The 144,179-nt window shown below is 45.5% G+C and overlaps 3 non-coding genes and 1 pseudogene across 4 annotated transcripts; 3 read left to right on the top strand and 1 right to left on the bottom strand.

Annotated features, from left to right (window-relative positions):
• The first annotated feature begins 38,437 nt into the window (after positions 1-38,437).
• Positions 38,438-89,589, top strand: LOC144134161 (cytochrome P450 3A14-like; annotated as a pseudogene). Its single transcript, XR_013315123.1, has 12 exons — positions 38,438-38,470; positions 39,352-39,404; positions 43,733-43,829; positions 51,150-51,275; positions 53,345-53,575; positions 65,611-65,689; positions 71,644-71,713; positions 75,836-75,944; positions 80,468-80,559; positions 87,960-88,100; positions 88,531-88,693; positions 89,399-89,589. The product of XR_013315123.1 is annotated as a cytochrome P450 3A14-like (transcript).
• A 5,181-nt stretch (positions 89,590-94,770) lies between these two features.
• Positions 94,771-94,843, top strand: TRNAA-AGC (transfer RNA alanine (anticodon AGC)). Its single transcript has one exon. It is a non-coding gene; the product is annotated as a tRNA-Ala (tRNA).
• A 5,656-nt stretch (positions 94,844-100,499) lies between these two features.
• Positions 100,500-100,572, top strand: TRNAA-AGC (transfer RNA alanine (anticodon AGC)). The gene has a single exon. It is a non-coding gene; the product is annotated as a tRNA-Ala (tRNA).
• An 11,837-nt stretch (positions 100,573-112,409) lies between these two features.
• TRNAA-AGC (transfer RNA alanine (anticodon AGC)) lies at positions 112,410-112,482 on the bottom strand. Its single transcript has one exon. It is a non-coding gene; the product is annotated as a tRNA-Ala (tRNA).
• Between the last annotated feature and the right edge of the window lie 31,697 nt (positions 112,483-144,179).

The raw sequence follows: 144,179 nt of genomic DNA on the forward strand, positions 1-144,179 counted from the left end.
GTGACTACGACCCTTCAACATAAATTTCTCTGATCAGCAAGCAAGCATACTAATAATGCTAGAAATGGAAACAGAACCGAGCAAACACAGGAAGTAGTGAACAAGCCCAAAACATCGCATTACCGAGGTTACCAAGATAGCAATATAAGATAATGGTCCCCAAGCGGGAGCTGAAGCGGGGGGCCGTTAGCACCTTCCAGGTGCACTGTCAGAATGCTGCACACAGCGCGGTCTGAGAGTGCTGAAAAGTTCAGAAGCGACACTTAAACTCCTTACTTGTGATAATGCGAAAGAATTAAAGTGCTGCGTCATGCAACGCTGCCGAATGAGCCATGACTATCACTACGAGGCATGACTATGTATACTTTGTACAAATTCTATATTACATTACATTACCTACATAGCCCCATCCGCTGTATTTATATACGATGCAGATGACACAAGTATATTTTTTTCAGGAGAATCAAGCGATCAGATAATAGCTGCTGCCAATGTAGCGCTAATGAAGCTTGATGAATGGACACAAAAAATAGCCTGATGATAAACGCTGATAAAACAAAAGCGGTTCTGTTTCATAGTAAAAAAAAACATCGATACACAAAATAAAATTTTACTACGCTCAACTGTCAGAGATATTTTGCCTAGCTGTAAGACTTTGGGCGACTTTGGGCAGACACAATGTCATGGGATATGCACGTCAATTCCACTGAAAAAAGTTGTCACAAATTGTCGGTATAGTTTCTCAAAATCGTCATGTATTCCCTCGCCACATTTTGATGTTAATTTACTACAGACTTTTCTCCTCTTGACAGAACTACTGTCATTTGGTATGGGCATCAGGTACTAAATCCTACATTGAAAGGTTGCTAATTTTTGCAGAAAAAGTTTTTACCAGCTGTAGAAAATGTTCCAGTGCACTCTCATACGCGTGCGTTATTCACAAAGTACTACGTTATTCCAACCGCAAACTATTACGAATACCAGCTTTGGAAACTCTTCAAACAAGATGCTAAATATAATAATGGTTTTAATCAGGAAATATATAAACTACAAAGAAATCTAGGGACTTAGAATACACGCCATTTCGAGCCATGGAAGGTTAAAACAAGCCAAACATACGGCCTTCAAATGATGCAGAATAAACTGCCAAGGATACTGAACATTTAAAAGCTCGAAATATACAAATTTAAGAAATAACGTTCAACACACGGCGCGACTGTTTGAAATTGTAGTACGTACTCAATTTTTTTCATTTTTTGTTTTTTTATTTGCTTGAGAAATGTAGCTGTATGTAAGGCCACTTTTCAGTTATCATGTATGCACCTCGTGTTATTCATGCACTGTACCCGCGAATTATTTTGTTGTGACTTAGGTGCTATTTATCTCCACTGAGTACTGGCAATGCAGGGGGCCTGCGACCCTGTCAAGCTGGCTACTGGCAGCTTTTTCTGCAGGCCCCCTACATCAAGTACAGTGATGCAAATGAAGTTCTATTCTATTCTATTCTATGTAGGACCGCAAGGGTGCAGGAATGACGAGGAGCCATTTCCGCCCACCAGAAAGATAAATACAGCGATAAAGCAGGTTGTGTCTGATCTCAAAATATGACGCTTGACGGCGTAGGGCGCGTGATAGGGTAACCGTCCATGGTTCGAAGAAAAAGTCAAGAAGAGCCATAATCCAGGAATCCTTGCGCTGTTCAGAAGGCAAGTCACAGATGGCGGGAGACGGCACAGGGGTATCGACTTCGCAGAGGCTGGTGATTTCAGCGGGTAGCGGGGAACGAAAAAAGGCATCGGCGTCCTCAAGCTTAGGGCCCGACCGGTAGACGACGCGGATGTCATATTCTTGGAGACGCAGAGCCCATTGCGCCAGGCAGCCGGAAAAAATCTTTCAACGAAGAAAGCCAACAAAGGGTGTGATGATCCGTAACGACCTCAAAAGGACGGCCGTACGCGCAACGGGGTGGTCCCGTAAGGAGACGACGCAAGGTTTTGTAGGTGTCGTTGCATGCGGGCGACCAAGCCGGAAAATCGACAGTTTCCGAGCAGCTGAGTCAAAGGGGCAGTAATTGAGGCAAAGGTGCGAGTGAAACGCCTAAAATAAGAGCAGAGCCCTAGGAAGCTGCCGAGTTCCTGAGTGGTGGAGGGTATTGGAAACGCTGTCACGGCACGATGTCTGGCGGGATCAGGGTGTACACAGCCTTTCGACACAACGTTACCTAAAACTGTTAGTTCACGGGCCAGCCAAGAAGCATTTTCTTTTGTTCAGCTACAGACCGCCGTTTGTGAGGCATGTCAAGACGTTCATCAGGCGGCATAGATGCGGTCTCAAAGCCGGGCGAAAAGATAACTAACTATATCATCCATGTAGCATAGGCACGTCTTCCACTTGAGGCCACGCAAAATGCTATCCATCATTCGCTCGAGAGTAGCAGGAGCTTTGCATAGGCTAAAATACATGACGGCAAACTCGCAGAGGCCGGCAGGGGTCACAAACGCGCTTTTGGCACGATCAGCGGTTGCCATTGGGACTTGCCAATAACCAGAGCTCAAATCAAGCAAATAGCTCCGCACCTTGTAGACAATCCAGACAGTCATCAATACGGAGCAGAGAGTAGACGTCTTTGCGCATGATCATGTTAATGCGGTGGTAATCGACGCTAACTCGAACGGAGCCATCCTTCTTCACTAGAACAACCGAGGAAGCACATTGGCTTAATAACTCCGCTTCAAAGGATAGTTTTTTTCCCGAAACTTTTCCAAATAAACCCCACATTACATTTGGTGGAGATGCGGGGAAACATCCTCTTGCTCAGGAACTCTGCAACTGAACGCGGTGGCTCAGTGGTTAGGGCGCTCGACTACTGACCCGGAGTTCCCGTGTTTGAACCCGACGGCGGCGGCCGCGTTTCGATGGAGGCGAAACGCAAAGGCGCCCGTGTGCTGTGCGATGTCAGTGCACGTTAAAGATCCTCAGGTGGTCGAAATTATTCCGGAGCCCTCCACAACGGCCCCTCTTTCTTCCTTTCTTTTTTCACCCATTCCTTTATCGCTTCCCTTACGGCGCGGTTCAGGTGTCCGCTGAGATGTGAGAACGAAACTTTGCCGTTTCATGTATCCAAAACCCAATTTTCAATTTTCAACACTACTCCGCATATCCACCAAATGTCAGGTGGGGTTTCTTTGGAAAGGCTTTGGAACGGGAGCAGGGCCAACGGCAGTCCGAGATCCGTCAGTAGAACCAGCAGCGTCCACTAGGCGATGGTTATGCGACTCGCGCGTATACCCGTTGTCTTCCTTAAAATAATAATCAATTTCTATATATAATGGGTCACAGCAGGAATGTTCGTTCGACGCAACGCTTGCCACTAGACGAAAACATCAAAAAGGTGTCCCTGAGACTGTTCAACGACCACTGAAGAAAAGGTCCGTGCGCTTTTCCTCTACGCCCCACTTCATCTGTAGTTGTCGGACCCAGATACCAAGGCAATATTCGAGATATAATAAATATATTTTTAACCTCCTTTAATCTGTTTTAATAAACTGCCTTTTGTGTTTCCCGTCGATTTAACCTAGCCCCCCATGGATTTCAATAGAGAATATTTTATCGCTCTTTGGACTTATACGCCCTTGCTCTATTAAACTAGCATCACATTAACCTTTCATCCCGTGCTCTGGTTCTTTCCGCTTCTATCTGCATTTAAGTTTCTATTAAGGGTAAAACCCTAGTTCTTCTGTGAGCAAATGCTACGCTTCAAACCCTAAATCTGCCTTGTGTGTACGTGCCATTTCTTTTCCTCTGAAAGCGCATATCGAAGAACCACTTCTGCTTAGGTGGCAAGCATTGCGTCGAAAGGCCATTCCTGCTGTGACTCATTAATATATAGAAATTGATGATTATTTCAAGGAAGACAACGGGTAAACGCGCGAGTCGCATACGTTGGGGAATTCAACTAGATGCGCCTGAGATGATGCTACAGAACGAAATTACATTACTCATACCCTTAGAGCGCAGTCATGTATCGTTGGTAATGATCGCTCCTTTAATACACAAATAAAAACAATAAATACTAAATATTGGGTGTGAAATTAATGTGTCACGCTGGCGACAGCGCATGTATTATCGCTGTATTCTTATACAGTGACCAGGGTTAATTTTTATAGCGTTGTCGTTTAACCTAAGCTGCTCGTCCTCAAAAACAGCTTTTAATTATCGCCTATTGGATGTATATTGAACACCCATGATTTCTATTACATGGGATGTGTGAGGTGCATCTTCGCGCCTCTTCCGCCGCCTTTTTCAAGTGATACACTTCCCGTGACTCCTCTTCCGGTACAGGCACATACAAGTGGCATCGTGGCACACTTGTCAGCTGAGCCGCCTCAGAAATCATGGCGACGTATAGGCCTTTACAGACATTAGTATACAGTGCACTTCTAAACCTTCCCAGTATTTCACTTCCTTGATTCACTTCGGAAATAATACTTGTGTGAAGCCACTGTTTTGACAATACGTACCCGGTACATGTGTGTCTAAAGAACATGGTCAACTAAGCGCGCAGTTCTGGACGCGTAATTTCCTCTTCCGGTCTGAAATTCAGTTCTATTAAGACTGTCGCATGGTTACCCTTCAGAAGTGGAAGCTTATATAAATCCGACTTTTTCTAGTGCCTTTATGTCTGACATGAGGCGCCCATTTATTGTTCAAATGTTGTCTTAAAACGTATGTCGAAAGATGGTTAGGCGTATTCGGTCGAATGACCCGCAAAGATAGTCTCACTTATCTTTGTGTTTCTCCACGAGGATCGATTCTAAACTGATATGTGTACTTTTTCACGAAGCGCGCTCTAGTGAGCTCTCAATTGTTATCTTTTTTTTTCAGCACGGCTCAGAAATAGTGGCTTAATATTTTGTGTGTGAAAAGAACGTTTTATTTTGGAAGTGAAAGTGAAAGCATGTTTGACGGACATAAAATAAGTGCAGGTACATGCGAGGAGTGCATTATTACCACACTTGAACCACTTGTCTGTGCGCCTAAGAACTCGACCTTAATTTATTGTTCGCGCTGCGTCAGAAACAGTTTAGTACAGCATAACAAACAAATTCAAATATATATTGTTTTCTACTTCAAAATATGCGGGCCACTGCAGGACTTTGAGTTGCGCTGGTTGTTCTTTAATGTGCCAGCCACATACAGAAATAGAGAGGTCTCGCAATTACACTTCGCAATCTTGTAAGCACGTGCCTACCACGGCGTAGCGGAGAGCATGGCGCCAAATATACAGCTGTTTGTGAACGCGGCCATTTAGAGAGTAATGATAGATGCTAGCGATTGCATAGCAACTACGTTCTTACGATTCGCTCCTGCGCCTTGCGCGTGATGTCCTTACACAGCAGGTGCCTGCCGAACATAAGCGGTCGCATTCGGTGACGCGATAGAATAATAAGTGTTGGTCCGCAAAAAACATTCATCTGATTTTGCTTGCAACACAGTACTGCTGTTCTATTCTAGGCGAAAATTGCGTAAACTTGTACGAAAAATCAAATGAGATTACATTTTTTTGCTTACAATATCATGTCAACAGTGATAGATGTGCAGGAAAGTCTTCCTGACCTGATAGTTGACGTATTAAAGGTGGAATAGACCTAATGTGCATGAGCTTGCCATGCCAGTTTCGCGTCCTTGGCAATGACCGAACTTGAAAACAGCTACCACTTTGTAATAAGGGAGTAATTCCTAATTGGCATCCCCCCAAGCGCAGCCGTACGGCTACAAAGGAAATCTATGCAGCTTTCTCAGAAACTTTGTAGTTAAAGCTTATCCGCAGATGTCGTAAACTTTGCTTTTATGTATGCTTATCGTACACTTTGCAAATAGTGTAAAAGTCTATGCAAAGATAGCTGCACTGAGTACTCTCTGGGAGGCAAACAGCGTCAACCTAGTTGTATTTTTTGAGAGAAAATTTCCGCTTGCACATCATGCATAATGGCAATAGTTTCGAGGTCGACATCAGGTATAATTGACATCTCGGACAGGAACTGGGAGGTATGGAGTAATAGCCGCGTGTGGTCATGCATTGCTAGACTGCCGGTTTGAGTGCAATCTCACTGCGAGGTGTGAGTGTCAGATTTGGCTCGATATGCCCTCTGCCACGTCGCAGGGTGAACACCTGGGCGCTCCTTCTCTGACGTTCTTTATTTACTCGTAAATGAAGCATTTTCTTGCTCCTCTAAAGGTTTTGCTTTGGGTCAGTGAGTTTGTTTCGGATACGGTAGAGATATGAAAGTGCTGGAGTAAGGAGTGTACTTAGGTGTATGCGTCGAAGAACGGGTAGTTGAATGGTGGCGAGAAATTTCTCCGGAAGAGGAAGAGTACGAAGAGGTTCAGTAATGTTGATACAGTAAATATTTATTTCCTGTTTGTAGTCCATAATGCACGCTGATGCCGCATGCGAGCTTGACCAGGGGAAACACGTCGGATTAAACGCAATTCCCACGGCGGTGGACAAATCTGTTGCTTGTCCCAACGCACTCGAGACGATGCGCGCGAATTAAGCATTTTGTCTCTTCACCGTTCAAGTATGTCGTGATCAAGTTTTTTATGCACAGAGAGCGAATTGAGCACAGCCATCGTTAAGTTAACGTGGCAGGCGAACTCATCAAACTGATTAAGAGTTCATCAGCGTTACGACTTCAAAGATTCCAGAAGCCACTCTCAGCCCCAACTCTCTGAAAGCTTGGAAAGCCCATAAATTTCTTAACTGTCTGTATGAGTAGAAGCGCCGTGCCCAGAAAGGAGGCTTCTTATCAAAGAGCACAGCAGAAGGCACCACCGTAGCACAGTCGAGCATACTTTCTCTTTTGAATTATCTGTGCATGGACTTGGCCAAGTCACCCAATGCTTGGAATGCTTCAACCGGTCTGCTGAGCTGCTTTCTGGACACAGATAATGTCACATCACAAGCAGATACTCAGGAGAGGTTATCGATTGACTTGTCGAACATAAGGAATGTGCAGGCTGCACACGAAATGCCCAGCGCCTGCGAACTTGATAAATACCGGCCTCAGCAGCCTGGGGTTAGGAAACAGTAGGCTGATATTATGCGTAGGTGTATACACTTCGCGAAATTGTCTTGCAAAAATTAATAGCGTTGATTGTGTTACAACTTTGTTACCATCGTCAAAACTCCCTTTCTTCTTGTGGCTGCTTTCAGATCCAACGTAGCCATAGGAGACTTGATGTTCCCATATGAAGTATTGAACAGCCTCGCTAAATCGGTCCGGGAAACTTTCACACACTGTTTTAGGATCATATAACTAAGGCGAAAAAGTCTTGCTAACTTGACCTCTTTTCTGTCTGGAGCCTCTGGCCACAACCGGTTGTAAGGAGAAGTAGTGTAATTTATTTTACATCATTACGTTCCTCTACCTCGTGATTAGGATCCAGAACTTGGCCCGTGAGAACGCGTGGTATAAAGAAAGTCTGTGAAGTTAAGACGCGTTCTTTGAATGAAAGAACACGTTTTTTATTATTATATTGTTTCAAAAACGTTATTATCTGCGTACTGTTCTAGTCACTTAGTAAAATTTTAGCTAGTAGGTTAAGCTTTGAAATAAAAGCTTCCAGTACATCCCCTTCTTTTTACTTCTCTAAACACTGCTCTGGAACAGTCGCTTTCCACTCTATTGAGGACCGGCCACACTGCAAACGCCATTAAAGCCTGGTTAAATTTTTAGGCATGTGTAAGCCTACTCATAATTGTATTCCTATTGGCTCGTAGTGCCTTCTTCTCACCTATTCTATATAGTCGAGCCCGCCTATAAGGCCAGAAATTATAACCAACGCTCGTTTATCACGAAAGTGGGCGGTGCTACCATGAAAACATTTCTTGTAGCTATGGCATTGCGTCTTAGGTAACACGAACAGTCGTGACCACATCCCTCAGTTTTAACAATAGAGGACGCCTAGTAAACTCGCTCCCGAAGTCTAAAAACGCGCACTTCGCGCATGCGTGCAGAACGAAGAGCGTCTCCAGCCTCCGTGATCTTCCCCAAGGAAAGTTTGGTGTCCAAGAAAGAACGAAAAAATTTGGAGAGTTCATTTAGGCTCCACCTTAAGGGCATGGCGCGATAGTCCAATGACTTAATTCCCATATATTCAGAAGGTAATTTTCTACTTTACATTTCCCTGGGACTCCTCATACCTGTCGTGGCGATGTAGTGCAGCGGTTAAGCGATGTGCACTGTCCTGTGATGGCAGGTGCTCCCAGCGGTGGGCCTTGTGTGGCCCAGGTTGCTTTTCCCGAGCGACCAATCATTAACGTATCTGGCACCTGCCACCTTTTGCTGGTTGTGATGACGCCGCAAGGTCACATAACCTAGTTGGCCCAATTACCTCCTAGGTTCTTGGGACCACCCACCAGAGCCCTGGCTGTTGATTTTTCGCTCACAACGCCGAGAACTCCGGCACCGGATTTTCTGGTGAACTGGGCCTTCAATGCTATCGCGTTAAAAAGGCGGCAAAGCGCTAAGAGACAGGCTAAATGTCAACCTATGCATGTGTGTCTGTCGGCTGAGCGAAGTTTTTAAAGTAGAAGCAGAAGTGTGTTAAAAGCGAGACAGGCGCATATTTGAAAGCAAAACTACTGCGCACAGCCGGTAATCAACGAGTATGGGAAATTATATTGCCTGTCACGAGTTAAGTCTGCTGGCCCATCCAGTCACGTAGCGGATCGAATCTCCTCCTTCAGCGCTGCCGACGCGCTCAGGCAGCGCGCAGACTGCAACCAGTCTGCTTTACGCTTGTCTAAAGTGTTCGAGCAGGCCACTGGAAACAGTGGAACTTAAATAGGAAAATACACCATGGTTTTCGGGTAAAGCGCAGGTTCTCACATATTTTTTAGGTCCATGCGGCTCTACCTCCGCGCAAAGGTAGCTTCATGTCTTAGTAAATGCGGCGAGGTGTGGCTTTATTTGGAGTTAAACGCGCTGCTGCAGCGTTTCACACAAGAATGGCGCATACTTCATGAGGAAATCTTGTGTTGCCTTGTCCCTAAAGCGACTCGTCCGCAGCAAGGGTCTCGGCCAGCTGCAGGTGGTGGTGAAAACTTTATTTGAAACAGGAGAGTACGCGCTGGAGATTTAGCAAGCGGCATGATAGCGCCTGCTTTAAAAAAGACATACTTGGACACAAGACTTTTCAAAGAAATAAAGGCCACTCTTGGCTTACTGTCTGTTGTGACTGCAGGCAAACGTAGAATCTCATCGATTAAGAACTCCGGATACAGCGAATGCAATCCGCATGACCGTCAGATTCGTTGTTGTGTTTGTTTTGCGACTGCATATTGATTACAAATGGTTTCTCCTATCCTGTGCAGCTTTTGCAGCTGCATTTCAAGCCTAACGACTTTAGAACAACATACACATACGGAACCCCAGATGAAAGCACGATACAGTCTTTAATGCGACTTATGTGTCTGACGCCGCACGATACTGGGCCCACAATATTTTTGTGTATAAAACTGCATACTAAATAAGTGAATATAAAAAACAGAGAAGGAAAGGATTATATATAAAGGGTCCACCAGAGTAGCTAGGGAGCAAAGGTAATTTTTGATTACAAATGTTTCCTCTTATACTGTGCATGTTTGGAAAGTGCATTTCAAGACAACACTTAAAACGACATCAACATACACAACCCCAGAGGGAAGCGCGATACAATCTTCAATGCGATTAACGCGTCTGGAGGCAGATGCCGTGCCCACAATATTTCCGGGTAGGCCTGCCTACCTGTATGACTGTGCAGCGCCGCGTGCCTCAGCAGAAAAGAATGCGGCAGAACACCGCAAGAAGGAGCTCGCGACATATGAAGGTTTTCTTCCTGGCGCTGAACAGAAGTCCTGGTGCTGAACAGACCGGTGAGCCCTTTAGGAGGAGGCGGAGGCTGAATCATATGAAAAAAAGAAAATGCTGTCATTTTCATGATGAATGTAATTTTGCAGACGCAGTTCCCCCCTTACTTTAAGAAGCAGTCATTGATCACTATAAAAAAAAGAAAATTTCTTTCAACACCCGTGCGGATTCGATTGCACCTTTTCTTGGTAGGACAATCGTGAGCGATTGCTTCTTCATTTTATCACATTCCCACTCCTGACCAGATGGGTCTCTGTCGAACTCAAGTGTACTTGAAACATGAAATAGCTTTACGACTACAAAAAATGGCAAAAATGAATAGTACAGCACAAAAACCCTCAGATAAAGCAGGAAATACCAATACCTTCATAAAACATTGTATGCCGTCGGGCACAAAGACCAACCTCACATCTTACCCGCTCTCAGCCCTGAAGCATGTGAGTTTCACATTAACGTAAAAATTTAATTTTAGACCTTATAATTGTGAAGGCGTGACTGCGACTTTTGCAGCTGTAAGAGACAATAGATCACTAACGAGGCAAAAGAAGCCGCCGCGGTGGCTCTTTATCGTTGTGTTCGGCTGCTGGCCGGAAAGACGCGGGTTGGAAACCGGCCACGGCGGCCACATTTCGATGGAGGCGAAATGTTAGAAGACTGTGTACTGGGCGGTGCCATTGTACGTTAAAGAACCCCAGGTGGCGGAAATTATTCGGGGACCTCTACTACAGCGTATCTCATAGCCTGAGCCACTTGGTGACGTTAGATCCAGATAAACCAAATTTAACTAAACAGGAAAGCAATTGCCTTGTTTTCACTAGGTAGCAAACTTGGTATAGTATGTCCTATTTTTCCTAACACATCGAGGCTTCTATTTCATGCGCTGGACCCTGTTCATTTATTGAAGCGTGAAGATCAGTAAGAAAGAAATTAGGAGGACAGAAAAATTCTCGGCACATTTGCGTATATAAAGAAACTCTCGAAGGTGTATATTTTATCCCGTTTCCTAGTGCTTCATTTCTTCTAATGAATGGAGCCTCCTAAAAGGCACTTCGCAATATGCGTGCTTTGGAGAACAATATATCGAAGCTTTGCTATCATATCACTAGCCAAGCACTTTCTTCTAGCTGAAAACGACAGAATGTGAACCTCACTCCGAAAGTGATAATTTCGTTTTTTGTCGCGTCCGACGGCTGCCACCTGCACGCTTCAATGACTCGTTCTCCGCTGCTTGGTCTTCTTTTACACCTCGGTATTCTAACACGTCTACTCTCTGCTCCTCGTGCTCGCCACGCTCCCTGTCGCCGTCGTCTCGCGCACACCATTCGCAAGCGCACACGCGCAACACTGGGCTAGCACGCGCAGCACTCCGCTGTCCGACGAACCACTGTCGACGCACCGCGTTCAAAAATCCTCCGACGATTTGTTGTGCACCTCACATCATGGCGTCGCGCTGTCAGGTAACCCGCGGTGCGACCACAGCAGCTGTTCCGCGGTGCGGGGTCCTTAATCTCACAAGCCAGACTCGCCAGTCATCGAGAACGCAGCCGTGCCAGAGGGGCAGTTTTTTCATGAACTTGCACTTTTTCAGTATTTTTGTTTATTATACCCTCATGGCAAAGTTGTACAACGCAGATGGCAAAAGTAAGGGCAAATTACAAATGACACAAATTGGAGCTGAAGATACAAACGTAAAGAAACCAAGAAACAAAAGTATTCAAAGCAAAGGTCAGAGGCAGACACGGAAATTGGTGTACACAAAAATAGTTGCCCCGGAACTCTCTGGTAGGTAGTTGGAATAAAAAAAATGCAATGCATCTGGGACGCCATTATTACACTGAACATGCTGTCAGTAGTAAAAATAAGTTAGAAAATCACAATTCGAACTCCAGTTTTAAAGTTGGCGGCGCCATTTTGGCTGTTAACTGTAGTAGGTAAGTTGTAGCAATCTACTTTAGAGAAGAAATGAATAGCGATAGCTGAAGTGGTCACAAAATGGAATGTTCACACATCTTAGCAGGCATTAAGGCATGATAAAATGTATGTTTACGTGTGCTGTGCCGACTGAAAGTTGGCACAGCACACATTTCTACCCGTGGTGGGCATTTACTCCACTTAGCACGCAAGGATATGAAATTTGCGAGGCCAACTAGGGAGGTGTGATGTGCACACAAAATCGTCGGGGGATTTTAGAACGCGCTGTGTCGACAGTGGCGCATCGAACAGGGGAGCTGTGCGCGTGCCAGCCCAGCGTTCCGCGTGTGCGCGTGCGAAGGGTGTGTGCGAGGCGATGGCGACAAAGAGCGTGACGAGCACGAGGAACAGATAGCTGACGTGTCAGAAACCCAAGGTGTAAAGGATGGCGAAACAGCGGAGATCGGGTCATTCAAGCGTGGAGGTGGCAGCCGTCGGACGTTGGGTCCGTGCTGCCAAGGGAGGCCTTGGATCACCGACGCAAGCCCACTGCGTTCCTTGCAAGCGTGGAGGCGGCAGCCGATGGAGTGAGGGTCCGTGCTGCCGGAAGCCACTCTTGGATAGCCTGCTTTAAGCCTCTGGCGGTTCGGGCCGCCGTCGACGGGATCTGGCTTCGCTTGTTCTTTCTGCCGCTGCCAAGTTCTTCGGGCTGTTGACGGGAGTCCACCTGCGTCTTCCTGCAGTTTTCTCCGTTCCTGATACCACCTGGATCTCTTTCGCCGCTTCCGTCGACGCAACGCCAGCGGCACATTGCTGTTCATCAACCAGAATTCCGTCCTGCCTGCAAGGCATCCCCTTATAGTTACTGCTTCATTTACTTTCCTCAAAAACCGATTTTTCAGTTTTCACCTATCGCGGCGGCTGCGTTTTTATGGAGGAAAAACGCTAAGGCGCCCGGGTGCTGTGCGATGTCAGTGCACATTAAAGATCCCCAGGTGGTCGAAATTATTCCGGAGCCCTCCACTACGGCACTTATTTCTTCCTTTCTTCTTTCACTCCATTTTTATTCATTCCCAGACTTTGGGGTTCAGGTGTCCAATGATATATGAGACAGATACTGCGCCATTTCTCTTCGCAAAACCAATTATTATTAATTTTATTAGGTAAGGCTGATGCTGGCGTTCAGCTTTCCGCGATTTCTTGCCCCAGGAGAAATTATTTGACATCTCAGATTGGCTTTCTTTGCGTGTTATCTAGGCCTTCCTCGAGGTGATGGTAGCAAATTCTTACACAAGAAGTGACTTTCACGCACTCGGAGAGGTTCTTCAGGAAGTAGGGCGTCTTTGAGAGCAGTGACATAGAGTTCCTTAACACTGCGAAAATTACGCCCCTTTTCAATTCACTTGCGCCTTTTTTAGCAGCCAGCACAAAACGTTCACCTCGGATATTTCTTCATGTATGCACGAACTCACCTTTTCTGAAGACTCTGGCTGAGCAGAATAGTAGGTACGGTGGCCGAGGGCTGATTTTGCAAAAAGACCGATGGAGATTGTGAGGAAATTTTTCAACTCTTTTACGCTGCACAGGCTGCGCACCATCCACACTGCTGTTGTTTTGGTTGGAGGTGTGAGACGAGATGCCTAGTATTATTGTCAAGGGAGCTCACTGGAGCATAAAAAAGCGTGACCTCGTCGTCTGCCCGGCCCGCAAAACGACACATTGTAGGTCTAGACCCGATCCCCCCCCCCCCCCCCTCACCGCTATGATGGGCTGGGTGGGGCGAAGGTCACAGCTCAGACAGGACTGATGGCGTACAAGAAAGAAGTTACTTGCAGTGGAAATAGATGGGTGCGATTAAAGCCGCTAAGGGACGGCAGCGTGTGTGGTGCTATCAAATTCGTGATCGCCGCAGCCTCATCTAGCTCTGCAGCGACTACCAGGCGCCGTTATTCCTTCGGGCAGCGGCGGCTCTTCACAGGAGCCTTCAGAGTAGCGACCGGTGCATTGAATGCTTACCTAAATACCAGTAAACCAACGTCCAGTCTTAAAAACATGCGCTAAAATAGGCGGTGTGGCATACGAGTGGAGGTTTTACAAGAGTAGGCAAAGAAAATTCGACCTTTAAGTTTTGTCGAGAAAAAAAAAACATTAAAAAAAATTCCTATCATGAACACGGCCACTGAACAATTTAAACTTCAGCCACCGCCAGTCAGTTCTAAATCCGACTTCTGATGGTTACACATACTAAGAGTGAAATCTGAGCAACCCTTAAAAGTGAAAACATTACCTCTGTTTTACATTTATTTCAATAATTTAAAACCGTTCAATGCTATACCTTTTCTGTCTGCTATAATCATATAATGCTGATAAATGTTAAGGGAAATTGTGATAGAAGTCACTGAGGCCATCTATTTCTAAAAATCAGATCAACTAAAATTAAAATTAAAATAAATTTGCACAAGCCCAAGCGCAATTTACCCAAGTTTTTTTGCTGTGTTATAATCTGGAAATGCTGAGGACTGTACTCGGAAATTGTGAAAGAAATCAAAGAGAACATCTATTTATTAAACTATAATAAAATTAGAATTAATTAGCCAAAGTTCATTTTTTCCTCTGGATTTTGACTACGATGTCATTAACCTGTGTTTGATCCCTCACCCACTCTGCCCTCTTACTGTCTCTCAACGGTACACCTATCATTTTCCTTCTATATCTCGCTGCGCTGTCCTTAAGTTGAATCTTTTTCGTTAGCTTCCATGTTTCTTGTTGGAAAGTTTATTGGAAAGGTTTATATAGGTCGCATGCGGTGCGCATGGGAGAGCAGACGTCCCTTTTTCTGTTATACTCAAAGTCGGACATATGCGAGTAAAAATGAATGCCCTGTCCAATGACATCGCATACCTTAAACGAAAGGGCGCCTGTAAACTGTAAAGCGGGCCTAGCTCGCAACATTATGGCTGGACACGTGCGGGTAGACGTTTGCTGTTTTAGTAATAATAATAATAATAATAATAATAATAATAATAATAATAATAATAATAATAATAATAATAATAATAATAATAATATTAATAATAATAATATTAATAATAATAATAATAATAATAATAATAATAATAATAATAATAATAATAATAATAATAATAATTGGTTTTTGGGGAAAGGAAATGGCGCATTATCTGTCTCATATATCGTTGGACACCTGAACCGCGCCGTAAGGGAAGGGATAAAGCAGGGAGTGAAAGAAGAAAGAGGTGTCGTAGTGGAGGGCTCCGGAATAATTTCGACCACCTGGGGATCTTTAACGTGCACTGACATCGCACAGCACACGGGCGCCTTAGCGTTATGCCTCCATAAAAACGCAGCCGCCGCGGTCGGGTTCGAAACTGGGAACTCCGGATCTTTGCTGTTTTGCGTTTCTCAGAATTATGATCATGTTGCCCGGCTGCGCCCAACACTGACGCCTAAGTACAGTAGGCTTCTGACACAGCTGCATACGATGTGACAGCTAAAAAAAATGTATATTTTGCAGCACTTGGAGCTTAACGTACATGATGTTCGGTATCGTTAATGGTGTTTAGTTTTGTTCGGGCGCTACTTAGAGCATCGTAAACAGGCGAATTTGTCAAAAGGAAAATGATTAAAGCACCAACTCCAGGGGCCTTTCCTTGGCGGATGCGCTCAGCGTCGGCGCTCTTAGCCTACGCCAAAACCGGTCTGCGCATACGCACTGCAGGAGACGCCAGCGAGCCTCGGTGAGGCGCCGATATCTTTCCGTGCTAGATATCGGCGTCAGCGCACGGGCGCTCGTGTACGCGTCGGAAGAGAGGTCCGGCGTATAACAATGGGAGGATCGCGGGGACCTCGGTGAAACTTTTCTTCATAGCTTGAAGCTCTTTCTGGTTCCCCGAACTTTTCTTCGCGGTTTGACTTGTCCTTTCATAGCCGCACAACCCCTTCTGATCACGGCTTGAACTTGTCTTCGTCGGCTCGATAGGGGAAGCGAGCCAGCGCCAGGAACATGGAGATGCGTGCCCCTTTGCGAGGCCGGTTCCGGCGTACACCAAGAGCGCTGACGCTGGGCGCGTACGCCCAGGAAGGGCCCTTGGAGTTGGCGCTTAAGAGGAAATATATCCAACAAGAATGACGTTGACTTATGTTGTAGGTAGACTCATTCGAAGGTGAATGCTTTGGATTTCTCAATTTCAACAAAACACTAAAGAGAAACGCTATAACCGAAAAACTAGTGCTTGTGGAAACATGAAAAATGTGCTCACTAACTGTACAGAAGTTGCTCTTGAATTGCATGTCGGAATATATAACCATCATCTGAGTTTTTTGAAACGCTCGTAGAACTGTCAAGTTTTTGTTGGTTATCGCCGTGCAGATAAAGAAGGTCAAACATTAGGGAGACTGCGAGCACTTTCACACGAGGCGCGACGGCGCCGCTCCTTGGGGGCAGAGTGCCCATGCGCACTAGCATAAACAGTATACAATCAAGGGAGCGGTTGCGCCAGGACAGACACGGCAGTATCTGCATCACTCCTATTTATGAAGTCTTTCTTGCCGTCGCCGTATCGCAACCTTGTATCTTATTTATAAATTTTATACAGCTCACTCGGCCATGATCCATACATCTGCGCATCTCCACCGCTCACATCCCGTCGTAGTCATTCCTTACAAGTTACTCGTCCGCGCGCCCGTTCCACAACCTTCTCCACGTCCTTCTTTCCACGAGCCATGTCACAATGGAACGGCCTATCCCACTGCGTTGCTGCTATCACCTACCCATTATCCTTCAACGAAAACATTGAAATTCATCTATCACCGTGAAAATTTATATTTAAACGATGATGATCCCATCCCATTTGTAACGGCCGGAAAGAGGCCTTAAGGTAAACAAATAAAATGAAATGAAACCGATTTAGTAGCACCGCCCACGGCTTGAAAAACACGCTTAACCCCCCCCCCCCCCCCCCACGTGCATCCTTCTACAGATAGCTCTTATAAAGCTGTACACATCACCCGACATGCGCTGGCAAAGCAGCATGTGTGTTTACGCGCGATAACTCACAGCATAAACAGCACCCGACGCCAGGAGGCGTATTTAGTGAGCGGCGCTAGTGGTCACCACCACTGGCTCCGGTGGGACCCTGTAGACTATTCACAATTTTTCACGCATGGTGGCGCCGCCAACGGCTCGAGCAAAGATAGCGGCGGAAGGGTACGGGTCCCCCTCCCCACAACTTCTTTACTGTTTACTTCGGCCTCGCAGCGCTTTTAGCGTATTTATGAGTTTCGGATCACGTTTTGCACACAGGTTTTTATAGCACTCACGTGCAAGTATGACACGGGCAGAAAGAGTAAGAGCAATCGCATTTGCTGTCTACCGCACTGCTAAAACTCTGCGGTCAAAGGCGAGGTAAATCTGCACGTCTAGCTTGTGTGCTAGACTGTCTTGGGATATTGCACAAAACAAGAGGAACTCCGTAACAAGGTCCTGAAGGAAGAACTTCAAAAAGAACTTAAGATGTTACTTGAATCTACAGAACGCGGCGTGAGGTATATAATTCATAGCAGAAAAAAATTAGCAGTGGTTTAGCTCTGGTTAAATCTGGAAACACGCGATAGCTACAGCTGGCCGAGTGGAACTTGCTCAGTTGATTTGCAAAGTCGGTCTTTCGCCACTCCGTTTCACTTGGCATTCTTTCTTCTTCGTCCCTTTCCCTCCTCCTCTTTATCTATCTATCTATCTATCTATCTATCTATCTATCTATCTATCTATCTATCTATCTATCTATCTATCTATCTATCTATCTATCTATCTATCTATCTATCTATCTATCTATCTATCTATCTATCTATCTATCTATCTATCTATCTATCTATCTATCTATCTATCTATCTATCTATCTATCTATCTATCTATCTATCTATCTATCTATCTATCTATCTATCTATCTATCTATCTATCTATCTATCTATCTATCTATCTATCTATCTATCTATCTATCTATCTATCTATCTATCTATCTATCTATCTATCTATCTATCTATCTATCTATCTATCTATCTATCTATCTATCTATCTATCTATCTATCTATCTATCGATCCATTCATCCATCCATCCATCCATCCATCCGTCCGTCCGTCCGTCCGTCCGTCTGTCTGTCTGTCTGTCTGTCTGTCTGTCTGTCTGTCTGTCTGTCTGTCTGTCTGTCTGTCTGTCTGTCTGTCTGTCTGTCTGTCTGTCTATCTATCTATCTATCTATCTATCTATCTATCTATCTATCTATCTATCTATCTATCTATCTATCTATCTATCTATCTATCTATCTATCTATCTATCTATCTATCTATCTATCTATCTATCTATCTATCTTCTTCGTCCCACTTGACATGGCGCATGCGCACAGCTGTGGCATCTCGGTTTCGCCGGCTCACTTCGCCGCCGGCAGCAGCAGCTGCTCGACACCACGTGGAGCAGCTCACTTTCCTGACTTTTGGGCAGCAACTAGAAAAGATCAAATACTGGCCATGAAACGTAACTATGAAATCATTTCAGTAGTGAACGGACTACCCAACGGCACTTTCGGATATTTTATAAGCTTCTTTGCAAAACATGGTGATGTTCGTAAAATGAAATACAGCTAATATGAAGGGGAGATTTCAATAGAGACATTTCGGGGATAGCACCAGTGCACGTGATTTAGCCGCCGTTCATTCGACTGGTTTCAAAGTTTCAAAATGTTGACAGCGTAACCAACTCGACCCACAATGTGTACGTCGTCCTGTTCTGATCTTTTGATTACATTAAGAATATTGAATCCACTGTTTTTGATACTGCAAACAAAAACTTTCTATTCTAAACATTCATCCTAACGTGCTAAACTGGATCAAGGCCTTCTTAAGAAATCGCTTTCAGTCAGTCATTGTAAATAACCAGTCTTCCAACCCTCTCCCTGTAACATCCGGCGTCCCACAAGGCTCTGTTCTTGCACCCCTATTGTTTTTAATATATATTAATGATCTCCCTCAATACGTATCCTGCCAAATTCGAATGTTCGCTGACGACTGCGTAATTTACCGCCAAGTAACAAACATAACTGATCATGAAGCCCTCCAGCAGGACCTTAACCAAATTGAACAGTGGTGCGCAGATTGGCTTATGACCCTCAACCCTAGCAAATGCAAGCTTCTTTCCATCACCCGTCGCAAAAAGACTCATGCCTTCCAATACAAAATCGCTAACGAGTTCGTAGAATCTGTATCATCTTTCAAATACTTAGGCGTCACATTATCTAATGACCTAACATGGAATGCACATGTTACTAACGTGATATCATCGGCTAACAAAACTCTGGGATTTCTTAAACGTCACCTTCGCCTCACCTCACATCACGTGAAATTGCTCGCCTACAAGTCACTCATTAGACCTAAACTTGAATATGCATCCGCCATATGGGACCCGCATCATATTAACCTCGTAAACGATCTAGAAGCCGTTCAAAACCGCGCTACAAGGTTCATTCATTCTTCTTACTCCTACGACGTCAGTGTTTCAACCTTAAAAACCAAATCAGCACTATCGCCTCTTTCCGTTCATCGTCGCATAGCCACGCTATCACTGTACCACAAGTTCTTTTACTCATCACTTAACCGTGCCCCTTACATCACGCCAGCATCATACATTTCTCATCGCACTAGCCACACGCTTCAAGTTTTTCGCCCACGTGCCCGAACTGTTACTTTTTCAGCCTCCTTCTTCCCACGTGCAGCTAAGGATTGGAACGGCCTTCCCCAGCACATCGTCGACATCACCTGTCCTTCATCATTTGCAAACAATCTAAACAACATTTTTTGTTCATGATCACTAATGGCATTGTTTTGTGCCTTTTCCTGCTAATCCCACCCCTTATGTAATACCCCGCGAGGGGTCTTTAAGGTAATAAAATGAAATGAAATGAAATGAAATCACACATGACCTCAGTGACTACTGTCCTGGTTTACGGCTGATCAAGGAAGATCAAAATAGAGAAATCATCCATATCAATGCGACACAATGTATCGCATGAGGCTCTTGACTGTCTTTAATGAGATATTGGTGCACACTACTGTTCATTTTTATTAATGCGAAAGGAATACATGGTTATGTCTCGCCAGTAAAAGTGTCCGCAAATTTTGTCCGCATGATCATGTCATTCTGTGGAGATTAATGTCAAAAGTTTGTTTGTATAAGGTAGTGCGTCTGTAGATCTTAAAACCAAAAAAGTTTGTTTGATGACTTTTAATTAGATAATTAATTCAATTGAATGAGTGAAAATAAATATTGTGCCTGAAGCAGGTTTTGTGCGACTGATTCGATAAAAAACAATTTAAATGCGTGAGAACGATTCGTTAGCATTTAAAATACACTTTGAAGAAATTGTAAGAGTCTAATAATTAAATTTATTTTGTATAATAAAGAATGTCGAGATGTGAAGTTGGAGGCTAGCTTGCGACAGGGCGCCGGACCGATAACGTATGCACCTTCAGTTGCATGCTTTAAGGCGCGGTTGACGTGTTCACCGCAGTGACGAGATTTTAGAGCTACTGCGTCATTTCCTGAAAACACATGCTTTCGCATTCCTCCAATTAAGCAGATTTAAGTGCCCCAAAAGTTTTTCAACATTAAGGATCTAAATTATGCATTTTTAGAGTGTGAACAACTTTTAGAGAAATATGTGCTAAACACTTTCTCTTCAAAACCAACAAGCAATCTAAACGAATATAAAAACCATAGATCAGACAGGAACTCAAAATAATGATAATGCATAAGAAGTAGCTGTATTGTGTCTTCTCAAAGAACCAATTTCCCGAAGTTCTAATCTTGTTAACAAAAAGAAATAAAGTACCTAGCATAGACGAGCGGAGTGCTATATTACCTAAAGCTGATTTCTGACATTAAAATGATAGAATGAGATTCTGTCTGGAAAATTCTAAATAACTTAGACCGAAATGCCATACATGGGCCACCTCAACGAATATTTTCTAAAGCCAACGGAGATGAAAGTTGGAGCAGAGCTCTGCGCAGAGATACACGTACTATACGAACTCCCGATTTGGCCCGGGAAACCAACGCGCTGCCGCCTTGGTACATGTTTTCTGCTGTATGTGATTTTGCATTGATACACATTCACAAAAAGCAACCCCACATTAACATATTGCCACGGACCTGGCTCGAGCTACCTGCGCGCTAAGCCGTGACGAGGACGAAGTGGTCGCGTTCGCGTGATTCGCGCTCGAGCTGGCTCTGTTCTGGGCGATTAAAAAAAACCTCGGCCGTTCTGCGGTCCCCCTCTACGTCTACGACTGTTCTCCGTCTGGCCTGTGACATCTGGTGGAGGTGCTGGGTAACGATCCCAGTACCTCTGTCACAGGCCAGACGGAGAACAGTCGTAGATGTAGAGAGGGGGGACCGCAGAACGGCCGAGGTTTTTAATCGCCCAGAACAGAGCCAGCTCGAGCGCGCCCCACGCGAACGCGACCACTTCGTCCTCGTCACGGCTTAGCGCGCAGGTAGCTCGAGCCAGGTCCGTGGCATTAGTCCCCCGAAAAAGAAGAGCATCGTCCCGATGCGAGGGTATGTACAAAGCAGAAAACGAACAAAAAGAAACAAATTAAAACGCAGAACCTGAACACAGTTTAAAGTGGAGCGTCATCGCTCTCACGCGAGAACTATGGCTTAAGTCGCGTTACATGCACAATGTCAGTCCGTGGTTGCCGACGACCGGTAGCCACAGTTCCACGTGGAACAACCTTATAATCCACGTTTCCAACACGACGGAGCACCTCATAAGGTCCGAAATATCGGTGCAGCAGTTTTTCGGACAATCCCTTTTGGCGGACAGGGGTCCACACCCACACACGGTCACCGATGTTGTAGGTAACCTCCCTGTGGCACCGGTTGTAACGTCTGGAGTCGGTGTCTTGTTGTGCTGTGATGTGCAAACGAGCACCGATGTTGTAGGTAACCTCCCTGTGGCACCGGTTGTAACGTCTGGAGTCGGTGTCTTGTTGTGCTGTGATGTGCAAACGAGCAAGCTGGCGAGCTTGCTCGGCTTGTTCGACAAAGGAGCCCGCATCTGGTGTCAAGTCATCATCCACGCACGGGAGCATGGCGTCCAGCATCATCCGCACTTCTCTGCCGTAGACTATACGGAATGGTGTAAAGCGGGTTGTTTCTTGAGTCGCAGTGTTGTACGCGAATGTGATCTAGGGGAGTATTTGGTCCCAGGTTCTGTGCTCCACATCCACGTACATGGAAATCATGTCGGCCAGTGTTTTATTCAGGCGTTCTGTGAGCCCATTTGTTTGGGGATGGTATGCTGTCGTTGTTCGATGGCTGGTGTGACTCAGCTCAAATATGTCGTGGACAAGCTGAGCTGTAAATGCCTTCCCTCGGTCTGTGATGACGACGGACGGAGCGCCGTGTCGAAGCACTATTGCACGCATAAAGAAGTGCGCAACTTTGAACGCTGTGCCTTGAGGGAGAGCCTGCGTTTCGGCGTAACGCGTCAGGTAATCGGTTGCAACAGCTATCCATCTGTTTCCTCCCGACGACAAGGGAAATGGTCCGAGGAGGTCCATGCCGACTTGTTCAAAGGGTATGTTAGGAGGCATGATAGGTTGCAACATGCCAGGCGGTTTCAGAGGCGGCGTCTTCCTACGCTGGCACTCACGGCAGGTCCGAATATATCGCTTCACACATGAGGCAAGGTTGGGCCAATAGTAGTTCTGCCGCACTCTGGCAAGTGCGCGCGTGAATCCAAGGTGCCCAGAGGTCGGCTCGTCGTGGCAGGCGAGGAGGATTTCGTGGCGGAGGGCGGCTGGTATAACCAGAAGGTAACTCTTACCACTGGAGGCGGAGTTTTTCTTATACAACACTCCGCCTCGAAGACATAGGGATGGCAGCCTACGAGCCAGGTGGGAGGGTATCGAGGGATGGTGACCTTCTAGATGCTCCATGAGCAGTTTCAACTCGTCGTCCGCACGCTGTTGTGCGATAATGTCGGACGACGTGACTGCACCAAGGAATGCTTCGTCTTCTGCGTTACCTTCGTAAGGTTGCACGGGTGAACGCGACAAGCTGTCAGCGTCGGTGTGCTTGCGACCAGACTTGTAGATGATCGTGAAGTCAAATTCCTGTAAGCGTAATGCCCAACGTGCTAGGCGGCGACATGGGTCCTTCAAGTTTGCCAACCAGCACAATGAGTGGTGGTCAGTAATAACCTTGAACTGCCTGCCATACAGATAGGGGCGGAACTTTGTGATGGCCCATACTACGGCCAAACATTCCTTCTCAGTTGTAGAGTAGTTACACTCTGCACGGGAAAGTGCACGGCTAGCATAAGCGATTACTTTTTCGACACCGTTCGGACGCTGGACGAGAACCGCTCCAAGAGCGACGTTGCTGGCGTCCGTGTGAATTTCAGTGGCGGCATCTTCGTCAAAATGGGCTAGTACTGGTGGTGATTGTAGCCGACGTCGTAGATCGTCAAAAGCAGTTTGCTGCTCGGCACCCCACAAAAATGGCTCCTCATCTCGTGTCAAGCGCGTCAGAGGACTGGCCAGCTTAGCAAAGTTTTTTATGAAACGTCGGTAGTACGAACAAAGGCCTAGAAATCGTCGGACGGCTTTTTTATCAGTGGGAACCGGGAAGTCCGCGACGGCAGAAATTTTGTCAGGGTCTGGCCGGATGCCCTTGGAGCTGACGACATGCCCGAGAAACTTCAATTCAGTAAATCCAAAATGACATTTTTGCGGCTTTAGAGTAAGATGAGCTGATCGGACGGCTTCTAACACCACTCTGAGCCGCTGCAAATGTTCCGAAAACGTTGTTGAAAAAATGATTACATCATCCAGGTATACTAGACATGTTTGCCATTTAAGGCCGGTGAGCACGGTATCCATCATTCGCTGGAACGTTGCTGGAGCACAGCAGAGTCCGAAGGGGAGCACACGAAATTCATAGAGGCCGTCCGGGGTGACAAAGGCGGTTTTCTCCCGGTCCCTCTCATCAACTTCTATTTGCCAATATCCGCTGCGCAGATCTACCGAAGAAAAGTATTTTGCTTGGCGCAGTCTGTCGAGGGAATCATCTATACGAGGTAGCGGATAGACATCTTTTTTTTGTTACGCTGTTAAGTTTTCTGTAATCCACACAGAAGCGCAGCGTGCCATCCTTCTTTTTTACGAGAACGACAGGAGACGACCAGGGACTATTCGATGGCTGGATTATGCCGTCATTGAGCATCTCCTTCACTTGCGTTTGGATGGCCTCCCGCTCTCGGGCAGATACCCGATAAGGCTGTTGATGTATTGGGCGCGCGCCATCGTGCGTGACTATCCGATGCTTAGTGATGGGCGTCTGACGTACCTTAGACGACGAGGTAAAGCAGTCCTTAAACTGCAGCAACAATTCTTGCAATTGCTGCCTTTCTGTGGGCGGGAGGCCCTCGTTTATGTGAACGGCGCGTACTGCCTCTTCGTCAACATCACCAGGCGTGTCTTCTAGGCATGCGAAACACTCAGCCACCTCTTGGACGGGGTCGACGTGGACGATGGCTGTGCCACCAAATAAATGGCGGTGTTCAATACTGAAATTGGTCACGAGGACTTCAGTGCGACCGTCAGATAGAAAGGCGAGCCCTCTTGCTACGCAAACACCCATGGTGAGCAAAAGAGAGACATTTGGCTCAAAAACACGTTGTCCGCAATGTGGCGCGTCGCAAGTGACCCTAGCCAGAATACTCGCCCGTGGTGGCACCGTTACGGCATCGTCGGATATACGCAGTGCGGCTCTGCAATTCTCGGGGCGGGTTTGGTGGCAGCGAGTTCAGTTGAAAATGTAACCAATCGATTTCGAAGGTCTATAGTCGCACCATTTTCTCGAAGAAAGTCTAGACCGAGAATGACGTCTCGTGAGCATTCAGGCAAAACGAGGAACGTTGCCACGAACGTGCATCCGCGCACCGTAATTCTTGCCGTACACATTCCGAGCGGCGTAACCACGTGGCCACCAGCCGTACGTATCTGTGACCCTGCCCACGGCATCATAACTTTCTTCAGCACCTTAGCCATCCTACCGCTCATTATCGAGTAGTCCGCACCCGTATCCACTAGTGCGCTAACCTCCTTAGAGTCAATCAGCACGGGTATGTCAAGGGAGACCTTGGTCTTACCAAACCCAGTCGTCGGCGCCGTCTTCGTCGTCGTCGTCGTCGTCATCGGTATCGTGGTCGTCGATTCGGGAAGGGTCAGTCGGCACGTCAGTGGAAGCTTTTCGGCAATACGGCGTTCGGCGGCCTCGCCTCCAAAGGTCGCCTGTTCTAGTTTTCCCGGTGCGGGCTCGAGGACCCACGCTGTGCACCAGGTCCATAACCGGACTGATGAGGCGACGGATGGCGAGGTGAGGGCGATCGGGACGTTCGGCGCGGAGTAGGTGGTGAACCACGCCGGCGGGTGACGTATTCGTCAAACTCCTGAGGCTGTTCGGCATGCCGCGGACGGGGACTACCTGCAGACAAGCCTCGCAATCCCAGAGGCCGATATGGACACCGCCGGAAGATGTGACCGGCCTCGCCACAATGGTAACACAGGGGACGTCGGTCTGGCGCACGCCAAATATCGGTCTTCCTCGGCGCCTGTCCTCGAGCTTGCCAGTAGGGAACCGGCTGCTCGGCGTGTACTGCGACTACCGAAGGGGCATACGGTGGCGCGCAGGGAACCGGCGCAGGACGGCGCAGCACGTCCGCATACGTCGCTGGCGGCCAAGCAGCTGGCTGTGGTGGCGGCTCTACTGGAGCGACGGGCGATCTGAGCGCCTGCTGAACTTCCTCCCGAATGGCGCCAGTCAGAGAGTCCACAGGAAAAATCCCCTGAAGTTTCTGCAGCTCCTCACGGACCACAGAGAGCACGATGTCCCGAAGGGAGCTTGTATTGGCTCCCGAAGCAGCATCCAGGGGGTGTAGAGCCGAGATAGGGTTTAGCTGCCGGTCGTAGAAATTGTACCGTTGCTGGAGCGCCCTCTCCATGAGCACAGCCTCGGAGAGGAACTCGGCGACTGTTCTGGGCGGGCTTCGCACAAGACCGCAGAACAATTGCTCTTTCACGGCTCTCATCAGGTGTCTGAGCTTTTTCTCTTCCGTCATGGTCGGGTCCGCTCGGTTGCAGAGGCGCGTCACTTCCTCCACGTACATCGCTACGTTCTCGTTTGGTAGCTGAATGCGAGCGGTCAATTCACGCTCGGCCTGTTCACGGCGATCGCTGCTGGTGTAAGTCTCCAACAGCTGGCGACGAAAGTCCTGCCACGTCGTTAGACTCGTCTCGCGGTTTTCGTACCAGATCCGAGCGGCGTCTTCTAAGCTGAAGTAAACGTTCCGGATCTTAGCACTGTCGTCCCAGCCGTTGAAACGCGCAACGCGCTCGAACTGATCAAGCCAGTCTTGGGGAGACGCTTGGGGGGACAGCAAAACGTTTTTGCAGCAAGTGAAAAATATGAGAATTACACAGATTTCTACACAGACGGCTGTAAAACAGCACTCAATGTAGGGAATGCGATAATACAAAGGAATTAGAAGAAATTAGTATGGCTGAGTGCGCCTCAAATTCACAACCGAATGCTTTGCGATTGCTGCCGCTGTAGAGCAAATACTGAAGAAAAGCACAGAGGACAGTGTTATCTACATCGACTCCCTCAGCGTTATTGCAGAACTAAATCCCAGAAACTGCGATCAACCCATAATAGGAGACAATACATAATGCAATAAAAGCCGATACACAAGGACGTAAAATAAGGTTGTGCTGGGTCCATAGTCGAGTGGGAATCAGCGTGAATGCACTGATGCTTTTTCCGCGCTTGCCGGAAATGATAAAACAGGAGGAGGAGGAGGAGGAAATGCAGGGAGGTTAACCTGAAGGATAGCTGGTTTGCTACCCTGCACGGGGAGAAAGGGGTGAGGGAGAAAAACATGAAGGAGAAAAGACAGTTGCAGGACATTTAAGTCACTATACAAAGTAACAGCATTCAGTGAAGTCACAGCCTATCGTGCAGGCCAGAAGTCCTCAAAAAGCGGAGCAATGCCTTGGAGGCCTTCACCGCCGACGACCGCCGCGGCCAGTGGCCGAGAATCTTCGTTTCCGTCAGTGGGCGCAGGCCTAGATGCTCCAGTGCACGGGAGAGAGACTGTCTTTCGGCGCTGTAAGGAGGGCATTCACAAAGAATGATAAATTATGCTAAATGATAAAGTAAATCAAGTAAACATACCGCATAAAGTCTGCATAAAATTTGTCCAAAATAAAATGAGAGCGAAATGGCAGGCTTTTATTTTTTAATTTACAAATACTGCAGGCCCTTCTCGGGCGCATGCAGGAGGTTTCATGAGAGAACTAGTTTAACAAGAAGCTGCACTTCGTAAAGCTCGTCTTGGGTGAATGGAAGACCTGTAGGCACCAGCAACTTTCCATAGAAATAATTTTATGTCAAATCCCCATTGAACACTGACACATTTTACAAAACTCTTTACTGATGAAACAAGACAAACCTTTTTGTGAAAGCTCTGGCGACGAGCTCACGCTAAGCGATATTTTATTCTCCTATTCAAAACTAATAAAACTAAGAAAGAACATTTCGCTCAATTTTATGATGAATGTATTCCTTATCATCAACCTCTGCTCATTGCCGGTAATGCCATTGTTAACACGTCTTGCCTTCTTAGCTTTTTAAAAGAATCAGACGTTTTTGAGAAAGAATAAATTTTGATATACCGCTTCTATTTATTAGATTATTCACTGCAGCCACTTTTTCATTCCTTAGAAGAAGGATGAGGTATTTACTGGAATTGTTAGGAGTCTCCAGACCCTTGTTCAGCCAAGGTTACCACCTGACATTCTTTAAAACTAATATTATTAGGCATTTCTGAAGTTTCTTCTTTTTGTCATCACAAGGTAGTAGAACAAACTGTTCTACTACCTACATCACCGTTGGTTTTTTTTTATATTATAATTTTTTAATAATAATAATATATGGTTTTTGGGGACAAAAAATGACGCATTATCTGTCTCACATATCGGAGGACACCTGAACCGCGCCGTAAGGGAAGAGATAAAGTAGGGAGTGAAGGAAGAAAGAGTATCGTAGTGGAGGGCTCCGGAATAATTTTGACCACATGGGGATATTTAACGAGCACTGACATCGCACAGCACAAGGGCGCCTTGGCGTTTTGCCTCCATAAAAACGCAGCCGCCGCGGTCGGCTTCGAAGCCGAGAACTCCGGATCAGTAGCCGAGCGCCCTAACCACTGAGTCACCGCAGCGGGTATATATATATCTATATATAATTTTTTGCAGAAAACAGTTTTTGCATACCTTGAGCTTGGCGCATGGCCTAGATACTTATGGACCATCAAACCCAACACAATAACGATAGAAAGAAGAATTCACAACATTGATTCAACCTACAAACTTCTGAAAGGTATTTAATAACACAACACGCATAACCCCTAAATTTTCTTGTATTGCAGACTTTTTGATCAAAAAAAATGTGACCAGCCTCTTAACGCTCAGCATTGGTCACCGTCTCTCTGGCTTTCAGCCATTCAAGAAACCATCGCAGCCATCACTGACATTGAACCCTCGTCCTTAGTTGATCTGCAAAAGGCACCCGAATAATATAGGAGTCGCATAGAGTTTCTGAATTGGGAATCTGCTCTCACAAGCTCTTACCCGGAAATTGCTTATAGCGATTTCTTGGGGCTCTTTTTGAGTGTCTACCAGGGATGTTTTCCTACTGTAGAAGTAAATGTGCCAATAAACGCTCGTAAACACACCTTGTATGGTACCATGACTTATATGAGTTGTGAAAAATAACTACCCGATGTTTTGCTAAATTTAATAAAACCAAGGATACTCTACTGCCAGCCTGCTTTATAGCATGAAGTAACTTTTTGAACCGTGAACTAGACCAGCTTTCTCATGCAAAAATTTTGAAAATTGAAAATTTGTAAGACATTGCTATGAAAATATTGGAGGTTATGGTCCACTATTGTGGTATGCAGCAAAATCTTTCTTTCAAAGTGTTTTCAGCGATCGCATCGAACACTTAAGTCTGCTATAGAAAACCAAGGGGGACACTTTTGACGATAGCAAAAACGAGATCACAAAAAAAAATGACTCGTCGGGGGATCAGCGGGTGCATTGATATTTATAGAGAAATCTTGCATCACATAAAAAATTGCGTTCATAAGCGGTTTCCCGCACATAAACGCCTTTGTCCACATTTGCTGGGTAGGAAGGATTAGGTTATTTTGGAATACTTACCGCAATAACATAATTGATAGAGAACTCCATAGTATTACTGAAGAAAAACAAAAGCTCCTTAATCTGCTTTAAATCGAATAACTCGTGCAAATAAAGCTTCAAGCTTGACCGTTGAAAGCACTGAGCTAACGCAATCATTTTTGGCCAATGCTCTTATTCATTTCATTACTACAGTTTGGAGTCACTCAATAGACCTGCCTTCTCGAAATTTGTGCCTCACAGAATTTCAAAATTTCTCTCATTTCAACCCACAAATGAAAATGAGGTGTACTCTACTCTAAAAATATTTCAAGAGACTACAAGCTTAGGCTCTTTCAATGTCCAAAGCCAATCAACAAATTGTTTTACATGTAACGGTGGCATGCTTAATGTGTATTAGTGTTGTCCAAGGGAAATGAATCAATCTCTAAAAAAATGAACGAATGTCTACCTCCGGCACTGAAATGAAGTTGCTGTATCTAAAATTTATAAATTTAGATTGTTTTAATTTTATAAATGTTTCATAGCTTACCACCTATCATTTTATTAATCCGCCACCTTTCATAATCAGTCAACATTAATCAATTAACTTTTAATAAACGACTTTAAACACTGTGGTCTCAATAAGAAAGTTGTAGGGCGCAATGACAATGGGCCTACCCATCTTCTTCCGACGACGTACCTTAGCGTGGCCCTTTTTTTTCGGCAAGAATGACCGCCCGTGATTTCGAAACACCCCACATGGCAGCGTGCTCCGTTCGCCCGAATTGGCCGAGATTTGAGCGCTTTAATCCGCAGCTTTGAAAAGCACTGCCAGATTCGCGCCTTCTGCGCTAACAACGACAGGGCTTCTTGTTGCTGTTGGTTTTCAGATAATCGACAACGACTGCTGATGGTGCGCTTTTGCGGCGCATATTCTTCCAGCAATACAATTGCCATCTTTGTATAAAGCATGAACTTTCGCTGCTGACATCATCGACGTTTACGCGTGACGATGCCTGTTAAGTGATCATTGTGAGCCGCTTTTTTTTTTTGGCACCTGCAGCTTGTCTGCTATCGAAAAAGAATGAAACGTTAAAAACAGGACGGAAGTGCTGACCCAAAAAGACCAACCTATTAGCTCTTGGAGAGGATCAAGTACAAGTGAAGGTGATTAACGATAGTCTTCGTGCCTTCGAATTGCAATTTCTCTCCTCTACTATACGGTCTTGACGTCCCGTCTGTTCTCCGCCAGGTAGTTACAAGCAGTGACCGACCGTTAAGTGTGTGGTACCTTGGACGATTAAAAGCTGGGCGCCCCACTCCAGCTCTATTTAACATAGTGTTGTGCGCGTTTTTTTTTCATTATCATGAACTAATCACGCTCGGAGCCTGTACATATTTATTATATTGCAAATAGTTTTTCTGTATATTGCCTCTCCCCCTATCCTTTCTTCCTGTTCCTCACCTCTTTCATTTCATTTCTACATTCTGCCTGCTATCCCTTATTTCCGCTGCCCCAGCTCAGGTGCTTCAGTATCGATGGCAGAAGCCGGGGCTAGGAAGAAATCTTTTCCTTCCTTTTTATTAATTTTTATTAAACCAGTTAATCAGCATCATCGCCTCTACTATTGAGATTCTCCCGCTGAGAGCTTCTAAGTTTGCTTTTCTTGGTTGAGACGTTATGCTAGAGTTTCATATGTGGCTTACGGTACAGGCGCCCGCACACTTAATAGAAATGGGGCTGCCGCGGTAGCTCAGTGGTTAATGCACGGGGCTGCTCACCCGAAAGACGCGTGTTCGATCCCGGCCGCGGCGGTCGAATTTCGATGCAGCGGTGGGCCGCAGAAGGCCCACCGCTGGGAGGAGCTGCCATCGCAGGGCAGTGGCGCTTCGCTTAACGGCTGCATCACTCCGCCAGGAGGGGCATGAGGGCTTCCTGGGGTCTATGAATGTTAGAGAATGACCTTCTGTATTTATTGAAAGTAACCTACGCTATCGCGTCGTACCTTTGAGGACGAGCTTAAATGTTTCCTGCAATTTTTTCTCTTGCTTTTTTTTGCATTCTCATTTTCATTGCTGAGTATACGCGCTTGCAGTGGTTCCTGCTTTCAGCAGGTGCACAGACTCCGGAGAGGGGAAACATGTGTCCTGTGCAGGTGGGTACGGTCAATAGGGCGCAAAAGCGATCGTCTCTTTGTTCCATGCAGCTTGGGGAGCCTCTGTGTTCGACAATGTTGGGCACGTTTCGCGTAACTCGCCCTCACGCTGTGTTTCCCGCTTTGTGGAAATGCGCCGAATGGGGTTTCTTGGGTGATGCGCTAAAGGCAGCTCTCCCGTCCCGTCCCTTTGTTGCTGTTATCCCGGCCCGCATTTTGCTTTGATACTGTCAGCGCCACACGTTGTTTGCAAGCCTCTTCGTTACCGTGCGCGTGTTAATACTGCAACTTATCTGCTCCTAGGCCTCAGGGTATGTGTAGTAATGCGTATTTTTCTGTGCTTTTTTTTCGCTCAGGAAAAGAACACATAGTCCTGTGTGTTCTTTTCTTTTTCACTTCTCCAGCAGGAAGGGTTCAGCAGCTCTGCGAAGCAGTCACATAACTGCGAAATCACTGCTAGGGTCCCCCCCCCTCTGGGTCTTTTATCTTTTATCTGCTGAAGTGGAGCCTCCAGCGCAAGAGAGATTCCGTCTACCAGCCACCTCAGCACCTCCCACACCACCAACAACCATCATTAATCCCTCTCTCTGCCCCGCACCCGCCCACACTGTCCCTGCAAAGAGACTAGCCTCCTCCTACCCGACAAACTGCACTCTTCAGAAGCGGCTCCTATTGCGAACCCATGAACCTACATCCTCCACAAGCCCTCCACGTTGCTATAAGCCGACGCAGCATCGGAACAAAAAAAAAAAGATGGTGACATCGAATTCAAATACGCAGTGGGAAAGGCATCTATCTCCAGAAGTACCGTCCACCAGCCAACTTTTCTGGTAGAGGGCTGGCCACCTATCCGCGCCACCTTCGACCAATCTTTTCGCTCCTCCCTCGCTCTCTTTAAAAAAAAATTCTTGTGTGCGTGAAGCCTAGGCGTATAGTAATACAACTGAATAGAGTCGTACTGTCAAAGCCTTTACCGAAGGTAATACCAACTGCTCTCGCAGAATTGTCGTATCACGTGTCGTATCTTCCCGAATTTTTTTTCTGATTTTCTCGACTCCCAAGGTTTCCCAGGATAAACTGAAGCAAGGATGTCGGCGACAGTGGGCCTGCTGCTCCTTGTACTTCTCACGACGCTGCTGCTCACGTAAGCACTCGTTGGAAGTCATTCAAGTCGTCTTTACCTCAGCAGGTGATATCACTAAGCGCAAGAAGTAGTGACAAAACGGCTTTCACGTGTCCGAGACTATTCACTATCCGGATTATTGCATGCTTTATTTCCATTTCAGTTTAGTTGTTTGCTTTCAAAGCGACCTCTGCAAGGTCTGCAGTGCTAAGAGTTGTTTCGAAGGCAAGTGCGGCACGGTCTGCAGGACTAAAAGTCCGAATAAGCTATAAGCTATAATGTGCAAGGCAAGAGTTGGCATTTCAAGGGTAAAAAGGAGAGGTTGAGAAATCATCAAACAAGTGGATCTTAAGGGCTAGAACAAATATCGGGATTGATCGAAGAACTGTACAGCGGACCGCCTACCAGAACTTTTAGCTCTCATTTAAAAGTATGTGGCAGGAAACAGCCCGCATCATTTCAATAAGCAACAGTCATTACAGCCCCTCCTAGCAAAATCCTTTGAGCTACAAACCTTTCCATTATAGAAAAGGATTAGGTTAACTCCACACATATGCTGCTATAAAACATTGCTTCAGTATATATCATATATGCCTTCTTCCCGTGTTACATGGTAGAGATAAGTTAGGGAGATGGTTCTTTATAATCACAGTGAACAAGAGAGCGGAAACCCTCAGGGTGCTTGCCCGGCAAGCACCCTGCTGCTTTCTTCTTCCATGTTCAATTTGTTATCTTCGCGTGGTAAGATAACTACGGCGACAAAGAATAGAATGAGTGAGATATGTATTATTTGTTCATTATTTGGTGCGACCTTGGCTTAGGGTCAGGACAGCTACTGCCGGTAATGCGTATTCTCTGATCGCGAAGGATATTTGGCCCTGTTGCTTGTAGCATGCTGTAATGAAGAGCATTAAATACCTCGTATGGCTTCTTTGAAATAGACTTCATTTAAACTAGAATGCTAAATATCATGAGCTTATTCGGCATTGTGTGTACTTTAAACTATTATACCAACATATGTAGGGCAGCAGGCAAGCTTTTAGATTAGAAGATGCAGAACATCTCATCGTCCTCTTTTTTTTCCCGCGCTGTTGCTTTATTTACGATGTATTACCAACGCGGCTAATCCTTTTGATTTCTGAAGGTTTTAGAAGCCGCTTTATATCATAGCTTTTCAGTAGCAGAAACTATCCATGCATTCAAACCGTCGAAAATCTTTTGAATTCTGTGACAACAGCAGAAGCTATGCTTGCTGATCGCAAGCATTTTGAAAGATACACGAACAAAAAGTTTGGCTACAAGCGCAAATAGTGTCTTTGTTTTCCAAATTGAATTTCTATATACATGCACACGAAATTAATCAACTTATTTGTCGAGAAAGCGGTGCGTGGCCAGTGAAGCTTAAATGGTTGTGAGCGAGGCACGACAATCAAAAAACTCCGGCAGCAGTGCCAATCAACAACAAAGAGATAATGATAATGTTTATTCAATGAGCAGAATACAGGACGGTAAGAACAATGCATATAACAACGACGCGATGCTCGCCGCCTAAAGTCAAGTCTTACACACAGCGCGTGTGCACTCAGGGCATATGCTTCATCGCACACCATTCTACAGCCGCCCCCGCCAGCTCTTCCTCCTTGGCGCTTTCTGCAGCTAAGCGACCACAAGCCACGTCGGCCATCATCTACCCGCGCGGTATAGTCGTTTCGCGACCGAATTACAGAGCAAGACGCCAATCTGCCGCATGGCTCCATCGTTATGTAAGTTGACGCAAGCATGCAGACCTGCAAAACAACAATGGCAGTTTACTGTCCTTGCAAGCCTGCCCTGAACAAAACGTCAAGGTTTCGCCTCTCAGAACCTCCTTCCTCCAAGAGACACTTTGCTCTGTGGCCGCCGTTCCCATGCTAACCACAGCCTGCATTGTAATTCGTACCGACGCCCTTCACGTCACACGCCTACTACGACGAGTCAGTCGCACCCTAGAAATCTGCCAAGACATCCATCGTCTAGCGGCACGCATCCCACAGCAAATCCGTATTGAGTGGGTCCCACGTGACCTCCTGAGCGCACAAAGCCGCGCAGATTCTGCGACCCGCCTTTCGACTCCAACCTCGTCTTTGTCTCGAGTCCTCACTCCGGATGACAGCACCCTCCTTTCAACAAGAAAGGAACACCTCCGGCGCCGCACACATGCTCTAATCTCTCCGTGTGCGGTAACCCTCCCCCGTGGGCTCACCCGTGCAGAAGAGGTTGCGCTTCGGAGGATACGGGTCGGGGTTGCCCTAACTCCAACTGTGACACGCAAGTGGCCGCATTTCAAAGATTTATATCCCCACCCCGGGTGTCCAGTCTGCAAGAACAGAGACTGTGAGGCGGGTATGCACCCCTTGTTGTGGGACTGCCCGGCGCTGAAGCCGACGAGAATTCGGCACCTGGCGGCAGTGGGACTCTCACCGGACAATCCGGATTGCTATATTGCCTGGACACAGGGTCCATACCATCGTTCACTTCTTGATTTCATCAAATCAGACCAGCTTTTTTCATTTGTTTAAGCATCTTACTCACCTCTCACTTCATTGTTTTTATGCCCTGAGGCAATAAACATCGGTTAAAAAAAAAAGAATTATTTTAAGAAAAAACAACGATCTCAATAAATACATGACCAAAACAAAGAAACGCATTGGTCAATCAACAAAATACAGCATGCAAGTTACAAGAGAGCGCATTAAATTTTTCACGACGATTAACTAACCAAGCTCCCAATGTATATTTTCAAGAGTGAATTGAACTAAAAAACAGCACATCTTCAAGCAGTGCGTTAAAATATTAAAAATATATAAAACAATGAAACATGGAAATCATACAGAATGAAAGGAATGTAAACTTGAATACTCTTTTCATTCATCGTGTAAATTTTAGGAACCTAATGACCTGTCTCGAAACTCAGTGACTTTTGTTTCTTCTCTGGATGTTTGAACTGATGTTTTTCCCCTTTGCAACACCTCTCCTGGCGTCCGTTAATCTAATAAAATGAAATGAAATGAAAGTAATGAGTTTGACCTGCAAGTTCACCAGTCATAGAAGGGACTAACTCCTGGTGAAATCATTCTAATGTTGCTCTCCATGTTCTTGTGCGCAGTTCCATGCAGTAAATAAGCGGATATTCTGCAGAGCAAAATGTCGACCTTGTTAAACTTCGAAGGCTTAGATAAACCATATACTGAAACATGACACCTAGGCACACATTCTTCTAAAGACGTGTTTTGTGTTTCTAAATGCAACCTAAACGTAACCTGAACATAAAGTAAACAATGTTTTCAAAAAGGACGGTGTGCCTTATAAGCCAAACGAAAGCTAATGAGAGTCGTGTGGTCTAGTGAGCAGAATTTTTTCTTTCTGAAAAGTTGGTTGATTAGTGAAAGCAAAGGTTAGGCAAATATATGAATATCAGCTTCAAGAAACAAACTGTAAATCTGCAAGTTGAAGATTATCTTGACAATGAAAAAAAACTCTGGAGACGCTTAAGTTACCTGAAAAGTCGAATGCGACGGCATTAGATTTCGCATTTGTCAACTTTAGTGGGTGCCTGCTTCAGTTTCTTTGCAGTGGTTGGTTTATCAATAGCTAGTCCTTCTTTTTCTTGCCTAGGTGAGAATTACCATGAGCACTTATTTTCTTAAGGTTTAAGCCACGAAGTCTTGCATATTTTTCTACGTTCTTTTGGTGGCTTACTAATTACTTTGTTTTTGATTTCCTTGTTTCATGGCCGTAAACTTCTGCTTTCTGTATAATGTAATACATGCTCATGTCTGTGTTTGCCTGACAGTGTCTGTTGCTCTGGCATTTTATTTTTTTAACTTGCGCTACTGGACCTGGGGCACCTCTCAAGCTACCCTGGTAGCTTTTCGTCCGAGGCCCATTTCTTGTAGTTCACAGAAATAAATAAACATTCAGTTCAAAGTTAAAAAATATTTGGACTGCTAGGTGCACTAGCCGGTTTCGACTATGCTGCAGCGGTGCCGACATTTGCATGTATCACTCATCGGTCGTTTCACTTAAGGTGTTCTGCTATATAAGAAAACAGGCTTTCTGAGTTTCGATTAAAGCCCGGCTTTAACCAGGCCGTAGAAACGTGCCCGGGTGGCATAGCAGTAACTTGCTTTGCTTGCAGCCAAAGGTTAGAGGTTCTATTCCGAATAAATTACCCCGACTTCGTTTCAGATTTAATGCATTTACCTTATACACCTACATGTACCAGTGACATTTGAGGCATGCTGCAAAATTGTAATCAACAGTTCTGTGCTGTTTTAATCACATTTCATACCATCGCTCCACGTGTGACGTAGTCACCTTTTCAGCCAATCTAGATTTTTCTCTGACGCCGCGGAAAACTACGACGACGGCGCCGGATCTCCTGCAGAGCGGGAGTCTTGCGCTGTCGCGTAAAAAGATTAGCATAAGTGACGCCATCGGAGAGGCAAATCCGCACCACGCGGGTGGTGCGGCGCCGCCGTGACTGAGCACACCTTGCACACTTGCTAATGGAGGGTTTCTAATTGCAGCGCCCAGCGTTGTCATCTGGCTTTCCGGTGGGACGTCACACAAGTGGCACGAGTGACACAAGCGGTGGCACAAATGACGTGCTATCGGGGCTACAACTGGCCACAGCTAGTCACATGCCGAGTAGTCTTAATACCTGCACCGAGTGGACGGTTCGTGATTACGTCACTCCTTTGTCTTTGGCAGAAGCAAACAGGAGGACTAGATGGTGATTCCGGTCATGAAACATTTGTCTCTGATTTACCATAGCATTCGGTGATCAAGGTGGCCCAGGTTAGCTTGCGAAACGCTGTACTGGCGGCTGAAAAGATAGACTGTCAGAAAAAGGGCTGAGAGGAAGAACACTGGTACGAGTCCTTGAGCAGAGAGAGCGCCAGCCATGATCCTGCCAGCTCTTCTTGCCTGTTCTTTCTTTTGCGCTTGTACATTACTTCCCAAGGTGACTGGCGCCGTCTGACGGCAAAATGCAGTGTACAGCCACGGCTTTCGCAAACCTGAATAATGTTTACCGGGTGGTCTGACTGCATGGAATTTAATATGTCGTAGTAGTACCTGTGTTGTGAGGGGAGATCTGTGGCTAATTAAGGTTAATTGGCATGGCACGTCGCGCGGACGTCTCTTTGCAATTGCCGAGGCCGACGACTCGTTTTTATTTCGTTTTTAATTTTTGCAATAAACATTTTACTACTAGTGCTGCTGCTACTACTACTACTACTACTACTACTACTACTACTACTACTACTACTACTACTACTACTACTACTACTACTGCTGCTACTACTACTACTACTACTACACGAAGGTTAACACCAGAACGGGTTTCATGCTTATACCCCGCAACAACGTTTTCTGGCAGTGGAGTGGAAACTACTAAGCCAAAAAAACTCCCTCTTTTTCTGCACAATAGAGTATAGTCCCTGCTTACAATTGTTACTTTTCTCTTAAAATATTGCATATTTTCAACATTTCTTATATAGGACATCTTCCTAACACAACTACCAACGTTCAACGTTAGAGACTGAAGAAAAAAGCAGTCTCCTTGATTATAGCAAGTTTGCTATTACGTCTTGTCACAAGAAGTTTTCATAGATGGCTCCAGCTACATCAGCAACGGAGTGAACCGTTCTGTGGAGAAAGCAACACGTCAAGCGGGCAGGTGCACCATCGTATGGCTGAACTATTTGGCGGAATGACAAATTTAAGGATGACCAGCCCTCAGAGTTTTTCCTTCATGGCCAAGGAAAATTTCCGCCGAGTATAGTCTTTCTACCAGCAGCTGGATTAGCTGTATACGTTTGGATAAACTGGATAAGCTGTATAGGCTGAATAAGCTAGATGGGGAGAGCATCTACAGTGAGAAGGAGTTTTTCTTTCTCTTTTCAAGTGGCGACGGCTACACTTTTCGTATTTCAGAAGACTCGGTATTCCCGGTCCTCGACCCAACCTTCTATGGGGAAACCTAATGGAATACCATTCTACGGTGAGAATAACTGCCCGGATTGCGAATTCAAGCGCTATAGAGGGTCTTCAGAAGCAACGGGCTCGACATTGTGGAAAAGGGGCTCACCAGACGACTTCCCAAGAACAAAAAAAAAAGAACGGTTGGGACGTGTTCATATGCGGGGTCTTTCTGTTACCGGAAAGCGACGAAACTGTGAAAATCTGTACCACTAAAATTGACTGCAAAGTACTGGAAATCACAAAAACTTTACATTTTACCTCTTAGTTCCTTTTGGTTTATTTGTGCATGAGGCAGCTGCCATTGGCCTTTACGTCGCACCCTTTACGACTACACAAAACGTGAGCAGAAGTCTGAAAGATCCGCCTATTTACTGGACAGAAGAAAGCACTGGAACAATCACAAAGCTTTCGGCCACAACAGCACAGTATAAAAAGACGTTCCGGAGAGACAGCACATATTATACCAGAATGACGGACGCCACGTCACCAGTGCCTATTGGAAGTGCAGGGTCTGCGCTCGTGTGATGCGTGCTTACCTGCGAACGCCTTCTTTTGAAGCCGCTGTTGTACCTAAGGATTCTAACCAGCACGCTCAAGAAGTTCAACTCACTTCATTACACAGATTTCAGTGATTACCGAATACAATGAGAGAATACGTGACAGGACTGCAGTTCTTGACGCAGTAAAGCGCCAGATAATTTCGAAAGAAAAGAAAAATGACTGTCGTTTACCTGCATTTGGACTGGCTAAATTTTTGTACCTATGCGAAACCTACAAAAAAGTATGTTGTCCACTTTAGGCAGCTGAAAGAGCTTAGGATTTCATGAGGCTTTTGCAAACAATAAAGTCCAAAATCCTGGTCGTATGGTCATCCCACAGTAACGAATGTCTTTTGCACAGGATCTGTAGAAGGTGATCGGCCGGTGGCTGGAAAAATATGGCGACATCTATGGGTAAGCGAGATCGATATATTATTATTTATTCTTGGCTTCTTGAAAACTGACGCTAGCCCATACTTGATATATCATCAACAAAGCCTCTTTTGCTGAAAATGTGACCAAGTAAGAGCTCAATAATAAAATGCACCCATGGCTCCCATCAGCTGTTTTAGCAAGAAAGCTGCAATGAGATCGTTAACGGTTTTTCGCCGATCTCTGAGGCAAAGCCATGCGACTGTTCACTTCCAAAGACTTTTCAAGGAGCCTTTCTTCGGTATTGGCGTAACGAGTTTTAGTAGAGTTGCCACTGAAGATGTTTAATTCTTAAACTAACTTTTACACCTATAAATGTGCGCCTTACTGCCAAACAATAGCCAACATCGTCAAAAGAGAGCCAACGAATCAACTTTTACTCAGAAGAAAAATAGTCTTCAGTTTGATGCAGCTGATCAAAGAAGCAGATGCGCTATGTGTTTTTAATTATCTATTAACATTGATAAAGATAGTATGCCATGATGCCAGGATACGCCATCAGTATGCCATAATTACAAACTCCCTCATTCACCAGGTCGTCGAATAGAATATTGTTCAGGTTGACGCAAGCCGATGAGGTATCTGGGCTAAATTGTATGAATGGATGGATGAATTTTATCCGCGCCCTCTGTGGATGAAGGCGGTCGTTCGAGTCGTGTACCGTGCCGAACAGATTTAATTCCACGAGTTATTTCCACACGGCATACAAGCCGACCAGACAAGTCGTCAACAAACATCTGTATTATCCAGTATGTAAGGGCTACAAATACTGGCCTCCTGACCTCCATCCTGGAACACAAACCCTTCCCACCATACACGCTCGGTTTTCGGCCAAGCCTCTCTGCCTAAGGTGCTTTTCTCTTTCTCAAACATGTCCTCGGTGGCATTCCCCTGGGCGGGGAATATCTCTGCCCATTAGTGGCGCATTCGACACCATCTTCCTGACGCCATTCTCATACTCGGGAGATTCAACTCTATCAACTTCTCTCCCCGCAGAAGTCCAGCAATCTCGCACAATTTTAAAAAAAAAATTGTTAACTTCTAAGCCAGCTTTAAGGTAATATTGAAGGAAGTGGTCCATTAATGAGATGTGTAGCAAAACATTTCTTTTAAAATGCTTCCGTCAGGCGCTTTGAGCAGCTAAGACTCCAATAGAAAACCAATAGAGAATGCTTTTGACGATAGCTAAAACGTTAATAGAAAAAAATTCAAGACTGCCGCAAGGTGATCTATAGACATATAAAGATTGCTATAGTGAAATCTTACTTTTTACAAAAAATTGCGTTCATGGATGTTTCCGGCTCAAGCATGCCTTTTTTCCAGAATTGTTAGGTATGTTTTAATACGTCACCGCTTTCTGATTGATCCGCACCGCCAACTTCGACATTAACTTCAAACGTTCACCCCCTTTCACCGCATCAACGTAGACATTCCGCAGGGCGCAGTCATCTCACCACTCCGTTTCAACAATGCAATGGCTACGATGGTCCACAAACTTTCCGTACTCTCTGACATGGGCTACACTCTTTACACTGATGCCGTTACCAACTGGTCCACCAATGGTTTCTCGGCCAGCAAAGAGGCCGTTATTCACCCGCCGCATGTAAAGGCAAAGATTTTTTTTTACCGTAAGTGGCAAGCAATGTGCCGCCGAGAAAGCAGAACTCATCCGAATCTATGACCGCCACTATACATCTCCGGGACGCCGCAGAGGGTTCGAAAGCCAGTCTCGGCAATATTTATTTTATTTATGCATGGCGACCCGCCGCGGTGGCTCAGTGGATAGGGCACTCGACTACTGATCCGGAGTTCCCGGGTTCGAACCCGAGCGCGGCGGCTGCGTTTTTGGGAAGGAAAAACGCTAAAGCGCCCGTGTGCTGTGCGATGTCAGTGCACGTTAAGAAACCCCAGGTGGTCGAAATTATTACCGGTTTTTCTTTGCTACAAACACTCCTTAGCACTCCTAATCTACCAAAAAATAAAACATGACTTTGAATCTTTTTCCCGTTCTTATCTGAATAGAGCAGTCACACATAACTTGCGCACAATTTGTTTGATTGGTTCTAGGCCTCGTACTAACTACGGCACCCAGACTACAGATCACCAAAGAACAGTTTTATGCAACACATATCCAACATTAATTGCTTTTGTCCAAGAGAGTGTCAACGTTCATCAATTAAAGAAGAAAATTAGGCATCTTTTGAACAACCCCGTGTGAAATTTTATTATGCATACCTGCTGCATTTCATTGTTATTCCTACTGTACGGTGTGTATGTGTTTTTTTTTGTACGCCACTTACTATTGCTCATTGTTGATAACCTCCTCAGTATTATTTTCTACCTGACCAGTGCTTGTGTAATTGCTTATTTTGAATTGCTGTCTCGCCGTGTTTGGTGTACCACTGTTCTCATATGTTACTCCGCACCATCTGCACCGACGTGTAATGCGGGTTTTAGGCCTCGTCAGGAGACATCCTGGTCTCCTTTAGCCTCTGCCCGCGGACACCATGTATTGTTGTCCGAAATAAATGAAAATAATAGCCCTCCACTACGGCACCTCTTTCTTCCTCTCTTCTTTCACTCCCTCCTTATCCCTTCCATTACGGCGCGGTTCAGGTATCCAACGATATATGAGACAGATACTGCGCCATTTCCTTTCCCCAAAACAACAATTATTGTTATTATTATCATCATCACGGATCGCCCGCTCATACGCGTCCTTGGCTTCTGGCTCAATATGACAAGCGCATGTTCATGTCATTACTACCTTTTTACTCAGCGTCCTATACACATAGGCCGCGTGATAAGATAAGCTGCCGGTTATCGAAGGGGCATACATGAGACGGCCACCCACCGCCTGGCCACAGCCCTTGCAGTAAGCTGCATCCGATACAGTGTGCCCTGCCACCAGTTCGGTCACGCAGGCACAAATAATGTTAACGTTGTCCTACGCACCCACTACTCGACTGCCTTGGACTTCCGTATCTGCACTTCTACAGGCCGCCTCCTCGCTCTTGGCTTCCGCATTCCTTTCCAAGAGATTCAGAAAGCTATTATTCACCTCTCAGTGTGCTCAACTCGTCCCTACTAGAGCAGGCCGAGCCATTCTGCGCCATATTGGCGACCCCCGAGATTCATCTACCACTCGACGGGCCACCGCTCTACGGTCCTTCAGACCTTACAATGCTATAGACACAACTACTCCCTCACGAGTCGCTAGCACCTATCTTCGCCGAATGCTAACACGCTCCACCGAATACAAACTCCCTTTCCCAGCCTCCACCATCTACGCGGCCTCCGCTCTATATATCTCTATGTCTATATATCTCTATATATCAATGAATGCCCGTGGTTCGGTGCCACCGCCTTCATTTATATCACATGGACATGTTCCAAAAACCATACCTAATAAAGCAGCCCACTGCGACCTTGGAGCAGTGCGAGTTGCTGCTGACCAGCGCCAACCTAGAAGGAAGCCCAGGAGGCGCTCAGTGCCATCTACACAGCGTCGGCCAGAACCAGTGAGGTCTTGGACAGAAGACTCAATTAGCTTTGCTCCAACCGCCGTCTTCTTCCCTCTCAATAAATTTTTATTCCTCCTCCTCCTCCTGTCTGATCACAGCGTCGAGCAGAATGAAGTGCTCGGTTCTAACGGCTGCTACCGGATCTGGCCTTCAAAAGAAGAGGGGGCTCTTAAAGGGACAGCGAAATAACATTTACGAAGGTTAGGAAAAGCGCGCCAACAATCGGTATTCTATCACTTGTCACACCACAGCAAATATTTTTATGCTAACTTCGTTAACAACGAAGGTAGCGATTAAAATTGATTCTCATCATCTATTCTTTCGACTCATACACAAAAAGCACCATAAAAAAATAAATGAGGAGAACATGATGGGATCGCGCCCCGCCACGCCCTATCGCATCTATGCCCCTTGGGCATGCCCTAAAAACGAGGTTCGCTTAGACTGCCCATATTCACGTCAGCACGGTAGGGGCGAGTAAGAACACTCGGCAAAGTGCCGGCATAATCCATTGCTGTCAGCAATTTACGAAAAAAATTAGATTATAGGTTCCACGCTGATGTTCTAAATTTCACTCCACTACTAGCAAAGACCGCCTTAGAATATGACTCAATATCAATTCAGGGTCCCTGTAGGTGCCCGTTTTTGTAGTAACACATGGACTTGGGGGAAGTTGCGGGAAGGAGGAGGGTTCCTCTTTCGCTCCTTGGGAAAAAAGATGTGAGCGGAGCTTCGTATGCCCTCGCAGTTGTCACCTCTAACTGACGGCGATGTATTCACACGCAGCTTCTACAACGGGGACGTGCCATTTGTCGTTACTACTGACTTGGACATGATCGAACACGTGTTCGTGCGGAACTTTAAGAACTTCACGAATCGAGGCGTAAGTATCAAAGGCTCAATTGCAACGGCCGAAGCATGCCGTTGATAATAAATAGCTTTAATGTTTTTACACTCGAGATGAGGACATCAAACTCCGAGCGCACGAGTGGCCTGCCTCTTGCAGAGCCATGCGGAATAGCTGCCGTGTGGAATGCGTTTCTCCGAAGCTCGAAAGGAGTTACAAGACGAGGCTTTCCTAATCTCTCGCGTCGAGGTGTTAAACGATGGCGATTATTCTGAAGACATACTATAAAACCAGAATTGAATGGTAGTCACGCTCAATTTTGTCAAAAACAAAACTTAGGAGAAATCTGTTCTTCCTGCGCTTGTGACCAATTATCAGCTCTGCGTTCTCTTTACTGTTCAGATTTCTTACCGGTAAACTTCAGAGTATGCGGAAGAGATATGTCACAGTGTTCGCCAGTCACTCGTGCGCCGCACCTTTTTTAATTTATTAACCTAGTTAAGATTGAAACACAACTCAGAGAGAGATGCTATGACGAAAAAAGAGTGAAATCTCCAATTCTGCACTAAAGCTCCACCGATATCCAACTCTAGAGATACAGGATTCTTAAAAGTAGTGTTTAATGGTTCAGCAGTTTTTTCTTTCGAATTTAATAAATGGAGCTTTAGCGGATTTTATTTCTTTGTGTACTCATCATATAATCAAGCATTAGAAATTCAGCATTATGTCTTCCAAAGAAAAACAGTTAAACACGAAACGCGAAACATTTTTTGTTATTCGAGTACGAGAGCATTTATTTTATTTATTTATTCAAGTTACTCACAGGCTCCTTTACATTGGAGCATTGTGTGAGTGGGGCAGTACATAGAAGTTAGAGAACAGCGCAAAAAAAAACACAAAATAAGGACAGAAAATAAGGACAGAAGAAAAACTTTATACAATAGTTAGCAAGAGGCACTCAGAAGAATACAAATAAAGTAATACAACACACAATAATTACGTGTTTCAAAATGTGGCAACATGGAAATGGAACACGATTTGACAGAGAGGCTAAAAAGTGCACAAGTTAGTTCACTCTAAGCAGCAATAAAACATTTTTCGCAAGAATACACAGAACTGAGACAACTAGGCGAAGATTGCGGTTATTTTATCACGAAATGTAGCAGGATTTCTGGTATTAGTAGCATCGTCAGGAAGGCTGTTCCATTAGTTTATGGCACGTGGGAGAGCAGACATGTTGAATGCTTTTGTATGACCAAAAATACGCGTAAAGCTGCTATGATTATGGAGGCGATGAGATGTGCGACATGGCCGTGACAAAGGTAATGTGTGACTGTGAAGACTGAAAATCATTTTATAAAATAAGCAAAGAAGGGCTACGGTACGACGTGATTCTAAAGACTCAAGTGATAGCGATAACTTGATCTTAGTGACGCTGGAATGCCGGTTATAATCACGAGCGATGAAGCGTGCAGCACGGTTCTGTATAGATTCGAGATTACGTGTTAGATACGCTTGGTGAGGTGACCAGATGGGTGATGCAAATTCTAGTTGTGGGCGGACAAACGTCTGGTAGGCTAGTTTTCGAGTGTCAGATGGTGCACCATGAAGATTACGCTTTAAGTATCCAAGGGTTCGTGAAGCCTTAGCTGTAATTTTATTAATGTGTGTCGACCAGGAAAGGTTTCGATTTAGGTGAATGCCGAGATATTTATATGAGGACGCTGTTGTCACATGATTACTGCTGAGCGAGTAGGTGAAAGAAGAGTTTGAAAGTTTACGGCTGAAAGTCATTAATTTACACTTATCAGTGTTGACCGGCATTAGCCACATGGAACACCAGTTTGTTATATGGTCTAGATCTTTCTGTAAAGCGATATGATCGGTTTGATTAGAAATTCTGCGGTAAATAATACAGTCGTCAGCAAACAAACGGATGTTAAAGGTAATGTCGGTTGGCAGATCGTTAATATATATTAAAAATAGTAACGGGCCCAGGACACTGCCCTGGGGAACACCGGACGATACTTCAGAGAGAGAGGATGAACAATTATTTATACTGGTAAATTGTTTGCGAAATGAGAGGAAATTTCTAATCCATGATAGCGTTAATGAGTCGATATTTAAAGCAGAGAATTTGGCAATTAAACGACAATGTGCTACCCGATCAAAAGCCTTAGAAAAGTCGATGAAAATGCAATCAGTCTGTTGGTTATCATTCATGTTAGTCAGAACTTCGTGCGTAAATTCCATGAGTTGCGTATCGCATGACAGTCCTTTTCTAAAACCGTGCTGATGAGGGTAAAAAAAGCGGTTTTGTTCAAGGTGCTGCGCAACATTTGAAGCAATGATATGTTCTAGGAGCTTACATGCAATACTGGTTAAAGATATAGGTCGGTAGTTACTGATGTTACTTCTGTCTCCGGATTTGAACACGGGGATGACTTTGCCTATTTTCCAATCAAACGGAAGTTCACCTGTAGATAAAGACTGCTGAAAAATGTGATACAAGATTAAGCTGCTCGAGTTTATAGTGAGTTTAAGAATTTTGGCGTTGATTCCGTCAACACCGGAGCTAGTGGACATTTTAAGGTTTTTGATAAGTGACGCGATGCCTTCAACAGTTAATTCGATGGGGGTCATATATCTGTAGTCGACTTCGGCGGTGGCAGGAATGTTAGAAAGATCTTCATGGGTGAACACTGAAGTAAGATAATTGTTAAAGATAGTCGCACTTTCTTCGTCAGTAATGAAATTTCCGGTATTGTCCTGTAGAGCGATTTGGGTATGAGTGTTAGTTGGGGATATTGTACGCCAGAATTTTTTAGGGTTGTTGCGCATAAGGGATTGAAGGTCATGAGAATAAAATTTATGTCTCGCTTTACGAACGGCACGGCAGTATAGTTTTTCGCAGTCTTTCTGTTGCAGTTTCAGAGAGGGAGATCCAGATTTTTTCATTGCTTTAAATAATCGCTTCTTTTTATTCTTAATTGTGCGAAGTGACCTATGATACCATGGCTTAGAAATGTTGACCCGAAATGAAGTTTGTGGTACGTGAGCAACCATTAATGACAGCAACTTTTCTTTAAATAAGGTCCAGTTTTCATTGACGGTACGGGAAGAGAAAGTGGAAAGGTACGAGGAGCAAAATTCTTGCAGACCAACGTTAAGAGCTTTGCAATCAGCTTTTTTATAGTTGAAGATGAGCTTAGACGTTAGATGCCGCGTATGTGATGGAATGCTAACTGCAAAATTAAGAATCAGATGGTCACTGAATCCCTCACTAGTAGAGACGATGCTTGAATTGTCGGGGCATGAAGTCAAAACAAGGTCAAGAATATTCGTTCCGCGTGTAGGTTGGTTTACTAACTGAGTAATAAATAAATAAATAAATAAATATTGGCTGAAATTAGCGTGCATGTTTATATTGGGAAATTGGAGGCAGTTGCTTTCGAGGGCTATTTCATTTTGTACAATTTTAGTAACACGCCTGTGTTCTGGGATGCGGAAGTCTAAAATTTTGGCCCAGTTCGTCTAATTACGTATGCGAGACAGCGGCTCTCAGCGTAAAGCACCTTCCTCGTGTGACGCAGCTGTTGCGTATGGCACTCCGCCTTGCAAGAGTGCAGCGAGCGGCGACGTGGATGACTTCGCTCGGGTCCAGCGTTTTCCTTCTTGGCGACCAAAACCGATGAATAACTGTTGGGTCGGCGATAAGGCAGAGCTGTTTCTTTAAGCGATAGCTTGCACAGCTGGTAGAAAGACGCTATGCCGCTCGCTGCACACTCTTGCAAGGCAGAGTGTCACACGCAACAGCTGCGTCATACGACGAAGGTGCTTCACGCCGAGAGCCGCTGTCTCGCATGCGTAATTAGGCGAACTGGGATGACATTTTAGACGTCCGCATCTCAGAACACAGGGGCGTTAATAAATTGTACAAAATAGAATGGCCCTCGAGAGCAACTGCCAAAAAAGTCTCAATATAAACATGCACGTTAACTTCAGCCAATAAAAGGTAATGAATTTTAGTTAATTACGGAATTATGGCGACAAGTGATAACCGAAATTGTGTCCGCCCGGCCGCATTACCAACGTGCAAAAATGGCGTTAGCGTATGGCGTTTCACGTTTAAAAAAAAAAGTAAAATCTAGTTTTGACCCCTCTGTATACCGCACGATAATTGCGGCGTAGTGTCAACACCAATAATAATTACTTCGGTGTGGCTTCAGAACTGAAGCTGGCCCGCATTCAGACCAGAATATGTCAGGAACACGGTAATGAAATTCTCTCTCACAGTTCTTCTTGCCCGATGACAATTATTTTGGGTGAAAAGCATCTTCTGCTTCCGAATGCGTTGTTATGTTTCTCCGACCGCAAGAAAGACATGAAATGCCAAAAAGGAAGCTCGCTGGTGAAAGTTGAAATGAGCTACACTGGACAAAACCTTTCACTACGTGTAGAACGAATTAGAGAAACTTGACGTGCTATTTCTGGTGTTGTACACTCTCAAACACCTTCATCTGTGCCGGCAGCTTTGCGCATTTGACCAAAGAGTGTTTGTGGATCGATGTTTATTCCGTGTGCCACCGAGCGCTTAGCGTTGCTTTTTTATGTGCAAATATTTGTTATCGGAGACTGTTCTTCACAATGGAACAATGTACCAACGTTAACAGGGAGCTCCGCGAATTCTTTATCGCATTCGTCATGCCTGCCTATTTTGACGTCACGGAGGCTTATATAAAGCTCAATAACTTCCTCAGGAATAAGTAAATTTTGTCTTCTTGCAAAAAAAAAAGAAATGTTGATGAAGGCTTGATAAAGATGTAGAGAGGAAACGCTACGCCTAAACGTTTTCAATTTGAGAACGTAGCTCATTTGTTATTGCCTAATACTTGATGTCATGAAGCTTAGTCAGTAAAGAGGATCGGCAAGATTATTTGTAAACCTTAGAGTAGAAGCATTAAATTGTTCTCTTGCCCAAAATATCACTTGCAAGTACGACGGTATCAAGGGTTATCGATCAGATATGTGTGTCAACGCAACTGGTAACCCAAAAGAAACCTAAATGACGCACAATATGTGCGTCATCATCGTGCTGAAATTTTTGCATGGGGTAGTGCATTGTCATTCAAATTATGGAAGATAAAAAAAATTCAGGGGGCACTTTGTTGACCCAAAGTGCGGTGAGGCGATAGCCTCTAGCGCAGTGTTGATGCTTTTGTTACTGATGTGTGGTTAAGATGTTACTTAAGTACACAATTGTTTGTGAATCTTAAATGCTGGAGAGACTGGAGAGCGTTTGGGAGGCATACGTCTGATTCGACGTCTTTGCGAAAACACTCCCCAGCGTCCTAGAAAAGGAGAACTACATATGCGTTGGAAGGAAGTAGCGTAGTCGTTAGCACGCACGGCTGCGGAACGGAAGGGTGGTGGTTCGAATCCCAGCGTGCGCAAGGTTGTTCTTTTCTTATCGAGTTGCTGGATGTCATGCCGGACTGATGGACGGGAGAATGAGTCAATAAAGGCTTCCGCCCTAAAACAAAACACGGGTGATAATGTCCGAGGAGCTGCTTAGGCCGAGCTAACTGTAGATGAAAATGGTAGATAGGTATGTCCCGCTGCCCCACAATGCGTTTAATCAAGTGAACTAGTGTTCGTTCCCCGTAATGGCATTCAGTGCTGCGCGTTTTGACAGCTTTGGCTGTAACTTCATAGGTTATCGCGCCGTATCGCAGCGCCGCCGACATTCTTCGTTTTGTTTAATAATCGTAAAAGTAGCACATATTCATAAAATTTTTTGATTCGCATTGGATTCGGCTCAATCACCATTAAATTTCTATTTGATTCGGTGTTGAGAAAATCACTACTTGCACAGCACTACTTTGAGAAAAAGAGTCAATCATAGGAAGAGCGAGCAAGATGATTTTATCAATCAATATTGTTAGAGACTGAAAAACTGCGGCGCAATGAAGACACACAAAAAAGAAAAGGACAACAGATGCGCATTGGAAGAAAATGGCATATATATAACCCTCACTCACCATGTAACCACGCTCTATCACTGGTGAGTGAGGTGAGTGCGGCAAACAGTCGGTAGTGTGCGCATGTGTTGTCCTTGTATTTTTTGTGATGTCTTCTTTGCGCCGCAGTTTTTTCAGTCATGAAATAACTGGCCCCATGAGCCGTGCTTCTGTAAAGTATTATCAGTTTTCGTATGTCCGCAGTGCATAGTGTATCATGCCACCCATGTTGCGGCCGTCTGTTTTAATATAGTTAGATCTTCGGCTAGTTGGTTTTCTGAAATAGTATGCACATTGTTAGCGCAAAGGCGACAGGACATAGACTGAAACAGACAAACACGAGCGCCCGTGTTTTTTTGTTCCTGTCTAGGTCCTGCCGTGTTTGCGTTAAAAATATGCAAAGTCATCTGCGGCCAAAGAGTGCCATGGCAGAAGGTATTTTCGTTTTGCTCAAGTGTGGTCAAGGACCCGTTTTCCATGCATTAGGAGAAATGAGGGAGAGGCCCAAATGGTGGCTGCCACTGCAAGAACGCAAAACAAAAAATTAATATGGGAAATTTGTAGAGACAAATGACATATAATATAATAGATAAGAATAACTATAAGAGCAGCGAATAAAACGAGGAAGAAAACCTAAAAAATTATTCATTGCATAATGATAATTAGGTTCCCCCGTAATTTTTTCTTCTCGACCTGATAATATCCTCTCATTCGCATAGTTTAAAACTCACTAGAGTGCATGCTTCACAGAGGTATAATCGTGGTAGCAGATGCAGCACACCAAAAATGTATACTTCAAGTTGAGTAGCTGCATGAGAAAGTCGTCACGGCACGCGCTTTTACTAATAAATAATACTGTTTAATCAAGAAATGGTGGAAGATTATCATATTTTCCATTGCCTTCCTGCCTAGTGAAGATATGTGCTTGCAGTTTTGGTTTTTTAAAATCAGAGAAAAGCCGCTAATCTGCATCTTTGCAGTTATCTAGAAATATTATTAAACGGATATTTTTTTATTCTGTTATGCGTAGAGAGTAGGAGCCACGATGGGCCAGATGCAAGGAATCCAAGCCTTACATAGCTGTTTGCATGCCGCCTCCCCCCCCCCCCCCCCTCCCCCTCGGTTTTCTTTCTCGATACTGGGAATAACAGTGTCATCGTTCTAAAAGCACGCATAGATATCACGAGATCACTCTGCGGATTAGAAGGCAACAGACCGGGGGTCGGAACCGATGTTGTTTTGGCTTTAATTATCACTGTTGCCCTTCACTCTGCTAAAATATCCCTCGTGTGCTAAAATCTGTTTTGTGCACTAACCAACTCATGTATGCGTTCAGGTAACGATGGCAACGATGGAGCAGCATCCATACCTGGGAAAATCAGTATTGCACGTTACTGCCCCGTACTGGAGGAACATCCGAAGCTCGGTGGCTGGTGTCTTTACTTCAGCCAAATTGAAGCAGGTAAGTAGGCATTCTACCTAGGCCGAATATTGTAAAAGAATACCTGCCGTCTACATTCGGTTTTTAAGAGTTGAGCGGGGATGGAGTAGTTTTTGATGCAAGTCACTAGAAAGAAATATTTCATTCATGCGTAATTGCCTTTAATCTAGAATTCCTATTAAATTACTTGTCTTGTATTTCACCAAGTTTTTATTTAACCGGGATATGTCATGATATATAGTCGAAGTGTGCTCTTTTGTATGCTTCGTATTTATGTGTACGTCTTGTGTATAACTTGTATCGGCTTTTGCTTCTCCCAAAAGAATGTGTGCCATGAATAAAAAGCGTCTTATTTTGTATATTTCATATTTTTCTATTTGGTATTATGGGGCCTAACGTCGCAAAGCAGCTTAAGCTATGACGGACGTCGTAGCGGAGGGCTCCGGATAATTTCCATCACCCGGGTTTCTTTAACGTGCACTGACATCCCACAGTACACAGGCATGTAGCGTTTCGCCTCAATCGAAATGCGACTGCTGTTGCTTAGATCGAACCCGCGTCTTTTGAGCCATAAGCCGACCACCACAACCACTGAGCCACCGGGACGGCTTTCATTTCTCTGTCTATACTGACTTTCGCTGCTCCGTAAAATATCTCCACGGCTTAGACAAGGCTCCAGTCAGACCGTTTAGCGCGGAAAAAGTTCCCATGTATAAATAGAGGAATAAGATGATAAGAACTGAATAGAAATCTTGGTGCGGGCTCTCTAGAGGAGAGAACGAAATAGCGAGAAATCTGCAGCAGAGCAGTGGTTTTGGCGAGTTGGTTGATTTTGAATCTGAAAATCGGCAGCGCTTACAAAAACTTGCACAAACAAAGGAACCAAACGACGTAGAGAAACGGGACGAGGAAACGCTAACTTTTTGCTTTGAATAATAATAATAATAATAATAATAATAATAATAATAATAATAATAATAATAATAATAATAATAGGTTTTTAGGGAAAGGAAATAGCGCAGTATCTGTCTCATATATCGTTGGACACCTGAACTGCGCCGTAAGGGAAGGGCCAAGGGAGGGAGTGAAAGAAGAAGGGAAGAAGGAGGTGCCGTAGTGGAGGGCTCCGGAATAATTTCGACCACCTGGGGATCTTTAACGTGCACTGAAATCGCACAGGACACGGGCGCCTTAGCGTTTTGCCTCCATGAAAACGCAGCCTTTGAGGTCGGGTTCGAACCCGGGAACTGCGGATCGGTAGCCGAGCGCCCTAACCACTGAGCCACCGCGGCGGGGATTTACTTTGAAGTTAATGTTTTCTTTAGAATTCTGTATCCAGATATGAAAGGTGCTGAAAGAGTATTAAAAATAATAATTCTCGCTGTTAGGTTGGCGTAGTGTAATAGGGCTCAGAGACCAGTTAAACATCTCAGTGTTACTGTTAATTACTGAGGGGCGCGAAATTGAATGCGGTCGCACATTTAAACTAGACGCCATTTACTATGCTGTGAACCAGTGAAGAGAGCATAAAGAGGTACTGTAACCCTGTAATTAACTGAAGTTCTGGGATGCCATTACAAACAGTAATGGCATTCTGGGATGCCATTACAAACGGTAATTGGAACAACGTCAAAGATTTTTTAAGCACAGTTCAACTTAGCTAACTTTGGTAATTTTTATGCTCTGAAAACGCTTAAACTACGCGCAAGTGATCAAGTTTGAGCACTGAGTCGAGATGAAAATTCAAAATTTCTCCATCACCTGTAAACATAGCATTATTACTACATAATTTATTGGCCGCATTGGTGTTAAGGCAATAAGCAGGTCACCTGGACTTCTCGTAGCTGGAACTTTGACCTATGATTTATAATGTGCAGAAAAATTTTTTTTTTAAGTGCGTCACCATTTAATGTAGTTCCGTGGTTAGCAATGAAAACGATTCACATCTGATCGCGCTATACGTCACTTGTACATGGGGCAATGCAGAATTTAAAAGGCTCGATTCCGGGGTGCGCGTCCAGATACTCTTGTTCTGCCTGAAAGATGTTCCTGACCAATATACCACTGCCTGTTCTTTCCACGGCGCCCAGATGATGCCAGCTCTTGAAGAAGACGCCAACGTTTTCCTGCACTTGCTGGAGCGGTATGCCAACACGGCCGAAGAGGTGCACATGCTGCGAATGTACGAGCCCCTGGCCATGGAGTTGACCGGCAAACGCTGCTTTGGGACTCTCGACCGATATCTCGGCAACCCTGACCACCCGCTGATCTGCCTCGCTAAGCAGACCGCGCACAACGGAATGACTGGTGCCCTCCACATGGTGGGCCGTGAGTCCTTTCGTTTGGTATTCTGCCATTGCTCGCAGTTTCTTGTGAAGTAAGCCATTGAGCATTAAGACATGCTGGTTTGTTCGAAGTTGATTTATTTACCACAGCGTACAAAGCAATTTGCACATGAGAATGAGATGTGGCTCGGAAGGTGGGAAAAAAGCTGTGTACAAGTAGCTTGAGTAGCCCCACCTCCCAGCAACCGGCACTGAACACTTTTGAAGAGCTAAGCAGCGCAAATCACACGAAGAATATCACAGCTGCAGTATCGGTTTTTAATCAATACATAATTTTGCTAACTACTGTAGTATCTAACCAAATGAAATAAGGAAGCGAAATACAAAAAGCGCTTATAAGTAATTTATGGAAAGCGCACGGAGTTTCTGTCTTGCGAGGTGTTATTTATTTAAAATCTGCGGAATGCTAGACTAGCCATCTGAAAAGCATCGTTTATGCGATATCTTGGGATATGCTAAAGTTCTGTGTGCATCATTGTGTCTAAAAGAGTGTTGCTTTGCAAGCATGCCACTTGTTGTTACAGTGTGTTTTGCAGGCTAATGTGCCGGCTAACGAAAATGTTTCAACGTATAAGGAGAACGCCGCGAGCCATGGAAAGGAAAATTATTGGTGTAACATTAAGAAACAGAGATAGGGCACAGTGGGGGAGGGAAGAAACTCCTAGTGGATATCAAGAGGAGGAAATGGGCTTGGACGGGGCATGTAATGCGAAAGGAAGATAACAAATGCTGCTTAAGGATAACGGACAGGATTCCAAGGAGAGCGCGGGTAGGCGCGGCGGATAGTAATGTGGGCGGATGAGATCAAAGTGTTTGCGAGGATAAGGTTGCCGCGGAAGACAAGACAGGGCTAATTGCAGAGATATGGGAGACGCCTTTGTCCTACAATGGGCGTAGTGCGGCTGGTGATGATGCTTATGATGTCTGTCGTATCTAAAGATATCTTATTTGTGCTAATTCTACATTATTAATTGCCTATTTCCTTTAGCCGTTATTTATAAACGCTAAACAAAGAGGTGGAATTCATGACAGAACCGACGGTTCAGGCGTTGTATTACATTGTCTTTGCCGTTTCATTTTCAAATATAGGGAACAGAGCTAGGAACAAGAAAGAGAAATTACTACACTGGCACTGTTTCCATTACTTAACGCCATGCACCAACTATCTCACCCAAATATCCTCTTTGTTATGTTTTAGCCTTACAAAAGTGATTAGGGATTTATGGCCGCTAAAGCTATACATTTCTGTTAACCACAGTAAGCAGTAGTATGAAAAGGAATGCAACGCAGTCGTTAACCAACCTGAAAGCAAACTATTTGGTTGGTCACCCGCGAGCGTAGTCGCAAACCTATTTTAAACCGAATAGGCGTATATTGAACTACTGCGCCTGCTCTAAAAAGTCGGGAATCCATTTGTCAGGACTCGCTGTATAGTCCATTTTCACTGCTGCCGCTTGGCTGATTAGGCTGACAACTGCGAGATATATTCACCTTCCACCCATTTTACGTCAGAATATGAGGCCGTTAAATTTGACTTTTTCTGCCTTAAGGCTGGCTGGTTGTTGGTTCTATCTCATGTGCGTTCATAAGTGCTTTGTGGCTTCACTGTCTTTACTAACGAAGCCGGTGGCCCTCAACCCGCTTGCTCATTGTTAATAGTGGTGGTGGAAACATTTATTGCCAATATATTGCAGAGCTTGGCAACCGACCCTAACCAAGGCCTAAAATAACAGAGAGCAGATTGGAGTGGTCATGTTATAACCAGCGCTAGTGACAGGAAGAGGAAAAGGGCCGTTACTCTTGCTAATCGGATATACTCCAAAAAACATAATATTTTACGCTGCCACTCATTTGGGTATATCATGGGCTCTGGACCTCAAACATAGTGCAGCAAATTGGAGATTCATTCGCGGTACGAAAATCAGCGCCTGTTTAGCCGTTTGAGCGGGACAAGCTTTGAGTGGTGTGATGTCACTGAAGCGGTCAGGCTGCGGATAGGCTGCCACCTTTGTGGCGACCAGTTGGCGATCGCGTAGATAAAATACACTCGTTCCGGAAGCCATCCCATAGGAAGCCGACATCTGGCGTGTCTGCTAGTCAACGACGGGATTGGCTGTTACTTCAGTCTCCTTTTTATTGGGACCTCCTGAAAGAGCAAACCAAGGGCAGGTTCGCTAGTTTTTCCCTTTAATGATTTAAAGGTCACTAAATTTGGTAGAGCTTTATTGTAATTAAATTGAATGGACGAGAGAAAGCAGGTGTTCATTCATCTTTTGGAGGGGGCACTTATGCTCTGCCTTAAGAGTGATGTGATGTCTATAGTGGGTTGTACCCATGTGCAGAATTGTCATTCTCTACTTAACATTAATACATGGCGGCGAGTACTTATACCAAATACCATAACCGGCGCAGTGGCGCCGAGATTAAGCGATGCTTAGCTGCACTGTTTTTATCACAGCCACCATTAAGGAGAGCGCGACCCATATTACTCTTCCCGGGTAACCTCTCGCTCCGCTAGCACGATGCTACGCCAAGATTCCCCGAGTTACTACACGAGTTTAACCGGGTAACATGGGTTGCTAGGCCACAGAACAAGATCGATATAAAGTACGTACGTACGGGGACAAGATTTTCGGTCATTGCTGGTGAGCGTATTAGTGGCCTTGCATAAAAACTTGTCGTTGATCCATTCCTTTATTCCCACCCTTGTCGTAAGCCGTCATCAATTAATGAAGCACCACACAACGAAACAGTTGCAGTTAGACCTTTCTTGCGTACAAAAGCCATATTGTGTCTCACTTTTGGCGTTCAGTTGTTTCTTACAATGAGTCTAGAAATCGGTGCACCTCTCTGCTACAGTCACGCGGCTCCTCTTGCGTAGGTGTGTATTGTTAGGATCTCTTTCTCAGGATTACACTCCATTGTGAGTGCCTGGAATTATAACAATTACGCTCCATCCTTCTTAGGAGTCTGCTTTTTTGATGAGATGTGACCCGCCGCGGTGGCTCAGTGGTTAGGGCGCTCGACTACTGATCCGGAGTTCCCGGGTTCGAACCCGACCGCGGCGGCTGCGTTTTTATAGAGGCAAAACGCTAGGGCGCCCGTGTGCTGTGCGATGTCAGTGCACGTTAAAAATCCCCATGTGGTCGAAATTATACCGGAGCCCTCCACTACGGCACCTCTCTCCTCCTTGCTTCTTTCACTTCCACCTTTATCCCTTCCCTTAAGGCGCGCGGTTCGGGTGTCCAAGGATTTATGAGACAGATACTGCGCCATTTCCTTTCCCCTAGAAACCAATTATGGCGAAAACACGTCTGCTTCTCGCTGTAAACAAAAACTAAAATTTCTGATCGGTTTTTGAGGAAATAAAATAACACAGTATCTGTCTCACATATCTCTGTTGACACCTGAACTACGCCGTAAGGAAAGGGATAAAGGTGAGAGTGACAGAAGAAAGAGGTGGCCTTGTAGAGGGCTCCGGAATAATTTCGACCACCTGTGGATCTTTAACCTGCACAGACATCGCACAGCACACGGGCGCCTTTTGCGTTTCGCCTCCATGGAAACGCGGCCGCCGTGGTCGAGTTTGAACCCGGGTACTCCGGATCAGTAGCCGAGCGCCCTAACCGCTGAGCCACGGCGGCGGGCACATGAGAGACGCAAGGGCGATCCGCCTCCGCGAGGCGCCAACCGCGCCTACTAAGCGCCAGATGTGGGCTTGACAGCCGCCACCGTCTGTCGCATGCTGCTTCCTTTGACATGGGCTGCGGATGCACAGTAAGAGCTGAGCTTTGTGTTCATGCATCGAAGGTGGAGGATGAGAGACGCGGATGCGCAGAACGGCCGTGTGCAAAAAGTCGATTCAATTAAAACTATAGGAATATATCGACACCACTAAACGCCAACGTCGCATCAGATGATAGCGTGGCCGCTACCGAGTCGTCAGGAAGGCTAGAAAAGGCACACCAATGAGTAGCGGCAATGACCCATCATTGGGACGATCTTATGGCGGGGATAATGTGGCCGCGGCTGGCACAGGCCAGGGTTAATTGTAGAGACATGGGAGAGGCAGTAGGGCGCATCCAGGCTGCCAATAATGACGGGAACATTATAGTATACGTGCCACCCTGGTTGTGACCTGTAGTGCTTACAGCGCCGGGAGAGATATGGGAGAGTTGTTCGGCGTAGCCAGGCTGACGATAATGACGGGAACATTGCAGTACGTGCCGCCCTGGTTGTGACTTGCAGTGCTTGCAGCGCCGAGAGAGATATGGGAGAGTTAGTCGTCGTAGCGAGGCTGACGATAATGACGGGAAAATTGCAGTACATGCCGCCCTGGTTGTGACCTGCAGTGCTTGCAGCGCCGAGAGAAACATGGGAGAGGAAGTCGGCGTATCCAGGCTGACGATAATAACGGGAACATTGAGTTACGTACCGCCCTGGTTGCGACCTGTAGTGCTTCGAGCGCCGGGAGAGATATGGGAGAGGGAGTCGGCGTAGCCAGGCTGGCGATAATGACGGAAACACTGCAGCACGTACTGCCCTGGTTGTGACCTGCAGTGCTTCCAGCGCCGGGAGAGATATGGGAGAGGTAGTCGGCGTAGCGAGGCTGGCGGTAACGACGGGAACATTGAAGTACTTGCCGCCCTCGTTGTTACCTGTAGTGCTTCCAGCGCCGGGAGAAGTGAGGAGGTCCTCGGATCCAAACAAGTGCCATGTTTTGTGGCAGGCCATGATTTAAAGCCCTTCAAATGAACAAAAGCCTGCATCGATGGTTGTGGGGGGCTTCGGATGTGTGCATTTAGTATGTGCGTGGGAACCGACTGTGTTTAAAGATTTCTGGCAGACTGCTGTTTAAGCCTCTAAAGGAAGCGTACTCTTCACGGAGTAGTGTTCCTTTGCTCTCGCTCAAGTGTCAACGCGATATACTTTTGTAGTTAGCTATCGGCCAAACTCGTTATAGCGCCTCACAACAGAAGCCACAGCTGTCAATACTATAGAGGTTTAACGCGATAGCATTAAGGGTCTCGTTCAGAGGAAGCCCGGTGTCGTCGTCTGCGGCAGCGCGAGCGAACAATCCCCCGAGAACTAATCATTGAAGCAGGTGGCCCATCTGCCACCTAGGTCACGTGACCTGGTGGCGTCCTGGCGACGTGCCCACCGTGGCAAGTGACAGTTGAATTAAAGATTGCTCACGAGGTTGCTCGGGAAGAGCGACCTGGATCTCTCAAGCCTCACCAGTGGCTGCGTTTGAAAAAGTCGCCTGCTGGTGCAGCGGCACATCTTTTGAAAAAGACATAGCGCATGAAGACAGGACAGCGCAGAGTCAACACAGGACGAGCGCTAACTGACAACTGCAGGTTTATTTGCAGGCCTAAAATTCACCTTTGAGCTCCCACAACATCATTCACGGCAGTTTTTAGATTTGAGATTGTTTTTTAACCACACTAGCCCCATTTGTTGGGCCTATGCGCCACGTTCGAGTAAGGGGGTGTTGCCGTTTGAGTATTCGCATTCTGAAATCGTGAAAAGAGGAATAGCTTCGTTGTATTTTAGAGCCGCGCTTTTAAAGTCTTGTTTGCACGAAGTGGGTTCAAGTTTTGACCTCCAAGTTGAGCGACTCAAGCAAGCTGGTTTTCCTATGTCAATTCTCACGTCAGTGGCAGAAACCTTGAAGAAGAAATTACGTCGAGAAGAAACGCAGTCCGGTTCTCAGAAAAAAAAAAGAACAGAAAAAGAGATTTGAAGCACTGCCTTACGTCCAAAGCATTTCGCATAATTTAGAAAGAGTAGCTGGAAAATTCGGAGTAGATATGGTTTTCACAGCCCCCCGAAAGCTTTCCAGTCTTTGCGCTTTTTCTAGCAGGAATATTGCAAAGAAACCAGCTTGCAACATCAAGCATGCTACTAAATTTGTGGAGTGCACTGTTTGCGTTGTGTAGGAAATCCCTCTAAGCTGCTGCAGCGTCTACATAGGCCAAACTGGCCGATGCTTGAATGATCGCTTACGCGAGCATTCCAGTTCACTCGAGGGTGTAAGGGGTAGCACTTGCCCATGCATTGTATTGACTTCGGGTGCCGTCCTCTTTTGTACAAAACTAAGGTTGTTGGCCGCGCCAAAGACCAGCTTGCCAGAGAAATTCTTGAGGCGTCTAACATCCAAAGGACTGGAAGGGACAAGTGTGTTAGCGAACCTTCCCTTGCTCTCTTGCAAAAAGAATTTTGTTTCCTCAATTCAAAGAAAAAAAATTTTCTTCGGGCTGAAAGTTAAAGATCAAAGGGGGTGTTTGTTGTTACCTTTTGTCTGGGGCTCTGAAGCTTTGTACATATGATGTTTTCATGATAACTGTATCGGCGTCCTAATCTTTCCGTTTGTTGCTGCGTGGCTGGACATGCGCACTGGTTTCCTCGAGTGTGCATTTCAAATAAACCTGCAGTTGTTAATTAGCGCTCGTCCTGTGTTGTCTCTGCACTGTCCTGTCTTCATGCGCTATGTCTTTTTCAAAACTTATGCATCAACAAGCCAAAAGTTATACCTTATTAAGCGGCACATCGCTTACCCGTTGCACCACTGGAGTGGTAGTAGTATGGAGATTCCCAGCGATATATGAATGTACGTTGAAAGATGATCAATTTTACATATATAGGCATAATCCTATAGACGCTATCATGTCATACCGTTAAGGCAGAGATTAAGTGTGCCCGCTTGTTTTTTCATTGGTACGAATGCTCAAATGTTCGACGTCGTCCTTTAGGAGACCGTTTACACACAACTTTCCTCTTCTATCCTTGTGTTCAAGGAAAGCTTTGAGGCGTTCGACAAAAACATTTGTTGCACCTTACAGACGCTGTGTTTGGCCTTGCAAGGAAGTGCCAGAACACTTTGGTAGCGCAATATGCTGAACTCCGCTTCAAAACCTAGCCATTCCCAGCGGGCACTTCGCGGCGTTTAACAAATGGTGGCGCCGTCTGCGAGCTCTTCTATCAGCTACCAGTGGCGTCCTGAAGCATTTGTTTCTCCGCTATATTTGTGTTTCATGCAACGCTCAGCAGTTAGTTCAAAGGCCGCAGGTGTGATGAAAGTCTGCTAAGTTTCTAATTGTGGCATAATACACGGACTCTGTTGGGAATTTGGCGACGGCAGTTATCAAAGAACTCTGACTGAAATTTTATCAGAGAACTGGTAACAGGCGTGTCGCACAGATTGCGAATGAACGTGACGACGGCTGGAGGAAAAATGTAACAGCTTTTAAGATTCAGCACAAGGGCCTCACTGTTGCCTCACAAATCCGAACGGATGTAAGTAAATTTTACTGCACAACCTCTACAATGCACCGGCGCAGGAATTCTGGGAATATGAGGTTTCATAATTTTCGGAATTTCGCTTGGACCCGACGTGGTGGCTGAGTGGTTAAGGCGAGCGGCTACTGATCCGGAGTACCCGGATTCGAACCCGACCGCGGCGGCAGCGTTTCGATGAAGGCGAAACGCAGAAGGCGCCCGTGTGCTCTGCGTTGTCAGTGCATTTTGAAGATTCCCAGAGGGTCGGAATTGTTCCGGAGCCCTATGCTACGGCATCTCTTTCTTCCTTTCGTCTCTCTGTCGCATCTTAATTTCTTACCTTCCGGCCCGGTTCAGGTGTTCGCCGAGATGTGAGACACTCTCCTCCATTTCCTGTTCTCAAAAACAAATTTTAATTTAATTTTAATTTTGCTTGGGTATTGTTGGGCATGAAACGTGGGTTCACGTGTATGTGGACTAAGCCATAACAATGCGACACTTCTCAAGAGAAACCTCTAAGAAGTGCTGCGAAACTTTCCACACAACAGTAAAACTCGTGCTAAATTTATTACAGAAATGAACAACGCAATATTAAAAATAATTTCATCTGCGTGCAGGCGAGAAGCGCAGCTGCCCATGTTTTCGGCCTAACAATTGCCAATGTTATTAAAAAACCTTGTATTCCCGTCATTCCGCGATGGCTGAAGGGCTCTAAGAAACTCCCATAGACGTGGCGCCAGCTTTCCATCTAGGTGATACTGGGGAGCTCTATGGTTCCTACACAGCAAGGACCGCTTTCGTCAATTATCTGTCGTGGAACAACCGTAGAGTGCTTTTTGACCTTCACCTTACGCGATAGAAAAGGAGTTTCATAACTCTCTGTTTCTTTCCAGAGTGCGTCGGAAGTTTAGGGCCGTTCATGAAGCCGCTCAGCTGCCTTTCGCTCTTGCTTGGACGTTTCCGTACAATGAAGCGCAAGCTAGAGAAGACAATCGAAACAAGAATAAAGGACCCTTCGGTAAGCCGAGACATCAAGAGTTTTTTACTCCCGTGCTATTTAGAATACCTGCACTAGGACTTTTTTAGTCTGTATCCAAGCGGCATGAGTTATCTGCCCAAAAACCGCAAATTCGGCCTCTCACTTTTTATTAGGGTGGATGGATGGATGGAAATGGATGGATGGACATTGGATTGATATGGATGGATGGATGAATGAATATAGATGGATGGATAGATATAGATTGATATAGATGTATAGATATGGATTGATTTATATGAATGGATTGATTGATGTGAATGGATGAATGGATGGATATGGATGGATGCATATAGATTGATTGATATGACTGGATTGATTGACACGAATGGATTGATTGATGTTGATGGATTGATTGATATGAATGAATGTACTGATATGAAGGGATGTATTGATTGATATAGGTGGATTGACTGATATGAATGGATGGATTGATATGAATTCATTTATATAAATGAATTGATTGATATGAATGGATGGATTAATTGATATGGATGAATTGATTTATATGAATGGATGGATGGATGGATATAAATGGATGGATGGATATGAATGCATAGATGGATATCAGTGGATGGATGGGTGGATGGATGGATGGAAAAATGGGCGGATGGATGGAGCTATGGAGAAAGGGAGGGATAGATGGGTTTAATAGAGGAATGGATGATTTTACGCATCGACGGAAGGGCGGAAAGAGCGCCCTTCTTGAATCCAAGTGCTGAGGTGCGCCACTAGATTTCAACGTTGTCTCCTGCCAAATTTTTTAACGATTTATTTTTATCTAAATAAGCGCTGACTTAAAACTCACCCCCGTTTCAACAACAATTTTCAGAAACATTTCGGTGGCGGTGATTATGAATTCCAGAATGCTCTGAACGTTGTTTTCCCTCTTTACAACTGCGAATCCTTCAGTGTCTGTCGTGAATATATTCACATTATCTTTCTTCTGTTTAAATCTATAGGGTCTCAAAGATGCTGACCATGCCGGCATTCAAATCATTGGGGATGCTGCGAGATTATACCGTAGACAGAGAGAGACCCAGGGAGAGTGAGGCGAAACGTTATATTTTGTTACTTGGCACTAGCTAAGTTTTAGGCGTGTATTCTGATGAATTGGGTATTTAGCTAAAATGACTGTGAGCGTCGGTTTCAACTGAGCTAAAGGCTGGCACAATTCGCGCTTATGAAACAGAAAAATAAATTTTGAAGTCCTCGGTGAACAAAAAAGAACCAAAAATAAGCAAATTTCTGCATGCCACCGTCCTTCGATTGCGTTCAGGACAAGAGCAGAAGTGTTCTAGGCATGTTTAAGCTTTTATTTATAACAATTCGCTATTAGTCTTCACTTCCTAAAAGTTTAAAAGCAGTTGGTCATCTCGTTTTTTCAGGAAAATTATTTTATCAAGAGGCAATACCTGCGAGGGAAAAAGTTACATTGGGGAGACATGCAGTGTCTAAACTAAAGGCAACTTTACTATTTGCTCCTAAACTATGGCTCTGTTTTTAGCTGCCTGGAGCTAACAGGTGGCTTGCAAAGCGGCAGGGAGCCGGCTGCACTGGTCTCGCTCGCCGCATGTTTTTATGCTGCTGTCCTATTTAGAATAATATTGTCCTGGCCATTGCGGAGCGATAAAAGTAGCATCTGCTGCAGATGCGCTATCACACAAACTTCTGGGCATGTCGAGCAACAATATCTTTCCGGCAGGTGTCCACACTCTTACCAGTGCACCGAGACACAGTTTTACTTGCTCTCAGGTCGGCCACCTGCAACTCAACCGGCCAATTTCATTTTCATGCGGTACTTTTTGTTTCCGCCTTTTTATGCGAGAGTATCAGGAGTGCCATTAAGGCGAATTTTTTCGGCGTCGGCATCTGCCTAAAGCCTGCACCTGCCAATCTTTGCTGGCGGCAGGCGGCGTTTAGGAGGACTTTTCTCTATGCACCTTACGCCTGCTTTAACACCGGCTGTAAGGCAACAACCGGCGGGTACGAAACGCCCGCTATAAGGAAACCCGGTCTATAACGAAATACTAGTTATAACGAAACATCGGCGACATTGCAACCCCGACCAGAGAAGGTAGAAACGAGTGTTATCGCATTTCGTCCTTCCGGATAAATCCGGCTAATCACCCCTAAAAATTTAGTTTCATCGTCGTAGCATAAATCGTCAGGCCTTCGCTCCCATGCGAGCTTACTGATGTAAAGAAATTTGTTGCTCAATATGTAAGTTCGAGCTACTCTTTCAGGCTCACTTCCAGAAATTTCATATGCAATTTTTCTTCCGATTGTGGATGGGCACAACGGACAGGAAGAAGTCGTTACGTTGCCCCAAACGTTTCGGGTATATAAAAAGCTGCTTGCAAGTGTTTGGATTGGAGAGTTAGTTATACGTTCTTATATCGCCTGAATCGAACTGACACAAATAAATCCTGCCGTTTAGCTCAGCCTACTTTCCTCACAACCGAACAAACTCTCCTTCCCTGACAAGGATATAGTCCGTCGTAAAAGCATTTCCTCTTAAGCTAACAAGAACGTAATCACAAGACAGAATTATAAACATAATTGTTTTGATGCCTCTCACTTGCTTAATGGAGTAAAGATTGCAACGCAGATTCCGTTCAATCGGTGATTTAATAGCGGAATAATGACTTACAGCCCAAATCATTAGCTAGCTTGAGCGACGGCCGTTTTTTCTGCGCTCATGCACTTTAAGACGAAGCAAACTTGCGGAGAGCTCAATGTTAAGCACGGGCTTAGTGAGCCTGTGCTTTGATTTGATATTTTCGTAAGTTGGCTGTGTCATAAGCGGCAAGAGCACGGAAAACGCGGCCGTCACGCGTGCAAGGTATTTGGCCGGCTGTGCTCTGCGGTCCACAGCATGCAGTTGCCAAGTCTGTTTATTTAAAACTTTTATCCTACTAAGAGGGTAACCCTTTTTTTGCAGGGCCTAGTGAGATATTTTATTTAACCCAGTTTGTCACTTTCGTGGAGTTTTCGGGTTTCGAAGCGTTGTTTGGTCGCTCGTAAAATAGACGAAACGTGAGCCGTGAATTTAGAAAGGAGACAATTTCGTGATGGAATCAAATTCGCACGAAACGCGTAAGTCTTTCCTTGTGGCCATGAATTGGGCACTGATGCTGAGAAATTTTGCTTATACTGTGGTGTGAGCACATCTTCTCGGCCGGTCATTTTTGTGCGCTACATCCGGGCTGGCATTATGTCCTCATAGTTTCTGTCGCTTCCGTTGTTCGCAAACTTTTGCCAGGATCGTCAAAAGGACGTAACTCAAACGAACAACAGAAAAAGTGGCGCTGACTACCACTCGCCACCTGAGCTTTTAAGCCGCTTTCGCGGCGTATCACGATACAAGTGGATAGTAACACTTCTAAGATGTGCTGTCTTGTTCAAAAAGTTCGCAAGCAGCCGAGCTGGCTGTTTTCAATAGTATACGCGGACTGGCAGTGCCCCTGAAGTTCTTTTAAGATATAATAGCGGACCTTCCTCATACTCTCCACAGATTTTAAGCGCTGGATGAGAAAGGTAACATAGTGCACTGAATGGTCTAGACGCAAACTCTGCGACCTGGGAACTTTTGTAGGGGCTTGACCTGAGGAATGTGCACGACTGATCTGCTGATTCAGCAACAATCTGTATTTTTGTTTCTTCTCTTTTTGTTTTTACGCAGTCCTGAAAGCCAGACATTCTTCAGAACCTGCTTGAGGCTAAATATATCGAGCGCGGAACCGACTCTGGAGCAAAGCTGGAAGTGAACGGTGAACTTCTGTCAGCCCGCGCAACAGCGGCACCAGGATTAGAGAAGCCCAATTGCCGTCATATACCTGGAGACCTCATTCCGCAATACTTACTTTGTGGCTCCTTCTGTATGCCATTATTATCAACAGGTTAATTAAACTTAGGAACTGTGCAAATCAGAAGTCCCGTGGTCCTCAATTACCCGTTGCGCCCAATCTTTGGCCGCGAAATTCTGAGCCCTATGGCTTGGTCCGGTTACACCGTCTCCGAAAATGCTTCCGTAATTCTCCATCATCCATTCTCTCAGCAATGACAGTACACCAGTAGGCTGATGTACGCGGACATGTGATGCGAAATCTATTTATGCTTGCGAATTCATCTAACCTTCTTAATTTTAAACGAACAGTCTGCATGCAATAAATATTGTATAACAATTAAAAATCATTCACTGCAGATACTGACTGAAAACACACGCCGAGGCTAACTTACGCTTACATTAACCTTATGAGTGAAACTAACCTATTCTCATAATGCTGTGCAATGTTTAGGCAACTATGAAGAACATGGCTGCCCAGGATGCAGCTGAGCCAGTATGTCAACAGTAAACTGGCGCAGAGAATTAGTACATTGTTCCTGCTCCCTGCACACGCAGAGTTTCTGTACCGTGCGCATTCAACCCTGAAGCCTTGCAGAAACGAACTGAGAGGAATGTAACGTCATGCACAAATACACGTGGTATACGTTTCGAAAGAGTTTCATAAAATGTACGAAAGTACTTGCAAAAATGACAACTTTAACGGACGCTAAATAGCTCATTCGCTCGTAATACGGGCATGCAACTGGAAGTGAAGACAACCATTGAACCCTTAGGGCAGGAGTCCTAGCACGCGGCCCGCATACCATTGTCGCGCGATCTGCTAGCCTCGTGGATTTCGGACTAGATTTCAGGAAAACTTCACTCATCTCTTTTTTGCGCGGTGATAATTTGTAGTCGCAAATTGGAATTCGACAGTATGCACTTATAGTTTCATGCGTCAGTGGTTAGCTCTTTCTGCGAAGCACATAGAGACGGAATTCGGCAGAAAAAAAGGAGACCTCCGTTCATGGGTGGCATCCATTCTCTGCAGGCTTCGGATTTCGCATGTTATGTTATTTCACTCTGGCTACTTTTAATTGCTTTTTGCTGCTCTTGTTTGGAAGCACTCCTCCTTTTACTCCCTCATTTCCGGCATCTGGCCCGCAGGAGGCACAAGTGTAAGTGCGGCGAGCAGGATGCGGTCGAGACTCCCGCCTCAGGGTGACGGAGTTGATTATACGAGAGGGCAAACGTAGCAGGGACGATGCAAAACTTAGTAGGACGGGATTAATTGGATATAATGACAGTGGGCTTCGTCCTGCAGTGCAACTGAAATTTTAAGTGAAGTTAAAATTGATATCGGAATTGGATTTCAAGCTGAGGTTTGAGGGATTGCAAGTGGGACTGGAACGAAAAGTGTAATTCGAGACAGAATGGGAAGAATTAGAATTGCAGTGCAATAACTACAAAGCACGAGAAGAAATAAATTGTCATATCGAGACTTAAATAATAGTTGTTGTGACTGAACTCAGTTCGTCAACATAAATGACTCACAAAATTTGAGCCCACATGCTAATGCATTCTTCTCTGCATCAATCGCATTGATGTCCCATGATTTTTTTTCTAACGCTAACGTCATTATAGCTGAGGTTTATAAAATGTGTCTGCATTATACTTTTTCCTCTTTTGCTTGCGTGCTCGGAAATGTTCAAGATGTGATAATTCATGAAATCTCTGAAGCACAGGCGAAAATTGTAGTCGCCTCTTCGCACCAGTGTTTTCTATGTGCATTGGTTAAACTGTTACGAGTGTGCTATTCAGTCATTAGAAATCCTGTAGAGCTTGGCAATATGCACACGAATCCTCTTGCTATGTTATGACACCAACACTAAACCGTTCTCGCACCAGCGCCCTGCTCCTGGAGAGCTTCTGGCGAGCACAGAAACAAAAATTACGGTGCATTTAAGGGTATTACGCGACAGCGTTAATGAGTCCCTTCAGCGGTTTCCTTTCACACACAGTCATTTTTTCTTTTTCGTTTACATTCATACTTTTATATTAATTGTCGCAACTGTCCACGTTAATCTTAGAAGTCTTCCACATTGTAATTTACGCACATAATGTTGCTCTAATTAGCATGTCTCTAGTCGATTCCACAAATTACCAGATTACTAACCTTTAAATTAAGTCATAACTACTAACACCATCACCCACCCCCCCCCCCCCGCCTTTCTTTACATCAGCCAAAGCAACGTGCCTACGCTGATGTGGATGCTCGCTTATCGAGTGAGTATTTCATCGCAAGTGGGACCTATTAAAAAGAACTCAATAATGCTCAGAGCGAGCAAACTTAATGGATGCCAGTGTTGAATGAAATGGTAAAATTGAACCGTTTCTGAATCAAAGCGCTGCATCAACTGTGGCTGCTACTTTGAATACTGTTGTATTGTTATTTTGCTCTGCTGCTGCTGTAACGTTTTTTGACTTTAAACAGGCAATAGAGAAAAAAACTGGGAGACGCTTAAGCTCCACCTTCAGACTGTAATGCGATAGCGTTCCCTCGTGGTCGAGCACCCGCTGATTTATGTTGCACATCAGCATTCAGGGAAGCCGCACACTCAGAAGATACGCGCGCCAACTGCCGGGCCAGCGCCGTGCATGGCGTAGGGGGTTTCAGTGGGTGTCACACGATGGCGCTACGACCGCACGCCAATCTCGGAGGAATTGTACTGGAAACGCATGGTACTCGCTTAATTTCGACATCTGTAATTTACATGCTCATTATTACTCATGTACTGATCTCGAAGATACGTTTCTAAAGAACCCGTGCATTCATTAGACGTGCGTTTATTCATGTTGAAACGTCGAGCCGTCGTGGCGGATTGCCTGTTTTGACTATCCGCTACGACGGCTCGGCGTTTAAACATGAATAAAGGTGCGTCTATTGAATGCACGGGTTTCTTAGAAGCGTATCTTCTAGATGTGTACTGAGGCATACATGAGTGATATAAACCTGTAAACGGCAAATGTAGGAATTAAGCGGAGTGGAAGCTTCCTCGTCTTGAACCCCAAAGGCCCTTGTTCGAATCCTGGCTTGGACGCCGTTTTTTATTTATTGAGTGTGCGTGCCTTGTCATTTTTGCGCAGCCACCGAATATTTCGCCGGATGCAAAGTACAGAGCTGTGCCAGGCACGGTGAAATAGGCTCTACATGTCGTAGTGAAGCTATCCCTTCGAAAGAATAAGTGCCGTAGTCGGTACCGTTCCTGGCTGGCAGCACAGGAATCGTTTCTTCGAAATCTCGAGTAAAATTTATGGAAATGTTTCTCTATGTAAAATAACTTGCCTTATAAAGTCAATTTCCTTGGGACATGCGCTGACCCTTAATTGGCATTATAAGTCCTCTTTCCTATTGTTTTATTCCTAACATATAAGTGTGACGTAGGTTTTTCTACACAACATCGACGCCGGGTTTTCGGCCGAACGGGAGCCTTAACGTTGTCGCGTTAATACATCTTTGGCAACACTGAGTAGGTAGGAGTGTTGGTTATACAATAGGCTGATTAAGGCCTCTTTGAGGCACTAAACTTCTTTGCGGGGCTCAGCACGCCTGTTATTTCATTGTTTAATGTTTTGGAAAATACATGTTTTGAGCGCAAACATGGCAAGGACTGCGAGAAGAAGCACAACACAGGCGGTACTGTGCAGCTACTACCAACTAGCCACTTAGCCGAAATAATTTGCGGCGAATACCGACTAGCCTAAATTTCCGCACAGGACAAGTTTTCCATTGCAAGGTCTGAGGAGGATGTACGGGAGCATCGTGTAGAAAAAACGCGTAAAATGACTATGGGAGTGGTAGTAACGAGCTGTTCAGGTTACTCTTCTGTGTAGCAACATCATTTGCTTGTGCGTAGGAATACCACCACAATCCGTAAGAACGTGGCTTCAGCGTTCTCCTCGCTTTTTAGTTGGCACGCTTGAGAAAGAAAGGTGGCAATAACCTTTACGCATCACTCCCTCTCTCCACCCTCCCGATTTTAATGCGGAAGCACCATTGCGATGGGGAAACCCCTAGCAAGACCTTTCAATACTTGTATACTTGCGGTGTTTGTGGGTTTGTGCCAAGTGAAATAAATAAAGAAAAAGAAATAAAATGTATATCCGTGGCGCCGAGAACAGATTAGCTTCGCAGGCCACTGCGCGAGAACATATTCTATATCCGCAGCAGAACATGCCCCGTGTTAAACTGGAACCCACTCTTGGGCTGTGCATTGCACATGGTCTTCCTCATAGAATAATACTAGCTAATATTGGGACTTTGAGCTAGGTTGTGGCAGTGGCAGAGGAACCTGCGCTGCATGCATTGGCGTTGACAGCGCTGTGGGAGAAATGCGGCACTAGAGTAATACGCGTTGTATAGCTAACAACATTACTGCAGACATGCGGCATTGGAGCATTGGTCGCCGGTGCACATTGGCTAAATTGGCATTCACAATGGGGACATATGAAAACACGAAAAACTGGCTACTTGGGTCAATGGATAGCTCAGTCGCGCTTTCAGGTACATGGCGGTAGTGTTCACCTAAAAAACTGCTTTCGCACAATATTTTGTGCTTAGCAGTGATAAAGAGCTAGGCCATTTTTGTTTTCATTTTTCATCATCTTCGCATTTACTGCATCCAACGCATTCAATCAGAAGTCAAAATTATAAACGTAGTGGTTTTGATTGCCCTCACTTTCTTAACTCTCTCACTTGCATTTTCTGCTGCGATCGTTTTGTGAATGAGTTAGAGCTTGGCGACAACGTAACCTTATGACAATCCAACTCATGTGGCTCACTTCAGCTATGTACGAAAAAAGTGGCTTTGGTTTAGCTCTGGTTAAACTTGGAGTGACGCAGTAGCTACATGTGGCCGGGTGGAACTAGCTCAGTCGAATTGAAAAGTCAGTCTTTCGCCGCTCCATTGCGCTGGGCGTTCCTTCTTCATCTTCGTCCCACTTGACACGGCGCACAGTTGTTCCAGCTGTAGCGCTCCGCGCCGCCGGCACAAGCAGCTCCGCACTACGTTACGAACCATGTGACCAGCGACCCTGCCACGTAGCTCAAGTGGTGCCACGCTGAAGGGTCGAAGACGTGGCGTAGTGTAGCTTCCGCTACAAAAATTTCTTAGTTTTAATAGGAGGACATTATGAGCATTTATTGACTGTACACACTAGTAGTGCGCTGATATTGGAGGCAATACTTATGGAGAGTTGGTACGGTATCTGCAGCTCATTGTTTTGGTATCTGACAAACACAGGCACAACACTCCATGCAGATTCTCCCCTGTTATCGCCCAGAAGGAAACAGACACTAAGATTAATGTATACTACTAGAAGCGCTAAGTGATGATTATGAGTGCATTTAAATTACTTCAAGGAGAACTTGGTCAAAGAATGCCTCAGCCAACATGTTTTTGGTCGGCTCGGCTCCGGCCCATTAACCCTCCCAATGCCCAAGGCGTGCGAAAGATTGCGTTGCTTCGGGAAACCCTAGATATCTCCGGGGAAACTGCAGTTTGCATTCCGCACCTCCGGCAAACGCGACAGGTGGTAGCACTGTTGAAACATAAAAGTCGCACTCCTGTGCACGCGTTATACGCGAGCTAAGACAGCCGCTCTGAGTGTTAGCGCAAAAAAGTGAGCAGTTCTCTTTGGACTTAAACTTTGCCTCACTTTTAGGGCTCTACCACGACCAGTAGGTCGTCAGCTAGAAAGGTGTTGCCGTCGGAAGGAGGTGGCTTCATGTACATTAATTTTCCTGATTGCGCACGGGCGCGTGTCAGAGGTGGCCATTTTTTGCTCGCTTCAAGCATGCGATTCACCTATTCATCTTAATTTCGTTTTACTCGCCAGGTAACCTCAAGTCGAGGGCGTTGACCATCGACAAAGTGATGACCAGTGCGGCAACGCTCTGTCTCGCTGGGTAAGACGAGCGAACCTTTCCACACACTCTCGCTTTATGCTGAGCAGGTACTGATGACTAACGAAGTCGGCCTCTAACGGTTGATCGTCACGCTCTCTTGACCAATGGGTCACTTTCACGGAAGGCAGATTTCTTATTAGCAAGAAATGAAAAAATTCACAGACACTTAAGTATATTGTTTGTTAATGTGATGAGAAAGCGATAGTCACACGCGCGACATTGTCACAGTGCCCTTTTAATCTTTTATTAACAGAGCGGCCAGCCTGGCCGACGTACTTCTTTCCAAAAAACAAGGGCAGAGAACAGATGACACCTTCTTGACAAGGAAAAAAACAATCACGGTGTCTGACTGAAGACCTGCGCGGTTCACAATTTCTTCCGTTGATCTTTTTGCGCATGCTGAACAGTTTTTTAGGCGTTTCCAGTTCTTCTGACGTTGTGCGATACCTGATAGAGATATAGCATAGCAACAATTTTTCTTTTTTTCTCTTTGTCTAAAGGGATCGCTAGTGTTCCGAGCTGTTAAGCATTTTGCAGTTTTGTTGCCTCTGAAGTCATAACTTGGGACTGGCAACCAGCGTTCGCAAGGCTTCGTTTCCAAAGCTCCATTCCATACTGTGCTCACAGCAACTTTTAAAATGTTATTAAAAACAGAATGAACGTCTGCCACAGTGTCCTATCGGTGTCATTGCAGTGCTCGTTTCGTTCTCGAAAAAAGAAGAAGTGACCGGGTGACAAGTCGGCGCTGTATTATGGTTGGCGGAGGGGGGTTCCGCCTTCTCCGGTAAATGAATCCCGGACAGGAACCGACGTGTGCGACGGAGCGTTGTCGTGGTGCAAAACCCATAACGTCGCTATCTGTGAACGCACTCGCAGGAAGCTCTGTTTCAGTATTTGGGGGTCTTTCACGTAGAACCTAGCATTTACCTTCGTCCTGAAGGGAAGGAATTTTTATAGACGATTTCCTTGTAGTCACTCAACGCGGTTAACATAGATTTCATTTAGATTTTGACATACGCCCTTCCTAGGACTAGGAGATTCAGTGGTGTGCTTCTCTGAGCTCCGTCTTTTTGTTTCGGCGTCATATAAAAATACACCCGTTTCATCTCAAGTGGTAACTTGCTTTAGAAGTTTTCGATTACTTTTGAATCGCTGCAACAATTCGGCAGAAAACAGGTACTGGGGCGTCATTTGCACAGGGTTCAAAATTTTCGCCGCGAGTTTTGCGCACACCTTGCTCATTTGCAAATGTTTATTGACAATTTCATGAACTTTCGTTTTCAGAATCTATAATTCTTTTGCAATCATATGTAAGCTTAAACGAAGATCAGTGTACAATGAAGAACTCACATATTAGCGCCCGTAACCATCGTCGACGGTTGTCCGGACTGTTGCTCGTCGTGGACGTCTTGACGGCCGTCTGTAAATGCTTTGTGCCATTTGAATACTCGCGATTTGCACATTGCATCATAGCCGTATGCTGTCTTGATCTTTTCGAGCGTCTCGGTTGGGGATCTCCCCAGTCAAACGGGAAACTTCAGCGCATAGCGCTGTTCCAACGTCCACCCTATTGTTTCTCTGACGCAGCGACGAAGCAGCTGAACACTATCAAGCACGTCCATTCGCTTCACCTGTTCGAAGCCAACTGAGCTTCTAGCATTGTGTAGTTGAAGGACACTGCATCTTCCCGCGAAACCGGTTTGCCAATCAAGCGCACCAGCTAGATAACCCGAAGGGGCCTCTCGTTCAATGCAGACAGATATCTAGGGTTCTGGAAACATAACCGCGAAAGACTGACGCCAAACTCGATTTAAGGCATCAACAGCTTTTAATGGTATGAAGTGTCAAACACATAAAGCAACTGGGTTACTCTGTGAATTTTTTTTGTCTGCAATAATGTTGCCCTGAACTTTGCACGGAATGAGCAAAGAGCAATACATTACGGTGGCTAAGCAGACAAGTACGAGCGTGTGCTAAATGTTATCAAATAGTTTGATGAAAGCTTTTGATGTAGTTTTCTTCAGTGCTTTGCAGTGTACAATGCGGTCATTTCAAGCGCGCCGAGATGTACAACGCCACTAAACTATATTGTCCTCAGAAATGTTTGATTGTTCTGCGAATTCGATTAACATAAAGAATGACCACGGATACCTCCGTGCTTTTTTTGCATAACACTTTTTAGCTTACATTAATTACAGCGAATATTTGGTCTGTCTGCTATCAGGTCCTGAATATCTTCAACCCTAAACGACAAATTTTATCATTTTGTTCAGGACGATTAAGCCTATGGTACTTAAATTGTTAGTGATTTTGTGGATAATACTCACAGAAAAAAGATAAAGCTCGGACATAGTGAGAGGTTTTTGCCGGGTTTCAGTTGTTCCTGAGAACAAGCTGGAAAGAGGACTGAATACCACTAGATGGCATGGTCGCGAGCAGTGGCTAACAGCACAGTGATATCAGCAGTGGGGGGCTTCCAGTAAAGAAGTGGTATAGAATCGCTGAGACTTTATGCAGTGAACATCTTTTCACGGAAATTAAGCCGTCGGCCTTATATATCGGTCTTTGCGTGTCCCCATGAATTTACCGGCTTGTGATGTCCTACTAAGCACACAAATGAAAACGACGATAACCTCTCAAAATCTGATTCTTCCACCGAGCATGCATCATTGTTTTTAGCTGCTCCATGTGGATTCTCCATGCTTACGTCTGGCCACGGTTAGACAGTGGGCAAACTGGAAGGGAAATGGACTGGCCAGCAGGGTCTTTAGCATACCGGAGACGTACTACCGGTGACAAATACCGGTTTTACCGGACCCCGCTCGCGCATGCGCAGAGGCATTGTTGAGGTGATGGGGAGCCACTGTGCGTGCGCAGCCGGTGTCCGGGTAACCGGTATACGTCTCCGGTAGTACGTCTCCGGTATGCTAAAACGTCTAATGTCGGCATATATTTTAACGGCGCGTTAAAGTAAAACAAAAAGGCCGATAACTTACGTAACGCAGGTTACGGGGCAAGAACGATGTAGCCAGTGGTTGTGCTTCATCCGTATGCTCGTAATGACGAAAGAACTCCCTTTTGAACATCCTGTATGAACGCGATAGCGTGAAGCGTCCAGCTCAGCGGAGAACCCAGCGACGTATTTGGCGCATATAAAAATTTCGGATTGGTCAAGATGATCAGCAAGATGGCAGTCTGGGCATGTTGGTGATTCATGCTGAAAATTTCCAGCTCAAAGAAAGACGAGGACACAAGGAAGACACATGGGACACACGAGCGCTCGCGTGTCCCATGTGTATTCCTTGTGTCCTCGTCTTTCTTTGAGCTACACATTTTCCACCATGATCGAGAGGGCAATGACTTCGCACATCGAGCTTCGGACTTGGTAAGTGAAGGTCGCCACATGGCTTAAACGTCGTTAGGGCGTGTATGAATGTAAAGTCAATTAAAACACTCAAACTAACGTTCGGGAACTTAGACGGGAAAATAACCTGTGACACATGGGTCGCGAGTCAGACACGCCACCCCTAGGCCATCAAGAACCGGTTTGTCTCTTGTCCGACGGTGTCCCGGTCTGCAAAGTGATATGCAAAGAGGACACCAGGCTACTGAAGAGGCTACTGAAGAGACCTGTTATCGCTATCGCGTCGTGCCCTTCAGGCCGAGCTTAACTGTCTCCAGAATTTTTATTTTGTGACATTCTAATTGTTTCTCCTTTTCAAAGCTTACCTTTCTGCCGTGGCTAAACTCCTTCAATTGTTAAGCGCGGCTCATATCCATATCTTGTACCTCGCCTTTTTCTTGTGGTCTTGCGCCGTTACTGTTTGACTCAATACAGACAACCAAATTGTTCAGTGCATTGTGTCATTGTTGCCATGTCAGTAGCCTTTGCCTATTGGTCCGGAAAGCATTTTGTTATTTCTGAATGCAATGGTGAGAGTAAAGATGATTATGATAACGTCACCAAGCGCTAAAAAAGTAGGTAGCTACGACTGACTCCTTATCGGAAATCGATCTCATAATGTGTCGATGTTTATAAACAAAGCGTTTATGAATTGAAAATTCTTTCTAGTCAATATTAACCTTATAGTAGGTTATATTCCATGGCTTCTCTTAACGCAGGTTTGAGACAATGGCATCGTCACTGAGTTACCTCACATTTACGCTCGCCAAACACCCGGATGTTCAAGAGAAAGTGCGCGAAGAAGTCAGAGAGGCTGTCCGCGTCCAGGTAAGAAAGGAAGCTAAGCCTTTCAGCTTATGTTTTTTCTGTGGATGAGTTACTATAAAATTAAAGACCGTCTTAACTCTTCTATATATGATTCCAAGCAGCACAGGTGATGGGCCTAGGATTGCGAATGGATGGTTTCACTCTGGTCCTTCATAGGATCGGCCTTTGCCAACACGTTTCCAATATTGTGCTGATTACCTCTGCTGCTTGGCATCCTTTGCTTTGGGGTTAGTTAGCGCATGAGTGAAGTTGGGTTACTTCACAGCACATAAGATAAACGTAGACGGGACAAGCGCTTGTACTGTCAACCTTTATGTGCTGTGTGTTCCGCTACGAACAAATTAATCTTTAATATAACAATTCTTTTCCATCTATTCGATTCATATCATCTGCATGCTGGTTGGCAGGTGGCAATGCAAACAGAGCTCTAGAGCCAATAACAAAGTGCGAAAATGAACAAAAATTATATGGAAGTGCATACGACTGCAATTTCTATCATGCTCCAGGAAGAGGTTTTGAGATTAGTAGAAAAGAAAAGCTTGATAGAAATTTAAAAACAAAAACAAAAGTACAACTGCTTGCCGACACAAAGGATAAACAAGTGAGTGCATAGCGTATCCAAACCACGCAAAATATCTGTGAGCATTCATAGCTATACGCTGCCTGTCTCAAAATTTCGCGAAGCAGTGTTCAATTAGGTTGGGAACGTCAGGAATTTAGATTGAGTGCTAAGCAAGGAACCATATGAGAGTAAGCAGAAAATGGCAGATCTATGCTTAGTTGCTTAGCACGCTAATAACTGAGAGCTTGTTGGCATTACCAGCCGAGGGGTCAGTAGTGGTAGAAGGCCTCATATGGCCGCCTTATGGATGACCACAGCTAGGCCGGGAACGCAGGTCGCGCTTTGTTTTCTTTCCCTCATGCCTTCTTCGTGGCAAATTGCTCACAAGAACGACCCAACGCACCAGCGTCCGTAGCATGGGGCTCATTCGACGGATTCGAAGCCCCCGATGCGACCGACTTTTGCCCCTTTCGAAACTTTAACGGCCCCCGTGCAGAAAACGCACTGCCAATAGAGAGTTATAGCATATCGTTGCAGTGTTTACGTTACCGTTTACCGTGTTACCGGACGCCGGATTTTCTGGTTAGCGCGGCGCTTGCCAGAAGACGTTTTAGCGTACCGTCTCTCCCGTAACAAGTTACCGTAGGGCTAAAACGAGTGATGATGATGGCAGATGCCCCATTTTTAATGATAAAAAACGGATGCATTACAATCATTTCTATGAAGTGAGATGCTACACTTTAATAATCTTTTTCTCCGCATATAAAGACGTACCGACTACACTTCAGCTAACAGCCGACTCAGCGGCTTTTCAAATGTGCCCGTGAAGCTAGACACCTGTGCCTACCCTGGCCAGTAGACAATTTCTCTACGTAGACCTCAGTAAGCTTGCATGCACAGCGCACGTTGAGTTGCGAGCGCTGTAAAAAGAAAGCACAACTACGACACCTGTTCGCCGTGCCGCAACGTCGCTTCTTTATGTGTTTGGATGTGAACACTGTGGCGCAATCTAGTGGCAGTAAGTAAAAGCGCGCCAACACCGCGCCCGAGAAACTTTTTTATTTTCTGAAAATACTGATGAATATACCAAGAGAATTACCAGTCTTTTTTCGAGGAAAACAATCATAGAAATATAGAGAAATGTTAAATCGGGCACGAAACTTAAGAGCTGCAGTGTAGTCGTTGCTATTTGGCTATTTACACGACATATAGTCAGGCTTAACTGCTCAAAAATCGGCAAATAATCTCAAAAACATGGACTAGTTGTTACTCAAACCTCAACGTATGGGTGAGAATTTGCAAATTAAAAGCGAATGCCTTCATGTATGGCGAGAATTGGCGCCGAAGAACGCGGCGGCGGTGCTGTGTTTGATCCGAAGCGGCCGTGCAGGGCGCCGCCATGTTTGTTTACAAGCGAACGCTAACTCTCCGCAACGCTAAAAGGGATTCCGTAAAGTGTTTGCGGACCGGTAAGTGGGGGCGCATGCGCAGATGTCGCTAGCCGGGCCCGGTAAACGGTAACGTAAACACGGTAACGATACGCTATAACTCTCTATTAACTGCGGCGCCTCTTAGAGGGTGGCACTCCCCCGACTTACGGCTGCCGCAATGCCCGGAGGCGGTGGGCAAGATGGCGCTCACCGGGACACTTACGCAGCCAAGCAAACGAGTCGTGATGTCGTGGAGGGGCGGGGTGTGCGGGGTGGCAGGAGAGTTTACAGAGTGCTCGAGTGGTGCGAACACCCTATAGGGTGTACCACTGGCGCGGCGGCAGCAATAAAAAATTTATCTCGCAGACCTCAAACGCAGCCTAAAGGCTGGTACTCTACATTCTGGCGCCAGAGTGGCTTCAGTGGCCTCATTGAAATTTGTCCCAGGAGACCCCTCATAAACCGCAAGCAGCACTGAGCACACTGGAAAAAGTGTCGGCATCGATCGGTTATTTCATGAGGGCGAAGTATAATATGGACACGGAAACAAGAAACCTTTCCTCTGGTGGTATGCATTCGGTGGGGTATTAGAACTAGAGAGCTACGATCGCAACTTCATATCAACGTCACCGCTCATCACTCACACTTTCATCCGCCAAAAGAACTCCATCGCCTGAGTGGACGTGGGTAACCTTGGTGGCGCCTCCGTTTCGATCACCTGAATACAGGCCCTTAAGGCGCTCCTGGCCTTCTCTGAGGTGCGCTAGGCGAAATGAAGTGAGCGAAAGAATGACCAGTGTTGACAATTTGGGTCGCTTTGTGGATCAGGTGTTGTTGGTCGTTATTAACCACGACGATAGGAGGAAGCTCAGTGACCAAGATTATGGGCCCAGAAATTTGGTGGGGATCAAAGGTCAACCTTGATTGTTTCGGGCAGTAGGTATTTCATAGAAGGTTTGCCTACATTTGAATAATTAAAGTACAGCCTCTTACCCTGGTGGTACGACGAGTGTTCAGGGATAGCTAGTTGGCCAAATGATTACCACAAAGAAGGTGCCACGGAGGACTGTACTTGCCTATTAAGCTGTTTCCCGCTGCCACTAAATAACCATTGAACAATAAAACAAACAAACAGCCACACTAGGCCATGAACGACAGGGCTGATTCATGACACAGAGAAAGTGTGCTTCGCAACGCGCTGGGCTAGGGCCTGCGATTCTGATTCGATGCCTTCGCCACAGAGTGGATTCTACTATAGAGCGACCGTTGGATGGCCGTGCCCGAGCCGTCGGTTCTATACATATGTACGCGTAGCTGTTTTTGTGTTGTCCGTGAAATGGGGCATGTGGACCGGATGATGACGCCATCAATGCGCGCGCGCGCTGTTCGCAAACACCTATGTCTATGGCCGGTGATCATGGACGCGAGAGTGTAAGGACGGTCGACGCGAATGCGGAGGAACTTTCGCGTAACGGCTGACGCAGTAAAACGGCATTGAGAAACAGAATTCACGAAAGCGTTCGCGGGTGTAGGTACGGCTGGTGATACACGGTGCCCCATTGGCTAGCCTATCCAGTCATGATGGACTTGCACACGGTGCCACTCAGTTAAGAGGAGCTCTGACAAACTGGACCCCAGGCTTAAAGGCACAAGCTCGAACTTAGCTGCCCCACACGGTTCGGAAAAGGCGCAACACAGGTGCCGCTGACACCAACAACTGATGGGCAGTGCAATGTACTAAGCTTGATTCTAACAGAATAGTTTACTAATATTCACCTCCAAAATTGAACCGGCTTTGAAAAAAGAGGGACTTGAGTGATCGTTGAAAATGTGAGCTGACATTAATGCCATTCGGATTCAAGCTACAGCCAACAGAGTTACAGTGGTGCTTAAATCTCCGTCAGCTGCCTTTTATGCGTGAATTTGCTAGGGCAATTAACGAGCGAGAAAGTGTGCAGTATTGTGCGCCCTGACAGTATGTTAATAAAATGCCGCAAGCTGGGCGCTATCTCCAGGTGGCACTGTTCGAGCTTCCTCTATTATTCTCGTTGAGCGCCTGGCGCTGCCTATTCTACTATGCTGATATTACCCTGGCTACGCTCGCCCCTGAAACCTAGATCGCCATGAATCAATTGCAGGCAAGTCAAGAGCAGGTCGAATCTAAAGGAGGCTTAAATGATATCCTGTGTGCTTTCTTGAAGCAAGTATTTGTCGCTGCAATTATGTGCACGTACCGCCATTGGAACTGCCTAGCATTTCATTTTGAATACAATGTTTTAGTACTAACTCCTCACTGTAGCTTCACGAAATATAAGTTAAACGAAATGTAATTTTCTTTTCCTTTTACGCTACATTTAGCAGAGACGCGATGGTAATTGGTGAAGCTTAGTGTAAGCATAAGGAGTGTGTGGTGTAGTATATCTCTTAACGTTTTACAAGTGTGGATGCACACCGACGTTTACTATGGCGTCGTCGTCGGTTGCGCAGCAATATTGAGTAGCAATATAGATAATATAGAATCTGTCATGCAGGGCAAGCTGGATTACGAGACTGTGATAAAGAGGCTGAATTATCTGGAACGAGTCGTGAACGAAACTCTTCGCCTGTATCCTCCGGGTCTAACGTGAGTGTGCCAGCGACTATTCGGCATGCATGGGGCGTGCTGTTGTTGTTGTCCTGATACTAGGGCACATGCCCACATAGGAGGATTGGACATGAGTGTGCGAGCGACTACATTTGTGCGGGCTACATTTGTTTGTTGCACTTCGTCCCCTTCTATCAAGAAGGCGGCACGTGACCTGTCGTTCGAGACAGCTGTTATATGCGGGCATGGCTACGCGTGGTGGCCACTTGACAAAAACGTTCAGGGCTTTGCCAGCGGAGAACTTTTCGCAGAATTTCTCTTCCTTTCCTAAAGAAAAAGACGAGTATATAAGCTATACATGAATAGAGGAACTCAGATTAAAGGGCGCCTGAAAGAGTTCTGAAGGTAAGGTAGCTATGAAGGATATGTATTATGCAAAGTAAAGGCCGTTGGCCGTCCGTGCCCAGTGCAAGTTCTCAAAGCCAAGCTAATAATTTGCAAATAATTAATAAAAATTTCCGTCCACCTTGCTCACGGCAACGTGTGCTGCCTGGTTTCCGAGCGACTCCTACTTTACTACGTCATACGGCTCGTGTGATTTGGATCTCAGGGCTGTCAATGGCTCACCAACAGCCGAAACCACGTTTGTAGACGAAATTGACAAAGGAGGGACGCGAGGAACCAACCAGGATATAGAGTCCGCCATATTTCTCTCTATTAGGCGCGAACTCCACCACTGGATCGAACGGCGCTACTTGAGCCGCAATGGGGACCACGTGATTAATCTTTCTGCGGGGTCAAAAGCTGCTGAAAAGAATTTCTGCGGTTTAAAAAACACATATTGCATTCTTATCTTTGTTTTTTCTTGTCAGCTATTTCCCGCGATGTATATTGTGGTTATGTGTTGTCGCGGCCGCAGCGACATGGTATTTATTCTTCTCTCAGGTGGTGCCTGAAAGTCAGACGTACGTGACATTGCTCGATGAAAACTCCCATTCCGATCCGGAAGATGGGAAGCTGCGAGAATACTGGTTCAGAACGAGCAGAAGCGCAAGTTCACACTCTCGAGTGTGCAGGAAATACTTCAGAGAGCTCGATTTTGTTCATGCAGTTGTCGCTTAACTGCTTATTATGTAGCAACCACTGTAAAAAGGCCTGGATGCAACGGACATCCACGATTTGCCTTTAAATGTTGCTCTCCGTTTTTAAAGACGTGGTATAATCTCCATTGCCCTACTAGTCTGCACTAAAATAGCTCGAGGAAGCAGACGAGCGGCGCCGCTAGGCTAATTAAAATGGTCGAAATAAACCGACGACAGCACAGCGAGGTATGGAAAGTGCATGATAGGTGTAACGTTAACAAAGAGAGCAGAGTTGGCCAGGAAACAAACGCGTGTTAGTGACATCCAAGAGGAAGCCCAGAAGAAGAAATTGGCTTTGGTAGGGCATGTAATGCACAGGGAAGATAACCTGTCGGTGGTTCCTTTGGTTAAGCGAGCACATTCCAGGGAGAGGGAAAGCAGCAGGAGGCGCGGAGTCAAGTGGGCAGATGGGATTAGGAAGTTTGCGAGGTTATAACGTGGCTTCATAACAGATTTAGTTCCAGAGATGTAGGAGACGCCTTTAAGTTGCAGTGGACGCTAGATGCCTGTTGATGATGTAGGCGGTAGTGTGGTGTGCCATTGATCTACAGCAATCACTTTTCATCCCGGTGGAGGGCCAAAGGTGTTGGAGCTACTGCTTTGCAGCGCGTTTACAGTAGGCACCGTATAGCTTAAAAGTAGTGAATTCTATTGTAGCACTAGCGTACAATGTGAAAACTGGTACACACTAAAAAAGAACAAACTGGCTGCTGTATTCTTTTGCTGTTTATTCTGCCTTAAATTGTGCAAAACGTGAAATTCCTTCTTCGTTAGACTGGAGAACTCCCTGCGGACTCCCTCTACAGGCAAACTGAGTTGGAAGACTCTTCTGCTCTTTTTTACACTGCATAAGGCAGCACGTGCGAGCTGTAATCGTCCCATGGGAGCTACACCTCTCTGAAAGCACCTTGCGTTGCCCATTCCACTGAATAAAAACAAATCTCCTTCTGACAGTCACAATCAAGGCGGTCCACTTCAGGAACTCTATCGATAAACAGTATTCAGCGAAGGCAGGCACTTGCGCACATATATTTTTCAAAAGATTCTATCCTAAATGTCGCAGTCTCTACGAAACAAGGATAACTGCGTCTATAAGTTAGAAAATTCATTGACTTGCGGGTGCGTCATTCGCGCTTTTGTACAATTTTTTTTCAAAACAGCGACCTGACCAGGAAAAACGGTTCACTAAACGGCCAATGGTTCAGCTCAAGAAAAACAATTTCGCTAAATCTCTGTAATTCTCAATTTTCCACAAAACATACCGTTCATATTGCAGTACTGCTACGTTGTGAATGCTCTACGTGAGCGTCTGTAAAGCTGTAGTTGCTTTCTAATTCAGTCGCTCATTTAACAGAGCGCCGATGATCTTCTTTGACTAACGTCAAAGTTTCAATATTCCGTAAGCCATAAAACAGCTTCCGAAAGAATTGCGGTCCACAGCTTTTTATTGGATTGTTTCAACTTTTACTGAGCTGCGCAGACAATCACACTGCAGCAATCTGTGAATTACTGGTTGCCACTTCTTACAGTGGAGACCACCAATGAACGCAGGAAGCAGCCGTTTTCCTTGAAAGCGTCATGTATACTTTCTTTGGGCCAGTTACATTCGTTCAGTGGTTTTAAATATGGCGTCAGTTACTGTGGTTAGGAGTGCGGCGAATCTCAACAAAGGATTGTCACGCATCTGGAATGTCGTTCGTGGCCTCCGAACATCCCCACACCAGCTGGACTTTTTCAAGTTTCTCGCACTCTACCAACGACGTGGCGAGGCCGAGGTAGCTGAGGATTTCTGCGCTAATGTAGCAGGACCATCCACCCCATCCGCAACGCTGCATTGCAGCGATGTTCCCGCTTCCCGGGATTCTGGGATGGACCTTCTCTTCTGCGTGGAGGAAGTTGATGCCGCTCTGGCTTGTTTCAGACTGTCATCATCGCCAGGACCTGTCGGTGTGCCATACTTTGCACTTGCAAACATTGAACAAGAAGCTAGGCGTGTCCTTTTGGAGTATTACAAAAAATCATGGAATGAAGGCACAGTTCCAGACGAGTGCAAGTGCAGTCGTGTAGTTCCGTTCCTGAAACCAGGGAAATGGCCACTTGAGCTGACATCCCACCGTCCATTTGCGCAGGCTAGCTGCGTTGGCAAAGTGCTGGAAAGGATGGTACTTACACGTATTGAGTGGTACCTTGAGCACTACGGTATATATCCGGCTATAATGTCCGCGTTTTGACGTGGATGCTCTTCAATTGCCAACTTGGTCGACCTGGTGTATTCCGTCCAGCGCCAAAAAACATTGGAAACGCTTGACCGCGGCATTGTTCCTGCATATAACGGGCGCATGCGACAGTGTAATTCACCAGGCTATATTGGACGCCCTGGAAGCTCCCGAGCTTGGTGGTTGTGTTTTCTGCTGGATACGCAGTTATTTATCTAACAGATCTTTTTTTGTACAGACTACTGAGAATGGCCCAACATCTTCACATTTCACTTCCCGTGGAGTACCACAAGGTGGAGTGCTTAGCCCAACGCTATTAAACCTTACATTTGTCGGGCTTGTCGACATAATATCACAGTCGGCGGAACTCTTAATCTATGTGGATAACATCTGTAACTGGGCAGCCGGAGTTACGCGCCCAGAAGTTCGAGCAAGACTTCCAAAGGCGTCAAGTATTCTTGCGGCGTACCTCCATTGCAAGGCTAACATATTTCAACTGTAAAGTGCTCGCTTGTTGCCTTTACACGCAAGAATACGTCTCATTATGCCGTATGCATAAACGGCACAGCAATACCCTACGAAAAGAGCCATCGGTTTCTGGGAGTAATCGTCGACCGAAATCTACCATGGACCCCCCCATATTTCATACATGAAAAAGAGACTAAGGGCGATTTCTCGCGTTCTTGCTTTTCTTGGGGAAATTCGTGGGGAGCGTCAGTGCGGTCGATGACGCAGCTCTACAATGCTTTATTCATGGGAATTCTTCACTACAGCCTCCCTGCACTTGGAAACGTTAGAAAAACAAACATAGGAAATCTTCAAATCATTCAAGCTCAAGCTCTCCGGACATGACTAGGATTGCCGAAATGTGCCTCTACGGCCGCATCTGTACTCATCGCCCAGGAGCATCCAGTCTGTGTCTACTTAACAGTTGACGCACTGAGGACACATTGTCGACACATATCCCGGGTTCCCTCTCACCATCTTGCCAGTCTACCTATTACCAGGCCGCGCACATCGTTTACAAACGCCATTGATGCACATCGCGCCTTTCTGCCGTCCCAATTTATACCCGCTTCTAGACCATCTTCGCCACTTCGGAGCCTGCACAATCTCCGTGTTCTTCTTTCTATACCTGGCATGAAAAAGATCAATTTATCGCCGATAGAACTAAAACAAGTTATTCTTGGTTATTTCCGTGAGCACCGTGCAAACCGGGTGCACGTCTACACCGACGGCTTAGTAAACCGTGCCAGGTCTTCGAGCTACGTGGTCATTCCCGAAAGGACTACAGACATTAGAGCTAGGATAGGTGACCAGACTTCTTCGACGGGTGCAGGACGCACTGCTGTTCGTGTCGTCTTTGAACACATCAATCAGCAGCGGCCTCAGCAGTGGTCCATTTTCACCGATTCAAAAGCTGCCCTCCATAGCTTACAAACTTCTCTTGGCCGTGGAGTCCATGAACAACTGGTCGCGGGAATCCGAGAACTACATCACAGTGCCATAAACAAAAGGGCACGACATTATCTGTAAATAGCTACCGGGGCACTGCGGCATAGCAGGCATTCACCGCGCGGATGAGGTCGCGCGAACTGCTCACCACGACGGCGATTTTGTGCCGATCCGTTTTTCGAGAAAAGACGCAGCGGCAGGCTTCGCGCTCTTGCGAGGGGCATAACGCTTGCCGCGCGGAATTCCGGCGAATTTTTCAATTCACCTTTAAAAGCCTTGGACCCAGATCTGAAGCTCCGGCTTCCATCCGGCCTACCACGACGTGGAGAAACTTTGCTGTGTCGCCTGTGGCTTGGCGTTGCTTTCATCAACCATTACTCGTCTTTGATGATGATGATGATTATAGACTTTTATGGCGCAAGGGCATCTGTGGCCAAAGAACGCCATGTCACAAGGTGTTTTTCGACCACTCAAGGTGGGGTCGATGACTAATTTCTCAAGGATTTTATCCTAAAGAAACCGAGCACCATGCTGGGGAAAGCTTGTACCCATATTATCCCCGGTGGGTGCCCGGCGGCACTGGGGATCGAACCCCCGCACCTCCCGCATGCGAGGCGGATGCTCAGCCGCTTGGCCACTGCTGCGGTTATTTACTCGTGCTTAATCGGTATGGCTGGTAGCCCTGCATGTGCCATCTTCGGGTACGACGAGAATATATCCCATATTTTTTGTGACAGCCCTGCCTATAGCGCAGACGCTCTGCCGTGCGCTGGAGTAATAATAGATCCACGCTCACTGACAGAAATGAAGGTTCTCGGCCACTGGCCGTGGCGGTCGTCGGCGGTGAAGGCCTCCAAGGCACTGCTCCGCTTCTTACAAAATTGCAGAAGTACTTGCTGTTGGTGTAGTTGGTTCATCATAAAGTTGAATGGCGCGAAGAAATAAACACAGGAGCACACAGAGACAGATAGCGCACCTTTCTGTCTCTGCGTCTTCATGTGGTTGTTCCTTTGCGCCATTATAGATTTACGAACTTCTGGCCTGCGCGATAGGCTGTCACATTTTCGAACGCTGACTTTTCATAGTGACTCTCCTTTCTCTTTCATTTTTATCCCCTCACCCCTTTTCCCCCGTTTAGGGTAGCAGACCGATTATTCTTCCGGTTAACATCCCTGCCTTTCCTCTTCTTGGTCCTCCTCCTCAACAAAGGAGTTAAATAAAAGACAAGCTTATATTCCGTCAAAAGGCTCCATAGCACTCCTTTACATCTAACCTCCAACCATGTAGAGTGCACTACCGCACACATGATACACTCCAGTTTTGACACCGCGGTTTTGGCCTCTCTTTGGGGCGGTTGGGAATAGTTGCCGGGGGAGAGGGGGACAGTAATGATTAGTGATGCCGTTGTAAGCGGCGTTAAGAGGATGTCAACTTCTTTAATATACACTTAGTGAATCATGTTGGCTCTTGTTGTAAAGGTCTAGCGATGATTGCGATTATGTGTAAAAACTAAGGTATGGTATCTCTTATGCGCCCAGAAAATATTCGTCGCGGAAACTGTATCTGTTGTAACTACCGAGAAACGAAATCTATGTCATTACTGTCGGACCGACTCGTACATTGATAAAGAGAGGGCGGAAAGACAGGGATATGATAATCAGGAAGGCTTCCGGTTGCCTACCCTGCACTGGCAGTCGACTGTTGGTGGCCATGGACCGAGGATCTTGTCCTCTGTGAAAGGGTGGGGATCGAGGTAGTCCAGAGCACAACGCAGCTTACATCTTTCGTTCACAAATACAGGGCACTCACGCAGGAGATGACAGAGTGTCTCTTCGCAGACACAGCTTTCACAAGAAAGGCTGTCGGCCATCCCGACCCGGAAAGCATATTGATTGGTGAAGGCAACGCTGAGCCATAGACGCACCGTAATGTTGCTTCGCGACGCGCTGTCACATGAAAGACGGAGGCGCACTCCGGGGTCCAATGCCCTGAGGCGACGGTTGCAGAACTCCCCATTGTTCCATGCATAAAGTGCGAACTACAGCGCTAAAGAACGCAACCCACACGCTGCGTCAGCTCGTTACACGGATTTTGACAGGGATCCCGTCGTTCTTTGCAGAACGGGCGGCCTTGTCTGCCTGTTGGTTTCCTTTATACCACAGTGTCCTGGCGGCCACTGGAAAATTATGTCATGTCCTTTCAATGTGGCGCCGTGGTACAGCTTGCGGATTTTTGCAACGAGTTGTTCGTGCGACCCGCGGCTAGTGCAGCTTGCAGGCCTTGAATGCCTGCAGGTGAGGATAAGTGAGGATAGGCATAGGATAGGTGAGGACTATCTATCTTACTTCAACTGCTGTGCTAGCTGCCCTACGGGCTCTAGTTCAATTCATTACTCAGGAATCTCCACACGACTGGAGAGTGTTGATTGATCGACTCGTATTATTCTTAGTTGTCTGTGGGATGAATTTGAGCATACCATATTAATGCTGTGCGCTAGCAAAGCTCAGCATTGCAAATGATGAAGGAGAAAGAGGGCATTATTCTTGCTGCTTTGCCGCTGATGCCACTGATTTGTGATTGATGACGCCGATTTTCCACTGAGGGCACGCTCACTGGAACTCTGCAGGTTTGTCACCAGGACGGCCCAGCAAGACTTCGAGCACAAGGAAACAAAATTCAAGGCTGGGACATGCTTCATGGTGCCGATCTACCAGATACAGAGGGACTCACGCTTCTGGCCTGAGCCTCTGGACTTCAAGCCTGAGAGGCAAGAGGAAAAACCTTTTGATACAAATCTGCGCGCACTCAGCTTCGACACTTCCCAAGCGTTTTTTGGTTCTAACAGTGAGGACGTCTGTCGTGCTGCATTATCATCCTCGAAGCTCTTGAATACTAATGAGCGCCGAGGGACGCTTGGCTCTATGAAACTGTTAGCACAACTTTGTTAAAACTTCCAAGATATCGAGATTTTTAGCCATGAAGCCTTTGAATGCCTGTTTTTGCATAACGGGCACATTCAAGTGCATTAGGCTCGGCCTGGCTTAACGACGAGACTGGAGGCTGAAATGTCTAATTGTCATCTGGTGCGGCACATGAAATTATTAACGGTTTCTCATTATAAGCACATGATTTATTTGTAAACTGCGAGAGGGGGATTGTCATGTTGGTAATTACATCTCTGTTCTTTCAAACACTAGATTTTCCCCTGAGAACGAGGACAAGCTGAACAAGAGGGCCTTCGTTGCGTTCGGCGTTGGACCGCGGAACTGTCTGGGCATGAAGGTCGCCATGTTGAACATAAAATTTACGATGGCGATGCTGGTGCAAAAGTACTACTTCCAACTCGGGCCCTCGCAAATGGTGAGAACCAGACCTCAGAGTTCACCAGTCGATAGATCCGGATTCCCATTTCATTATCTTCCACTCGAGAGAATTTGGTTAACAAAAAAATTTAAAAATGATGCAGCTGTTCCATTTATTATTATTTATGAAGTGTTTGTGAGCTTGCGCATTGTTGTCCCTGTTTTCTCTTTCTTAACATAGCCTAACGATGAGAATTACGAGCCTAAAAAGCAACCTAATACGTAACCGTCACGCACACAAGATCCATGTGCTGTGCGATGTGGTCAAATTCGTTCAATATGGCTTTCCTCCAAATTTTGACTTTAGGGGGTTAAACCGATCATACTACACTGTACCGTACCATAAGTACGAAAACAATTGTTCGAGGTGTACCGTGTTCAGTTCGAGTGAAGTGAGCAACACAAAACGCTCGCTCATCTGCAGCGCGGCACTCGACCGCCAAGTTTCGCATTAAAATACTTCGTACACGTCGCCTTGCAAGTTCATTTATCAGACACCTACAACTTGGTAAATGCGGCTAGATACGTCCCGGGTTCCCACGTCAATGTTGTGCCGACCTTGTGACCATAGCAATCTTAATAATATACTGTCCAGTATTCTCCTTACAGCGTACATATAATCAGAACCATTCGATGTAGTCGGTAGTTGAAGCCTTTTTGACCCGTGTTCCTATTTGACCTCGTTTTTTTTTAATTTTTTTAGGGGGAAAAGACGTTGGCCTCGCCTGCTATGGTGTCTGAACCTAGCGAAGGACCATGGATAATCTTTCATCATGCCGGACCCTAATAATGGCGTGCTGTCCGAATTTGTAGTAATGTGTGTGTTATTAACACAGACGAAGCAGACACAGAAGAAGCAGACGAGATGGCTGGAACCGAAGTGCTGTTATATTGTGCGGGACGTGTATCTATTTACCACTACAAAGGCAATAAATGGCGGCATGTGATTTCACTGCACTGTTTATTTAATTAATTTATTTTCAATCCTCTCGAGGTCCGGAGGCATGACAGAGAAGAGGGGCATACAAAATCAGGAGTAGTTTTCTTGAAATTGTCTACATCGGTGATGGCAGCGATGAAGACAGGGAGGTGGTTCCAGTCATTTGGAGTTAGAGGAATATATTAATTCAAGCAAAGGGTGGTTCTGCAGTGCGGGATTCTTACCTTAAAACTATGATCTGTGCGTCAGGATATATAAGATGGAGGAAGCAGTGACTGGTTAGTCTAATAAATAATCTGGAAAGACAAAAGCGAAATTATTTACGGCGCAAAGAAAGAGCTGGAAGACCAAGAGTTGACTTTATTGCAGATACGCTTGCTGTTCATGAGTAAATTTAAACAATAAAGCGGGTGGCGTAGTTCTGAACGTATAGTAAAGTGTTAATTAGATATATTTGATTACGATCCCAAATAGATCATGCGTTCTAGTTTAGGTCCTATTAACGTCCTGCGCAAAGGAAGCTTAACGGAACTGTCTGTAGCTCTGAAATGGCGGCGAAAGAAACCGAGTGTGTGGTCAGCCTGGTAGATACATAGTTCACGTGCATTTTCTAGGAGGTATTCCGAGTTATGTGAGCACCGAGATATTTGCACGATGAAACAGGCGATAACGGAGTGTTATTAAGCAGATAGCAAGTGGTCTTATAGTAAGTTCGGCCAGAAATAGACATGTGTTTTCACTTTCTAGTGCAAACTACTTGCATAGCTAACTTTGTTTTGCTTTGGGAACTACTGGCTTTTGTAATGCTTTGGTAACTATTAACCTACATGAGAGTAAAGAGTGGGGAAACTATCCTCCAGCGAATTCTTTTTTAGGTGCAGAGCATGCTGCCCAAGCCCCGGGGTAGACTACCCCCACAAAAAATACTGAATATTTACGGTTGGCAACGGAAACAGGTTTCCTCCTCATAGCACTGCGGAGAGTAAGCAGTTACGAAAGTTTTAATTGAAGGTTTGAATATCCGCTATCTGCTAAACTCAAAACCTTCTGTGCCGCGCTTAAAAGACCCCCCCCCCCCCCCCCCCTATTGCTAGCTGAAAAAAGTTCCTGTGCTTTGAAATGGGAATATGCCTCCGTTGCCAAGAGTACACGTTCCGTAATACTAGTGATCGAAATCTGCCCCGGGTCTAAGGCAGCATACCCTGCCCCTTAACCCTTAGGCAGAGTGCTCAAGACCACAGATTATTCCCAATATGCGCCCACATAACTGAGTTCATGTTCACAATGCAGGCGTCAAAGACGTCTTCGGAGGTACGAAGCGAAATATATTGTGAAACGCAAGCAGCTGTTGTGCCTGCAGGACAGTGAACAATTCACCTTCAGGCTAGAAGATTTCACTCTTTTCTCTCCCTAGCAGACCAAGCGGTGGACGAAAGGGAAGATGGCGAACCCCGTGGCAAACACGAAAACGTACTTGACAAGATGGGGCTTCGGCATTTTGCACGGTGCTCTTGCGTGGATAAGCAGGTGTATGACATTTCCACACTGATGTCGTTTATTACAGAAAAAAAGTGCTCTGAATTCAACTTACTGGTTTAAATCTCCAGAATTAATATTTGGCTTCAGACCGCTTGCTTTTGGGCTTTCAATTGAGCTTTGCAAACTTTCTTCTAGTATAGGGCTCCAGACAGCCGCTGGCCACATCTGAGCAACCAGTCTCGTCGCAAGCAACCAAGGCCCTAGATCTGCACCTTCACGTGCTAAAATTCAGCCATTACCCTACCTATTACCCTACTCACCCAGCGCCGGGAACAGCGTCGTTCTCAATCCTCTCGAAGAATTCTAATAACTCGGGAGCAATCATCAGAGGAATCACCTAGGGTAAGCACTGGGCCACAATCAGGTGCCGACCACCTGTTAGTCGTGACTACCCCGACAGTGGATAAGATATTAGCGCTGATGAAGCAGGTGATATCCCTCATCGTGGAAGCTCTTCGGCCTCGTCATGGATAGCGCATCATCATCGGTGGTGGTGCAGTGGAACTGTCGAGGATTCGCTAATAACGCCTCTGAAGTGAACATCCGCCTTCGCGACGGAAAGCTGAGGGCATGGGCGTTCCTACTGCAAGAGCATAATGCACTCACACGCCTTTCAGGTTTCTGCGCATATCATTCACCCTCTATTCCTGATCGCCGTTGCACCGCCTCCTCCCTCAGCCCAGGTAAATCTGCAATTTATATTCACAGTTCAGTTCCGCACACACCGCTCGACCTTTCACGGTGGTGCAACACACGTCAAGAGGTTGTCGCCCTTCTCGTAAAACCTGCACGCACACCCCTTGCCCTAGTTTCTTTTTATAGTCGTCCTGGCTCCGCATCTCCCAATCTGGGATGGGTTCGTTTTCTACGTTCTACCAACTCGGGTACCTCTATTCTAGTTGGTGGTGACTTCAACGGCGCACACACTGCGTGGGGTTACCCATCGGATTCCTCAAGGGGTGCACACATCCAAGGGAGCTTTTCGGATCATTCCTTTCAACTTTTAAACCACCCGAATACTTCTACCCGCCCACGAGGTGGCCCGTATTCACCTGATTTGACTTGGTGGTTAGGCCCCGGTAACCCTCGTTGGGCTATTGATTCTGAGACTTGGGGTAGCGATCACAGCCCTATTTTTATCTCCCTCACGCCTACGCGTCTACGGAGAATACGCCGCACTGTACGAATAACGTCATGGGACTCTGTACGCGCAGACAATCATTTATCTACATTCAACCCCTCTTCAGCACTGTCTACACTCTCTGCTGTTCTCTCTACTCATACTATTACCACTACTGTAAATGAAGACGACCCAAACCCGTGCACACATCTCTTGAATCTGTGGGCTCTTCGTCGCCAGGCGGATCTTTACGCTACTCGTCACCCCGATGACCCATCGGCTCTTCCTACTCTTCATCCCGCAACCGCACGGGCGCGGCGCTATGCAAAGCGGCTAGGCAGGCAACGCTGGGCGGCATGGTGTGCCCGCCTGTCCTCTACGCAGGGCAATCGACATCTTTGGAGAGTGTTTCACGCCATGGAGCGCCCTTCTCAGGTTGGAGATTACACAGAGAGCATTCGCCTCGCGCTAAATGTGGATGAGGACACATTTGCACAACAAGCGGCCCGTCAATTTTTTCCAAGCCATGACTGCACCGCTACGTCTCCACCTGACTTATCGGTTACAGAGCCCTCCGATGGGATTACTTCTGACCTCACCATGGCAGAGCTGCTGTCCTCCATTGAACGTTTAAAAACTACTACTACTCCCGGGCACGACGGCATACCTAACCCCTTATTCCGCAACTTGGAAGTGAGGGCTTTGCAAACCATACTTGATACTTTTAACGAAGTGTGGCTTTCTGGCGTCATGCCGGGAGACTGGAAGCATTCTATTGTGGTTCCAATACCCAAGTCAGGTCAGCCTCCAGTATCTCTCTCGGCCCTTCGCCCAATTTCTCTTACGCCTACCATCTGCAAGCTTTATGAAAACATTCTAGCCGCACGCTTGTCGTGGTGGCTAGAATCCCATGATTGTTACCCAGATTCCCAAATTGGTTTCCGTCCACAAATTGGAACGGAGGAGGGCCTTGCTACTTTGGCTGCTGACGTGCTTGACCACTCTCCGCAGAGTCACCTTGTACGAACCGTAATCGCTACAGACATAACAAAGGCATATGATAACATCCTTCAATCTGCCATTCTTGCCTCCCTTCAAACTCTTGGTCTCCCTCACCGGTTCCTCCTCTCTGTTCACGCCTTTTTAGCAAATCGAACCTTCAGCGTGCGTGTCCTTGCAACTGTTCCTTTATTTCTTGGCAGTCTGCGGGGAAGAAGGGAAGCGAAAAATATATTTCTTCTCCTTTCGTTTGAGTGATGTCTTCAATGATTGTTTTTTTGCAGCAGTAGAGTCGATTTACTAGTGCTGAAAGCGAGAATATTTATTTTTTTAACAAGCTGAGATCCCTAAGATTTTGTTAGTCGCAAGAAGTGCTTTAAAACGAGGATGATCAAACAAACAACAATGCATGCTCGTTTACTTTTGTTATATGATTTTTATCAGATATCGAGGTCCTCATTGACGACACGTGGGCGCAGCCCTTTCGAATGCTGCCTTTGTGCACATGTCTGGAGCCCTCGGGTGTTAGGCTCCAGACATGGAGTAGAGTACTGACCTTTAGGACTCCCTCAGGGCACGAAACACTCCCGTAGTGAGCTCACGCTTCCATATCGACAGTCTGCAACCACCCGTTGCAAAACTGGGCAGTTAAAAAATTGTTCTAACGAACTCGTAGGGTGCCTATTCATTTTGTGTCGCAGTGGTTGCGTCCCAGTAAGCGCTCGTGATCATAAACCTGCGCTGTGGCGCCTGCGTATTTGCAGCGGATACAAAAAGGCAGTCACCGGTTAACCAAACTATCCTAAAGGCGACGAAACTTCAACAGCCCCCCCCCCCCCCCCCCCCCTCGCTTGTAAGTTTCAGCGCGTGTGCCACATCGAACGCTCGAGGCCAACCACACAGCACACCCCGAAAAAATGTTTCCCTTTCAAAGGCGCGAACTTGTATCTATTGTCTCATACAACTCAATAAACGCGCTGAAGAGAAGAAAAATTAAAGCGATGACTTACACGCCGATGGGCGAAGAACGGAAGGACAATACAATACAATGCAATGTTTATTCAACATCTCAGGGATGATTGGAGCACGGGCAAAAACCCAGAAGAAGGCTTGACTAAGGCCCGTTCCATCGCATGGGCAACATCGAGCCCTCAAGGTCGAAACACGCAGCACGCCGCCAATAAATGTTTCTGCCACAAAGCTGCCGATTGCCGTCTCATGTCCAGAACAACACAATAAAAGTGCTGAAGAAAAAAAAGTAACAGCGATGCACTAACACGCCGACTGCAACGACTACGAAAGACACGTCAGCGACCCTTACGTAAAACTTGGCTGCGCGCCCAGCAAGGTACCGTTCTCGCCGGTCACGCCAATCACGAGAATCAAACGGGGTTGAATGGGTGAGCGCGCACTCACTCGCCCGTTCGATCTCATTTACCGGTTTAACTTTTGTTCGAGCGCACACCGCTCCCCGTCTGGGGGTGTAGCTCAGATGGTAGAGCGCTCGCTTAGCATGCGAGAGGTACTGGGATCGATACCCAGCACCTCCACGGAATTATTTTTTTTTCCTTCCTTGTCGTTTCTGGTGCATTCGTAAAACCAGAGAAAAATATTATTTTTAACGGAGAGTTTGTCCTGGATACTAAAAGGGCAACGGAATAAAATATTAGATCGAACTTGCCTTGCTCTTGACACTGGATTGGTCAGTTATAGGCGGCAACGTTGTGAGAAAAAGGGATACATCTCCTGTTTTCCCCTGCAGTAAAGGTGTGTTTCAGTGGCCTTGCAGGGTTTGGTATATACATTTACAGGCTAGGCTGTAAGTGATGTCCTTGCTACTATGCTGCATATGATGACTTGACATTTCGCATGAGTAAACTGTGTACCAAATCACAATAGTCACACTCGGGAGAGCCTATAGCATAGGCGCCTTCGATTGAAATACAAATGCCGCAGTCAAAAACGCGGAAATCAGATTTTATAGTTAAAAGAGTATCTTATGCAGAATCAGGACCTGATGCACTTCTCTCCTGGAACATTATGGTTGTCCTTCGTTATACCGACAATATATGACGGCATAATAAAACGCGCATCAGTCGAAATCCTCCCATCCTTGAAATCCTGTTGGTGTACAGACCCTGAACTGGCTCATTTATCGTAGATATGCGCACGGTATGTGGCTGTGCGTTACTGGCTGCTCGGGTCCACGGTCGACGCTACCAGACAGAAGAGAATTTTAGCAAAGCGCGATCCGCTTACGTGGGGACACACCGCGCCTGCGCGGTGCCAAGTATGCTCCCGCTCTTTAGTAACTGGAGTGAATATACCGCACTTGGCCCTTCGCGCCACCTGCGCACGCCAAATGCGTGCGCGCGGAAGGCTCTATGCGCGGGTTGCATTATGCTAAAGTTCTCTATTGTATTCATGTTAGTCGACAGTGTAACGAAGAGTGGTCATTTCGCACCTTAAGTGAAGACCGATTGTGTCGTGACTTAGCCAATGACGACCAGATTCTTTCATGACTTTCTACATTAACTCGTATTTCTTAATTCATGCCTTAGAAGCCTACGGAAGTGCTGCATACTTTAAGAATAGAGCCTTGGCTGTTCCGTAACGTATCTGCACGCCACAAAGTGAGCATCGCGTGTAAATGACATGTAGAAGAAAAATAAAAAAAAAGTTTGACAGCCGGATTATAAGCACATTTATATGACCATGGGGCCCTGAAAACTGGTAGTACTGACCAACCTCTATATTTTGTTTTCTCCCTCCTAAATATTACTATCATTAATCCCAAGGGTATTCCATTCAACATGTGCAAATATTCAAGGGTGGGGAACACGAATCGAACATTGCCACTGAATAATGGCATTTAATTTTAAATAGATACAGATATACAAGAGAAACTGAACGTATCGAAGACGCTAAGCCAATGTAGAAGCTGCTCGGGCTATTTTGTGGCAGACCATTCTTAAAACAGCCCGAAAAAGAAAAGGACGTAGAGAAGAGGCGTACACACGAGCGCTTTGTGTATACGGCCTCGTGCAACACTCTGTAGGCCTGGAATTTTTACGTACTCTCTTTTGCACGACATGATATATTTCACGAGACACCATGTGATATCTTGTATCCTTGTTTCTTAGATTATATCAGGATTAATCGGCGTGTTCGTTAAGAAGGTGGGGTTTAAGATGGCCAAAAAGGAGTTTTGGGCCACGAAAAGGCTCAGATTGTCTTCTGGTGATAGGTTGCGTTTTCGGTGCTGGTCTCCGATATCAGGGAGCACCTAAGGCCTGGTAATTGAATACTACGCGTGTAGTTATTCAATTAGAGGGTTAACTGTAGGGATATGGTATAGGCCGTCGACCTGCAATGCGCGTAGTTAGACTTTATTTTGGCTTATTCCTACTGTAGGCATAAATGTCTGGTCACAACCAGCAATACTTGTTCTGCACTCAATCAGGGCATTTTGACGATTTTGAAAAGACAATAACGCCGTTCTCATAAACAAGGTTGGTGGTCCAACCGGCAGTTTTACTGATGCGAACCATGCTTTTGTTGTCCAGGATTACTAAATCTTTCTTTACCAAAGTTAAATGCTTCAGCATGTGAAAATAAAAATTCCGTTCAAATAAAGGCACTGTGTGCGTTAATATTCGACGTTAGATCCATAGATGAAAAAATATTCGTATTCGATTTGTGCTCGACAATTTTGATAAGCTCACACCTCAATTGTTTTCCTTTTTCAGACGCAAACAGCCTCACTAGAATCTTTTACGAGTATCCTGAACTATCTGTTTAAAATCAGTTTAGAGCAACTAAAGAAATTTGATTGTATATCTGCTTTGTGAGCCCACACGACCCTGCATAACAAAAAAGGCATCCTTGGAGGTACTGGGTATCGATCCCAGTACCTCTCGCAAGCTAATCGAGCGGTCTACCATCTGAGCTACCTCCCCCCCCCCCCCCCCCGGACGAGAAATGATGCGCATCCAAAAATATTGAAACCGGAAAATGGGGTAAGATTGGTGATGCATGAGCACTGAATGCGTCGACTCCATTTCGGAAAACTTGGCATCGAGCCGCATGGCGCGACCGGCCGCTGCGACTCAATGCGGGCTGTTGTATGCGTTTCCGGCTTAGGCCTTGGCCGCTGGTAGAGGGACAAAGGCAGACAGAAGTTGGCATGGAATCCACTATGAACTGTTCTTACCCGTGGCGTTTTTTTCCGGCTGTCCTCTGGCCGATAATTGTTAAGACGTACAGCAAGCGGATCATTTCAAAGGCATCTCGATTGCAGGAGCATAAATAGTCCAAGATACTTTTTCAGATTTGATTAGGTCATATCTGTACTCTGCGGGGCTACTCAGTGCATACAAAGCATCGCACACTACTTTTATGTAGCATATAGATAAACAAAGTTGGGTATTGAAATTGTTAAGAAAACGGACCGAAAAGAAAGGACGATTGAACTTGTACCGGTGGCAAGTTATTTGACTGCGGGTCGGCCTCTCGAACGGCCTGACGACATTAAGAGGAAACACATAAAAAAAAACATGCCGAAAACATGCCAACTGGAGTAAAGCAAAAGGAAACTCGAAGGGCCAGATGTTTGAATGAAATGAGAAATCTCTGAGTGAAGTTTCTGCACAGTATTTACCATTATAAAACTGGTGTATAGACAACAAAAAATTCATAAAGCCGCAGTATAATGTTTCGAAATCAAGGGACCGCAATTAAAAACGTTAAGGACTTGTTTTTAGCTGTAGCGTACTGCGTTATTCGCTCTTTATCTGATCACTTTGTGAAAGGTATGGTTTATTGCCACTTGCTGTTAATGTTATATCAAACGGAGTTCTTTTTTTTTGACGCGCAAAGTTCATTTTTTTGTGTATGAGAAAGTGACCTCACTACTGTAATCCTTATTGGCAGTGCAGGTACCAACTTATAAATAAATACATAAACAGGACTGCCGATTACCGTCAACGCTGTTCCATGTTTGTGAGATATTATTTGGCATTACGCTCCTAAATGACAGCAAGAACAGTTGACTATGGCCGGTCCTCAACAGCTTCAGAGCTTAGCCCGCAACACTCTAGTAACCAGCAGAACAGCTGCGCCGGCGAAATCGGAACTGTTAATAAGATATTGTGTGAAATCTTCTGTATAGCGCCGTTTTTTCTTAATGTGAAATTCTTTCCACGGCAGCCACAATGGCTTGGTAGTTTTGAAGCTCGGCCGCGGAGTCCGCGGTGTCCGGATCGGATCATCGCCACTGGGTCACATTTCAAGGAAGAGAAAACAATAAAAAAACGGCTGTGTGTTGTGTGAAGTCAAAGCGGGTTAAAGATCCCTATGTGTGTCGGAATCAACTCAAACACGAACCTGGGCACATGGGCCCCAGCATCCGGCCTTATTGGCATTCACTGCCGACACCGGCCTGCATATGTATCTATAACGGTCTTATGCCGAAGGGTACTTGCGCGATTAAAAAAAAAATCTTAGTGCCACTGAGTACGTCGCTGGGAGAAATGTAGGTGCTGGGTATGTTTCCCAGCACCTCTTGCATCCTAAGCGAGCGCTTTACCATCTCAGCTACACCCCCGGACGAGCCAGAGAAGCGATTTGAGCGTAACTTAATTCACTAAAAGAGATCAAACCGAAGAGGGTGGCTATGCCCTTTCTCCGTCGACGAAGTTTTGGAAAGGTTTGCAGGTAGAGGTAGTGGTAAAATTTTTTTAATGCTCAATAGTGAGCTTAGGAGAGTTTGCGCGCGATCGCAAATTCGACCGGCGCGACGCTGAAGGACGGGGATTGTGTGTGTGTGTGTGTGTGCGTGCGTGCGTGCGTGCGTGCGTGCGTGTGTGTGTGTGTGTGTGTGTGTGTGTGTGTGTGTGTGTGTGTGTGTGTGTGTGTGTGTGTGTGTGTGTGTGTGTGTGTGTGTGTGTGTGTGTGTGTGTGTGTGTGTGTGTGTGTGTGTGTGTGTGTGTGTGTGTGTGTGTGTGTGTGTGTGTGTGTGGTGTGTGTGTGTGTGTGTGTGTGTGTGTGTGTGTGTGTGTGTGTGTGTGTGTGTGTGTGTGTGTGTGTGTGTGTGTGTGTGTGTGTGTGTGTGTGTGTGTGTGTGTGTGTGTGTGTGTGTGTGTGTGTGTGTGTGTGTGTGTGTGTGTGTGTGTGTGTGTGTGTGTGTGTGTGTGTGTGTGTGTGTGTGTGTGTGTGTGTGTGTGTGTGTGTGTGTGTGTGTGTGTGTGTGTGTGTGTGTGTAGCTGGCTCCTATATGCTACGTAGGGTCCATTCGAGGAGGAGAGAATTCGTTCGAGGTTTACGTGATCTGCGTTGCTACGATTCCTGTTGCGTGGAATAATTCAGACAATGGAGCGTTTCACGAACGTTATACCGGCCGCAGGGAACAGAAATTCGAAGCGTTTTCTTGGCTGTTTGGTGATGCTTCATTTGTAATTGGGTACTGACGTGAAGGTGTACGTTGTGTGCGTCGGGTGGTGCGGACCGGAATAGGGTGGTGCCGTTTATGATTCAGTGAAGGATCGAAATAACCCCGTACAGAGCGTATGTTTCCCAAAATATGGAGAGTCTGGAAGCGTGCGTTGCAGAGCTGATATAAGCCAAAACAAAAGTTATTATAAGGAAGTTGAAGGGTGCCTATGCTTTTTGTTTATAACTTATAAGTGGCTGTGTTCCTGCAAACGTTCGTGAACATGATTATGAAAAACATGTGCTGTAGCGCCTGCGTATTTGCAGCGGATGCAAAAAAGCACTCCCCGTTTAATTAAACAATCCTTAAAGCGACGACTTTCAGCACGCCTCCCTCGATTCTAACTTTTAGGGCGTGCGCCGCATCCAACCCTCGAGGTCTAAGGACGCAGCACACTTCCAATAAATGCTTCCCTTACAAAGCGCAAACTTGTATCTCATGTCCAAAACAAGTCAATAAATTGCAATGAAGAGAAGGAAAATAGAAGCGATGCATTAACACGCTGACCACGACTACTTTATTGGGCACAGAACCGAAGGACACGTCAGTGACCCTTACGTAAGACTTGGCTGCGCGCCCAGCAAGGTGTCGTTCACGCCGGTCGCGCCAAACAGGACAATCAAACGGGGTTGAATGGATGAGCGCGCGCCCTCACTCGCCCGTTCGGTCTCATTTACCGGTTTAACTTTTGTTCGAGCGCACACCGCTCCTCGTCCGGGGGTGTAGCTCAGATGGTAGAGCGCTCGCTTAGCATGCGAGAGGTACTGGGATCGATACCCAGCACCTCCACGGAATTCTTTTTTTTCCCTTCATTGTCGTTCCAGGTGCATTCGGGAAGCCGAAGAAAAGCATTATTTTTAACGGACAGTTTGCCCTGGATAGTAAAAGGCCAACGTAATGAATATTGTATGAAATTTGCTTTGCTCCCAACACTAGATTAGTCAGTTATAGGCGGCAACGTTCAATGAAAAAAATATTTCAACACTTACTTTGAAGAGCGAGTTGACGGGATAGTTGATATTGCATGGTGAAGGAACAGCGCTAAGTTTGTGCGGGAGAGGAAACAAACATGCCTTCGCAACGCCATTCAGAAATCGTGTGATCATCTGCTTCAAGAAAGTCTTCACAAACAGATAGGGCGCCTCCTTGCAGCGTGCTACCCCTTGCAGCTCCTGACAGCAGTAGCCGAATGCCTCAATAAGAAACGCCATGAACACCGTCCACCAGCTCCCAATGGAAACGACCGCAAAAAAGTTGTCGTTGCACCCTACCTGCCTAACGTTAGCCATTGCCTGAAAAAAGTTTGCAAACGAGCAGACATGGACGTGGTGTTTTCGGCACCCAATAAGCTCTTCTCACTCTGCAAGAGAGTCAACAGTACTCAAGTTCCTCGTGGCTCTGGGCAGACGCATGGTAATCCCCACGTTTCTTGCGCCACAAGTGTCATATATTCAGTCCCCTGCCTTGCTGAAAGAAATACATTTGTTAAACGGGGAGATGCATAAATATCAGGCTGCAAGAACACAAAAATAACATGAGCAGTATTGCTATCTCCGGGAACCTGGGTAAATATTGCAAGAAATGTAAAAGCGACACCTGCACCTCAGTGTACGTTGGATGCGCGATTATCGGCAAAGGACGAGATCGTTTCTTTAGGGATATAATTGAAGGCATTGAAATCCGTCTTGCCACGGACTACTGTGTTTATACTTCGTCTATCTGCCTATCTGAGAAAGAATTGATGTTCCTAAGCGCAGCTGGCCATGCGTTATGAGCGGTGGCTTGACCCTTGGTATTTCTGTGTTCTAGCAGCAAGCCTTCCTTGTTTTTGGTTTTAACAGACTTTTTAACCCTTTTGGCCACTTTTAAGCTTCAGATTTGTAGAATGTCTTTTCCTTTTTATGTCTGGGGCCTTCTACCCCACAAAATTTTTATCGTTCTTTTACTATCGTTTCCATCACTTTTAAACACTCAACACCCTCTTTTCCGCCATACTTATCGCATCCTGTTTAATCCTTCATCTGTTTCAACATAGTGTGCTTGGTGACCCTGTACACTGTGCAGCTTTTATCGGTTTTATCGCCTTCACCCGTCCGTCATTCTCAGCTTCAGGCTTTTATTAATTTTATTGTTTGACTGGACTATCCACCGTTTTCCTGTGACCGCGCATTCCTCAATGCCCCGCCGCGGTGGCTCAGTGGTTAGGGCGCTCGACTACTGATCCGGAGTTCCCGGGTTCGAACCCGACCGCGGCGGCTGCGTTTTTATGGAGGAAAAACGCTAAGGCGCCCGTGTGCTGTGCGATGTCAGTGCACGTTAAAGATCCCCAGGTGGTCGAAATTATTCCGGAGCCCTCCACTACGGCACCTATTCCTCCTTTCTTCTTTCACTCCCTCCTTTATTCCTTCCCTTACGTCACGGTTCAGGTGTCCAAAGATATATGAGACAGATACTGCGCCATTTCCTTCCCCCAAAAAACAATTATTATTATTATTATTATGCCTCAATGTACCGCCCCCCTTACTGCCACCTTATATATGTTTGTGCTCCGAAATAAAAGTTCAGTTGATAGGCAGCGTGTGTTTGTGCTTCCATGTTTGTCTCCTGTCCCGTGCTTAGCGCTGTTTCTTGACCAATTACTTTGACTTGTAGAAAATGTGTGCTTGACTGGACGGACAGGGTTTAAAATAAAAACTTACAGGATTTTGCTCCTTATTCCTAATATCCTGGAAATCCTGGCTGGACTTTTATTTATGAATGAATAATATACTACATCACAATTATCACACTCCCTAAAACTTGCAGCATGCTCGCTGCGGATTTAAATGCAAACGCAGCAGAAGCGAAAATGCGAAAATAAGATTCTATTGTTAAGACAGTTAACGCTGCAGAATCTGACTCTGTTGGACTTCGCTACTGGCGCCCGATAGCTGTCCTTAGTTATACCAAGAACCTAAGGCGGCAAAAATAAACGTGCATCAGTAGAAAACCTCCCTCTCTTGAAATATAGTTTGTGTACAGTCCCTACACTAGATCATCTGTTGTGGATACGCAGTTACTCATGTTGCGGTCAACGCTTTTACCCTGCGGAGAATTTTAGCAAAGAACGATCTGTTTATGCGGGAAACCAGCCACACCTGCGCAGTGTCAAGTATTCTTCCTTATCTGGTCCTCGGTGCAACTTACTCATGTAAAATGAGAATGCGCAGATAGTTACATGTGCCGATGGCATGCGCAAGTGCCTCCGAAGGACGGAAGCGCGTTGCATAAGCGGATAAAGGGTTCCATTATACTAAAGTTCTCTATTATATTCATGTCGGTCGACAGTGTAATGAAGAGCAGTTATTTCGTTCCTTAAGTGAAGACCGACTGTGTCATGACTCAGTCAATGACATCCAGATTTTTCTTAGCTTTGCACGTTAAATCGTAATGCTTAATTCAAGTTTTATAAGCTTATGGCAGCGCGGGATGCTTAAAAACAGCCATGACACTTCCGTGATGTACCTGCATCCATAAAAGTGGACGTAACATGGAAATGACATGTAAATGAGATATAGAAAAAAAAAATTGGCCAGCTGGATAATAAACGTATTAGGATGAGTAAGGTACGCTCAAAATTAGAAGTACTGACAAACTTCAATGCTTTATTGTCTCTCGCTTCAATATTACCATCGCTAATCCCTAGGGTCTCCCATGAAACATGTGCAAGTATTGGAAGGTTTGGGACACTAATCGAACACTGCAAACTGAATATTCGCATTTCATTATAACGCTTAGTCTCTTATGCGCTTCGAGCTTTCAAGGGGGCACAGATATACAACAACATAAACATCCAGAAGTGCACTAAAGCAAATCAGTCTGTTGGACGGAAATGCTAAGCCATTGTAGAAGCTAGGGCGAGGTGGTGGCATTCTATTCTTAAAACGGAAGCGCAGAGTACGCAGCACAGAAGTACGCAGAGAAGAGGAATACAGACGACCGCTGTGTGCACGTATTCACCGAATGGAACATTGCTAAATGGCTGCTTCCTTAAGCACCCTGTGGGTCCTGAAATTTTTTAGTACAGTTTTTTACGCGACCGGTTATATTTGACGGGACACCATGCAATAATAGCCTTTGGTCTTTTTTCGCACAATATATCAGAATTAACCGGGGCGTTGATATAAGAGGTGGTGGCCAATATCATCAAATCCTGTTCTCATTGAGGGATATGAGGTACGTAGGAGCGATATGGAAAGGAATTGGGAGAGGGAGATATGATTGAGGCCATCGACCTGCAATAGGCGTAGTTAGACTTTATTAGGAATTATACCCGCTGTAAAAATAAATATCTGGTCGCAACCAGGAATACTTGTTGTCCACCCGATCAGGGCAATTTTAAGACTATGAAAATACAGTCATATCGTTCTCCTAACCAAAGACTGTGCTCCAGCTCTCAGTTGTAGTGATACGAACCATGCATTCCATTTGAGGATTACTGGCTCATTCTATAGAAATGTTAAATTCTCCAGTATATGAAAATAAAGACTCCTTCTCGTTTAAGTGCATTCTGTGCGTCATTGTTCGACATTAAATCCGTGGCTGGAAGGTTATTCGTATTCGATTTGTACTCTACAATTTTTATAAGCGCACACCCATAGTTTCCCTTTTCTAGATGCAAAGTAATTTCACAAGAATCTTCTCCGAGTACCCTGCACCGTCTGTCTGCAATAAATTTCGAGGAAGTAAATAATTTCAATCGATATCTGTTTTTCGAGCCCACACCAGCTTGCATAAAAGATAAAAGCATCATTGCAGGTGCTGGGTATCGATCCCAGTACTTCGCGCATGCTAAGCGAGCGCTCTACCACCTGATCTACACCCCCCGACGAGGAAAGATGCGCATTCGGAAAAATATAAACCGGTAAATGGGATCGAATAGGCGAGGGTGGAAGAAGGCGCGCTGACTCCGTCGACACCATTTCGGAAAACTTGGCATCGAGCCGTATGGCGCGACCGGCCGAGGCGACTCAACGCGGGTTCTTGTATGCGTTTCCGGCTCACGAATATGCCGTGACCGGTGGTAGATGGACAAAGGCAGACAGAAGTTGCGATGGAATCCACCAGGAACTATTCTTACCCTTGGCGTTTTTTTTTTTTTGGCTGTCCTGCGGCCGATAATTGTTAAGACGTGCGCCAATCGGATAATTTCAAAGGCGTCTCGGTGGCAGGAGCATAAACAAGTTGAAGAGGCTTTTTTTTCTGATTTGGTTAGGTCATATCTGTACCCTGCAGAAGCTATTCAGTACCTACAAAGCTTCGCACACAACCGTTATGTACCACACAGCTAAATAAAGCACGATTTACCTTGTATAGAGTGCCATTTATTTGACTATGGGTGGCCCTCGTGAACTGACTGACAATACCAAGAGGAAACATAAAAAGACGTGCAGAAAACATGGAAAATGACGGAATGCAAACGGAAACTTCAATCTGCAGATGTTTTTTTTTTCAAATGAGAAATCACGGATTGAAGTTTCTGCAAAATATTTATCATTATAAAATTTGTGCATGGACAAATATACATAAATCTGCTCTCTACTGTTTCGAAAAGAAGAGACCACAGTTAAAAACGTTACGGACTTCTTTGGAGAGGTGATGTACAGCGTTATTCGCTGTTTATCAGTTCACTGAGTGAATGGGGTGCTTTAACACCTCTTGTTGTTAAAGTTGTATAAAGCGAAGCTTTCTATTTTCACGCGTTAAGTGCATAACCTTTTGTTCTGTATATGAGAAAGTGCATTCCCTACTGTAATCCTTATTCGCAGTGCAGGCACCAACTCATAAATAAATACATAAATAGACTGCAGCTTAGTTTCAATGCTGTGCCATGTATCTGTAGATTTTAATAGGGCTTACGCTTTTAACTAAGAGCACAAAACATCGATTATGGCGGGTCGTCAACAGCTTCAGAGCTTAGCCCACAACACCCAAGTAACCGGTAGAACAGCTTCGAAGGCGAAATCAGAGTTGTTAATAAAATATTCGGTGAAATGTGTATAGTGCCGTTTTTTTTTAATGTGACAACCTTTGCATGCCAGCCTTTATGGCTTGGTCGGTTTGAAGCTCGGCCCACGAGTCCACGGTCTCCGCATCGGTTCCTAGCCACAGGTTTTGCATTTCACTGAAAAGAAAATGATAAAAAACGGCGTGTGTTGGGTGAAGTCAGCGCAGGTCTACAATCGCCATGTGGTGAGAATTAACTAAGAGCCGATCACCAGACAAATGCATCTGGACACGTGGGCCCCAACACCGGGCCTTGTTTGGTATTTACTGCCGAAACCGGCCTGCATTTCTTATGGCGAAGGGCATACTTGCGCGATTAAAAGGAACATCAGAGCTCTTAACTAGGCTCCTAGGGGTTGGGAAAAAATGGAGGTGCTGGGTATCAATCTCAGTACCTGTCGCATGCTAAGCGAGCGCTCTACCATCTGAGCTACACCCCCAGACGAGAGATGAAAGCGACTCGAGTTTCACTCAAATTTCTAAAAGAGATTGATCGGAAGACGGCGCGATGCCCTTTCTCCATGGACAATGTTTCGCAAAAGTTGGCAGTGCAACCGACACCAAGTCGACCGGTGTGACGCTGAAGGACGAAGATTGTGTGTGTGTAGCTGACTCCTATATGCTACGCCGGGTGAATTCAAAAAGTGGAGAGGTTATTGGAGGTTTACGGGATGTGCGTTGATAACGATTCGTATTGCGGAAATATTTCAGAGAACGAAGTATTTCAGAAGCGTCATACTGGCCGCAGTGATAAGCATTTGAAGCAGCTTCTTCTAGACTGTTTTGTGATCATCCAGTTGAACAAGGGTACTTATACAAGCTGTCTAAACGCTGCACGTAACAAGCTGGTTGCCTGTGGCTGCCTACATCTTGCCGATTGTTATCCACATGCGTGTCAGCGTACGCGTGTCAATGAGCTACACAATTTTTTTGTATAAAAAACGATTCTATTAAAGTAATATACAAAATCATGGATAACTGTCATGGTTGAACACAATTTCAGTAGTACAATAAGATAGGATACAATAGATCAAATATTATGGTTGGGCCGGAAGAGGAATGTCAAAAAGGACGTCTCTGCACACGGCGCAAGGACGATACGATACAATGAGAGAAAACAATACAGCAGCCGATACGAGAGGACTGTGATACTGCCAGAACATAAATCAGAGATGCATACAATGTGTCAGACACGTCGACGAACCGGGAAATCGAATTCCTATAGAAGCGAAACACCTTAACCCTCGTGCATGCCCGCCAACTACAGAAGCAAAAAACCTACCTTAATGCCCCGGATGCCACCATTTCTGTTGTGTTTTTCATTTTCTTTATCTTTTAACAGTTAATACAAAGTAATTTTTCCGATCACCAAAATGAGTGGACGGTTTGCGCCCTGTCTTTATGTTGCGGTTCTGCGGCCGGTGTTGTTCGTACATTAGGAGTGCAATAGTGAAGTTAAACATGTAAAATCGACTAGGCCACTTGTAGCTTTATTGACTATCATCGAACTAACAAAATTTGCCAGCAATTTCATCGTCCAGTTTCTTTGAAGCGAAAAATTAATAAACTATGCAAGTTTGTTATTCACCAAAGACCCTGCTCCACATGCGGTCGCTACTCTTTGAGTTAGTTGAACACCCCGCTGCAGGACGGCCACCACGTCTCATTTGCGTTTTCCCCACAGGTTCAAAAATTTACCGCTCTTTTATGTCCACGTAAGTTTATTAAAAATAGTCTTGTCGGCCACGCCCAGAGCCGCATCATTTCTTCTCGTATTTAAAATGCTTCATATGGTAGGTGTGTTTACATGGAACAAAATGAGAGAAAAAGAAGGCGCAACAAGCCACAATACGAAGAGACTGGCTGACATGCAAGTGTTGACGGAGGAATTTTACTATGTGCGGGTAGCCATCACGTCTAAAAATAATGTGAGACCTGAACTTTGTTGTTTAAATCTGTCCATATTAATATGGACAGATATATGTGAACAGCTAAGCTTTCGGATAGAACGACAATGCTGCTGGGTAGCGCGAGAATGGATTGTTTGCATACTTATTATGTGTGTCAAATATTCCGCACGCCTTTGATGAAGTGAGCGCGAAGACCTGGTGGTCTATGATCTGGTCGTCTGGAGCACGCGGGTGATGCCGACCGGAATGGGGTGGTGCCGTTTAGGACTCCGTCAAGGATCGAAATAACCCCGTACAGAGCATTTTTCCTATATATAGACATTCTGGAAGCGTGCGTTGCAGAGCTGTTATAAGCCCAGGCAAAAGTTCTGATAATAAAGTTGAAGGGTGTCTATGCTTTTTGTTTATAACATGTAAGTAAGTGGCTGTGTCCCTGCAAACGTTCGTGATCATGATTGTAAAAAAACCTGTGATGTGGCGCCTGCGTATATGCAGCGGATGCAAAAAAGCAGTCCCCGTTTAGTGAAACTATCCTTAAAGGGATGAATTTCAGCACCCTTCCCTCGATTCTAACTTCCAGCACGTGCGCCGCAACCAACCCTCGAGGTCTGACGACGTCGCAAACCGCCAATAAATGTTTACCTTACAAAGCGCGAACTTGTATCTCAAGTCTAATACAACTCAATAAATTGCGATGAAGAGAAGGAAAATACAAGCGATGCATTAACACGCCGACCACAGCGACTGCTTCGATATGGGCGCTGAACAGAAGGAGGCGTCAGTGACCCTTACGCATGAGTTGGCGCAGCCAGGTACCGTTCACGGCGGTCGCGCCAAACAGGAAAATCAAATGGGGTCGAACAAGTGAGCGCGCGCTCTCACTCACCCGTGCTATCCCATTTACCGGTTTATATTTTTTCGAGCGCACACCACTCCTCGTCCGGGGGTGTAGCTCAGATCGTAGAGCGCTCGCTTAGCATGCGAGAGGTACTGGGATCCATACCCAGCACCTCCACGGATTTCTTTTTATTCCTTTTTGCGAGGTCGTTTGAGGTGCATTCGCGAAGCCGAAGGAAAATATTTTTAACGGACAGTTTACCCTGGATAGAAAAAGACCAACGTAATGAATACTGCATCAAAGTTGCCTTGTTCCTAACACTGGATTAGTCAGTTATCGGTGGCAGCGTTCTATGAAAAAAATAATTCAACTCTTTTTCTGACTTGTAGAAAAAGTTTGCTTGACTGGCCGGACAGGGTTCAAAATATAAACTTACAAGCTAGGCTGTTGCTCCTTACTCCTAATATCCTGGATATCATGACTGGACATTTATTGATGAATGAATGTAATTCTTAATCACATTTATTACTTAATCACAACCACAATGACTGAAAACGCGTAAATAAGATTTTATATTTAAGGCAGTTAACTAAGCAGAATCTGGCCGTGTTGGACTTCGCTACTGCCGCCCGATGGCTGGCTTTAATTATGCCAAAAATCTAAGTCGGCATAACAAAACGTGCACCAGCCAGAAACCTCCCACTCTTGAATTATGATCTGTGTACAGTCCCTACACTAGCTCATCAGTTGTGGATATGCAGTTGCTCAGGTAACGGTCAACGCTATTACCCTGCTGAGAATTTTAGCCGCGATCCGTTTACGCGGGAGCACATCCTGCCCCGCCGCGGTGGCTCAGTGGTTAGGGCGCTCGACTACTGATCCGGAGTTCCCGGGTTCGAACCCGACCGCGGCGGCTGTGTTTTTATGGTGGCAAAACGCTGTGGCGCCCGTGTGCTGTGCGATGTCAGCGCACGTTAAAGATCCCCAGGTGGTCGAAATTATTTCGGAGCCCTCCACTACGGCACCTCTCTCTTCCTTTCTTCTTTCACTCCCTCCTTTACCCCTTCCCTTACGGTGCGGATCAGGTGTCCAATGATATATAATAATAATAATTGGTTTTTTTGGGAAAGGAAACGACGAAGTATCTGTCTCATATATCGCTGGACACCTGAACCGCGCTGTAAGGGAAGGAATAAAGGAGGGAGTGAAAGAAAGGAAGAGAGAGGTGCCGTAGTGGAGGGCTCCGGAGTAATTTCGACCACCTGGGGATCTTTAACGTGCACTGACATCGCAGAGCACACGAGCGCCTTAGCGTTTTTCCTCCATAAAAACGCAGCCGCTTGAATTCAGTTTTCCAATGTCCCAAGAACGCATGAAATTGTTGCGTGATTCGTTTTTGTGTCGGTTGCTCGAGGGCGTGCGGAATGTTTGTTTTTCCTTCTGAGTGGTAATTCTTTCAAGACGGAAAACTCAGACCCGCAGTTGACTTGTTCTAGCGCCATGGCATGGTGAACTAATACTTTAAGCCTGCTGAGTGGCATAGAATCTGCAGGATTCTATATTTCAGACTCCCATAAACATGAAAAAATGAGCAAGCAAGCGCCATTTCTTTTACCCCAAAACCAAATAGTATTATTAACCCATCCGCGCCTGCGCAGTGTCAAGTGCTCTTCCTTATCTGGTCCTCAGCGCAAGTTCCGCATGTAAAATTAGCATGCGCAGATGGTTTCATGTGCCAATGGCATGCGCAAGTGCCTCTGAAGGACGGAAACGCGTTGCAGTAGCGGATCAGGGCTTGCATTATGCTACAATTCTCCATTAAACGCACGTCTGTCATCAGTGTAACAAAGAGTGCTTATTTCATGCCTTAAGTGAAGACCGACAGTGTCATGACGTAGCCAGTCGCAACCAATTTTTTCGTATCTTTGTGCGTTAACCTTTATTGCCTTAAATGTGCTTTGTAAGCTTATGGCACCGCGGCATGCATTAAGAAAAGTGCCTAGGCATTTTCCGCGACGTATCTGTACTGAAAAAGGTGGGAGTCACGCGTAAACGACGTTCAAATGAGAAATACACAAAATATTGTCCAGCTGGATAACAAAGGCATTGAGATGAGTATGGTACCCTCAAATGTAATAGTACTGACCGACCTGTTTTATTGTCTCTCATCTCAATATTACCGTATTAATTCCTAGGGTATTCCATCAAAGATGTGCGAATATTTACGGCTAGGAACACGAATCGAACTCTACGAACTGAATATTCGCATTTCAGCCGCCGCGGTGGCTGAGCGGTTACGGCGCTCGGCTGCCGGCCCGAAAGACGCGAGTTCGATCCCGGCCGCGGCGGTCGAATTTCGATGGAGGCGAAATTCTAGAGGCCCGTGTACTGTGCGATGTCAGTGCACGTTAAAGAACCCCAGGTGGTCGAAATTTCCGGAGCCCTTCACTACGGCGTCTCTCATAGCCTGAGTCGCTTTGGGACGTTAAACCCCCATAAACCATAAACCAACCAATATTCGCATTTCATTCGGGCACTTGGTGTCTTAAGCATTTCGAGTTTTCAAATACACACGGATACAATAAACAAACTGAACATACAGTAATGCGTACTCATACGAACCAATCTGTGCGCGGGAAATGCTAGGTCATTGTGTAGGCGCTGGCGTGTTTGTGGCGGATCATTCTTCAAACTGCCCGAACAAGACGAGGGCACAGAGAAGAGACGTACGCACGAGCACTGTGTGTATACGTCTTCACTGAATGCAGTAATAGTGAATGATGCTTCGTGCAGTTCTCTATAGGCCTTAGATTTTTAAGCACCGTTTTTTACGCGACAAGTTATATTTTACGATATAACGCGTGATAAATTGTGGCAATATTTTCCGTAGATTATATCAGTCTTAGTAGGGGCGCTCATTTAATAGGTTGTGTCCAAGATGAGAAAATACTGTTCTGATGACATATTGCGTTGTCGGTGCATGCAGGTCGCCGAGATGAGGCCGCACCCAAGACCTGCTAACTCAATACCACGCCTCTACTTAATGAATTACAGGGTTAACTGGAGGGATGTGGTAGATGCCGTCGATTTGCAATGAGCGTAGTTAGACTTCATTAGTATGTATTTCTACTGTAAACATAAATGCCTGGTCAAAAGCAGAAATACTTGTTCTCCACCCGATGAGGGCATTTTTACGACTATGAAAACACAACCAAGTCGTTCTCTAAAACAACGACTGTGCTGTGCTGCACCTAGCAGTTTTACTGAAACGAACAGTGCTTTCGTTTTTGAGGATTACTTGTTCTTTCTATAGAAAAGTTTAATGCGCCAGCATGTGAAAATAAAGACGCCTTCTCGAATAAATGCACTCTGCGGGAGACGTTTCGACATTTGATCCGTGGCTGGAAGGTTATTCCTATTCGGTTTCTACACGACAGGTTTGAAAAGCGCACAATCATAGTTTCGGTGGCTGAGTTGTTATGGCGCTGGGCTGCATGACCCCAAAGACGGGAGCTCGATCCCGGCCACGGCGGTCAAATTTCAATGCAGTCGAAATTCTAGATGCCCTTGAACAGTGCGATGTTAGTGGACCTAAAAAACTCCAGGTGGTTGAAATTTCAGGAGTCATTCACTACGGCGTCCTTTTTAGCCTTATTCGCTTTGGGACGTTAAACCCCATTGAAAAAACTCAAACCATTTCCAGGCGCAAACAGTTTAACAAGAATTGTTTCCGAGTATCCTTTACTGTCTGTTTGTAATCAGTTTACTGGGGCTAAAAATAGTATTTTATGCCTGTTTTGTCAGCCCACAGCACCCTGCATAAAAGAATTCCGTGGAGGTGCTGGGTATCGATCCCAGTAGTTCTCGCATGCTAAGCGAGCGCTCTACCATCTGAGCTACACCCCCAGACGAGGAATGATGCGCATTCGGAAAAATATAAACCGGCAAATGGAATAGAGCGGGCGAGGGTGGAAGAACGCGCGTTGACTGCGTCGACACCATTTCGTAAAACTTGGCAGCGAGCCGCATGGTCCGACCGGCAGCTGTGAATCAAAGCGAGCTGTTGTATGCGTTTCCGGCTTAGGCCGTGGCCGGTGTTAGAGGGACAAAGACAGACAGAAGTTGTCACGGCATCCACCGGGAACTGTTCTTTCTTACCCTTCTTTTGGATTGCCCTCCGGCCGATAACCGTTACGACATAAAGCAAGCGGATCATTTCATAGGTGTCGCGGTGGCAGAAACATAAGTCCCAGGGGATTTTTTTGATTTGGTTAGGTCATGTCTGTACTCTGCAGGTGCTGTTCAGTACGAACAAAACGTCACTACTATCTTATGTGCCATATATTTGAATAAATACAGTTATCGAGTTATATGTTAGCAGAACACACCGAAAAAAAAAGCGCGACTAAACTTGTATAGATCTGCAGTTATTTGACTACTGGCCGTCCTCGTGAACAGCCCGGCAATATCTAAAGGAAACACATAAAACATGGTGGAAAGCTAATTCAAAATTCAATGAGCAAATCTTAAAGTTCGTAGTTAGAAATCTCAGATTGAAGTTCTTGCACAACATTTATGATTCTAAAACTGGTATATAGATAAAAAAAAATACATGAGCCTTCCGTCTGATGCTTCGAAGGGACCACTATTTAAAATTTTGCGAACGTCTTTTTGGAGGTTACGCATTTCGTTATTAGTTATTTGTCAGCTCAGTCAATGTATGGCATGTTTCGTCGCCACATGTTAGTTTTGTATAAAACAAAGCTTTTTTTTTCACGCGTTAAGCGCGCGATGTTTGTTGTGTGTATGCGAAAGTGACCTCCATGCTCTATTGCGTACTGGCAATGCAGTACCAATTTATAAAGAAATACATAAACAGGACTGCAGCTGATCGTTAACTCTGCGCCATGTTTTTGCAGATTTTATTACGTCATACGCTTTCAAGTGAGAGCGAGAACAGTCGACCATGGCGGGCCCTCAATAGCTTCAGAGCCTAGCCGACAACAACTTAGTAACCGGCAGAAGAGCCGCAACGACGTAATCGGAACTGGTAATAGGATATTCGTTTATATCATCTGTATAGTATCGTTTTTTAATGTGACATTCTCTCCATACTAACCACGATGGCTCAGTGGTTTTGGAGCTCAGCCGGTGGAACTTTGGTCGCCGGATCGAATCCTCGCCACAGGGTTTGTATTTTAATGAAGGCCAAATGACAAAAACGGCCGTGTGTTGGATGAAATAAGCGCAGGTTTAAGATCCCCATGTGGTGAGCATTAAGGCAGAGCCGACAACCAGACACACGAATCTGGACACATGGGCCCCAACACCAGACCTTGTTTCGCATTTACAACCGACACCTACCTGGCGGCTGGGTATATCAAGCTGTCTTATGCCGAAGGGAATACTTGCACGATTAAAAAAAGAAAACTCTGACCCCTTCTGTACGCCGCTGGGAATGGGAAGAAATGGAGGTGCTGGGTAACGATCCCAGTACCTCACGAATGCTAAGCGAGAGCTCTGCCACCTGAGCTACACCCCCGGAGGATGGACGCAGGCAACTCGAGCGTAATTTAAGCTCACAAAGGTGACCGAAAGGGAGAGGGCGGCATTATCCTTTCTCCGTCGACACCGTCAAATTAGAGAAAAAATAGCGCCAAACCATGCACACCAAAAGAAAGATGAGGATCCATAGCGCACAATATTCAAGGGACACAACACGAGCGCTAAACTTCCACTAAACAATTTTTATTTGGCGCTGACAGGCTTATACAGATCACGTATGGTTCAGGTATAGACGACTAACAACGATTATCTTGTCAAGGTCATGATGTGTTAAGAGATGACCTTGACATGAGTATCGTTGTTAGTAGTCTATACCTGTACCATACGGGATCTGTATAAGGCTGTCAGCGCCAAATAAAGATCGTTCAGTGTAAGTTTAGCGCTCGTGTTAGATCCCGTGAATATTGTGAGCTACGGGTCCTCATATTGATTACCCACTAGCCCGAGCCCTGACCCTTCTAAACCACAAGAAAGGAACGAAGACGAGACGCAAGCGCTAACTCACAACTGAATATTTATTGAAGCCAGGAAGCCCCATATATAAGGTGAAGTTGCAAGGGGAAAGAGGGGTGACACGGAGGAGAGGGTGACCAAAGACGACCATCTGGGAACGCAGATACAGGCAGGCAGCCTAAAATCATTAGAATAGTAACTTGATAGCTGAATCTAAAAATTTAAACTCGGAGACAAAAAGAGACAAAGATAGAGTGCTGACACACCTACCACAAAGTTTCTTTATGTAAAAAGCATCCGGACTAACACGTGCAGGTTTATCTTTGCGCTTGCCAAGAATCTTCGTCTCATTTAACCGCGCTTCGCATCCGTGGCAGCTCATTACGTGCGCAACCAAAGGAGCGTACTAATCTTCCAAAACAGGTATATTTCGGGCATGGTCCCCCAAACGCTCGTTGATGCAGCGACAAGTCTGGCCGACATAAAACCTCTCACACCTTAAGGGGATAGAGTAGACCGCTCCTCGGAACACTTGGTGAACGGAATATCGTGCTTCATCTGGCAGCCCCGCTTTCTTGAGTTGCAGATTAAGGCGCACAACTTTTCCTGCTTGTTAGGCGCCGAAAACACGACCCTCACACCATGCCTTTTGGCTACTTTCCTCAAGTTGTGCGAGGTTTCGTGTACGTAAGGCAATGCGACGCTATTGCTCTTTTTACAGTCTTGGAGTGCATAGAATCGTAAGGCAGAAGGTATTTTTTTCGCGCGGGCAATAACCCCAGCAAACTTGTCCTTCAAGAAAGTTTAGTTTTAAGTCTAAAAACTGTATAACATTAGTGTCGGCTAGTTCATGGGTAAATGTGAGGCCAAGTCCATGTTTGTCAAAAGCATTTAAAACTTCACCTACAGTAGAGGGGTAGCCGAAGGATGTCTGCTTTTATAAAAGCGCTAGAAGTCGTCCACATACCTAAAAACCTTTAAAACCACCCCTCCTCCCATAAAAAACTTTATGTAATGATTCATCAACCTTTGTTAAGAAAATGTCGCAAAGGAGAGGGGCCAAGCAGGGACCTATGCACACGCCGTTGCGCATCAAAAAAGGAAGGTTGTCAAAGTGTATAAAGGTAGAACTTAAGAAAAATTGCACTAAAGCGACTGTCACAAAGTTCATGCCTGCCCTGTCCAGCTTTGACCTTTGTTTTCCAGAAACATGTCGCGGAGTGGCGTCGACGACTTTTTCCCCCTCCCCCGCGGGAGAACGGCATTCTCACAATAGCGCTGGAGGGGACACTCAAAACTACCCCCCCCCCCCCCCTCCTAGCATTGTTGCCATACAGGTGGCAAGCGCTTGCACGTGTTGGGAACAGCAGAAGCGGATTGAATGCCCAGCCACAGTTCGCGGCCTCCAATGACTTCCTCGTGATATTAAGGCTTTGTGCCGAATTCTTTCGACATTCATTCATGTGCTCTTTTTTTCTTTTTGGGAGCTGCATTCCTCTGGGCGTGGCTCCTGAAGAGTCTTTTTTTTCCTGTGTTGTTTTTTTCTTTCATTCTTTTCCATGCGAAGGGGGAGACGGGAACGCCGCGCGCTGGCAGTTGGTCTGGAGATATCGGTGCGTGCGGTCGTGAGTGAGGTCAGCCAGGGAAGTGGTCGGCAAGGAGCCTAGGCGGAGATCTGACGCGTAGAGCGCGGCGACGGTGGTCCCGAAGACGCGAGGCCAAAGTTCGCCCGTATCCGCAAGGCCCCATCAGCCCCTTGACGAGCAACCGCAGCCCAACGCTCCCTGCGACCGGACCTTGCCACTCCGCAGCTAAGCTATCGTTTCTCACCACTCACTTCAACTCTTTTATCTTTGTATTTTTGCTTTCTGTGTTTCTCGTTGTAATCCTTTGTACTGTAGTTCCATCTCGTAAGATTTTTGTATAGCAATCGCCCTGATGTTTCTTTCTTTGTTTTAATTGTTGTGTTAACGTGTTCAATTGGAGCTTGTGTTATTTGCGTCACGTCAGTGTACGGCGCTACCTTGTCGGGCATATTGTAAAACTTGGTTGTTGTTTGCCTAATTAAATTACTTCGCTACGGAACTTGCCTACGCCTCATGCCTCCGGTCAACGACTAATCAGTCGTGGCCCCGATCGCCGGTCAGCAGTCGAATCACAATCTTTCGCACGCGGGGTGGAGAAGTTTGTCGCTCCTCCCCCTCCGAACTTACGGAGAGTGCAGTGGTGTACAGGTTGGCCCGATTAATTGTAACTAAGGCGCCAACCAACACCACAGCCGCCAACGATATCTTGACAGCGAGAAAATTATGAACCGACAATTCTTAAGAATTCTGGAAAGACACGTCGCCGTTTGCTTCCATGCATTATTTTACAGCCAACAAAAGCTGGTCTTGAGGAACAGAGTGAAACATATCTTGTACATCTACCGACAACACAAAGCCGATGTCGTTGGTACTCTGTAGTTACATACTCAGCAAGAACTGCAGAATTTGTTGTGAGGAAGGGGCCGTCCAAAACAAGTAATTTAAGATGCTTTTGCAAGAAGCCGCTTACATTCTTTTGCTAAAATCCTTCTTTTCTAATAATAGAACGATAAGGTATTTCTGACTTGTGGGTCTTAGCTGTAAAGAAAGCAAGTTGGGTACTACCTCTGTTCTTTTTTGTATACTTGGTAAGAGTTTGAAGATTTAAATTTTTGCAAAAGGTGATGAATTTTGTCCTAACTCTAACAGCGCTTTTCTTGGCCTGTACAAAGTTCTTATTGACTGTCGGACACGATTACTGATCGTACATTTCCTCCGGCAAAACAGCAAACGCAGTCTCCTTGTCAGCTTGAACAAGCTTAAGGCTGTTCTGTCTAAAGAAGGTAACAACGCCATTCAATATTCGGTCGCGCTGAGTACCTACGCTGTTTCGCGAACAGTTCCTCAAACAGTCCAGACCCTTTAAGAGGCACCGGTCCTGGCTCTTTCCGCCTCTTAATTTTGGGGCCCAATTTCCTTTTCTACGCTATCCACCTAACGTGTAGGAAGTTTTATGCCGGCCAGACTGGTCGCTGCATCAACGAGCGATTGGAGTACCATGGCCGAAATTTATCAGTATTGAAAGATAAGTAGACACATTTGGTTGCGCACGTAAAGAGCTGCGACGGATGCGAGGCGCGGTTGAATGAGACCAAGGTTCTTGGCAAGAGCACAGGTAAAACTGCAAGTGTTAGCCTGTAAGCTTTTTACATAAAGAAATTTGGCTGTAGGTGTGTCAGCACTCCATATTTATCTCTTTTTGTCTCCGAGTTCAAATTTTTAGATTCAGCTATCAAGCAACTGTTCTTTTCCTTTTGCGATTTTTGGCTTCCTGCCTTTATCTGCGTTCCCAGATGGTTGTCTTTGTTCACCCTCTCCTGCATGTCATCCCTCTTTCCCCTTGCAACTTCACCTTATATATGGTGCTTCCTGGCTTCAATAAAAATTTAGTTGTGAGTTAACGATTGCCTCTCGTCTTCGTTCTTTTCTAGTGGTGTGCATGGTTTGGCGCCATTTTTTCTTTAATTCAAGTATGCACCAACTAGCACAAAAATAGGTGTTAATACACCGTTAAACAAAAAGTTGGCAGGCGCCGAAGCTAAGTCGACCGGCGCGACGTTTAAGGACGGAGACTTTGTGTGTAGCTGGCTCCTATGGGGAACTTGCGCTGCAGTTTGCGGTGCCGATTGCAGCGCCATAACACACTGCCTAGCGAGAAGAGCAAACAGTTTTGGGCATAACGCGAATGTCCGGACCCCGTAGAGCATCTGTTACGGGTCCAATTGGACTTATTTTTGAATATATGGCGGAGAGTTTGAAGGCTGCTTCACTCCCGCCACCGGTTGGCCCGGTATTGCACTGCCTCCGGGACCGGCCTTGTCTTTAGCGCGTCTTTACTATCCTGTCTTTCTATCCCACCTTTCAATTCTCCTACTATTTGCACGTGGTAGCGATTGTGGCTCGTCTTGAGCCAGGGGGCAGGCCTGTGCACTTTCCTTCTCTTTCTTCCTGAAAACAAAAGACAGACAGACAGCAGTTTTGGGTATAGTACTATAAGTACTTTTTCGCGCCACCTTCAGGCGCTTATTGGCGTGAGCCTCTGCGCTCTGTAGAAGGCGCACGTGCCGTGCTTCAACTTTCTTGGCTACGCCGAGAGAAGCTAGGCAATGAATGCTGTCAGCCAAACGCGGGTATCCAATCGCGCAAAATGTGTTCTTGCGTTTGGAGCGTCCCAAGCGGCTGACAAAAGCAGTTTTGAGTCACCGAATGGAACAATCGCAGTGACACCTTGACAGCGCAGGTTCCCCATAGGCTACGTAGGGCCATTTAAGAAGGGCAGAGGTCGTACAATGTTTACGTGATGTGTTCTGGTAACGACAGATCTTCAGTGGACACTTCAGATATCGAAGTTCTACCGGCCACAGTGGCGAGCATTTGAAGCGGTTGCTTCTAGACTGGTTCTTCATGATCCAGTTCTAATGGGGAATCGACTATGTACACGTGGTCTAAACCATGCACGTGACAGACGGATAGCTTATGGTTGACTTCAGCTAGCCGGTTCATACACAGCAATTCTGTACAATGCATTTTTGAGCGTGAGAAAGTTTATTAGCCCAATTTTTTCATATAATGTAAGACTTCACCACAACAATCTATATATCCGCATATCACCTGACGACAGTCTTATATTTTTTCTCTAATAACGTTTTTGCTGTCATCAAAAGCTTTACCCGTTGGTTATCTATGGTAGTATTAACTGTTCGATGCGGTCGATGGCAACTCGTTAAACGAAAAATTTTTTTGCATATCAGAATAGTTGACCCTTACCTTCAATATTTGCATAACAGTGACTTACAATTTTCTAATTTTCAAAATTTTTGCCCAAGAATGCTGGACATGGCTGTACACTCGTGTGTGGATAGACCAGGCGGAAAGACGATGCATGATTGCACGATTAAAACTGGACAGTCATTTTTCGGTCGTACCCATTAGCCAAAACTAATACGTTTGAAACATACGGCGGGATATTTATAATGCATTTCAAATATATTTTGTATTCATAAATGAACTAAAATATGCCGGAAAAAGGTTCCGGAAATTTTATTCTTGGTATTCGAAATATATTCTTAGAATTTGCTAAATATATGTCACTTAAATGGGCCATGACAGCCTATTTTCACGCATACCCTGCTCATGGCATTTAATTCTCAACTTAATTGTTAAATTAAAATTCCCCCATGTTTCAGTTGATTCTGTGCGGTAAATATCTTTAAACGGAATTTTTACCGTTTCTTCTGCGAACTGCTTGCTAGTCTGGAAACCTCTGATCGCGGACGTCACGAGGGCGTACCCGCCCCGCGTCGTCTGCTGCGTGCTGTTGAGATGCTTGCATGCACACCGTAGACAGCGGTCGCTCGAATAGTCTTATTTTTTTTAGCTTATCGAAATAAAATGCATTTTCACTGTTTTCTTTTCGGAAACCGTCAGCTTAGTACGCGACCTGAGTGATCCTTAAGAAAGCGGACTTACTCGTGGTGCCCCTTTTCTGATTGTTGAGGAAACAGAAACAGATGAACCCCTGCTTTATTATTTACGCTCATACACATGCTGTTTTTATGTTGTGAGTGTGGTTTCTTTTGAGCAGACAAGTGCTCCCGTTTGTGAAAAGTGGAACGTGCCGTGCTTGCCTTCGACGATGTGCGCCGTGAAAGCACCGGCGTTTTGTAGCTGGCTACCAATTTCTTGTCCGCTATTCATTGGCTCGACTTTCCCGCTCCATGTGTGCATTTGTAAGTCGAACATACATTTCCTTCGGCTCGTATAAAGATTTTGGAGGAATAAAGCCGCTTGCAAAACCCTACGCGACTCGAATGCTTTCACTGCCCGCACCGATGAATAGTCGCCACCGTCTAAATGAGTGCTTGAAAATAATAGTACATCATTTAGCGTTTACGGTGCGTGCGCATTCTGGCCTAGGAATGCGACGACCACGAAAACTGCACCCCCGCGCTGGGGCTGTTTACATAGCTGTGCGCAAACAGTACTGCTCGTTTTCTTGGCATAAAACGCAAGGTGGGCTCTCCTTATCTTAAATATTATCTAGTATTGGTCACAAATTGTAGTTTTACTCTTTTACACACCATGATAACACTGCAATAAGCGCCGCTGATGCTATATATCTGCTGCTTGGGAAACGCCTCGCGTAGGACCCGCGCTTCGCGCTAATTGTAACTGCTGCCTCTTATGCCATTAGTATTTGATTTTAAATCGCTTTAGCTAAAACACGTTCGGACATTAATTGGATTAATGAAACCAACCAGACTTGTTGTCCACAGTCGACGCCGACGGCTGCTGTCGGCTGCCTTCAGCATATTCTGTGCAGACCGGCTCACATAACGGCACTTCTCCCTTATTGTAATCGCGCCCTGCGATGTAGGCAGTCGTCGCTTTCAGGGCACTGTGGCCAAAACTACGCTCGACAGCTATTTTCAGGTGCTAAAACTTGCGAAGTCGCTCTACGCAATCGCCGAAATCGCACACACGAATCATGCGTACTCGCTAGACCTCGTCACGAAACTGGCCGGCAGTCCACCGTCGGCCGAAATTCAAGCATCTGTCAAGAGTTCTAAGAAAAGAAGCGCCAACAGAGACAAGACGTAAGAAGTGACACGGATTACGAAGTTTTGTCTCTGTTGGCGCTTCTTTTCTTAGTAACATGCACCAACTTGCCCAGCAAAAAGTTCTACTTGAATACCGTCAAGAGTTCCCCGCGGATTAGTAAGAAAGTGTGATGATATTAAATGCAGCCGCTCGTTTTCCTTTTTCCGATAAGGATAAGGTACACAAGCGCCGTTTTTCGGGCCCGTCTATTCATCGCGCGTGAAGATTTCGCTCGGCCCCACAAGACCAGGCGACGACGACGAGCGGCACCGTCGTGGATCGTTTTCTGCCCGTGTCACTCAGTTGCCTCGCCGATAGGTTCTATATGCGCAAGCACCGAATGAAAGCACATCAACGCTGGTGCATGCACATAGCGTATGTCGCCGTGGCTAGCATCCGGTAAAATAAGTTTTAAAATTGTTAAGTTTATAGAATATCGTACCAACTAGTCCCCCACCACACTCTGTCAGTTCCCATTAAGTTCACTCTTTACGCTACTGCGATACGGGGTCGTTGGTCGTCCGAGCGCCGTCGTCGGTCTAGCGTGACAGACCAGTGCGTCAGTGATGGCATTTGCATACCGACCAGCCAGCCAACCGGCCACCGGTCGCCGTCCCATCGGCCTAGTGTAACCGAACCCTATACCTATACCGAATAATAACTGCGTTTCTATTATTTACGCTTTTGCGGCGCCATCACTCATATATGGGGGACGACTGCTACTTCGATCGCCCGCTGAAGTACAGGGGATAAGATACCTCACTGCGCACATCGCAGCAACGAGAGCAGACGTCGTTTCCTCGTGTTTGCCCTGGTGACGTCACGATAGCATTCAATATGGCGGACGCTGCCGGTGGGAGGAGTTTCCCGTTCACAATTTCGATCGCATTTTTTTGGAATATACAGCGCGTCCAGGGCAGCCAAATTTCGGAAAGTAAATCATAAGCTATTGTATTAGTTACTGAAGCAGAAAACTGCAGTATATTAAGAACGACCATGTCATGGCCCCTTTAAAAGATGTTTCGAGCACGTTTCAAATACGTGAAAAAATATGTATGCTGTTATAGCATCTCGTCAATTTATTAAAAGTGTACTTTCGTAAATATGAAATTAATTCGTCTTTAGTAAACGTCCCTTAAAGCATGGTTCGAGCACGTTTCAAACACGTGAAAAAATATGTATGCGGTTTTACCATGATGTCAATGTTTTACAAGTGTACTTTCGTAGATATGAAATTAATTCATCTCAAGTATATTTTAATTTTAACAAACAGGGTGTCCTTTTAAACATATTTGAAGCACTCTTTTAGCTTGCGTAGAACAATCTAGCGTTGAAAATCGCGTTTCGGAAAATGACCTTTGCGTGTTGGCAATGTATTAAAGTGTACTTTCGCAAATACGAGTTTAATTCGTCCTGAGTACAGTTCAGTTCTAACGAATGGGCTGTTCACGTAAACGTATTTGCAGCAAACTTGAAGCTATCATTGTAGAGTTAGTGCTCGAATTCGCGTTTCGGGAAATGTTATGTTTGTAATGCATTAAAAGTGTACTTTTGTAAATACGAAATTAATGCGTGAAAAGCATACTTCAATTCTAACTAATGGATAGTCAGCGTCAGCATACTTGCAGCACATTTCATGCTACCGTGGAACAAGCTAGTGCTCGAAATCACGTTTCATGGAACAGTGAAAATTCTCCCTTTTTTGTCGTCCATTCCTTTATGTTAACCTCTAGCAGAAAGGCAATCACCACTTATTTAAATTACGTGTAAGCAGCGTGATAGTATTATACCCGGAATGACGCCATGCGCGCCTCCGGGCCCGAACATGCCCGCTAAAAGGACCCTGACTCTCAAGGCCGACCGGCTCCCATAGACGCTCATGTATTTGTTGGTTTACAGTTCGACTCCACACCGATGCCTGACACAAGTTACGACTAGGAATTCTGTTCTAGATAGACCGCTGATTCGAACGCGACCACTCTGACGCTTGTGCGACAATTTGGAGGCCCACAGTCTTTGCGCAAAAAGCGCCTCACCAGGAAAGATAATGTGTCTCCTCTCGGTGGGTATATATAAGCCGAGCCAAGTGTCAAGCTTGTCGGAGCAGTTTCTGTTTGCTTGCGTCACTTTCCGTCTGCATTTCCTGTGTGGCGAAATCTTTCCCGTTCAAGCCCCGTCACGTGACCTTGCAATGTCAAAGACTTCTTGATGACAGCTTGGTTTTCTCTGGGATTATCATTTCCTGATGCTTACAGCTAGTTTGGTAATTACTTCTGCTGTTGACAACATTGATGAGCCCCATCCGATGATTACACGTTTTTTAAGCCGAAGTGTATATATTTTTCATGTATGAATTGTATATTTTTAGTGTATTTTTATTGTAATGCAATGTATTTAATGGATATTTTTAGTGTATTTTTAATGCATTAATTATACAATATTGTACATTTTAAATGGAATTATTATATATTTCAGTGTATTTTTATGAATTTATTGAATACTTTTAGTGTATTTTTGTTGTGTAAAAAATAAACTAAGCGGACAGAAAATTCACATTTAATGCATTTGTAAGAATGTTCAAAATATTACTCCTAGCATGCTTAGAAAGCATTCGTATTGCAATTGAAGCAAAGGGACAAAATAGTGGCAAAATTATGAAATTAATGCAATGTGTTCGAAATGCATTCTTAGCGCAGGATTTTTTCCGCTATGGGACGTCCTATCCGTGTCTATGAACAAGCAAGATAAGAAGGAAACGCGCCACAGAAATGTGACACAGGGGTAACAGGGCACCAGCAGTTTACCGTCAGTGGCAGGCCGTCCTTCACTCTTGATTTCATTCACCTTGCGTGACTGGTCATGCAGTGCGAAGGCAAGATAAGCGCTGGTCCTTAAGGGTAACGAAATCCAATTCGAGTCAAGCGAGTCAGGGGACTGCGGCAAGTTCGGCGGGTGAGGGGATTAATTCCTTTGCTGGGATGAGGTGGGAACGACTACCTCTGGACAATGTAAGTTGGAGAGATGTGGGAGAGGCCTTTGCCCTGGCGTGGTCGCAGGCACGCTTATAATGATGACGATCCGGCCACCCCTGTATCTACTGTAAAGATTGAGACGAGAAAGAAGGAGGGATAAAAGACTACATGCCAGGCTACACTGATACGAAGGTGGCTGCCAGGAATCGTGATAGACGCACGAGAGATAACTGAATCATGTAAGTCCAGAAAGCAGAGCCATTAGTGTGCCAGCGCCTTTTCTATTGCTATGTCACGCAATGTGTTGTCAGTTGTGGGCGAAATTTTCTTTTTTGTCTCTTATGTTTCGGTATCATTTGACTGTTTATATATGAAGTCACTGAAAGCTAACTTTTAGTCCTTAGTGAGTTCTGAGCACCACTCGTGCTCATTTTTCACTGTGTGTCTCAGGGTGCACTGTGGACATTATGATTCCATCCCAGTCATCTAAATGTGTCTCGTAACAATGCTTAGATGGTGCGCCACAGATTAAGTATGTTTACTGACGCTTTTATTTTGTTGCTACTACTGCATTCCTCTCGTGTGGACGCGTACTGTCGCAATACGCGTTTCAAAGTTCTACAGAAGGAAACGCTTTTTCGTACTGCTTAAATGGTATTTAGGGTCACAGTAAAGAGTATATGAATCTTTTGAAAGTAATTTATGGTGTGAAAATGATTTATCGTTTAGCTCTGGTTCTGAGCACAGGGCTCCTTTGGTTCGCTGATGTATAATCTTCCTCTCGTTGTTAGTCGATTAAAATGCAAAGTCATTAGAAGCTATGGATCCTGACCTTGCCAATCTACGTTTTAAACATATTTCTTTGCATCTGTTTCGTGAAAAATTATAATTATAGCGTTCTTAAGTGCTTCCACCCCAGATGATGTCTTGAGCCATGGCACACGCACTGCTGTAAATTTTTCTACAGCATTATCTCCTATGGTTTTATTTGATCCGGAGTTACTTGTTATTCATCTCTCGCTTTCCTACGATGCTCTGCTTGTGATGAGTTTTTCTTTTTCTTGTTTGTTGCCATTAAAATTTGCATTTATTTGGCAACACTCGCTCCGCCATTAGCGTTGCGAATATTTCGCCTGTTGTAGAAATCATTCTGCTGTTCCGGCTGTCCAATAAAGATATCTTATGACACTGGCTTGGTTGTATCTAAGTGAGTTAACAAGGTAATGGTTCGGGCTAGTGGGTATGCGTTATGATCCATAGCGCAGCAACAAAACAGGGGACAAACACAAGCGCGGCAAGGCGTACATTGGGCAGTCAGCCTTAATGAGCGGTTAAGCAAGCACCATAGGGAAGTTAGGTATGGCGGTTCCAGCAATTTGGCACGGCACTGTCGTGCTCATAAATGCAAGCCTGTTTTAAAGAATGCGAGCTGATTGGCAGAAATGCGGATAGATTAACAAGGGAAATTATCGAGACTGCCGCAAACGAAAGAGCTGGACCTGAAAGCTGCGGCAGCAGTCCGTCATTGTCGCTGACGAAGAAAGATATGGCATTTTTAGACTAGGAGCAGTATGCCAACCGGTGAAATGTATTGCATGTGATTTTTAAGCTTTGTTAACAAAGTATCTTGTTTAATCTGACCGGTATCGTTTTTACTTCATGTATGAATTCTGTGTGCACCAAATAAAGCCGTAGTGGAAGTTTTGCGCTTGTGTTTGGCCCCTGTTTTGTTGCTGCGCTATGGATCATAACTCCAAGTGAGCCTGGTTTTTTTCTCGTTCCTGCATTTTACTTCAGTGGTGTCGAGGCTTCCTCCGCTTTATAACTTGCCTGCCCACTTCCGTATATGCCTTATGTCGTTCACCTCATGATTATAGATTACATTCGACACTTGTACCACTTTTAATCTCTATGCCGTGTTAGAAACCGACCGACGTGCGCGGGTGTTTCTATTGAGGTAGCTTCTTTTCGGAAAGAACTTGTCAGGTAGTCCGCCTTCCTTTGTATTTTTAAACATTTCCTCAACAGTCACTTGCTCTGTAGTCAAGGAACGTATGGCATGCAGACTCCTTAGATAAAGAAGGTAAAATTTTCAGCTTTCCTTGTACCTAAAACAGGATCACTCCTAATTGATTGATTTTTTATTTACTAATAAATTTAAATTAATCTGGCTCCTCTTTTCAATCCGCGAACTAGATTTGTTATATTTATTAGTTTATACTAATAAATAAACTAATAAATGTAATCAGAAACCGACGCGTGATCGCAACTCGCAAGAAATAAAGCTGCCCCATTCCGATATTCCGTACAAGCAAAATCTCTGGGAGCAGGTTCCTTTCAAGCACATACAAAATGCTTGAAAACCAACATAATTCGAGAGAAACCTACTTATATCCCCAGAAAACGATGTATCAAATATAATCCCATAATAAATAATCAGTACAAAAATTGGGGGGTGGTGGGGGTGGTTTAGCTCTGGTTAAACCTGGAGTGACGCGACAGTTACAGCTGGCTGAGTGGAACTTTGTCACGTGACAAACCACGTGAAAAACCACGTGATCAGCCATGGCGCCGCGCCGCCGGCAGCTGCTCCGCACCACGTGACCAACCACGTGACAGCATGGCCGCGCAGCCACAGTTTGGCGGCGCCGCCACGCTGAAGGCTCGGAATGCTACCGTAATGTAGCTATCGCTACAAAAAAAAAAAGAAATATCGCCTCACTGAAGCCACTTCATTTACAATGTCATCTCACATTATTCGCAATCTCGGATTGTAAGTGAGTTCTTCATACGCATTGTTCTTTTTCATGAATTCAGTGAGCAGGAATGTCGACCTAGCATTGTCGATCAAGGTTTATTTGACGTATCCTTTCGAACTGTCACTTCTCTCCACCATATGCATCCCTATCTTGAAAGTGTTTTCGTTTGGTCGCTTTTATTTGTTTTATTCCTGAGCCTAGAGCTACTAAATGCTATTGTTTTGGTTTTATGCGCGGCTTTCATGACTATGGCTTGAAATATCTGCTTACTGTGCTATTGTGAACAGAATTCCAGATTCTACCAGCAGGCGCTTCTCGTATAGGTCACATTTCTCACCAATATCACTCAGACTTTCCGTCAGATAATCTGACAGGAACGCAGATTAAATGGAAAGGTTTATGGTTTATGGGGGTTTAACGTCCCAAAGCGACTCAGGCTATGAGGGACGCCGTAGTGAAGGGCTCCGAAAATTTTGACCAGCTGGGGTTCTTTTACGCGCACTGACATCGTACAGCACACGGAACTCTAGAACTCCGCCTCCATCGAAATTCGACCGCCGCGGCCGGGATCGAACCCGCATCTTTCGGGCCGCCAGCCGAGCGCCATAACCACTCAGCCATGGCGGCGGCGAAATGGAAAGGATGTCACTTAAAGGAGTAGAGGCACCTTACTTTTGGGTGCGTGTTTTCTTGTTTGTAATGATGCGTAAGGCATTATTATACATATATTTTACCTCCTCGCATTCTTCTACGACCACTAAATATTTTGTAATCAGTTTATAATCGCATTTATTGTGTTGTTTCGGTTTCGGTTTCAACAGCCGAATGAGTACTGACGTCAACGTGTGCTTACAGGTCACATGATACATGAAAAATCTGGAATATAATCGCTGCTTCCACAATCGTTGTCATCCTGGCTGTTGAGGAAGGCTGCCTTTAGCATTGCAGTAAATTAAAACGATGAAGCAGCGATTATATGGACTTTTCAATGCATCACGAGACACAAAATCACTATTTGACGTCACAGCCATTGTTCGACAGTTGAAACCGAAACCAAAACAGCCCGACAGAAAAAAATTCGATTATAAATTATTTAGTGGTCGCCGGCGAATATCACATGGTGATTCATGCGTAGCAGTTCCTTCCGCATCATAGTAGAGAATAAAACTGCCTCTCCTTTAATAAGCTGCAAGAGTGACCTTTTGAACGAAGAGACGCTCAACTATATCTGCAGATATATTATGATCGCCTGCGACACGTGGTGTCCGTAAAAACATTCATAATTGGCAAAGATAATAACGCCTCCGCGTATTTCGTTCCATGAAAGCGTACTGTGAAGCTAACATGTGGCGATCTCACTTTGCGCACATAAACATAGATAGCGTAACCTCCAGAGTTGCCACGTTTCGGCCGACATTCTCTAATTTTCCTCTAAGGTTTTGATAGATTGATCAACATTAGCATAATCAGTTGAAGATGTCTATCGTTTGACACAATCGTTGGCTCTAGCTAGAATTTCCAGAACTCATCTGAAGTCAAAAGATATTTTTCGTTTAATTTAATGCTCGCCGTTTAGTGGCGTGAGAGTGGAAGTCCAGTTTTTAAAGCTACCGAAGCGTTTACTTACGAAAAATGAAAACTGTTTTCTTCTTCCTTTCGCTTGGTTTAATAGCTGTCGCAACAGTCCTGTAAGTACCAAAGTTCTTGTGGGTTCGAAAGGTTAAATTCAGTTTTCTGCAACGAATTATGGTTGTCCTAGATTGAACGTTGGCGCAGTTAAAGACCAAAGAAACTGAACGATTGATTAGGCTTTTCAGCTATGTTCAATAATGTTAAATATATCTTAGATCGACAAGGCATGAGATTCGAAAATGTTCACTGCTTCACGCCATGCAGCCATTTACTGGTAGACTTTACTGCTTCTCAGTTTATTTTAGATACAGTCCTACGTCCGTAATAAACGATAAAATAGAAGAACTGAAAGGCTAAGTTACGAATTACCGCGAAAAGTTTGTGAAAATCTCTCCCCGCATCTCTCCGCCCCAGTTTGATACAGCGAGCAAGCTGTCCGTCCATCACACAAGTTTAGCAGGCGGCAACTTGACCAATGCTTCGGGCAACACAGACAGCTAGTCCGGATGCTTTCCTCTTACGGTTTCAATAGCCCCTAAAGTATGCAAAGTTTATCTGACGGTGACGTCCAAATTAACCGCGATGCATAGATCCTTCGCGTACGGCTGGCTTTTGCCGTCGCTGCCACTTATCACAGTTCGAAGCACGGCGCAATTTGGCTGTCGACGGCAGCTCGCACGACGTTCCCACCTCTGCCATCGCTTAGCAGCAGGATGTCCACAGGATCTCCGCTGAGTCTCAAAGAAGACGAAGTGTCCATGGAAGCCTGAGGAGCACTCATGCTGATGACATCATCATCATCATCATCATCATCACTCTGCTGCGTTGCAGCAAGGCGGTTATTCTCATGTTAACGAAGCCCATTGCCGTTAAGGCCTTCATCACAGATGGCCGCTGGAATAGCGCTGTGTTCGCAGCTCTTTAGTGTAGGTCGAAATATTCGACTCCGACGAGTGATAGCGAACAATTCTTTTAAACGAGATTTATTGCTGCATGACATGTCGATTCGGTGCTAGATTCCGCCAGCATTTGTCTTTAGCTAAAATAATGTCTGCATTCCTTCTTCGTTCAACATTTAGCTCAGCACAGATGCAGGAACTCTTCATTTTGTTGAATGTTGAACTCTCCTTAGATTAAAGAAACAGACACGCTGCTGCACATGTGTTAAAATAATTCGAGTTCAGTGTCGTGCACGGTTGTATGCATTAATGTCAAACCCAGATTCGAACGCTGCGGAAAACTGTAGGGTACAATTTTTCTTGCAGACCAAGTGGCTTAGGTCCTGAGTATGCACGACACACCGTGTGCATCAAACCGGTAAATGTTCATGATGGCATTTCATACTCAACACGGTTTTTAGGTTCTAAATCAAGAAAAAGTTACTAAGCTTATTGGTTTATTCCGTTACCCTGCACCATATATGCGCAACAGCACGGTTTCGGCTGCTCTGCAAACACAGACCTGGCACTTTTTGTTGTCAACGGGGCAGTTGTAACTTGCCTGCAGCAAAATATTTAATACACACGCCAGATCTCCTGGTTCGAAGCAAAACCCTTCTTCACAGAGCACCGCAGAGCAGTTACAATCAACTTATATTCCTGTAGCCGAATAGGCGTGCTTATTTATCATCACAGTAAAATTACCAGCCCAAAACTATATTGTCATAAAGGGGCAGAAGGCATGATATCTTTCTTAGATATAACAATTTACCTGCGCCTTACGCACTTCTCTGAATAAACACCTGTCCACGGAAGTTTTTGCAAAACGGAATATACGTAAATCCGTCACTGTCTTGTTTACCAAAAAATTGAGGGGTGGACAGATAAAGGTTAACAGTAAAACAGGACAGTTTCTGTTTCGTATGTGCTTGCACATCCAAATTCTCTTACGCGAAAGCATTTGGAGAGCCACGAAGGCGAAAACTGTCTGGCGTAGGCGTCTATGCGAAGACTACACCTGCCAACCGTGGCAGGTGGTGCGTGGAGGACTTTCTTTTCTCTTCTTTCCACGGCTGTCAAGTGGTAGGTGGAGAGAGGAAATTTTTGCTGTCCACATTTAGAAGAGAGAAGGTAAAGGGTGGACTTAGAATGACTGAGCCAACATGAAAATGTCTTAGAATGTCTAAGAAAAGTTATAGACAACAAAGAATTCCACAGAAAAATGAATGATGGTTAATAATGATTCAGGGAAATTAAGCATGTAAAACAGTGACTAAGGAAATTTAAAGATGACGAAGAATTTGTCAGCAAAATGTCACGTTATGAAAGCGGAGCTTGTGTGTACGTGAAACGTTGATTCATTAACTACGATGGAAGCTTAACCATTAGGCACACGACGACGGAGGCTGGATCACCTGTCACTGACCCAGGCGCATCTCCTCGTACTTGAAGAGTGGAACAACAGGGTGTCAGAAGACACCCTGTTGTCTTCGACTCTTAGGCTATCCCAACATTTAAAAGTTTAGGAGTTATAATGCAGAAAAAATATATACCCAAAAGTATGCGTCTCGAAGTGTTCTCCCATTTTCCCTGCATTAATCAAATTCACCGCCAGTATATCTTTTTTCTTTCGTCCGAGTTGCGAAAATATCTACTAAAACAATAGAAAAAAGAAAACACATCATTTAGAACGTTTATTGAGTTCTTATGGCATATAGATTTGCTATATATACGCCCAGCATTAGCAACGGACACACACGCTTTATTCATAAAATTCATAGAAAATCTTAAGATGCCTCTTACTGATTCGGCTGTTGAAGCTGACCGTTTACTTTCATCATCACGTTCTTCACGTGATTGGTGCAGCGCGGTTGCCCCCCAAAACAGGGCCTCATAGCAGCCCCGTCCACCATAAATGCACACTTTTACTTTAGCTCTTTTCCGCTGTCGCTGGCCTATTTGTTCAGAAGTGAATTACGCAGCGTTATAACAAACAGGCTTCCTACCAACATAAGTGCAAACGATTATAATCTTTAGCTGAGTGCTGCATAGCAAGAGATTTATGGTGCTTGCCGCTAGCTGTGCTTTCGACATCCGGAAAACAGCAGATTGCGCGAGCGCCCTAACCTTCCGTATGGTTACCAAAGTACAGCACCTGCCAAAAGTATACATCCCAAGGGGCTTGCTTCTCACTTGTCTAGAGGGGCTGCCTAGCATATCTAGAAGTCCATACGTTGGGAGGATTGAAGACGCGATGCCATTCCTCTTTCGAGAGGTTACAGTCGCTAAAGATGCATAACCAGGCATACAGGAGGCCTTACAAGCAAGCCGTTTTGGCCGTGTACATTTGACGAGGGGTGCACATCTCCTGAGAATACCTTTTACTTCATTTCAAGTATTCAGGTAGCACTTGCGAGAAGGCAAAAAGCCGATTTTTTTTCGTATTTCTTGAGACTAGGAAAACTTTTCTTCAAAGCTACTTTTAATAATACCACACAGTTTCGCGCTCTGGCCTTTGGTTAAAAAACGCTGTGTTTAGTACCGGTGATATTGCATTTAAGTGGAAGCGCTCGGAAAGCGGGCAAGCAAAAAGAACGTGCCTTAGGAACCAATTTTAACACATACTGCTGTGCATCCTCAGCAATGAACTGTCTGCGAAAGAGTCGTGTGTTGAAGATGGATATTCAGTTGCGGCGCACGCCAGAAAGGCGATCTTTTAGAAAGGAAAAGTGTCGGCGGCATTTAAGCTCTGGCTTAGGGGTATGACGGGACAGGGTTAATGGGGTGATGTCCAAGTATGCGGACTTGGACAATCCCAACTTTAGATTCATAGATCACTGTTAGTCCGGGAGCCCGATACCTTTCGTATCGCAATGGTGCAGAGGTTAAACGATGCGCCACTGCCCTGCGACGGCAGGTGCTGCCATCTGTGGGGCATGTGCGAACCAGGTTGCTCTTCCCAAGCATCCTCTCGTAACCAACCATTAATGCGACTGCCCGCAGATTAGAAATTCAGCTCTATTGCTACGGTCTGTTTTCTTCTTTACTTAAACCGCTTTGCTTCCGCCATTTGTGGGTTTCCTATGTCGCTATTTGTGCCATGTAACTGTTGTTCAAGCATTATGGCTCATTAAGCATGGAAAGAGTTCAAGGAGAACTGAAAATGGAAAAGAAAGAGTTCAAGAGGAAGATTGAAAGAGATCTAAGGCATTAACTTGGAGAAATCATGGATAGCTTATTCTTTATTAACAAAGTGTACGAAACTGATAATAGTAATTATGAGCAGCTCGATAAATAAAATGAAGCGGTGAAAAATGCAACGGACACACTCTTAGATTAGTGTAGGAAGGCAAAAAAGCAGCTTGAGGAGCATGAAATGAGAATTTGAGCAATTGAACAATACTCGAGAAATCGATATATTAAAATAAAGGGAGTCATAAAAGTGACAGTGAAGAGTTGATGAAGCTTGTCATTCAAATTGGAAATGCCTTCGAAGAACCGGTGACAACATATGAAATTGAAGTGTGTCATAGGACGAAGCTCGAAATGAGTCATCTCATAATGTCATTGTACATTATGTACATTGTACATTATGTTATTGTACATTGGACATTGTAAATGGAAATTTGTGTGTACCAGGGACGTGGGATTTTTGCTGGTAAAGAAGAATATTCGAATGTCATTCCCGTCCGAAGCGAACACAACCTTCATTTGATTATTTAATTTACACTTCAAAATTATGTATCGGTTTTTTCCTCCAGAACTGATTACAGTCGTAGGATATTATTATTTTTATTATTCCGAAAAAGTAAAGGCATGAAATGCTTTCCTTAAAAGCATTTGAAATGAACCAAAACACAGTTTTTTGAAATCCAACTAATGAGAGTGAAATCTACACAGTGCTTACTTCGCTCTGCAAGAGCCATGCCATAGACTTAGCACATAGGTAACATTTAAATATACCTTGTTGTATATGCTTTTTATTTATGACACTGACATTAACAATATCATTTCCTTAAATCTCGAGAAGTGTCACCATATTAGCAAAATTCGAATATTTTGTCACGAACAACAGTGAGGTTGGCCTTAAAAAATACGTTATTTCAGTCGCATGTGTACTATTGTTTTCTTGTATGGGGAAACACAACTTTAGCAATGTTGCAAGAGATGCATACCCTACAAATAAAAAGCTGTACGTCTCGTCGCAGGGGTAGGTCAGTCTGCAAACACTAGAAATCTTTTTACCCAGTTTAGAATACTTAGTCGACATAGTCTCTACTCTCTTTTATTAGCGAAACGATACAAGCTAGATACACAAAACGATGAGGTCCTAGTTCAAACAATTCGAAATCTAAAGCTAAGACAAGGTATGTCTATGTCGATAGCACGGTTAACTGAATTTTGGAAAGTTCCATTCTTGCGTACAACTTTCAGCCGACAAATGCATGAATATTCTCTACCGTCCTTGCTAAATGATCTTCATTAACACAATATAAACATAGAGAGCGTTAGTATCCGAAACTTGCACAACAAAAGTAATGGGCATGTTCGCTAAGTATTGTATAATTAAGTTCTCTGACGAATTTAAATATGTAAATTTTATTACAGAGGTGTGATTCAAATAATCTTTAATTTGCTCCAGGAGAATGTGTATTTATTATGAACGTCTGAATGCCCTAGGTACGCTGTTACATATGTTTACCTCAAATCTCCTGTATGCCTTGTGACGTGGAGCTCGAACCTCGTCAAGTGACTTTCTTTTACTTTTGTTCGATTCCTTTCCGCTTCGACGGAAACAAACTTCAAACTTCAATTTAACGGCCGCCTGCCATTGTCGTCCGTTTTCTCACTATCCAGTGAGAAGGTTGTGACGACGCCACAAGGTAATGTGACCTAGGCGGTTCACCTAGGTTGCCAACGCCTACGCCGGACTACTTTTTTTACACATGGCTGTACTAATGCACTTGCGTTAAAAATGTCATGTATTTGGGGCGGTCAGGTTCTTGAGAAATAGCCATCCTGAAAGCAAGGGACCAAAATGCTTATATGAAACCTGAAACTTCCTCTGCCTGGAAACACCTGTGCTGATTGCGACACATCGGAACCGCGATGCTCGCTACAGACTATCAGTGCAGGTGTCTTGAATCCAACTTACCATTACACGCGTGTGGTAATTATGCAGTATTCATTGAATTATCTTATCGTTTTACGGGTTGGTCACTCTTCAGAAAAGTAGTGTTCGCTGAGTGACATAAAATGACTTCCTTTGTCGGCGATGCTATAATCTGGCAAAAACTCCAATCTTGCAGTATAAACACTTAAAACATAAATGACTTGCTCTACGAAAGTTTCTATATGTCTGTAGTGGCAGTAACTCACAAGTTATTCTGAAGTACACAAAACAAAAGTTATGAAAGAAAATTCAAATTCTGTATGTCCTCCCATTCACTTTCTTGGAGCATATTCGACTGTTTTACGATGTATATTTGCAGAATTTTCTCTTTTTCTCCTGCAGTGCTACCCGTACGGGCTTGGAGCAGATTGTCCACGAGGCTGTAGATGTTATCACAACGGGTATACCCGTATGGTCGGGCTATGCCTAAAAATTGGCTTTAAGCTACCTCATGGGTGGCAGCCGGGCAGGAAACGGCCTCCAATCCGCGTATAATGTTTTATTTCTACACTGCAGTGGCTATTTGAAACGCTTGACTGATAATAAAAAAAGCTCATTCAGAGGGCATTGAACTGAATATGTGAATGAACAAGAAACAGAGCAAAAAGGGCGCACAGGTGAACAAAATTCAGTTGGCTGCCTTTTTCGTGGACGAACCAAGTTACGTGAAAAGATGGGAATGTTAAAAGGCATTGTTTGCAGATATGATACTACGCTAAGGTTCGCCATGTTATCGTGCGCAGCCTATAAAATGCGTCCCGCGAGTTGTGCGCAATAGAAGGTTAATGTAGACTGATGTAACATGCTAGTAAGCCGTGTGGAAACAGAACAGGTATGTTTTCTAAATCTGCGTCATCTACAGGCTGCTAAAAGCCGCCATTTGAAGCAAGACTGCGGCTCAGAAAGGTGAACACAGGCAGAGCATGTTACACACATTTTACAGCTACGAGTGTTTCTTTTTGTCATTCCTGCCAAGCACAGGCAAACACCGCCCTGAAGCCAAAGCGAACCTTATGCCGAACTTCAAGACTGACATGGCGCATTCCTGAAATATTCTGTAAATTTTCCTTCTTGTCAGAACGGAGGCCTCCAGCCTGGCAGGAATTTCTCGTGAGCTATCAGCAGATGCGCTTCCAAAGCCCGTCAGCGTGGAGCTAATATCATCAGCTTCTCCTTAGCGGCTGTCATGCCCTAGAATTCGCGACAGAAGCCTTTTTTGAGCGGGAACTCAATTTGCTCATATACTATAAAGTCTCAATATAAATATCTTCAGAACACACGACTGCGGTATTGCATTTTTTCTATTAACATTTTTGTTATTGTCCAAACTCTTTTCCTTTGGTTTTCCATGGCAGTTTTATTTGTTCGGTGCGACGATGGAAACATATTAACAGGAAAATTGTGCTGCATATCAGAAGAATAGACCATTGCCTTCAATACTCACATAAGAGTAACTTACAATTTTCCAATTTTTGAAAATTTTTGTCCCAGAATGCTGCACATTCTTTGTACACGGAAGAAAGGGTTCGCCAACTAGCAGCCTTGACGAGGCAGACGCTGTACTGTGAGACCGCTAGCGGCTAACTGCGTCGATGGGGAAGAAGCCTTCTCGCCCGCACGAAACGGCGGCTGCTAAAGGGAGGTGTCAATGCTTTCCCACAGTGCTCCGACCTGTCTGGAAACGAAACCTCTCTCTTTCCTGAAATGTCTAACGACGGTGGCAAGCCTTCCAGTTTCGCGAAGTGCCGTGGTTTGATGTTGGTGGCTTTGCTGGATACACTGCCTGCTTCCAGTTAACAGTGGTAAACGACCGATGGCTCTAGGGACGGCTATTCATTGTCCTGCATCTCTGTCATCACCGCGCTCTCTCTAGGCATTTCCCACGATATCCGAAGCCGACCAAGACTCCGATTTCAATCCGGTTTACAGCTTTAGGAAATGCGCGATTATTACAGATCCACGCACCTAACTCTTCCCACCCCGTGCAAAGGGCTGGGGAAGGCCAACGAGCGGGTACTCCTGCTGCTGTCCACTAAAACGATGCTGTTCCCAGCAACTCTAAAGCATTCCAATCCTCAATTCGACGGGCGGTGCTCCTACTGTGGGGAGGTGGCTGGCACCTACCACAAGGTGTGGGCCTGTCAACAGAACCAATCGCTACCCCCTGTCCCAAATCTCACGCGAGAGGACTTTGAGGGGACCCTCTACGGCTGCTGCACCCTCGAGGCCTAAAGGGCCTTAACGCAGCGCGCCCGGGCTACGGCAACCGCCGATGGGGTGCCTGACTAGGCATCCCACCTGGTGATTGTAAGGACGTGATCCTTCTGGTCACGGCGCCCAACACCACCCTCTATAAATGATGACGTAATAAATGTTTTCACCGCCACCGTCGTAACCGTTGTTGCTGATAGGCTGCGACATTTACAGCTGGCGATTTATTATAGTTCCCTGAATTCAGAGCAACTTTTTTCACTCTTAGCCGAAGCATTTCTTGACTAGAGTGTAATATAAGGCGAATTACGCTCATTGCTATTTCTTGGAATGTAGAGGCTTCACGGGAGAACACACCGTGCTCCATGTGGTTTCCAAACTGAAAACCTCATGCTTAATACTGGAGCGGCCCAATTTAGTTCAAGGAAGACCAAGTGTGATCAGTATATAAACTTTACAAAGAATTTGAAATATCAAATACTCGCCCTATCTTTCTATTACCAGCTCTATCTTAAGTGTTCTTCTTTCGTAAATACTGCGTTACAACCACCTCGCAATTATAATTTGTGAAGCGGTAGTCTACAGAAGAATTTTTTACAATATAAAAATTATTAAATAAAAATAATTATGTCTTATATACACACTTTGCTTACCTATCGAATTTCTGAATGTCGGAATTTGTCGGATTAAATATTTTACAAGATGGCAGTGAACACATCAGAAATCCATATAGACTTGTTTTTTAGGAAAAGAAATGGCGCAGGAATGGTCTCAAATTTTGGTGCACACTCGAACCGCGTCGGAAGGAAAGGAAGAAAGGTGGGAGTGAAAAAAAGAAATAGCGAAAGGGATGCCGCAGTGGAGGGCTCCGGAATAATTTCGGCCACGTAGGGAGTTTCGTGCACTGACATCGCACAGCACACGGCGCCTTTGCGTTTCGCCACCATCGAAACGCGGCCGCCGTGGTCGGGTTCGAACAATAGAACTGCATTGCATGAAAAAATGACGGTAATAATAAGCACACATGTCTCCCTCGCAAACTTCTAAAAATGTCAAAAACGATATTCCTCTCTGCTGAAGGCAGTGCGTGACTTCGGATATTATGCAATGATGCTATTATAGCGCAACCCCAAAGACGAACAGAAAATAAACAGGAATTGAGGAAGGTAGGCAGGGTTTCAATGCAAACTATAGGAAAAATTTACGTGCACCTCTAGTAGAGAGTGTTTAGGTGGCACGTCATAAAGGCTCCTTATAGAGAATTTTGGAAGCGGATGTATCTTGGCGCAAGTAGCTAGAAGTTGTGCGGCCACAGCGTGAAGGGTAACCGCTGTTTAGAAAGTCTAAAAACAGATGTGGATATCACCTAAGGCAGGCCACATGGCTCTCGATAGTTAAACAGCCTAACGGTAATAGTTAAAAAATAAGTATTGAGTATTAGTAACCAACCTGCTAATGAGCACGTCTTAGCGTATTCCGATGTCCTTACACCATGACAGTGCTATGCTGAAAAAAGCGCTCTTGTAACTCAAAAAGCCTATTTAAAGAAATGGTTTGGCGTGGACGTTAGTCTATTGATAGCGTGATTGACCTGGTGTCATCAGTTGAACAGCAGAAGCATCTGAAGCGCTTGACTCGGCGTTGTTCCTCCGTGCTAAAGGCGCGTATGATAACGTCACTAATCAAGATATTTTGGACTCTCTGGAAGCTTCAGAACTTTGGTGGTCGCATGTTATGCTGGATACGCAGTTATCTATCCAACAGATCACTATTATGCACACTGAGGGCGGACCAAAATATTCACATCTCACTTCCCGTGGGGTCCCACAAGGTGGGGTACTTAGCGCAACGCTTTTCAGTCTTGTGCTTTGTCGGCATTGTCGACATACTACCCCGTCGGCACGAGTGTGACTCTATGCGGGGGACATTTGTATGTGGCCATCAAGAGTACGCGGCCACAAGTTCGAGCAAGACTCGAAAAGGCGGCAAGTATACGGCCTACCTCCGCCTACAAGGACTAGATATTTCTACTGAAAGATGTTCTCTTGTTGTCTTTACACGCAAGAGAATCTCCCATTACCCGGTACGCATAATTAGCTCAACAATGTCCTACGAAAGACGCCATTGCTTCCTTGGAGTAATCGTCGATTGTAATCTACACGGAGCCCACATGTTCCTCCCGTACAAAAAAGGCTACTGACAGCTCATTCACGTTCTCTCCTTTCTCGTAGGAAAGTAGTAGGAAACACACTGCTGTCAATGTTCCAGCTGTACACTGCATTATTCATGGAATTCCTTTGGTACAGTACCCCTGCACTAGAAACGAGGAAAACGAACATACAGCGCCTACAAAGTGTTCAAGCTCAGCTCTTCGTACGTGCCTAAGACTGCCAAAATGCGCGCCTACAGCCGAAGAGGAGAATCCAGTTACTGCCTATGGAGCAATCGAAGCCTTGAGAGCGCATATTTGTCACCTCTCTCGGATTCCCGCACACCATCTTGCCAGTCATCTTTCTAACCGGCCGAGTACATCGTTTGCGAACATGATTGATGCCCATCGCGACTTTGTACCAGCTCAATTTACATCAGCTCTAGACGGGCATCTCTATTATGGAGTCTGCACCAACCTCATGTACTTCTTTCCATACCGGGCATCAAAGAGAAGGCTGATTAATCATCGACAGCAATAAAGCAGACCACCCTAGACTATTTAAATAAGAAACACGGGACACCGACTGCACGTATACACTGATGGCTCAGTGACCCCTTCCTGTTCTTCGAGCTCCGTGGTTATTCTCTTCAGGACCATTGCCAAGAAAATGAAAACACTACTTCGGACTCATCAACTGGTGCAGACGTTACTGCTATTCGTGTCGCCATTGAGCATATCAGGGAAGAAACGCCACAACAGTGGTCTGCTTTCACTGATACAAAGGCAGCCCTCCAAGCCTTACATTCTTCTCTCGTAATGGGTTCCATGAGCAACTGGTCGCGGAAATCAGACAGCTCCACCACACAGTAATGAATAAAGGGCACGATATTTGTATCAATGCCTGCCAGGACACCACGAGATCGCAGGCAACCACCTAGCGACGAGGGCCGCGCGAACTGCTTACCATGAGTGCGATTGTGTGTTCATCCCCATCTCGAGAGTCGACGTAGGGGGTAGGCTTAGACCACTGGCGCGGACATGACGCTTGCCGCGTGGAATTCAGGCCAGGTTTTAATTCGCATTTAAAAACCTCGGATCCAGGTCTGAGCTTCGGCTTCCACTGGGCCCACCACTATGTAAAGCAACTTTGCTCTGTCGCCTGTGGCTTGTGTTAGCTCTCACCAAGCATTGCTCTTCTTAATCGGTATGGCTGATAGCCCTGCATGTGCCGTCTGCGGGTGTTATGAGACAATGCCAATATCATTTGTGAATGCCTTGCCTACAGCGCCGAAAGGCAGTCTGTCTGCCGTGCAACTCATCCTTTCCTTCCGTGCAGTGTAGCAAACTGGTTATTCTTCAGGGTTAACCTCGCTGCCTTTCGTTCTCCTCCGATAGATATATGGCCAGCCGCCCTTCGCTGCACTGCGTCGGTCGTGTGAGTGGGCCGCCTTGTTCCCTTGGAGGGAGGACTGTGCGGGAGGCCACATAGGCTGGCTGATGTGGTTGTGCGGTTTTGATTGCGTAAGGCACAGGGCGATGGGAGAGATCCGGCCTTTAGGGAAATTACTGATAGCGTTTTTGGAATCCCTGATATTTGGGGGCTGGGTTGGAAGAGGTGATGGCCAGCGCGATGGCTGCCTATCAGGTGAGGTAGTCATGACGGAGGCAGAGCAAGTGGGGTGGCCAGTATGGTGCATAGCCCACGCAGAGAAGCCCACGAAGGATGCTGCATTCGTCGAGGGCATCAACGCTAAAGACGAAACATTCTGTTTTCAACACGATACTCAAACAAAGAGGCAGAGCGCCTAATGGTGGTCCACAAGTTCTCCGGCGTCGAGAAAGGTGCGGCGACAGAAGACCAAAACAAAGACGATGCTGATAGTTTTTTTCGATGCCAGAAGTGTTGTACACCAGGCGTTCGTCCCACAAGAGCAGACGGGGAATCAGGAGTTTTACATCCGCGTCCTCAAACACGTGCAAGATGCCCTGCGACGCCGTCGCCCTCACTTATCGGCATCTGGACAATGAGGCCTTCTCCACGATAACGCAAGGCCGCATACTGCTCTCAGCGTGACAAAATTTCTCACCAAGCACAGCATTCCTCTACTTCCCCATCCGCCATACTTGCCTGACCTCTCCCCATACGACGTTTTCTTTTTTCCTCATGTGAAGAGAGCCCTAAAAGGTCGGTGGATGAAGAGCATGGAGGCTATTCAAGATGATACGACAAAGAATCTGACAGCCCTGCCAAAAGAAGCGTTTTCCAACTTTTTCCAAGACCTCAAGAAGCATTGGAAGCTGCGTGTATACTACAAAGGAGACTATTCCGAAGGAGTGATGCACAAATGAATTCAATGTTTTTCCAACGCATTTTTAATGAACTCAGTCTCTGAACTTTACGGACAAATGTATATCAAAAACTTCTTATCAGCCAGGCCAACCACTATAAACCTCGGTGGAATAAAATCCGATCCCATCACTCTAGGCCCGAGAGGAACTCCACAATTGGCGGTACTGTAACCCCTCTTGTTCAATTTGGCTATAAAAGATCTACCAGGCCTTATCTCCAATATACGGGGCATCAAACACGCATTGTGTGCGGTTGATATCGCTGTCTGGTGCAACTCAGGGAGTGACGCCGAGATCGAGGATCATCTTCAAGCAGTAGCGGACACGTCGGAGCGGTACGATAGGTAGAGAAGCCTGCAGTTTGCGCCGGAAAATTCCGAGTTTTTTATCCTGAAGAACCCGAGGACACCCCTAGCGGAGAAAATCACTGTGTATATAGACACCCACCCAGTACAGAAATCTTCGAAGATTAAGATCCTAGGGCAGTATATCCCCTAGGGGCGACAGAACACCACCACTATAAAGAAGCTTACAACATCCACCGAGCAAATCCTCCGGATGATACATCGGATCAGAAATAAGCACCATGGCATCAAAGAAAGGGACACCATCCGCTTAGTGCAAGTTTCGTGATCTCTCAGATAATGGACAGAACGGCATTCCTTAACCTCGCCAGGTCGGAAATTGAAAAGTTGGAGACACTGATCAGGAAAGCCTACAAGACGGCACTGGAGCTACCAAACTCCACGCCAACGGCAAAACTCATGGCTCTTGAAGTAGATTTTACCCTGAAAGAGATATGGGAAGCACAATGACTCCCACAACTCAATAAGATCGCCGTCACCAAACCAGCCAGAAAACTGCTCGAAAAGGTTCATATTAATATGCACTATACCATAGACGAAAGAGAAGAGGTACCACGCCGCGTGAGGAGACGCATCAACGTGTACCCCATTCCGCGGAATATGCATCTCGCATATAACATCGAAAGGAGAAAAGCAAGCGGGGAAGCCCTGCAGAAAAAACGGGACGAGCAACCTAACAGCCATTACATGAACGCCACAGGACTAAAGAATGGAGTGATGACTATTGTAGTCGGAACGCCCTCGGGATCGATGCTGAACTGCGCCTCGATGAAAGCATCCAACCCCACTCACGCAGAGGAAGCAGCTATTGCATTAGCTGTAGCATATAACCCCAACGCAGTTGTCACTGATTCTGAGAACATTTGTCGCAACTTCAAAAACGGATTAATTCACAGACCAGGTTTTCATTGACTATTAAGCATCCACCAAGCCAAGCATCAGTCATCTGATTTCCCGGTCACATGGAACTACCAGGAAGAAACAAAGCCGCTCACAGGCATGCCTGAGCTCTTCTATACAGGGCATCTCCCCTGATGACCATGAAGGGTGCTGTGGCCCAATAGACTTAGCGGTGTATGCTGATAATCTCGCACCATACAGAACAGCCAGGAACGAGTACCCAACACCACATAAATCCCTCAAATAGTTAAAAGAGAACACCGTTTGGAGACTACAAACTAACACATACTCAACACCAGCTAATATACACCAGTGGTACCCTACCCAATGCTCTCCGCAGTGACCTCACTGTGGAGAGGTAGCTAACCTGTACCACATGGTGTGGGCATGCCAACTTAATCCCATAGTTGAGCCCATTCCACACCCCTCAGAGGAGCAGTGGGAGGCTATTCTGCTCACCGATTATCCTGACCATCAGCACTGGCTCGTGGGGAGGGCCAGCGCAGCACCAGTAACCAGTGGACTGCCGGACTAGGCACCCCACTCACAACGTTCTACGAATACTCGGGAAATAAAGATGCTTTCACTCGATGGCGCACTCGGCGCGAAATAGAGACGTGCTCCAAGTCTCCGCCAGTGCGGTCAGAGTGCGCCGAAGGAATGAACGCGCCGGCGGTCAAGCGCAGTTGGAGTACAGAGCGTCTCGCTTTGGCGTACGTGCCGTCGCCGTGCAGCGCGCGCGCGCGTTCCGCCGGAGTATAAAAGCGCCTTAGCAGAGCCTGCGCTTAATCGCTAATCAACTTATTCGGTGGCGACATCTATGGGAGCCACTAAAACCATCGCACATTCACTTATTGAAAATAAAACTTATGCCGAGGCTCGGAATCGAACCCGGGCCTTTGGCATTTGAGGCGGAGACGCTGCCTCTCCGCCACGACGGCTTTTTTGTCTTCAGTGCCTGTTTTGACAGTTTACAATAGATCACAAACATGTTCTGCGTTGCACTCTCAAATATCAAGAGCGGACATGCTTTTTACTCACGTGAGAAAATCAAAACTGTTTCAAGGAACACAACTCTCCCATCAACTCGACAACTTCCTCCCCAAAACATAGCTCCTTGTACACTTCACGCAGCTTAAATATGTTTTCTTTAGGTAATCTCGGACAGACCACGCATCTTCATCGCAGTATCGTACAGCCATCCTGCTTCGCCAAATGCTGTGCAGGTCAAGAAGGAAAATTACATCGTAATTATAAAGATCCGGCTCAACGTCCAGGAATCGTATCCCATGTGACGTCAAGGGTATCTTTCTTTATTGTGCGCTGGAGCACGTTCAAAAATACCAGAACATCCAAGCAATGCATAACGATGTGTTGTAATGAGTCTGGTTTCTGACACAATAAGCAGTCAGAACCCAATGTAAAACAATGCCTTCTCTTCCATCCAT

The sequence above is a fragment of the Amblyomma americanum genome, chromosome 5 (assembly GCF_052857255.1).
Source record: "Amblyomma americanum isolate KBUSLIRL-KWMA chromosome 5, ASM5285725v1, whole genome shotgun sequence".
Lineage (NCBI taxonomy): Eukaryota > Metazoa > Arthropoda > Arachnida > Ixodida > Ixodidae > Amblyomma > Amblyomma americanum.